The sequence below is a fragment of the Eulemur rufifrons genome, chromosome 19, assembly GCF_041146395.1.
Source record: "Eulemur rufifrons isolate Redbay chromosome 19, OSU_ERuf_1, whole genome shotgun sequence".
Lineage (NCBI taxonomy): Eukaryota > Metazoa > Chordata > Mammalia > Primates > Lemuridae > Eulemur > Eulemur rufifrons.
Window position 1 is genome coordinate 31,642,929 of NC_091001.1, and position 144,179 is coordinate 31,787,107.

Consider the following 144,179-nt stretch of genomic DNA (forward strand, 5'->3'; position numbering starts at 1 on the left):
ATTGGTGGGAATGCTGAATGGTGCATCTACTATGAAAAATAATATAGTGATTCCTCCAAAAATTAAAAATAAAACTACCATATGATCTAGCAGTCCCCTTGTTGAGCATATATATGATATCTAAAAGAACTGAAATCAGGATCTCAGTCAGCTGCTATAATAGAATGCCCAAGTTCACGACTGTTCATAGCAGCCAAGGTATGAAAAACAACCCAAATGTGATAAATGGATAAAGGAATATTGTACATATGTACAATAGAATGTTATTCAGTCTTATAAAAGAAAGACATTCCACCATTTGCTATAGCATGGATGGATCTGGAATACACCATTCTAAGTTTAATAACCAGTCCCAGAAAGTTCAATACTGTATGATTCTACTTACGTGAAGTATCTAAATTAGCCAAACTCATAGAATCAGAGGGCAGTGGTTGCCAGGGCCTGGGGTGGGGAGAGTTGTTGTTCAAAGACGTAAAGTTTCAGTTATTTAAGCTGAATAAATTCTAGAGATTTGCTGTATAACATAGTACTTATAGTTGACAATACTGTATTGGGTACTTAAAATTTTGTTAAAAGGGTAGATTTTATGTTAAATATTCTTACCACAAAAAAAAATAGTGAAAAGAAAATTTTGGAGGTGAAGAATACATTTATTACCTTGATTGTTGTGATAATATCATGGGTGTATGTATATGTCCAATCTCACCAAATTGTATACATTAAACATGTGCAGAGGTTTTTGTGGGGGTTTTTTGGATATTAGTTGTACCTCAGCACCTGTTGAATGAAAGAGGGAAAGAGAGAAAGAAAGAGAGAGGGGAAAGAAGAGAGAAAAGAAAAAAGAAAAGAAAAGAAAAGAAAAGAGAAGAGAAGAGAAGAGAAAAGAGAGGAGAGGGAAGGGGAGGGCAGGGGAGGGGAAGGGAAAGGAAAGGAAAGGAAAGGAAAGAAAGATCATCATGGTAGCATTATATGCAGGTGAAAGTTACCAGAGTTTTAGGAGACAATTAAGCTCTCCTCATCCAGAGATGTCGGACAGAATTAAGTTTTTAGAAAATAATTAAGTTTTTAGGAAACGTTAAGCAGTGTTGCACACTACTGTTGCAGCTCATTGAAATTATCCACACATAATCAGGGATACAGCCATTTCCACAATATCCAGGCTAAGATTTTGGCTGGAATGTTTTATATTTTCAATTTTCATTTTCATTTTACTTGATTACCGGCAACTTTTGAATTTATTTCTAATGATATCTGAATCCTGAGGGAACATGCGTAGTGTAACTACAACAACAACAATGGCAAGTGTGGCCTAGAAAACGTAAAATCCTAAAATACAAGTATGGTAAAAGATGCTTTTTATACCTAATGGATCATTGTAACATAACCTCCAGGTAGACAAATTTAAGAATGTTTTATTGACAATTTGCAACTTTGTCTGTCTATCTATCTGTCTCTGAAGTCCCCTAGAGAGTGAGACATTCTGGCCACATTATGGGTTGATATGCAGCACACTGGCTAAATCTAGAGAGAAGGGTACCTTCCTAGGAGAGGTAGCACACTTTGGCCCCTGTATGATACATCACCCATGACAAAAATATATGTCTTGCTTGGACACCTCTTATTCTACAACCTTAACCAATCCTAAGCCCTTTGGGAAAATATTAAAAATTTTGAGTTTTAAAACATTCATGAAAAATATGGAGGAAAAGGAAAGGAAATATACAAAAGTATTCTTTAAGGTTTAATAATAAATTGGGCCTTAATATTTTCTTTTAGGTATGTTAAAATTTTCAATGCCACGTGCCATGGAAAAAGTTTAACCACATCTGTATATATTCCAGAACAAAAGCAGTAGGTGGTTAATCATCTGGCAAAGCAATCCTAGTATATTCTACTTACAATTAATCTCAGGAGGAAAATTTCTCCAAGGAGGAAACGGACAAGTAGTTGCTCCTTTTTTTTGTTGTTTTTGTTTCTTTTCTGTCATATTAGAAGACACAGGATACTTGGAGATGAAAGATTATGGTGATTGTCTCTGAAAGCTAAATAGATATCCAACAATATTTATTGTGAAAGATCATTTGGGTGGTTAGTGTTCCAATAACTTGGTTAGTTTGGGGATGCAAGCTGTTGTTTATGAGCACTGTGAAATCAAATTCTTAATATGTGTGTTGTGCTTAAGATGATATTGCTACTAGTTTCCTTATAGGTACTGTTGTGGTGAGAAAATAAATTTTTTTTTTTCTGAAAAAGAGAAAAACTTTTTAGAAAGTACTATGTTAAATTCAAAACATTACTGTAGAAAAATAGATATTAGTATACATTGATTCTTATTTCAGGACAGAAATGGTTGCCAAGGTCCTACTTCAAGGCCCCTGTACTTGCTGTTTGAACTGCCTAGAATGTTCCTTATCTCAAATACATCCAGCTACTTCCCTCAGTGCTCCAGTTCTCCTCAAATATTACTTTTCTCATAAGTCTTCCCTCTATGTCTTTTCTAAGTTTCATACTCCTTGACCCGCTGTTACATGTGTCCTATTACTCTGCTTGTATTTCTTGTCCTGTATCACTACCTACTATTATCGATTTTGCTTATTTACTATCCTACCCCATAGACTGTGTACTGTCTGCCTCCCACACAAGAAAGGAAGTTCATGAGAGAGCGATATTTGTAGATTATGCTCATTGTTATAGCTCTAGTTTCTAGACTAATGCTGGACATATAATTGGTGTTTAATAAATATATTTGAATAGTATATAGCATTTCATTTATTCCTTACAACCAAGGAAAGTAGATGTTATTATCTGTGCTTTAAGCTAAAGAAACAGAGTACCCAAAGATAGTAAATAATTTGCTCCAAACCTCAGAGCAAGTAACAGCCTTCCTTTGAGAGATGAAATAGGGAGGGCAGCAGGCTGGCTGGGTGATGCAGCCAAGGGCTGGCCTAGGGGGAGAGGTCAGACTCGTTATGCAGGTACCCAATGAGTCAGGGATAAATCCATGGATAGAAAGCAGGGGAAAGAAATTTCAGATCTTAGCAGAAATGGACAAAATTAAAATGCTATGTCTATGGAAAGGGGGAGTTCCTGGACAGTGGAGATGCTGAGGAAGAATGTGAATGATCTGGCCTCAGGTCTATCACAATGATGATAAAATTCTGAGAGGGAACATGGATCAGACGTTTTTCAAGGTCACAACATGATTTTCAAATATACATTTTTAATCATGTTTGCCTGCCAATGATACCAATTACTAAGTTTCCACGAAAAAAAGAAATGCTGGAATTTCCAATAAAAGGAACACAATATCACGTTACTCTATTTTGAAAAACTAAATCACAGCTCCAAGAAGGAGACAGCTTAGAGATAGGGAAATAACCTTCACAGAGCAACTACTGTGCTAAATGATATCACACTACTTAATTTTTTTTTTTTTAATTTTTTCTGCATGTCACCATTTCACATGAGGACACTAAGATTCAAAGAAGTCACACAACTTGCTCAAGGTGACTACAGTGAGAAAGTTGAGGATCTAGGACAGGAGGCCAGGCTTCTAGACTCACCCCCAGGCCCATATCTTGCCAACTATACTATTGCCAGATTTGTTAGAGAAAAAAAAAAACTAGTTCAAAATCATATGAAAATGAGTAGAGAGAGTAACCTAAGAATATTTTTGTATCTCGATTAAAGAAACTTGACATTTTACAAAGGAGTTTTGTTTATCTTAGAATAACTTAAAGATATTAAAAACCATTGGTGGCGATGAGTTCTAAACTTGAAACAAACTAAACCAAGTGAACCTGGATTGGTCATTTTTTTTCACCTTAAAAAGTTGCAAGAATAAAGGCAAAATGTTTCTGAATAAAATATTTTAGTATGCTTAGAACTCGGGGAAGTAGGAAAAAAAATTCTCAAAAGACAATTGTTAAATCCTTGCTCTTTAGCGATAAGCTGTATTTATCAGGCAAGTTGGCAGGAATTTATAGGTCAGCTAATGTAATATCAACAAAGAATTATATAGTACTTATTCTGTGGCTGCACTTTGCCTATACAATTCATGTAATCATCATCACAAATACAATGTGCTATTGTATTTCCACTTAATAAAAGTGGAGACTGAGGCAGAAATGTTAAGTAACTTGTTCAAAGGTACACAACTAGTGTGTAAACTTAGCACTGGGCTAGAAATTTGAGGGAATTACAAAAATTGTGCATCAGGTGCATCACCTGTCCTTAGAAAATTGAAACTCTGAAATATTTGATTATTGGATAAATTAATATATGGGTGAATGAATGCATGAATAAATTGAGTAATTAATAAAAGATCTAAAAAAGAGCTAAAAATGCATACTAGATGATCAAATGCTTTCTTTGGGGTTATTGAATTGAAATCCTTTGCAATCTACTGAGAAAGAAATACAAAGAAGAGTTGGTATTTGAGGGAAATCAAGTAATTTTGAGCTTTGGAAGAGAAAAAGGCAATCCAATTAATTCAGCAAATATATATTATTCACATAATGCTTGAGAGCCATTGGAATAGATCCTAGGGATACAGAAACAGACGTGATATGTTTGCTGTCCTCAACATCTTTCTAATGGGAGAGAAGGATTTGTAAACAAATAATTGCAAGAGGTTTTGGTTTAGGCAATAATAGAATACAAATAAGATGCAGAAGTGTTATAGAAGAGAAAAACAAGGCTGAATGTTGATATAAAATTCATATAGATAACATTTGTAATTAAATTAAAATTGCCATTCAGGGCAAAGAGACCTTGTGACAGTGTCCCCATGCTTTAAATTTGTTTAAACTCTTTTTTTAAACTTCAGTGAACATTGCAACTCAATGCTGCATACTACATCCTATAAATAGGAAATGGACCTTAGCTCAGTTTTGCTGTTTTTGTGAAGCCAAATGATGTCTATGTCATTAGAGTAAATTAGTGCTCTAGGATTATTTCTTTAACTAGAAAAATATGCAGATGACAAATTTGCACATGGACCTTATCGACAAAAACTGCTGATTTCCTTTTACAACATTTTAGAGAATCTATATTAACTGCACTAACAGGACTTTTGTTATAAAATAGGCATTTTTGTAACTCTCCACATTTCGCTTGTAGATGTGCTCATATATATCTGTATATAAAATTGAATATTATTCATCTTTTAAGAGACGAGATTATTAGAGATTTAGCATATTAAGTTGAGATATGTCCAAGAGACTCAGAACAAATGTCAAATGTAACACAAGTGTAAGAACACAATTACTTGCTTAATGATTCATAAAGTGTGTCCAGCAATGCAGGCTGTGATGGGTGGAAGTGTTAAATACTTAGAATGAAGGTTTCAGATGTTACCACTACAGCAAAAGGCATTTAGACAGGTCCAGAAAGCAAAGGATTTTTACCAGCCATCAAAAACTGAAATGATGATTGATGAAATGAGGATTCAAAAGTCTTAGGAGTTAAAAACTCCAAACTCGCTAAGACAATAGGAACAGGAACAGGAACAGGATTAGAGTGGTACAGAAAAGGGTTAACCCTGAGACTCTTTCCTGTCAAGCACTGTGCTGGGACTACAGTTCTGTTACTAAACCAAATTAGTCCTCCCTTTGAATCCATAATGCTCATTTAGAAATCAATTATGTAGCTTTTAGGGGAGGTAGAAATGAAGAAAGGAATGGCATCTTTGAGCTACTACTAAATTTGAGACAAAATTCTAGGCTCTTAACAACACAATGAGGTAGATGTGGACATTGTTCTCAAGAGAAAAACAAATTGGAAGACATCTTAACTTTATACACATAGAGTAACTATGTACAATATTACCTTACAACTTGTACCTGTTTGTTATATATGTTAGCATAATAATTGTATGTGGACTATTTCTAAGTGAAATTAGACAAATAGCAATTATTTATTGGTGAACGGATTCATGAAGTGGACCTTTTTTACCCAGACTCACTGAGTCCCTTCTTCACATGCAAAACAACCCCTGAATTAATGTGATACCAGAAGAATTAATTCTGAGTCTACCTCTCAAGATAGAAGGACCAACTAGAAATTTTATTTCAAGCAAAAGGGTATGTCATACATTGCACTATGTGTATTTTTAGAATATAGATACTTCAATCTTATTTCTTCTGGAGAGAGCCTGGAGTTAGGACATAGTTAACTCATTCCATTTTGAAAAGGGTTCTCCTTCAGTAATCTAGCTGGCAAACTTCTTCAGTTTATGTAATTTTGCTTCTTTCAGCATTATTTTTTTTAAATAGAGATTCAGAACACCTGTTTTTCAAAGTGATCCCTAATTCACTGATTAGTACAAAGCTGCTTTTCAGCAGCTTCCTTTCTCTTTCTGCTCAATCTAATTCCAAAGCCCTTACAACTCATCAACCAGTATCAGAAGGCCCCCAGTGTCTGAGAAAGAACATTCCTAAAGGACCCTGAAATGCTTACAGAGCAGTGAAAGTCTGAAATGTAAAATAAACAAATAAATAAAAATTTAAAAAAAATACATAAGTAAAAGTATGATATTCCAACCAGTGCTTTGCTTACAGGCCCTCTACCTCATTCTGAACAGCCTCTAGTTTATTTATGGCTACCCCAGGCCTTGGCAAACAATGGGGCTCCATCTCCAGTCACTGCATGCTCAGTTTACTACCTGGCCTCTCCCTGCTGTTCTTTTACCCTCCTGTTTGTAAGGTGCCCTTTTTGTCTATGTAAACATTTGTATTTACTTGTTCCTCAAAGGGATGAAAGAGAAAAGAATCAATATACATCCATTCTAGTTTCTCAAAGCTAAAAATGTACTAAATTGTATCTTTAGGAAATATCAGAGGAGTCCTAGATTGACCAAAATCTTTCTTTGGCATGTTTGTTCGAACATTCAGACCTTTGTCCTGTTTGGGTAATAATAGAATCATTATAGGACAATGTTTATAATGTGCCTGCACTTTACAAAAGAACTTTGGGTGACCAGGGAAAGCAATAGAATGCATCATTAAACTGTGCATTAAAAAAAAAAAAAAAGTTTACCAGTAGTTCAGGGATCACAGTGCTCTCAGGTGGTCTTCTCTGTCAACTCAGTATCCTGGGCCCCTTACTGCAGTAGCAGTAAGTACAACTCGTTAAGCAATCGAAGAGTCATAAATGTCCATTGCTAATAAAACATCTTAAAGGCTAAAGTATATTCATGTTGCTTCGAGCAAATTTCTATTTCCTTCCATGTTGCAATTCAACTCTTAAGAGTCTTTACTGGTATCTCTATAAAAACAAAGAGTCAAGTAAAAAATATTTTTGAAATCCACATTAAAAAAAAAAAAAGAACGAACACTTTGCTTGATTATTTGAGCACACAGGATACTTGCACATAGATTTTTTTTCTTTAATGGATGCATTTTCGATACGATATATGTATGTATATTTTCACTTAAGTATTTATTATTTTTGAGAGAAGCAGCAAAATACGTTAAAATTCATTGAGAGGTCAGAAGATTCTGGTTTAAGCTCTAACCCTGGTAAGAGTCACATGCTTTTGAAAAAAGCAGTTAATCTCTCTGAACGTCACTTCTGTTCCTTAAACTCACTTCCCACCCATGCGGGGCTTTCCTGGCATGATCAGTGGTGTTCCCACAAACAAGGCCAGTTCACTCCTTGAAACATTAGGACACTCTCTCAACGACCAACCACCAAACATAAAATGTGACCTCCACAGCTTGCATTCATTTCTATTTTCCCCCATGACTATGGAAGGACTGTTTTCTGTATGACTTTCCTATTGCTGAGTAACAAATTACCACACAGATAAAGGCTCAAAATGATGCAACTATGAATTATCTCTAAATCTCCCTGTGTCAGAAGTTCAGGCATATTTAGCTGGGTCCTCAGATCCAGCATCTCACCAGACCTTTCCTCAATCCAATCAAGATGTTGTCCAGGGTTGAGTTTTCACAGGCAGTTTCAAGCTCATTCAGTTTGCTGTCAGAATTAATTCCTTGTGGCTAAAATGGCTGAGGCCCTGAGCTTTCTTCTGGCTGTTGGCAAGAGGCCGAGTTCAGCTCCTAGAGACTGGCTTAGTTCCTCACCGTGTGGCGCTCTGGAAATGCTCTCCCACATCACCTCGGGTTATGCTTTCAAAACCACCAACGGAGAGAGTCTCTCCACAAGAAGGGGTTGGTACCTTTAAAAGAGTTAAAGATTTTCACCTGATTGTCAGGCTTACTCAGGAGAAACTCCCTTTTGATAAAATCAACTTATTTTACCTTAATGTGATATATAATTCATTAATAGATTTTCTGACCTTGAGCCATACATATATTTCTGGGATAAATGCTACCTCATATTTTGTATATTTAAAATGTCCTACTAATTTTTCCCTTTAAAGGAATTCATTTTTCTCATAATTTTATTTTCCTTGAATTATTCTTAGTTTTAATATCTAAAATGAGTTGAAAATGTTCTGTTTCTGTTATCCTAAAATGGTTATACATGATAAAGATTGCCTAGTTCTTGATGTTTTTTATATAAAAAATGTTAGGAGCTGGTATTAATTTCTTTATATCTTTTTTAAAATTTCTTTAGGTTTTATATTTTTTCTAAAATCGATCTGTGGCTTTTCTTTAGGTTTAGTGTATAATTTAATTGACGTACATTGTTCATGTTCAAAAATATTTTTAGAAATATTATTTTAGAAAAATCTTTAAAGTCTTTTCTTTTGTCTTCAATTTATGTATGCCTTTTCTGTCTTATTAGATTAGTCTTATAAAAATTATCTATTTTGAATTAGTCCAAAGAGTCAGTTTTGTGTTTTTTAACCCTCCTTGCTGTTTTATTTTCTATGTAATTAATGTTTGTTGTCTTATTTTACAATTTTCTTTTTTAAATATCATTATGTTTATTCTCTGTGTTTCTGAGCCTTTGAAGCTGAAGTCCTAGCTGTTCCTTTTCCTCCTCCTCCTCCTTTTCCTTTTCATCCTCTTCCTCCTCCTTCATTGTCTCCTCCCCCTCCCCCTTCTCCTCCCCCTTTTCCTTCTTCTCCTTCTCCTCCTTTGTTTTTGGCTTGGTACATTTGAGGATATACTGTTATTCTTTGATACCATTTTAAATGGGTATTTCAGATTCTGATATGCACCGTTTTTAATTGAAATCTGATCAATGTATTTTTTAATTTCCATTGCCATTTTCTGTTTATATTATTAGATTTAAAATTATATATTTCAGTGTTTTCTATTAATTCAATTGCACTTTGCTCAGAATAGATAAATCATGAGATTTTCATTTTTAGAAGATAATGATCCTTACTTTATAATAAAGTTTGTGACCAAAATTTAAAGAACAACTTTTCTTTTTTCTTTGTGTGAAGGGTTTATCTCTCTTTCCTCCTCCCACTTCCCCCCCTCTCATTCTCACTTTCTCCCTCCTTCACTCTGTATCAATCTTAGCCCTTGTCTTTGGGTTTTAGCATTCAAATTTTCTATATTCTTAACTATGATTCCTCTCTGTCTCACCTATTTCTGATAAAGTTGTAATTAGAAATTAGGATTAGGTCCATGTCATAGAGATTCTTGGAAATACCCCTTTGTAGTTGGCATAGCACCACAAAGAGAGGATTCTCCAGGGCTCATGGTTTCTAAAATGGGAAAAGGGAACCCATATCCAGCCTTGCTAGCCTTCTAAGACGCTTCCCAGGAAGCCCATTTTGGTCTCACCTTATGGGAAAAAGAGAGGGTAATAGCATAGATAGATCACCTGGGGCCAAGTAGAAACAAAGCAAGGAGATGATATGCACTGCAACCAGTGCACAGACCTTTGTGGTAGCTCTGTGTACCTAACAGCAGTGGTGCTTAAAGAGAAGTAATAGCCAACAGCATAGCTCACCCACAGAGCTGAGCTGGTTGATCCAAACGGTGGTGGCATGTTCTGCCTGGCTTGAATACCTAGATGGCCAGCCTCCAGGCCCAGCTGCCAACTCCACCATGCCCAAGGAGAGAGATACTCACCACAGTGCGACTCAGCAATGAGCAGGGGCCAGTTCTGCCACACTTGGTAGTTTAAATGGTATACAGGTCGGCCTCACAACCCAACTCAAGGCCCCATCTTGGCAGGGAGGCAAATCTCAGCCATGCATTTTTACTAAGCACAGTAACTGGTCCAGTCCATCACAAATAGCATCCCCACCTAACCTCGGAGACCAGAATGAAATCCTATATAAATGCAGATCTCAAACAGTGATACCGCGTAGCAAGACAATACACTCTGTGGACTGGCCTGATCAGAGTCAATTACAATGCCCAGCCAGCAGCTTTGCCTGATTGCAGGGTACAGCCAGTGGTCTCACCTTACAATGGAGACAAGTCAGCAGCCCCATTTAGAATCACAGGCTACACTCTGTAGTGAAGGGCTATCTCTGCCAAAGAAAACCTATAAAGCTAGCAGAGGTAGCTGTCTCTGCAAATATACAGACACCAATGCAAGAACACAAGGATTACAAAGAGTCAGGAAATCATGATACCTGCAAAAGAAATGAAAAAAGATCCAGCACTGGACCCTAAAAAAAAAAAAAAAATAGAGATCTATGAAATGATAGGTAAAGAATTGAAAATAACCTCCTTAAATGTGTTCAATGAACTACAAGAATAGATGAATAAAAAAATTAAAGGAAATATGGAAAACAATGTGTGAGCAAATAAGAAGTTTGACAAAGGAAGAGCAACAAGAACAAAAAATACTAGAAAGAAAAAATACAATGAAAACTGAAAAATGGAATAGAAACTTTTAACAGCAGGCTTAATCAAGCAGAAAATAAATCAGTGAGCTCGAAGACAGGACATTTGAAATTATCCAGTCAGAGTAGAAAAATATAAAGAAAAAAATAAAGAAAACCTACAGCAATTATGAGACACCCTAAGGAACCCAATTTTTATATAATAGGAGTTCTAGAAGGAAAGATAAAAGGGCCAAGGAAGCATATTTAAAGAAATAATAAGGCCAGCTGTGGTGGCTCACACCTCTAATTTCAGCACTTTGGGAGGGCAAGGTTAGAGGATCACTTGAGGCCAGGAGTTGGATACCAGCCTGAGAAATATAAGACCCCATCTCAAAAAGAAAAAGAAAAATTAATTAAGCATAGTGGTTCATGCCTATGGTCCCAGCTACTCGGCAGGCTGAGGCAGGAGCTTCACCTAAGTCCAGGAGTTTGAGGTTGTAATAAATAAGCTATGATGACACCACTGTACTTTTAGCACAGGCAACAGAGAGAGATCCAAGAAAAGAACGAACAAATGAACGAAGGAAGGGAGAGAGGAAAGGAAGGAGGGAGGGAGGAAAGAAAGAAAGAGAAGAAAGAAAGAAAAAAAGAAAGAGAAAGAGAGAGAGAGAGAAAGAGGGAGGGAGGGAGGGAGAGAGAGAGGAAGAAAGAAAGAATACCTAAAAACTTCCCAAGTCTGGGGAAAGGTGCCAACATCCAAGTAAAGGAAGAAGAGAGGTCTCCTACCAAATTCAATCAAAAGAAAAGTTTACTAAGTGATATAATAATTGAACTATCAAAAATCAGAGACAAAGAAAAAATTCTGAAAGATGAAAGAAATAAGAAACATATTACATGTAGGAGAGTATCAACAAGACTACAAATAGATTTCTCAGCAGAAACCCTGGAGGCCAGAAAAAAAATGGAATGATATATTTCTACACATGCTGAAGGAAAAAAAGCCAAACAAGAATATCTCACCCAGCTAAGTTGTCCTTCATAAAGGAAGGGAAAATAAAAACATTTTCAGACAAACAAAATCTAAGGGAGTTAATAAATACTAGGCTTTCCTTACAGAAATTACTAAAGAAAGCTTTATAAACTGTATGGAATGACCACTAATCAATAAGATAAAACATGTGAAAGTGTAAAACTCAATAGTATAAACAATACAGAGTCATAATTAGCATACCTTGGGCTGAAATAGCAATGTGTAAAGCAATTTTATCTCTAATATGATGGTCAACAGTCAAATATATTAAAACAACTATAGTGAAAATTAATTGTCAGAGGGTACAAATTACAAAATGATGTAAATTTTGACATTAAAAACATAAAATATAAGAGGATTGATAAAAGTGTAGAGTTTTATGTGACCAAAGGTACATATTATCAGCTTGAAATAGCCTCTTATGAGAGTAAGATGTTTTATATAAATCTCATGCTAACCACAAAATAAAAATCTATAGTAGATATAAAAAACAAATAAAATGAATCAAAGCATATCAATACAGAAAACCATCAGACCAAAATCAAGTCAGAGGAAGAAATAAAGTATATACAAAACAACCAAAATACAAATTATATAATGGCAATATATCAATAATTATTTTGAATATAAATGGATTAATTTTTTGATAAGAAAACAGAGTGAATGACTGGATTAAAAAAGCAAACAAAAAACAAAAAACATCCTACTATTAAATGCGGCTTACAAGAGACTCAGCTCACCTTAAAGGACATACATAGAAGGAAACAACCCAAATGCCCATCAATACATGATTGGATTAGTAAGCTGTGGTATATGTATACCATGGAATATTACTCAGCTATAAGGAATAATGAAGATACGACATCTCTATGGTTCTCCTGGAGAGAGTTGGAACCCATTATATTAAGTGAAGTATCCCAAGAATGGAAAAACAAGCATCACATGTACTCACCAGAAAATTGGTTTCTCTGAACATCACCTAAATACACATCTAGGAACGACACCAAGCGGATATCAGACTGAGGTGGGGGGTGGGGGTGGGGATGGGGGTATGCCTACACAATGAGTGCATTGCACACCGTTTGGGGAATGGTAACACTTGAAGGTGCTGACTCGGGAAGGGGGGGTGGGGGGGAGGGACATATACCTACCTGATGGGTGCAATGCGCACTACCTGGGGAACGGACACGCCTGGAGCTCTGACTTGGGGGAAAGGCGGTACATGGGCAACGTATGTAACCTGCAATTCTGTATCCCCCATAACAATAAGATGAAATAAAAAAAAAAAATAAATAAATAAATAAAAAAAGAAAGTGTAGAAGTAGAAAAGAATGCTCCATGTAAATAGAAACCAAAAGAAAGCAGGAATGGCTATACTCATATACAAAATAGACTTTTAGTAAAATGCTGTGAATAGTGATAAAGAAGGTCATTATATAATTAATGGGTCAATTTATCAAGAGGATATTTCATTTATAATTACATATGCACCCAACATTAGAATACCTAAACATACAAATGAAACATTAAAGCATCCGAAAGGAGAAATTGCAATAAAATAACCGTAAGGGTCATAACTATCCCACTTTTAACAATGACAGATCATCCAAACAGAAAAATAGATTATTTTATCCAAAAGTAATGGAATACACGTTCTACACATGCACACACAGAATATTCTCTAGAATAGACCATATATTAAGTTGCAAACAAGTCTGAACAAATTTAAGAGGACTGAAATCATATTGGCTATCTTTTCTGACCTTAATGATGTGAAACTAGAAATAAATAATAGGAGAAATCTTGGAAAATCTTCAAATAAGTAGAAATTAAACAGCATGTTTCTGAAAAACCAATGGGTCGAAGAAGAAATTTTAAAAAAATCTTGAGACAAAAAATAATGAAAACAAACATGCCAAAACTTATGACATGTGCTAAAAGCAGTTCTAAGATGGAAATTTACAGCAATGAATGTCTACATCAAACAAGAAGAAAAATATGAAATAAACATCCTAACATTAACACTCAAGGAACTAGAAATAAAAGAACAAACTAAACCTCATGTTAGCAGAAGGAAGGAAATAACAAAAATCAGAACAGAAATAGAGACTATAAAGACAATAGAAAAAATTAGTAAAACCAAGATTTGGCTTTTTAAAAAGATAAACAGAATTGACAAACCATTAGCTTAACTAAATGAGAAAAAAGAGAGAAGACTCAAATAAAATCAAAATGAAAAAGAGGACAACTGATACCATAGAAATACAAAGGATTGTAAGAGATTACTATGAACAATTATGCCCCAACAAATTGGATAACTAGAAGGAATGGATAAATTTCTAGATACATACAACCCATCAAGACTGAATCATTAAAAAAATAGAAAATCTGATCAGACCACTAACAAATAAAGAGGTTGAATCAGTAATAAACAGTTTTTCATCACAGGAAAGCCCAAGACCTGAAGGCTTCACTGCTCAATTCTTCCAAACGTTAAAGAACTAATACTAAGCCTGTCAAACTCTTTTTAAAACATTGAAGAAAAGAAAATATGTCCAAACTCTTTTTATGAGGCTAGAATTACCCTGATATGAAAGCTGGACAAGTGCATTAGAAGAAAAGAAAATTACAAACTAAAGTCTCTGGTGAACTTATATTTTAAAATCCTCACCAAAATACTAGCAAACCAAATACAAGATCACATTAAAAAGTCATTCTTCATATTCAAGTGAGATTTCTCCCAGGGATGCAAGGGTGGTTCAACATATGCAAATCTATAAATGTGATACAACAAATTAACAGTGAAAGATAAAAAACATGATCATCTCATTAGGTGCATGGAAAGCTTTTAACAGAGCTTTTTGAAAAAGAGGTATTTTTCTGTACCTCTCAAGAGATTAGGTATAGAAGGAATGTACTATTGCTATCTGCAAATGATGTAATTTTACATAAAGAAAATTCTAAAGATTAAATAACTGTTAGAACTAATAAATGAATAAAATAAACTTGCATGAGATAAAATCAACACAAAAATTAGCAGTAATTCTATACACTAGCAATGAACTATATGAAAAATAAAACAAGAAAATAGTTCCATTTATAATAGTTACAAAAATTAAGTACTTAGGGATAAATTCAACTAAGAAGGTAAACATTCTGTGCACTGAAAATCATAGAACTTTAAAGAATGAAATCGAACAAGACACAAAAGAATATAATGACAATACCTGTACTTGTACTGGAATAAATAATATTGTTAAAATGTCCATATTACCCAACAAAATCTACAGATTTAATGCAATGCCTACCAAAAAATTGTAATACCATTTTTCACAGAAATAGAAAAAAGCAATTCTAAAATCTGTATGGGCCGGGCGCGGTGGCTCACGCCTGTAATCCTAGCTCTCTGGGAGGCCGAGGTGGGCGGATCGTTTGAGCTCAGGAGTTCGAGACCAGCCTGAGCAAGAGCGAGACCCCATCTCTACTAAAAATAGAAAGAAATTATATGGACAGCTAAAAATATATATAGAAAAAATTAGCCGGGCATGGTGGTGCATGCCTGTAGTCCCAGCTACTCAGGAGGCTGAGACAGGAGGATCCCTTGAGCTCAGGAGTTTGAGGTTGCTGTGAGCTAGGCTGACGCCACGGCACTCACTCTAGCCTGGGCAACAGAGTGAGACTCTGTCTCAAAAAAAAAAAAATAAATAAAAAAATAAAATCTGTATGGAACCAAAAGCAAATAAGAAAATTTGGAATGGCCAATGCAATCTTGAGCAAACAAAAATAAAGCTGGAGGCATCACAGTATGATTTCAAAATATATTAAAAAGCTATAGTAATGAAAACAGCATGGTACTAGCATAAAAATAGACACATTGATCAATGCAACAGAATATAAACTCCAAAAATGAATCCACACATAAATAGTCAATTGATTTTTGACAGTATCTTCAAGAAAGGGTGTCAGGAAAATTGGCTATCCACATGTAGAAGAACAAAATTTGACATCCATTTCACACCATATATGCAAGTCAACTTAAAATTGATTAAGACTTAAATGTAAAACGAATAGAAAAAAGCATGGGAAAACTATACAACATTGATCTGACAAAGATTTTTTGGAATTGACCCCCAAAACTCAGGCAAAATAAACAAAAATAGACAAAAAGGATTACTTCAAACTCAAAAGCATCTGCACAGCAAAGTAAAAAATTTAACAAAGAGGCAACCTATGAAATGAGAGAAAATATTTGCAAGCCATACACCTTATTAAGGGTTAATATTCAAAATATATAAAAACTTCAAACAGCTCAATAGCAAAAATAAATAAATAAATAAATAAATGAAAAACAAACCCAAATAACTTGATTTAAAAAATGAGCAAAGAACTGAGGCATATATTTCTGAAAAGAAGATATATAAATGTTAACAGAGATACTATAAAATGTTCAACATCACTAATTATTAGAAAGATACAAATTAAAACCACAATGACATAGTATCTCAGGATTGTCAGAATTGCCATTAGCAAAAGGACAAGATATAACAAGTGTTGGCAAGGATGTGAAGAAAAAGGAAATCCTAGTACATTGTTGGTGGGAATGTAAAATAGTAACCATTGTGTAAAACAATACAGCGGTTCTTCAGAACACTAAAAACAGAGTTTTCTTATGATCCAGGAATCCCACTTCTAGGTATATTTCCAAAGGATTTGAAATCAGTATGTCAAAGAGATATTTGCACTTCCATGATTATTGCAGCATTAGTCACAATAGCCAAGTTATGGTTTCCATCAACCAATGAATGGCTAAAAAAAAAAAAAGGAAGTACACACATACATACACACAATGGAATACTCAGCCTTAAAAAAGAGGGAAATGATGCCATTTGCAACAGCATGGATGAACTTGGAAGACATTATGATAAGTGAAATAAACTAGGCACAGAAAGACAAATATAACATGTTCCCACTTATATGTGGAATCTAAAACAATCAAACACAAAGAAGCAGAGAGCAGAATGGTAGTTAACAGAGGCTGGAGAATAGGAGGATTGGGGAGATGTTGGCCAAAAGTTACAGTGTTTCAGTTAGGATGAAAACATAAGTATTTGAGGTGCTGAATATGTTAAATGGCTTGATTTAATCATTACACATTATATACATGTATAGCATCATGTTGTATCCCATAAATTTCTACAATTATCGTTTATCAATATTCTATAAAAACTAAAAAGAAATTTAAGAAAGACCACAAAAAATGCTCCTTTGTAAATAATCTATGTTTATACTTATCTAACTTTTTAGAATAAAAAGGTAACAAAAAAAAAATATATCATTTATGGAATTGTTTTTAAATCTAAACTTTAAAATATTTTGGGGACAATAAAAAGATGCAAATTTTTGTGTTTACTTCAAGTTCTATTTTAATTAAGAGGAAGAACTTTGGAGTCTAATATTCCAAATGAGTTTGAGCCCCAGCTCAAATACTTATTCTGATATTTGGACGTATTACCTCACCACTGGGCTTCTTAGTGTTTTCATCTGTAAGATGGGAAGAAAAATAATTACCTCACAAATTAATTATGAAGATTAAGTTAATTTATGCACAATGCTTCGTATACTTCCTGGCAACACTAAGTGCTGTTTAAATTACTGCCATCACTGTCATTTTAGTAATAATTATAATCAAGAGAAAAAAAATACCAGCCTTTTAAAGGTGTCTTGTTTTCCTAGCTAGTGTCCATTTTATTCACACAGAAAATGTCGAGAGGTGGGCAGAACAATTCCTATCCAAATTTCACAGAGGGCAAGCCTGAGCATCATCCTGGAGAAGTGCTTTATTTAAGGACACGTAATCAGCAGTACAGCCAGACCTGGAATGGGCATCATTTCACTGCAAATTCAGTGTGTCACGACTCCAACCTACCGTATTTTAGTGTATTTGAGTGATTTCTCTCTTGCATTAATACTCTAAGTGAAAAACAACAACAACAATAAATGAGATGTATAAGAGCATTTTGAAAAAAGCAATTGAAAATCTGAAGTCAAGAGGGCAAGCTCTAAAGAACAATAGGCTCATTCAGAGAAATGAAGGGGCAGGTCTAGTGCCTGCTCATGGAGGTGGGCAGGGAGGGATGTGAAATGCAAGCACAAGAGGTCAAGCTTAAAACAATAAATGCCTGTGAAGCTGAGTCTTCATTATTATTGCTATTCAAACAAAGACCCACAGCTGTTACCTGGACCTTTGGCCTAAACCACAGGCTTCTTTGTATGTCTGCTGTGAATTTCACTGAAAGGGCTGGTCTTAAGTAACATTTAAAAAAGAATAAAAGTAAAAAAAAAAAAAAGACATTGAACAGAGCTCTACTTTGTTTATAAATTTGTTGCCTTAATAACTTAATGTCATAAGTTCTCTACCTTTTCCTTGCAAATGTATTAAAGTAAAAAGAAAACAGAAAAAAGACTTGTTACAGATATGCTATGTCAGCCAGTACTATTCCATTCCATAGGGACTCCCTGCTCTCACTCAAAGAGAATTGATATAAGTTGGGAGGAAAGAGTTGAGACGAAAGCTAAGAAATTGGCTATCATTTTTTAATATCAGACCCTGCATAACATATCTTCACATATCTTAGTCAATGCAGTTCTTACAACAACCTCATGGAGTAGATGATATCTTTCTCCTTAAAGAAAGTTGACAAAGTGTGGTTCATCCCAATCCAAACTGCCACCTGTTTTTATAAACAAAATTTTATTAGATGACAGCCATGCTCATTCACTTATATATGGTCTATAGTTGCTGTTGAGTTAAAATGGATGAGTTGAGTAGCTACAACCAAGAGAGTAAGGCCAGCAAAGCCTAACACATCTACCATCTGGCCCTTTTCAGAAAATCACTGCTGAGCCCTAGATAAGAAAATTGAGAATCCGTAAGAGGAAATGGTATGTTCAAGGTCAAATAGCTCTTGGCTCTGTGAAGGTCAAGGTTGATCTCAGATGGTCCTAGTTCAACAAGGAATGAAACTCAAACAAAGATTTCTCTGGGGCAAACAAGATGCACTTCCCCTTAAAAGGAACCATTTTACATATGTTTGAGAACATCAATTCATCTTAGAGAATCTGAGTGTTTTAATGGGAAAAATTTGCAGTTCAGGATCTGAAGAACTGATGAGAGAACAAGGTTCCCTCATACTTGCTATTAGTACCCCTATTTTATGTAGTGACAGTTAAATGAGGGAATGTTGGTAGTTATGTTCTACAGACTAGAAAGGAAAGATTTATATGTATTGATACAATATTTTTCAGTACCAGGTCAAAGTCTTGTTTCTTGTTTCTTGCTAGAAAATGTGTTCACTGTCAAAGGATTTCCTTTTAAATATAATACCTCCTGAAAGATTTTTTTTCTTTTTAATTTCCTACAATGCTTCCCAGGCAGAAGAGGTGAAGCAAAGTTGCTGACTGTCAGCCTCAGGCTGCTAAGGAGGAAGAGAGTGTGGTAGGCAAGAGGAAACATCTGGGCATAGAAATGTGAATTTGTGAACCTAGGGTGGATCTCCTAAAATGTTCCTGTTAAAATTTGCCTAGCATCACCTATAACTTCCCGCTGTTTTTGAGTTTCATGGATTTTTACCCAATCACATCATACAGGCAAAAAGTCATGAGACTGTCAAGTTAATAAAATAATATAGTATAGTGGAAAAGCTCACAATTTTGCACTCCGAAGACACAAACGCACATCCCACTCCGTTACCAAAGAGCAGTGACTGTGCAGATGCTAAAACGCCAGCGTCTTGATTTTAAAATGGGGGCAACTTCTGCCCCCACCTGGCTACCGGGCTGTTGTGAAGATAAAAGTAGGTAATACAAGTAAACATTCTTTAGAGCTGTTAGAGACCATAAAAAGTAAAAATTATCAGTATAACTAAGATGATGATGATGATGATGACAATGATAATGATAATGGCAAAAGCAAACAGTCCAGGACATTTTTTTTTTTTTTTTGAGCTAGGAAGAGGGTGCTGCTAATAGTTTCTGTGGGGCAACCCCCTTAAACCAGGATGGCCCCAAGAAAACTGCAGGCCGGCCCACAGCCACCCTTCCTTAGCATCTGAATCCACAGCATGTTTAATTACGGAGCCTGACACCACAGTCCATTGCTGATGAATAAGAATTTATATCTCTTTCCAGGAACATGGTTGATCTAAGAAATCCTAACTTGCAAAGGCAGTGGGAGAGGAGGGCAAGGGGAGGGATAGACCCCAAAGCTCTCCCATTGGTAGTTTCTTAATGCAAAGTCATTTCTGATTAAGTAGCTCTGCTTATACATCTCCCACGCCCCTCAAAATCAATCATCTCAAACCTAGATTTCCTTTTCCACAAACTTTTCTTGTAAAAACTTTTTTTATTGATGAAGTTATACTAAAGTCCCCTTTTCCATTAATTGCTCCCTTATTATATCTGACAGAAAATTTATTTCTTTTGCCTTTTAGAACTCATTCCAATCTGCTCCCACTTGTTCAAACCCACTCCCCCGATTCTGCCCACATGGCTTATCACATTTTGCTTTAGCTATTACAGTAGCCTTTATCTGGAATCCCTGCTCCTAGATCCCAACCCTTTCAGCTTGCCTGACTTCTCCGTCGGCTGCACTTCTCTTACAGCCATCTGGACTAATGGTTTCCCACCGTTTTCTCTTCCACACTTGCACAGGATGATATAACAGGTGTTTCTGTCACAGCGCTTGAACTCTGTGCACTGACGCTGACTGTTTGCCCCACATTCATACACTGCACCAGGCCACAGAAGCTACTTAAGATAATAGCTGTGAATTGCACAGTGCTTGGACGGGAATACAGACTCAGTAACTCTTTCCTGAACAGCAGATTGAGTACACACATTTCTATAAACACGTACTGTATGACCGGAGATAATGCCAAATGCTTTGGCATCTCAATATATTAACAGAAGAAGAAGGAAAAGGAGAAGAAACTTTCTCAAGATTTCTTTCCCATAAAGTTTTCTCATGGCAAAAGTCTTCTTGGTTTCCTTACACTTCCACCTTCTCCATTTATGCATATAGGGATGGTCACATCTGACTCACTTCCTAGGACAGTCCTGATTTTAGAAAGCACATTGCATACTGTAAATCAGTGCCACCACGGGAGATCTTTAATATCCAATTCAGTGCATCACGACCCCATTGAGGTGATAATGCTCCTGGAAATCAAGGTGTCTATAGAATTCTGTGATATAATGATTGTATCATGTATTGAATGTCATCATATAGAATAAGAGAGAATTTACTATCAGAAAGTGTGGCTTGATACCTGAATGCAACATAAAAGTCATCTTCTTATGATGGTATCTAGAGAGAAGGGCGGTGGGGACTGCTTTTCAACACAGCTTTTATTGTTTCTGTTTTTGTTTTTGTTGACGATGTCTGCTTACTTACACTATCTGCGTTCAGTTTTTCTTTCCTTTGCACTTGGTAGCAGGTAACATTATTAGAAGGAAACTAGGGGAGAAGACCTCATAACTGAGAAAAATTCTAAATATTTGTGAAAAGATTTATATGACTTAACACCTTACTCCTACACTCCCCAGAAATGTCATTTAAAATTTATTGGCCCAAAACTTTTATTTTAAAACAGGACCTGATCAAATTAAAAAGCTTCTGCACAGCCAAGAAAAGTTTTTAAAAGTCAGATTTATTTCATGATAACTACAAATGAAGGAAGTAAGCATGTAATCCTAAAGTGACACTTAGAGCAAAATTTTTGCTTTCTTTGTTTTCTTTTCTCCAAACTTGAAAGGACCGGAGATGACATGGATTGGGGGGAAATAAAGAACAGCACTGTTAGCCAGCCACATAGAAGAGCCCTAGCAGGAGAATGAGTTACTCACTGGCACAGAGCAATAGGACTAATGTTACCGGAGGATATGGCAGGGAGGGGTTCTACATTTCTGGAAGTATATTTAGTGCAAAAGGGAAAACTGACAAAAAAGGTCATGGGTAGGTTACCTTGTATTATGGTGAAATCTTGATATGCTGTGAACTAGGCAGCACCAAGAATTCTAAAGCACTCGGGCTTTAGAGTCAGAGAGGGAGGACTGAATTTCAGCTCCACCATTTAAAAGCTGAGTTGTATTTACCAAGTCAGTTAACTGCCATCAGCCTCTGTTATATTTGGTTAATTCATAATACTAATAACAGTTGTATATGAATGTTTATATACAATCACTTCACTGAATTTTATTCGGATCAAATGTATAAAAATTTCTTTATATCCCAAAAATGTTGATAACTATTTAAATGCTAACACCAACAAACATAGAGACTATAATAGTGGAGTCATAACATATGGTTGATCTCATTTTATTTTTATGCTAATATTTTATATGTAGAATTTTTTTTAACATGTCAGTTTTTAAATATATGATAAACCCATTGAAGAGGTCAGACTTTGGTGGTATAAACTAGACAATATCTAAGCTCCAGGTATACCTCTTCAATATGGAAAAGCCACAGCTAGTGCTATTATTCCCATCAGAATCATATCTTAATTTCTGTTCATTATATGCTACAGCATTTTCTTTCAGGACTCTGATTTTTTTTTGTTGGAATATTAGCTCAGTATAGCTATTGTGTTACCTCCCAGCACCATCTTCCTTTGTGCTGTTCGAATTGTCCCCAGCTCAGAAAACCATCAGACAACTGAGAATGCTTACTACACACACTAACATGTCCACAGCTGCCCTTAGATGGGTTTGTATCTGTTATCTTTTTAGTTTCTAGTTAAATTTTCTTATTTCACATTGGATGGTGTCTTCCAAAAAGTACATGCATTTAAACAAAAAGGAGAGATATAATTTTTCTGATCTAATTATATGGTGCTTTTATTTTGTTTTCTCTTCCTTAAGTTTAAAGATGCTCAATGATCATAGGAAGAAAATACTGGGCTTTCAAAATAACTTTCAGTAGAAGCAGTTGGCATTCAGTGATGAGCACAGTTTTGGAAGGCTCCAAACCTTGTATCACATCCCAATGCCAATTTGTATAAGCTGCGTTTCTCTGCTCAAATCATCTGAACTCTATGAACTACAGTTGCAAATTGGTAATACATACTTCTTTGGTATGTAAGATTTCAAAATATTCCTAAACTGTCAACCAGTATGCAAGCATTACTTGTTATTGTTATGACTTTTTTATTACTTCTATAGGGAAAAAATGTTGAAAGCTATAGGAATTATAGTTACTTTACAATTCCATAACTAATATTATGAAAAAGTTAAAATACTAAGATCCAGGATAATATTTATTCAGGGAGGCTTATATACATATATATATATATATAGAGAGAGAGAGAGAGAGGCATATATATGTATAATATTTATTCAGGGAGCCTAGCCTCTCTCTCTCCCTCTCTCTCTCTATAGAGAGAGAGAGGGAGAGAGAGAAAGAATGCATATAATATAGTCAGTTAAATTAGCCACAATTGTAGACATAATGATCATTAGTATGGTAAAGTATACATCAACTCAGCAATGAAAAGAGCTTTGTTGAATAAAACATTCCTAGCTACACAATATTTAAAGAGCATTGTGCTAACACATATGTATACAGGGAAACAACATTAAAAATAAAGAAAAAGAATATGCTAATGAGTTCAGATGAGGATAAAATTTGGTCACACTGTAGTGACCCAGGGCTTTCCTAAGTCTATAGCTCTAAGGTCTGGCCCAGTCTCAGAGAGATCTTTTAATTCAGAAGAAATTTAAATGCAATGAACAAGACTCCAGGTCCACATATTTCCAGATCAATCTCTTTTCTTCTTCCTTCCTCTTGCCTAATGCAGTTAAAAAGTTTGTTTTTGAAATTCTTCTAAGGCCTGGTTAGCCTGGATCTGGGCCCACACATAGAGTGTGGCTCTAGCCATGAGTTAGAGCTTCCCCCAAATGGAGGCTGAGGTTGAACATTCAGAAGATTTGCACCAGTACATGAGGTGGGGAACTGCTTTGCTACATGAAATATTTCTGGTACTGTGGGCCCTTTCACTTCTCCTTCTCCCACCATCAAATTCTAGTGAGGTCTCACAATGAATTTTAAAAATGTCTTCCCACATTTCTAAATGCTTCCTAGGGTGAATCACCAACCAAGTTGAGGAGCTTGGAGCTTTGAGATGGTTGTTCTTGAGGTCAGATTCTTAAGAGGAATCTGAGAACCCCTTTCTCTTCTCTGAACTCGACTATAGAACGCTTAGACCTAGAAGAAAAAATGTTTTCTATGGCCAAAAGTTAAAAGGGTATCTAGCAGACATCTTACATGTTATTGGCTACAAAGCACCTGAAGCCTGTGGCTGCGTTGAAACAATTCCTGTCTCTAATTACAGGTTGGTAGGGGCCCAGTCTTAACTTTCCAATCGCTCAAGAAAATGTTGGAGAAGGTCTGCTACCTCACCCATCAGCCCAGGAATGTGTCTGGGGTTAGTGACAGCAAAAGACCCAAGAGTAGTTAATTTCATTTTCCATTGGGCATCAGGCTTTGTGGGAATATCACCTGACAGGGGTGGCCCGCACCACAGTGCAGGACCTATGTGTTGTGCTTGTGGCAGGGGCTGTGGCCTTCAGGTTCTCTCCAGGCAAGTTCTATAACCTTGTTTGCACTGTGGTTCTTGTTGAGGGGCTTCTCCTTATTTCTGTCATTTTCTGAGTCTGGTTCTCCAATCATCTTGGAAATCTATGAATCATTCCCCATCTTATCAGTAAATACTTTTATTTTTTTTTTTTTTACTTAAAGAAGATTTAGTTGGTTTGTGTTCTGGATTGCATGATTGTGTCCCCCCCCCAAAAAATCACATCTTGAAAACATAACCCTCAATAAGGTGGTATTAGGAGACGGGGCCTGTAGAAGGTGATTGGGTCATGACAGTGGAGTCCTCATAAAAGAGATTAGTGCTTTTATAAAAACAGTCATGAAAGAATTTGCTTCTTCTTTCTCTGCTTTTAGTCATGTGAGGATGCAATGAGAAGATGGCCATCTGCAAAACAGGAAGAGGGCCCTCACCTGACACCAGATCTGTTGGCACCTTGATCTTGGACTTTCTAGCTACCAGAACTGTGAGAAATAAATGTCTGCTGTTGAAGCCATCCAATCTATTGTATTTTATTATAGCATCTCAAACTGACTAGGATAGTTTGCATTTGTTGCAACCTAGAGCCCTGAAGGATGTGAATGGTCGGATAATTGTAAACCACTGAAGGTGACTTAGTACATTGTCTTGTACATGACAGACCACTCATACTGGAAGTGAGCATATTTTTCTCACAGAGTTAATTTTTCTAATCATTCAGGAAATATTGGCTGTGAACCAGTATGTGCCAGGTACTGTTCTGGGTGTTGGGGATGTCAAAAGACACAGATCTAAGACCTGTCTAGGAGTGCATCATCTCCTAAAGTGTTAACAATAAGCAAACTCTTACATTTATGTGCCGGTATTAAAACAGAGATATGGTCCAGGGTTTTTATAAACTGTGGATTCTAGTTCTTTGTTGGTTGTACACATTGAAAATACATTCTTCCAGTTTACAACCCTTCCTTTCCCTTTTTTATGGTGTCTTTGTTGTGGAGTTTATTATGTTATAATTTGTCCTTCTGTGTAATATTTAAAATATTTTCCTCTGAAAGCCAGTATTATTAAAATGCTTACCTATATGTTTTCTTCTAAAGGTTTTGTGCTTTCTATAAGTTCTTTAAAATGAATTTAGCAATTTATTTTTTCTGTTCTTTTGAAGTGATTTTATGATGTTTTTTCTTTAGTGGACTAATAAGAAGAATCACCTTAAAAGCTTTTCTGATATTAAACCATATCAGCATTCCTGGCATATACCCAAATCAGTCCTGATTTTCTTCATATATTGCTGAAATCAACTTGCTAATATTTTGTTTAAAATTTTTGCAGTTATGTTCATAAGTGGGATTGCCATATAATTTTCATTTATCATCTGTCTTTGCATGGTTTGTTACCAAGATTATCTCAGCTTTATAAAATAAATTTAGGTGAATTACCAGTTTACCAGTTCTCTGGAACAGTTTGGGTAAGTTGGGGATTAACTCTAATCTTAATTTTTCTTGAAAATTATAAAGTCTTCTGAGCAAGGTACCATTTTTTGTGAGTGGACTCAGCCATTACTTTCTTAAGAATCATTGTATAATCATGTATTTTGAATAAGGAAAATACATTAATTGTACCATTTCTCATTCTACAATCCCTCCACTGCCCTGAGTCTTCATTCTAACTCCTCTCTTGGCAGCCCTTCCCTTTATATCCCTCCCAGAGATATTCATCTAATATAACTGTCTGAAGCAATCCCATCCCAACTTGCTTTCTCAGAGACATCTCAAGGATCCGGGAAAATGAGCATATTAGAGTTCATAAAATGGCTTCAATATGTGCAGGGCGCTGAATGCTCCCATCTCACTAAAAACACCCACTATCCAATTTTTGACTGTCCCTTGGGGACAAGTAAGGTCTCTCCTTCACGAGAATTTGCCAAGCATTTAAAATATACCAGTTATGTCCAGGCTCAGAGCCATTAGCTGGGATGAGTATAACACAGTACACAACCCCCTCCATCCTCACCACTCCAGGGTTTCACCATTTTATGGGAGATGAGCATTTAAGCAAACAACTAGAGTGATATGATAAATGCAGAGATAAGAGCCAGGCAACCCAGAGGAGGCAATACCTACACGTCCATGGATGAGAGAATGTCACTGAGGAGTTAGCTTGTTCCTCCAGATCTTGTATAACCAACTATTTACCCAGTGCCCACTTTTAGCACTGTAAGTTCTGCAGCCTGGAAAACCCTTAGGTCCCTGGCAAACCAGGATATTTGGTCACCCTATCTTGTGTCTGGCTCTATATCTAGCACAAAGAGGGAATCACAAGTGGATCCTTAATTAGGTGGCATATGATCTGAGTAACCATGAACAGTAAGTTTTTACTAGGCATAGGGAGAAAAGGTAACAAAGCAGTCAGGAGAAAGTGCATTCAGAATCACCAGAAAACGGCCATTGTTTGCAATTACAAGTCATTCTGTGTGATGGAAGGCACAGTGAGCACAGGAAAAGGGTAGGAAATAAGATTGCAGGAACAGACAAGGGCTGGATACTAAAAGTCAGGTTGAGGAGTATGGGCTTTATTTTATCCCATGGTCAATAAGAGGGGATTAATAGGGAGACATTAGCAAAGTCAGTCAGCTTTGAGATAACATAGGTGTGATAGTGAAGAATCCTGATTGCTTTACATCCTTGGATATATAGGCATCCTTGTATATATAGGTATTTTCCTACTATTTGGCAGAATTGTCTGCATCTTTTTTTATCAGGGCTCATGTCATGTAGAAGACAAAGGCTCAAGTTGGAGTTAAAATCTCCTGCATTCTCATCAGATTCTGCTACACATTCCCCATGCAACCTCAGGCAAGTATCTAAAATTCTCTGGCCTTGGAAATTCTAAAAGGGAATTCTAAAATTCTAAAAGGGAAACAGTGATATTTAATTCTATGACTGTTGTAGGGAACTAGTGAGAAAATACCCATGAACAGGCTCTAGAAAATGTCAGACACTGAGAAAATCTACGTTTGGAATTTGTAGTTGGAATGATTGGACAGATAATGGTGTAAGAGAGAACTGAATGAAAAGAAAAGAGAGAATTGCATTTATAAGATATTGAAAGTTACCCCTAAATTGGCTGTGCAACTTCAGCAAGATGCTATAATGGCCTCTAAGCTTGAGATAACTTGGCAGCAACAAGGATTGGCAAGGTAATGTTAACTGTAGATAATTTGCACATGAAATGGATCAGCCTATGATCCCAGTGCAAAAGAGGACTACATTCTATGTTATATTGAAGTTGAGTTATTAAATAACTTATAAAAGTGTTAACAGTTCATGAAGCTGATATAACATTTTTAATTAAATTATACCTATCAAAATTTTTCTCAATGAATTCCAACAAGGGACTTCCCAGCTCCCTGAGTGGGCCTTCATCTCCCTGGCTGCCAGCACTGTGAACACTCCATTGTTTCCATTTGTTTTGCAATACCAACTTCCTGGTCTACAGGGACTGCAGGTACCATTCTCACCTGCATATCTCCAAATGTTGCAATCACCTTACATCTTGCCCAATTCCAAGATATCTGCCCCCAGAACTGTTGGTGAAAGCCATGACTATGGCTTTTTTGTGGAGAAACTCTAGGTCACGTTGGCTTATCTAATTTATCATTTTATCAGGATGAAGTTAGAAATTACACCATGTCTGTTGCAATAGACTGAATGTTTGTGCCCCCTCAAAATTCATATATTAAAACCCTCATCCCAATGTGATGGTATTTGAAAGTGAGGCCTTTGGGTAGTAATTAGGTAGTTAGGGTGGAGCTGTCATGAATGGAATTAGTGTTCCTAAAAGAAGAGGTCAGAGAGCTAACTAGCTACCTTTCATTTTTTCCATGTGAGGATATGACAAGAAGGTGGCCATCTGCAACCTGGAAGAGGGCTTTCATAATAATCCAACCATGCTGGCAACCAGACCTTGGACTTTCAGCCTCCTCCATGAGAAACAAATGTCTGCTGTTTATAAGCCACCTAGCCCATGGTACTTTGTTATAGCAGACTGAGCTGGTTAAGTCATTTGTAAACATAGCTCCCTCAGAATAGCATGGACTCAAAATAAGCAAATGGACCACAGATGTTATGCCAGCCTAGGATCCTTTTGTCTTAGGTTTCAGTGTCAGGTCTACTACTAACTGCTGGTGTAACCCTGAGTGAGTCCCTTGAACACTCTGACTCTGAGCCCTAGTTTTCTATCTGTGAAGTGGAAAACATCTTTATTTATCACAGCTGTTGAGTTGTAATAAATAAATTATGGTAAATGGCTTTGTAAACTATAATTGCTACCAGGGATATAAGGCTTAGAAAAAGAACGAAAAGCATGACTGATTTTGTATCAGAAGTTTGTCTTCTACCTACTGGTTGGGTAATGCTGGATGACTTATTATCAGTATCTTGGAGTCGTTCAGAGTTTAACTCTGGAGCCAGAGTGCCTAGGTTCAAATATCGGTCCCACAATTTACCAGCCATATGTGTGGCTTGAGGCAGGTTACACAAATACTCTGTGGCAGTTTTCTCATCTGATAAGTACAGTTGATATTAATCGGTTATGATATTGACATAATAGCATTAATAGATATTAATGGAGTCTATGCTATGGAGTCTATACTATGCAGTTGATATGAATGTTAGCTGAGTTAAAAATCTGTAAAGCACTTTGATCAGAGCCTGGTATACTGAAATCCCTCAGTCCATCTTAGTCATTCTATCTATTTCAGTTACCTTTTCTGAAATGAAAAGGATTAGGATACCTCTGCCTACAGCAAAAAATAATGAATTTTAAAATAGTTTGTCAACTTCAAAAGATAGTTCAAATTCTGCTGGTATATATGAATAAATACTGATGAAATGGATTTTGCTTGGCAGCATGGATTCCTGGATCTTGGGTCACATATACATATGCACTTACACATACATACACAGGTACACACACTCACATATGTATACATACTCAGAGACACACAGATACTTACACAGACACACACATATTCATACACATGTCCAAATACACTAGAGTTCTGATCAATCTCAGTACAAAATCTCCTGTTTTTTGGCCAATGTCAAATATGGAGGAGTAAGAACTAGAGTCTTCCAGACAATCAACAACTTAAATTGTTTTCAGGAATTCCCCTATTCCCCCAGAGATCATTAACCTGCAAGTCAGGAGATATTAATCTTGAACAAGACAAGCCTGTTCCACTTTTGGGTACTTGGTTATCTCAACTGTAAAATGAAGAAATTGGGCTACAGTACATAAGAGTCACTATGAATATTTGTTAAATGAAAGAATAAATGAATGACCTAAAGGTAAAATTGAAAGAAATAACCATTGCTATCATGTGCTTTTGAGGATGCATTTTTCACAGCAAATTCTCTCATGTAGATTCCCTACGTCAGCCCATCCCACATTTACTTTTTTCCTGTAGATCCCTGAATTATTTATGAAACTCCATAATTAGGAGTGTATGTACATAAAAAAATAACACTAGAAAGTTCATGAGACTCTAAGTCCTCTCTTCTTGGTCTTAGGTCTCTTATTCATGCATTCAATCAATAATCCCTTGCAGAGTGCCTCTTGTATCAAACATTGGCTGGTGGACAATGATAGAAAAATGAAACTGACAGGAGCACACAGTCTGATAGGGAAGTGGGGAGATCCACAAGCAGGTATGGTTGATTTTCTGGAGGAGGAAATGTTCAAACTGACCTGAAATACAAGGAGTCCATCAAGGTTTCCGAGTCTGCTGCCAGTGGGCGGCAGGCGGGCAGAGGCTTTGTTCAGCAACGCTCCACAAGTCTCCTGTTCTGGAGCCTGAGCTGCAGCAGCATTCCCTATCTGGTCTGTGGGCAGAGACTCAACAAGGACTGAGCCACAAAATGCTATGACATGTAAAGCACTTGCTGTGACATAAAAAACATCAAGTCTGCTCACATCTCATTGGTGAGAGCATGTCACATGGCCAAGCTCAATGTCACAGGGTAAGTCACATGACAGTCTACCAGGATGTTTAATCTCATTGCAGGTAAGGAGTAAAGAGTTGAGAATAAAAATCTAATCTTCTGTACTAATTTTATTAAGGAGAGATAATTAAGAAAGACTGATACACTTAGAATAAAAGGAGATGAGACTGAAGCCTAAAGCAGGGACAAAATCTCATGCACAAACACTGTTCACATAGGTGAAAACCCTGGAGCTCCTTAACTCTTTATTTTCATTCTTCCCCCAAACCTAATCATTTACTAAGTCTTATAAATTTCATCTATGGCATTTATAGTGTCTAGCAAGGTAGTTGGCACAGAGGTGGTAGTCATTATATTAACATATTTGAGAAATGATTGAATATGGTATTTAATAAATGAATGCCTGGGTGCCAGCCTTCCTTGGCAAAGTCCATTTTAGGTTGGATGCCTATGGAAGAGCTTCTACAGCACCTGGGCCTATTGATTGCATCACTTCGTAATAATTATTCATTTGTCCTGTTCTCATTACACTATGCTATGTTGAGGTCAGAGAATGTGTCATCTCACTGTAATCTAGGGCCTGGCACAGTACTTGGCATATGATAAGGGCTCAACAATATTATTTGATTCCTGATTATCATCAAGAGCATGATTTCATGACCACTTTATATATACCTGAAGCCAGGAGGTGCTGAATAACCACAGGTCACACACTGAGTGAATGTCAATGTTAGAATTTACAACATCAGTCTGTCTCCAAACTATTTGTTAACAGTACATCATATTTACTACCATATAGCAGATAAACATTGAAAGATACTTAATATACATAACAAGGAATATATAAGGAACATGTACAAGTTAATAGGAAAAGAACAACTGAGAAAAAATATGGATAATTTAAAGAGCTCTGTCATAAAATACAAAACATATATGGTTTCTAGAATACAAGGAGACATTCTGCTCTATTAGTGATGAGGAAAATTTAGGTCAAGACCACAATATGCTACTATTTCATACCCATTTGATTAGCAAAATTTAAAAAGTCTGACAATATTAGGTATTGAAAAGATACAAATTCAAGGATCTCTTATATATTACCGGTCAATGTGTAAATTGGTTCAACTTCTTAAGAAAATAGTGGCATATTATATTGAGTTGTACATTCAAATACCATAAAAAATAGAAATTTTACTTCTACATGTAGAACCAAGGGAATCTTTTTAAAATGTTCACCAGACATGTGTCCCATATTATACACAATAGCATCTTTGAAACTAGCAAAAGCCTGGAAACAACCCAGAGCTCGCAGAGAGGATAACAGATGAATAAATTCTTCTGTATTTAGATAATGGTATTACAGCCCTAAACATAAATGAGGTACAACAACACACAACAGTATAGATGAACCATAACCATATGCTTAAATGAAGAAAAGATCAGTTGCAAAATATTATGTGCAACAAAAATCCCTGTTCTTTATACAATTGAAAACAATTCATTGACAAATAAGTACTTGCTTGAAATACCACGTATAGATGGAAAAACAAAGGAATTATACACAGAGAATTTGGGATGATAGTAACTTGAGATGGGGTTAGGTAAGAAAGATGCAAGTGGATCCCATACAGTTATTGTTAAGATCCTGCCTTGAGTTGTAGATTCATGGATGTTTATGACATTATTTCAAATTAATTTAATTACTTAAAAACATTTTTAAAACAGTAATCCATGGAACAAGGATAAATTTCACGGCCAAGGATTATAAATAATACAATTGTACTTGAGGTCCATTAAAAAAAATAAAAAGAAGCAGAAGACCCAGTGAAATCTGAGTGCCTATGCTTAGAGTTAAAATGGAATATTGATCTTGAGGAGAAATCTTCTACCCCTGGAATGTTTTCTTCAATTAGGTTAAGCCCAGGTGTAAGAGGGAGACAGTTATACGGACCCGAAGGGAGTCCCTGGGATCTGGTGCTCATGCTGCGGGTCAGAGGCTGGTGAGACAAACAGGAATCAGGAAAACATAACGTGGAGCAGGGCCAGCCAGCAGCCTAACGTCTAGGAAGCTGACAGTCCCCTGGGCACTCATGGGAAAGGGGAGGTCAGGCAGGGACCAGGACCTTATACTGGATAAACAATTAGGATTTGAAGATTCAAAGGAAATAACAAAGATGGTAGTACATGCCACAGAACAACAGTTCACGGAGAGGACTGTGGTGCATTGGAGTAGATACTAGTCTAGAAATTACAGGACTGGCTTCAGCTCTGTTCCTCTTAGGCTTTTTGTGAGTCATTTTCTCTGTGCAAGCCCCAGGGTTTCTTCCTAGGATGCCCTGCTCCTTTACAGAGGCTTTTGTGAAACTCAAGTGAGAAAACATACATGGAGAGATACGCTTTGGAAATTACAAAATGCCTACTAAAAGGCATTTGTTATTTTGCTCACTAAAGATATTGGAGATTGAGTAGCCAGGTGAAATGTCAAAATGCTCCCGACATATTTAAGTACCCATTTAACTGTCTGCCTCCACAAATGGGCTATAAGTTCTCAGAAGATAAAGATACTAACACATTCTTTATATGCTCCTCGCTCCTAACTCATTAGCTGTTCTCATGTGGTCTGCTAATTATTGAAAAAATCAATGAAATAATTGCAAGTAATTCTAGTGCTGGTCTCTTTGTAACCCAACTGCCCAATGACAATGCTTTCATAACTAGATTCCTTCCAACGTCTCTCCACATAGACGATACTCTAGCTTTTCTGAGAGAGAAATCTAATCATACGAGTCTGCTTAAAATTTCTCTTGAGTTCACCAAAGTCTAAAAGAATAAAAACTCAAAATTCTTAGCATGCTATTCAGCACTCATAACATATTCTGTCTTCTCCCTACCTTTCCCATCTCATCTTCCATGAAGGCACACAAATCCACTGCATTCTAGAAATGCACCATGCTCTTCCCAATCTTTGCAATATTCAATGTCATTCCTCCCGCCTAGGATTCTCTTACTATTCCTCTTTCCATCTACCAGGTATACTTCAGTTTACCCTAACAGTGGAAGCTCACATAGCTGCTTTCCCTCTCAGCCCCAGGCAGAGCTTCATAATCATGTCCCTGTTGGCACCTACCACATCCCGTGGAATGATCTGTGTGTGAGTGCTCTCTCCACGGCAAAGGACACATCATATTCATCTCTCGTCTCCAGCACCCACCACAGTGCTTAGAAACAGAGAACATGCTCAATATATGTTTAGTGCAAAGATAAAAGAAAGTAATCTTGCCTTTTTCAGTTGTAGCACAGGATTTATTCACAAGACAGCACCTGGAAAGGCATTTCCCATAGGTCTCTACACAATAATCCCATGGAGAAGAAGAAAAAAGCACGTAGTATGATAGTATCGTGAGCTTCTCAAATTTGCCCAGCCCTCATTTCCTGTGTAACAATAACTCTCTGAAATTGAATTGTATTTTATCAAATGATAACTTGTCCCATGGGTGATACATGAAAGCATGTGATTAATATGAAATCTTGAAAAATCATTCTAACATGTCAGAAAAACAAATGGATTAGTGAGTGTAATAATTTACAGTAGTAGTTGTGGCTCCATATTAACCCGGCCAAATCAAAGCTTTATTCGAAGGGAAACTACCAGACTCTTTCCCTAACTGAAGTATTATTGCTAGTAAAGCCAGTGTAGTCAAAATAGTTCGATTGTGTTGAATTTCAAGCTATGACATCTGCTTCCTTTGATTAGTACTTCAGAAAATTTTATTATACTTGTTTATAACTATGTGACCCTGAATATTATAAAGTCTTTTATATCACTAGAAATAAAATTTTCCAAAAAATATAAATATATCTTTCCCCTGTCTTATTTTTTCAGGTTTTTTTTTTAGTTTTTATAAGCCTGTATCTACTGTTAATGTCTGAATTGTGTCTCCCCCAAAATTCATGTTGAGGCTCTAACTCCCAATGTGACTGTATTTGAAGATAAGGCCCTTAGGAAAGTAATTAAGGTAAATGAGGTCATAAGAGAGGAACATAATTCAATAGGACAGGTGTTCTTGTAAGAAGGGGAGGAGGTACCAGAGCTCGCTCTCTCCCTGTGCACACAAGGAAATGTCAGGAAAAGAGGCTTCACCAGACATCAACACTAAAAGTATCCTGGTCTTGAACTCTGAGCCTCCAGAACTCTGAGAAAATAAAGTTCTGTTGTTTAAGCCACCCAGTCTGTGGTATTCTGTTGTGCCAGTCTGAGTAGACTAACATAGTTACGTACAATGGAATACATAGAGTTTAAATTTACATTGCAATATATTTTACCATATACATATGTTCTCTCCCCTCCCCAGTCAGAAGAACTTTTTGCAACAATTCAGAAAGTTCTCCTTTGCCACCTCCCAAGGAAGTCTGGCCTCAAACTGTCACTCAGGGGCAACTGTAATTCTGATTTCTACCCCTATAAATTAAGTTTTCCTTGTAATAGAATTTTAAATAAATGAAATCTTACGATATGTACTGTTTTTGGTCTGAATTCATTATCTTAACATAATGTTTTTGAGATTCACCCATGTCATTCCATGTATCAGTAGTTCATCTATCTATATATATGTATATATATTTATGTATACAGTCGGGCCACCATATCCATAAGGTTTGCATCCACAGATTCAACCAACCTCTGACTGAAAATGTACCTGGTTCATCCTGTACTGAACATGCAGAATTTTTCTTGCTTGTCATTATTCCCTAAACAATTCAATATAACAACTATTTGCATAGCACTTACATTGTATTGGGTATTAGAAGTAATCTAAAGATGATTTAAAGCATACAGGAAGATGCGTATAGGTTATATGCAAATACTATGCTATTGTATATAAAGGACTTGAGCATCTGCAAATTTTAGTATCTACATGGGGGAGGTCCTGTAACCAACATACAGATATATTACTGAGTGGCATTTTATTGCATAAATATACTATAATTTATCTATTGTTCTGCTAATGGACACTGGAGCTGTTTTTCATTTTATTTTTCTATTAAGAATAAAGCTGTTCTGAACATTCTTATAAAAGTCTTATCATGGCATATGTTTTCATTTCTCTTAGGTAAATACCTAGGAAGGGAATAGTTTGGTCATTGAACAGTTGCATGTTGAACAGGTTAAGAAACTACCAAATAGTCTAGCAAAGTGGCTGTACTATTTTACGTACTCAAAAGAATGTTCTGATTGGTCCACAACCTTACAGACATTTTGGAGTAGTGGTTTTAACTATTCCTATGGATGTTCAGAGTATCTTATTGTGGTTTAAATTTGCATTTCCCTGATGACTAAGGATGCTGAGCACTTTTAAAAAATTTAATGGGCCTATTGGCCTTTATATATTATTACTTTTAATTTTTTACTTGTAGGAATTTGTTATTCTGGAAAAAAAGTCCTAATATATCTGTGCCAATGATACATTTTTATTTTATTAAAAAAGTCCTTTGATGAACTGAGGAATTTAATTCATTATTTTTATTTTTTTCTGGATCTGTCCTCTCTATAAAAGTCTTTGTTCACCCTTCAGTAACAAAGATATCTTTCCTATGTTTTCTTCTAGAAACTTTATAATTTTAGCATTTACATTTAAGTGTTTGATTAATTTGAATTATCTCTTGTACAGAGTGTAAACCAAGGATTAATATTCATTTTTTCCATATAGATATTCACTAGTTTCTGAATAATTCACTTAAAATAATTAATTTTTTTCGTTGAATTGATTTGTTTTCTTTTGTTGAGAATTAATCAACTTGATAATTATAGGTACATTTGCGGAAACTATATCTGTATATTAATCTATTTTGTTTACCTTTATGCAGAGTTCATACTCTCTTGATTATTGAAGCTTTATATTAAATTCAACTTTGTTCTTTTTCAGAATGAATTTTGGCAATTCTAACTTTTGGCATAAAAATATGACTTACAATTCACTGCAGCAAAACCCTGCTGTGATTTCATTCATGTTTTATAAAATCTATTGATTAATTTGAAAAGAACTAACACATGGATGATATTGGCTATTAAAATTGTTAATATGGTATATTTCTCCATTTATTTAGATTTTTAAATTTATTTAAGGACATTTTACAGTTTTTATAAAGGTCTTGTGAGGTTTTTGCTTAGTTTATTTATAAGTATTTTATTATTTTTATGCTATTGCAAAAGGTACACGTACCATTTGCTTTTACTTGTTTATTTTCTTATTGCACTAGCCAAGAACCAGTATACTGGGGAAGGCAAGTGTTATGAATGGATAGCATTTTGATCAGTTTCACCATTAAATAAGATATTAGCTAAGATTATTTATGGAGAACACTTGTGAGGTTGAAGAAGTCCTCATTTATTCTAAGTTTACTTAGAATTTGTATTAAATGTTATCTCTGCATTAATTGAAATGATTAAGTGGATTGTTTTCTTTATCTCTCAATATGGTGATATATATTGATTTATTTTAATGTTGAATGAACCTTGCATGACTTAAATAAATCTTATTTGATTATGGTCTTTTATCAGATATGATTTTTCATATTTATGTTGTTAAGGATTTTGTGTCTATACATTAGAGAGATCTGTCTTGAGTTCTTTTTTAATTATAATATCTTTGTCTGGTTTTGATGTCACAGTGATGCTACCTCATAAAATCAATTGGAAAGTGCTTTCTTCTTTATTTTCTGAAAGAATTTGTGTAGTACTTTCAATATTTGCTTGAGTATGCCAATGAAGCACGTGTGTCTGGAGTTTCCTTTGTGAAAGATACATAATTACAAATTAACTTTCTTTAATAGCTATAGAGCTATTCAGATCTTCTATTTCTTCTTAAGACAATTTTAGTAATATGTCTTAAAGAATTTTTCTATTTCATTTAAATTGAAGAGTTTATTGGCATAAAGATTTCATAATTATCCTTTAGGATCTTTTTGTTATTGGTAGGATTCTTAGTGATGCTCTCTCCTTCATTCCTAATATTGGTAATTTGTGTTTTTTCTCTTTCTTTTGTTGATCATTCTGTCCAAGGGGGTATGAATCTCATTGGTCCTTTCAAATAATCACCTTTTGCTTTTTTTGCTTTCTCTGTTTGCCCTTTTTGTTTATGTCTTTCTGTTCTTATCTGCATTATTTACTTTCTTCTACTTAATATTCAGTTAATTTACCTTTCTTTTTCTAACTTCTTAATGTTTAAGCTAAGATTATTAAATTTCACTTTGTCTTCTTTTTAATTGAATTATTGGAAGCCATAGATTTTGCTCTAAGCAGTGCTTTAGCTACATTCCAAAAATTTTGTCTTAATATTATACATAGTCATTGTATAATATTAGAAATTATTTATATTTATTATTTTTAATTATGCTATTGTTTATTATTTTGTTTTTAGTATTAATTTAATTCCAGATAATACTAAGTATTATAAATTATTTCTTTAATCCAGGGCTATTTTAAAGATTTTTCATTTATTACTAAATATTTGGTTTTTCCAGTCATTTTTAATTGATTTCTCATAAAATTTTTTATGGTCAGGCTGTATAATTTAATTAAAAAATTGTTAAAATATTTTATGGTCCAGCATAAGGACTATCTTGGCGAATGTTCATGACACTTGAAAACAATATACATTCTGTGAGCTCTATTGCCACAGCCTAAAACCAATTTCATGTACTTTGTCCTTTTTCATGTCATTGTTGCTGTTTTTACAAGCAAAGTAAAAGTCCAGTATCCACTATTCATCATAACCTAAATGGAACCGCTTTCCTATTTGTTTTGAAATTGAATACTAAATCATAGACTTTTTCAGTGACTAACAAGTACCTCATAGTCTTTGGGCTTTTATCGCAGGAAGAGATGTGTTTTACATGCTGAGTTATCAGCTATATGAGTTGATATGAAGAAAAAAATTAGATTACGGATTGGCTCAAGAGGAAGCAGCCCTGAGGGAAAATGGGTCAGAGACGAAAGCCATATCCTACGCAGTCCTATTACCAGCTTGTCTGGGGAAAAACGTCTATGACAGGAGAGAGACAGCTACATGGCATCTCACAAGTAAAACAGCAAACAAAAATCTAAGCGAGCATTCACTGGTGAGTCAAGTGCAAAGGTTAAGTAGAAAAGAACCTAGAGAATTCCTAAGATAAAGAATATCAAAATAACCAAAGAAAGTTCAGTTGTACTAAGTAATTCTCACAGTATAATCTGAAATTCACTTGTGTTATAACCGAGTTCCTTACTAAAAATAGACATCCTAACATCCCACCTGTGCCTTAAAATAACAAAAAAATACCATTATTTGCCATTGTTCCCAAAGTATACCAAGTGCTTCACATGGATTATCTCATTCAGGTTTTATAGAAATATTATAGAGTAGTCCTTATTAAAACCACCACTTTTTACACATAAAGAAACTGAAGCTTAGGCAAGGACTTTGTCTTCTCCAAGTTCATACAAGCAAGAAGTAATGGAATAGGTGAATCTTATGCACACTAAAGTTTAGAACAACAAGTTTAGTAATTCAATGTGATGGTGATGACCCCAAGATGATTAGAGGATGATGAATACAGTGTGTGGGATAGAAGTACACAAACGTTTTAGGCAATGACAATGTTAAAATGGTGTCTATTGGTACCTGATCTGCTCTTCTTTGTTCATTCTTAGAAATATATCAAGTTCAGTACTTACCCTGTGGGAGGGACTTGACTAGACAGCTTGTCAGAGCTTTATGTCAGCTGAATAGGACATGGAAGATTCCCATCCTAGCAGGGAAACAGGGGGCTTGCTGTGGAATTGAGAAAGAGGCCTACATGGGGAAACTGACAGACAGGCAGCAAACCTACAGACTAGACTAGGCCCAGGAAGAACACATAGCAGGTAAGTGTCATGAGAAACAATTTCAGGCCTCTCCTGCCAGTGGCATGAATAATAGTATGTCCTTACTGTGATTAGGTCTGTCCTGACCACTGAGTAGGGATGAATATGCAAGTGAAAGGATCTCAGGGAAGCAGCTAAGTGGGCTGTCAGAAACAGTTTTTTTTTTTTTTTTTTTCCACTTGACTTACAACAAAGAACTGTTTGTAGGAAGACCATACAATGCAGGGGTTAAGAGTATGCGTATATGAGTCAAATTCATGCAAGTTGCAAATGTGAGTTTGCCATTTAACAGCTCCATAATTCAGTGTGTGTGTGTGTGTGTGTGTGTGTGTGTATATATAGCCACACACACACACTGTGTGTATATATACACACACACACATTACCCTTTCTGAGCCTTAGATTTTTATCTATAAAATGAAAATAATTCTTATCAGGGTATTTTTAATAATTGAGTTAAATTACATCAAAAGCACTGACAGTCGATAAATGTTTTACAAACATGCATTGCTTTGGAGACATCATATTTATATACGAGATATTCTAGTATCACTGTCTGTAATATAGTCCAAAGGAAGGCAGAACTCAGATGCTCCCAGCTGTTGGCTGGGGACCTTGATTCCTCCCCACATAGGCCTCTTCTTAGTCTGCCTAAGGGCTTTTGTGATATGGCTGGCAATTAGCTTCCTCCAAAGTGATGATAGGGAAAGAGATAGAGTGATGTCACCCACTTTTTATGACCTATCCTCTGCTCCATCCACATCACTTCTGCCTTACTCCAATCATAGAAGTGAGTCACCAAGTCCAGCCTACACTCAATGGGACAGGTTTGTACCTAGGTATTGACTATGAAGGGTTAGGGGCCATTTGGGACCATTTTTGAGACTGGCAACCACAGGAACTGTGGTGTTAGCATTTAGAGCCTATTTTTCCTTGGTAGGAATAGAAGTGGTTCTAAGAACTGGCATTACAGGAAAGCTCAGATACAGATGGAAGAAAGAGCTCTAGTTGTGTTTAGGTTCTGGCTATTTAGCTACTATACATCAATGCCCAGCACATGGATATTCCAACCTGTGAATTATAGTTTAAGATAAATTCCTCTTGTAATTTTGTGTAAATCATATATTTTATGTTTTTTAAGAAGAAATATATTCATTGCTTAAAAAAAATGAGAAGGAAAAGTTCTCTGTAATCACCCCACTAAGAAATAATAACTTGATATTTAGATAAACATTTCAGACATTTCTAATCCATATAAACACATATAACTATATATTACATAATTTTACTTAAATTTACAATAATATTGCACCTGCTTCTCAGCAAAGGCTTTTTTTACTTGATAATATGCTAGAAGCTATTTTCCATGGCAATAAATATAGCTCTATACCATCATTTTTAGTGACTGCAGTGTGTCCTGTTGTATGGATGCTCTGTAATTACTCCTCCACTCACTAGTTATTCAATGGTAAGGTTGTTCCATATTTGTGTTTTCAGAGGAATCAAATATGCAGCTGTGGGGAAGCCCAGCTTAACCCAAACCCAAAATACAGAGCATACATTATCCTTTTTTTAATTTCCTTTCCCAGGCCTTTTTATATTTTAGTGAAAAGTCAATGTTTTCCAGTTATTTTTGAAAGATTTTAAATGTTTTTAAGGATTTCAAGAGGCCAGAAGATGCAGAGAAATGTATGACTCAGGAGGGCTTTCTCACTTTCTGAGTAAAGTTAACTTTATTAATTTTATTAGAAGAACTCAGAGCTCAGAGTCTCCCTAGTCTCTCGCCTTAACATGGTACATTGAAGATGCAGAGAGACGTTAAACAGAGTCATTGGTGAGATTATCACCAAAGAGACAGTCTTAGTTTAAAAATGCACTGAGTGCTAAGCACTGACTCCTGGCGGCACCTCTATCGCCCCATGCTTAATCAATTCTTCCCGTGAAAGTATAAGAAAATTACCCCTAGATCACATAACTAGGTGACCACATCATTTATCACCAAAATGGGACACTTTAGACAGTGAAAACAGATGTTATTAATAATTACATGGGACAACTGGCATAAAACAAAATTGTTCCATGAAAACTGGGACACACGGTCAACCCAAATGTATCCGTTGAGAAAACTAAGACACAGATTGCTAAAGTGACTTGTCAGTATCCACAGCTAGTAAATTAGCTAGAAATAAAGATTAAAACTCTCCTGTTCCAGATCCATTGTTTTTTTTTTGTGTGTGTGTGTGTGTGCGTGTGGATTTCCAGGTCTGAATTTCTTTGCAGGTTTGTTCTCTTGTTGGTGCCACTTTTTCCTCCTAGGTGGGATCTCATGGATACTATTTTTTCTTTGTTGAAACTGCTTACTTCTGTATATATTTCTATGATGTTGATGTATTTACTCTTCCTCAGATTCAGCAGACAACTATTAAATACTTGTTTGTGTACTGGATGATTTCATGTACATCTTCTTAACTCATTTTTATTGCAACTTAGAAAAATGTACAGGGGTAGTTCATAGGTTCACCACTAGAGAGAGTGCTGGCCAAGATTTTGTGTCTGCAGCCTGCAAGTTCAGTGCTTTATGAGAAAAGAACCAGAGTGGGATTGTTCCCTTATGGCTCCAGGAGAATAAGATACTTTTGTATACAACCATAAAATCCTTCTCCCTATCTTTTTTTTTGAAATTTTTATAGTTTTTTTTTTAAATTCATGGCTGAATTCTAACATTTATCAGAAATTTTTACTGCTCCATCTGTGGCTTTTCTCTGGGACCTCCTTATTCTTTCTTCCTTTTCCCATAACTCCCCATGTTTACTTCTATTCTTTACCTCATGATTTTATAATGTAATTATCTATTAATCTTTTTGAGATTTCAACTTGTAAGTTATGATCTTTTGAAGAACAAGATCTAACTTATAAATTTCTCTCCTTCCAGCACAAAGGTTATACTTGGTTATTAAATGAATCTGTGAAAGAATGAGTCAACACATGGATAAAATGAATGGTGCAAGAGGAAATCAATATTTTAGGATGACATTCTTGGGATGGGACATTTCTGATTGGTATGTTAAAACTGAATTTAAAAATTTAAAAAAAGAGGGTGTAGCCAGAGAAAATAAAGCAAATGGCTGACTTTTTAAACTTATTTCCCACTTTTCAGTTAAAAGAAAAGGAAGAATTCCATCAATAAAATGGCTTACCACACATTCCCTCCACAAAGCAGGATAGAAACAATGAATAAAGAGTGATATTTTGACTAGAGTGGCTGAAGAAGTACACAGAAGAGCACCAGGGAAGTGGCAAAATCCCTATGGAATGAGAAATCCCAGGATAGCAACATAGAGAGGGGAACAAGACATCCTGCATCTGCCTCAATGTCTCCCCTTCAAGATTGGCTGGGAGTCAGGGAGAGCTCCTTCTTATCGGGAAAAAGTAAACTGGAGACCCCCAGCAGTCTCTCTATTTCCCCCACATATACCAATAGTCTTTGCTATAGGAGAGTCGTCCAATCCTCTCGGGGATTAGAGGACTACTCATGTCAAGTCCCTTAACTCCTACAACTTAAACTTTTATGGCAAGATGGCATCTTGAACTGGACCTTCTGCTAGAATGTATCCTGCTTTGGGACCAGGAGCTACTGATTCTGCCCCTGAGTCCCTACAATCATTCTACCACATTTACATGGGTGCCTGCAACAGGACAACCTCAGCTGTCCATAACATAGGCCCAAGAGAATGATTGAGATCCTGACATCTGAACACACACAGCAACCCCTGCTCTCAGGAAACAAGTGAACCTGAATAGCAGGGAAGACGCTCAACAGTCATCCATCTCACCATACCTGCCCAACCTCCCTGGAGAGACCGCTGACAGACAGACAGCCTACCATGCTCATGCACACCTAGCTTTACCGTGATCCCGGTGGTGGCCCCACTCTGCTGACAGCCCACCAAACAGCCTATTGGCCTTCTGTGACAACAAACACCAAGCAAACAACCAATCTGACACCCCCATGACCAGCAAAACCCTGCCACTGCTTTCAAAAGCTTTTGTAGCCTAGAAAACTGAGGGAATTTCAGACATTGCTAATAAGGATTATAGTTGAAGAAATCTTATGGAGACCACGGTACTAAGCCAACCCAAAACTTAAGCCAATACACCATACCCAGCTGACCTTCTAGGATTTATCTACAAAAGCTACTCCAGAAAATGAGAAAAAGTAACTCTTCCACTAAGTGCACAGATGTCAATGCAGAGACGAGACATAAGAAATATGCAAAGTGAGGAAAAATTACATGCCCAAAAGAATACAATAAGTCTCCAGTAGCAGACCCCAAAGAAAAGAATATTTACAAAATTCCTCAAAAGGAATTCAAAATAATAATATCATGAAACTCAGTGAGATATAAGAGAACAAAGATCAAGAAAATCCCAATTAAATTGGGGAAATAATTCAGGATTTGAATGAGAAATTCAACAAAGACACATTATTTTTTTAAAAAGACTCAAACAGAAATCTTGGAGCTGAAGAATTTAATAAATGAAATAAAAAATACAACGAAGAGCTTTAATAGTAGACTAAATCAAACAAAAAATTCTCAACTTGGAGGCATGTCTTTTGAAATAACCCAGTCAGAGGCTAAAAAGAAATAGTAATAAAAGAGACTAAAAAACCCTTTGGGACTTATGGGACACTATCAAGAGAATATTCACATTATAGGATTTTCAGAGGGAGAAGTGAGATTTATAGGAACAGAAAATCTACTTAATGTCATAATGGCTGAAAATTGCCCATGTCTTGGGAGAGATATGCACAACCAGTCCAGGTAGCTCAGTGATACCCAAACAGATAAAAGCAAAAACTTCTTGAAGCCCACACGGTAATGGTTCTTACAGCCCAATTCACAATTGCAAAGATGCGGAATCAACTTAAGTGCCCATCATTCCATGAGCAAAATGTGATATATGATACACACACACAGACATATATATACACACATACACACACACATATATATCATAGGACACTATTCATCCATAAAAAGGAATGAATTAATGTTTTTTGCAGCAATTTGGATGGAACTGGAGACCATTATCCTAAGTGAAGTATCTCAGGAATGGAAAAACAAATACTACATGTATTCTCTAATAATTTTGAACTTATTTATGAGCACACATGGCCACAGGGTAGTAAAAATCACTGGAAATTAAGGAGTGAGAGGGAAGATGAGGAGGGGTGAAAACCTACCTAACAGGTATAATGAACACTATTCAGGTGATGGGCACACTAATATCCCTGACTTAAACATTATAAATGTTATCCATGTAACAAAAACATGTGCACCTCGTTATTATTTAATATTAATATTTTTAAATAAAAAAATAAACAGATGTCAAAAGTCAAAGTCAAAGAGATAATTCTAAAAGCTGCAAGAGAGAAGCATCAAGTCACATATAAGGAAACCCCCATAGACTATCAACAGACTCTCAACAGAAATTATACAAAAGAAATTATACAAGCTAAGAGAGGATGGAATAATATATTAGAAGTGCCGGGGGAAGGGAAAAAAGAAACAAATAAACAAACAAACAGAAAAACTGTCCATCAAGAATACTATGTTCAGCAAAGCTATCCTTTAGAAATGAAAGAGAAATAAAGACTTTCTCAGATAAGCAAAATCTGACAGAATTCATCACCACTAAACTGGCCATACAAGAAAAACTTAAGGGAGTTCTGGAATTGAGGGGTTGTTTATGCTCATGAAAACATGTGAAAGTATAAAACTCACCAGGAGAAATAAATTCACAAGTCAAACTCAGAATACTTCGGTGCTATAATGATGTTATGTAAATCTTTCAATCCTCTCATATGAAGGCTTAAAGTTAAAATGGTCAAGAACAACAACAGCAACTATTAGTGGCTAAGGAATACACAATAGATACAGATGTAAATTAAGGCAACAAAAATGTAAATGTAGGGGAGAATAAAAATTCTAAAATATTTTTATGAAACCAAAGCTAAGTTGTTATAGGCTTAAAATAGTCTATTATAACTACAAGACCATTTATGTTAGTCTCATGATAAGTAACCATAAAAGAAGAAATGACAACAGATGCACAAATGAGGAGGAAATAAAGCTTAGCACAAAGAACACCACAGAGGTAAGCAACAAGAGAGTAAGAAAGAAACAAAAATTCTACAAACAACCAGTAAACAATCAACAAAATGATAGAAATATTTTCTTACTTTTCAATAATAAACTTAAATATAAATGGTAAAATTTTCCAATTAAAAGAGATAGAGTGGATAAATGAATTACAAAGAATAAGATTCTATTATATGCTGCATACAACAGACTCACCTTGACATTAAAGACAAATATAGACTGAGAGTGAAGAGATGGAAAAAAAAGTACTATATGCAAACAGAAACCAAAAGCAAGCAGGAGTAGCCATACTTATATCACATAAAATAAACATTAAGTCAAAAACATATAAAGGGACAAAGAAAGTCATTGAATAATGCTAAATGAATCAATTGAATAAGAGAATATAACAATTATAAATATATATTCACCCATCATTGGAACACCCAGATATATAAAGCAAATATTATTAGATCTAAAGGGAGAAATAGACCATAAGATAGTAATAGTAGGGGGCTTCAACATCCCACTTTCTACAAGGGACAGATCAGCTACACAGAAAATCAACAAAGAAATATCTGACTTAAACTGCACCATAAAACAAACAGTCCTGACAGATATTCATAGAACATTCCATCAAACAGATGCAGAATACATATTTTTTAACTACACATAGAACATTCTTTAGGATAGATTATATGCCAAATCATAAAACCAGTCTTAACAAATTTAACTAGTTAGAGATTACATAAAGTGTCTTGTCTGACCACAGTGGTTTAAAACTAGAAATTAACAAAAAGACAGACTTTAGAACCTTTACAAATACATGGAAATTAAACAACATGCTTCTAAATAATCAATGGATCAGTGAAAATATTAAAGGAGAAATTTAAAAAATTTCTTGAGACAAGTGAGAATGGAAACACATCATCTCACGGCCGGGCGCGGTGGCTCACGCCTGTAATCCTAGCACTCTGGGAGGCCGAGGCGGGTGGATCGCTTGAGGTCAGGAGTTCAAGACCAGCCTGAACAAGAGTGAGACCCCGTCTCTACTAAAAATAGAAAGAAATTATATGGACAACTAAAATATATATATACAAAAAATTAGCTGGGCATGGTGGCGCATGCCTGTAGTCCTAGTTACTCGGGAGGCTGAGGCAGTAGGATCGCTTAAGCCCAGGAGTTTGAGGTTGCTGTGAGCTAGACTGACGCCACGGCACTCACTCTAGCCCAGGCAACAGAGTGAGACTCTGTCTCAAAAAAAAAAAAAAAGAAAAAGAAAAAGAAACACATCATTTCACAACCTATAAGCCAAAGCAAAAGTAATTCAAAGAAGAAAGTTTATAGCAATAAACACCTATACCAAAAAAGAATAAATATTCTTAACAAATAATCTAACAATGCAACAGAAGTAACTGGAAAAACAAGAAAAAACTAAACCTAAAATGACTAGAAGGAAGGAAATAATAAAACTCAGAGCAGAAATTAAAAAATTCAGAAGTTCAATTAAATAAAAAGTTAGTATTTTGAAAAAAATGAACCAAAGAGTCAACCCATTAGCCAGAATAACAAGCAAAAAAGAAGACTCAAGTAAATAAAATTAGAAATGAGAAAGAAGACATTATGACTATACCACAGAAATACAAAGGATTATGAGACAACTATGTACCAATAACTTTCATATCATAAAAGACATAAATAAATTCCTGATCAAATAAAATCTACCAAGATTAAATTATAAAGAAATAAAAAATCTGAATAGGCTAATAACAAATGAGGAAATTGAATAAGGAGTAAAAAGTCTTTCATCAAAGCATAAGACCTGAAGGCTTCACTGCTGATTTCTACCAAACGTTTAAAGAACTAATGCCAATTCTTCTCAAACTATTTCAGAAAATTGAAGAAAAGGAAAAGAAGAGAATACTTTTATATTCATTTTATAAGGTCAGCATTATGCTGCCTCCAAAACTCAACAAGAACACAAAAAATTAAAACTATAGGCCTATATCCTTGATATATAGATGCAAATTCTCAACAAGATACAAGCAAACCAAATTCCATAGCACATTAAAAAGCTCATTCACTAAGATCAAGTAGGATTCATCCCAGGGATGCAAGGATGGTTCACCATATGCAAATCACAAAATGTAATACACCACATTAACAGAAAGAAAGATGAAACCACGTGATCATTTCAGTAGATTCAGAAAAGGCATTTGACAAAATTCAACACTCCTTCATGATAAAAACTTACAAAAATTGGGTATAGAAGGTATGTCCCTCAACACAATAAAGACCATATATGATATACTCACAGCTACCATCATACTGAACAGGGGATAGTTGAAAGCTTTTCCTGTAAGATCAGGATCAAGACAAGGATGCCCACTTTTACCACTTTTACTCAACCAAGTACTGAAGGTGCTAGCCAGAGCAATTAGGCAAGAGAAAGGGAAAGCAACATTCAAACTATAAAGGAGGAAGTCAAATTCTCCATGTTTGCAGATGACATGATTTTACATATAGAAAAACTTAAAGATCCCACCCCAAAACTCTCAGAACTAATACACAAATTCAGCAATGTTGCACAATATGAAATCAACATACAAAAATCAGTAGTGTTTATGCTATCAAGGAGACAATTCCATTTACAACTGATACAAAAATTAAGACACCTAGGAATAAACTTGACCAAGAAGGTAAAAGATCTCTACACTGAAGACTATAAACCATTGATGATTGAAATTGTGGAGGACACAAATAAATGGAAAGTTATACTGTGTTCATGGATTGAAAGAATCAATATTGCTAAAATGATCTTGTTACCCAAAATGATCTCCAGATTTAATGTAATTCCTATAAAAATATCAATGTCATTTTTCACAGAAATAGGAAAAACAATCCTAAATTAATTTGGAAACACAAAAGACCCCAAATAGACAAAACAATTCTGAGCAAAAAGAACAAAGCTGGAAGCATCATCATACTACCTGACTTCAAAAATATAGTACAAAGTTATAGTAACCAAAACAAACAGTACTGGCATAAAGACAGACACATAGACCAATGGAATAAAATATAGAGCCAGGAAATAAATTCATGCATCTATGGCCAGTTGGTTTTTGCCAAGAACACACATAGGCGAAAAGAGTTTTTTCAATAAATGGCACTGGGAAAATTGGATATTCACATGCAGAACAATGAGACTAGACCCCTACTGCTCACTATATACACACTTCAATCAAAATAAATTCAGTACTTAAAGGTAAAACTTGAAATTATAAATGCTAATAATAAAACACAGGGGAAATACTTCATAACATTGTATCGGGCCAGAACTCTTAAAATTAGACCTGAAAAGCACAGCTAGTAAAAATAAAATTAGACAAGTGGAATTAAATCAAACAAGAAAGCTTTTGCACAGCAAAGGACACAATAAACAGACTGAAGTGAACCTACAGAATGAAAAAAACTTATTTGCAAACTATACATCTGACAAAGGGTTAATATCCAGAATGTAAAAGAAACTAAAACAACTCAACAGCAAAAAGAAAAACAAAGAAATAAACAAACAAAACCTGATTTAAAATGGAGAAAAGACCTTGAAAGACATTTTTTTTCCAAAGAAAAAAGAAACCATACAAATGGCCAACAGTTATATGAAAAAATGCTCAACATCTAATTATCAAGGCAATGCAAATTAAATGTGTAATATGATACCACTTCACTCCAGTTCGAATGGTTATTATAAAAAAGACAAAAGCAAAGAAGTGTTGGCAAGGATGTGGAGAAAAGGGTAAATTTACACACTTTTGGTAGGATTATAACCTAGTATAGCCATTATGGAAAAAATTATAGAGGTTCCTCAAAAAGTTAAAAATAGAACTACCGTATGATCTAACTATTCCACTACTTGGTGTATATCCACAATGAAATCAGTATGTTGAATAGATGTCTGCACCCCATGTTCATGACAGCACTATATACAGGAGCCAAGATATTGAATGAACCCAAGTGTCCAACAACAGATGAATGGACAAAGAAAAAGTGGTCTATATACTCAATGGAACACTACTCAGCCATAAAAAATGAAATCCTGTCATTTGTGACACTATGGATCAACCTGGAAGACATCATGTGAATGGAGTAAGCCAGATACAGAGAGATAATTATCTGATGATCTTGCTCAAAGGTGGAATCTAAAAATAAAAGCTGACATCACAGAAGCAGAAAATAGACAGGGATTACCAGAGACTGAGAAGGTGAGGGCATTAGGTGGAGGGGGAGAGTTTTGTCAATGGGTACAAAGCTATAGTTACATAGGAGAAATAATTTCTGATATTCTGTTGCACAATAGGATAACTATGGTTAAGACTAAGGTATTGTATATTACAAATAGCTAGAAGAGAGGCTTTTGAATGTTCTTTCCACAAAGAAATGATAAATTCATTAGGCAATAGATATATTAATACTAACTATCCTGGCTGGATCATTATACAACATATATGATAAGTGCAATTAAAATGTGTTTATTAAAAAAGAAAAGAGGACTATGCTATGTTTCTTTAAAAAAGAAATTATCAGTGTGTGCTGGAAAACAGACTAGGAACATATCACATTTTGTGTATTAATAAGAAGTAAACATAGGCATGAGTTTCACTTATGTTTATGCTATATTACTCACACATCTGAAGGAGGTAGAGAAGATATAAAAGAATGAGGGGGCCCAACTTAACCTTAGGGGTTCTTATTTATATTTTTTAAAAATTAAATGTGAGATATCTCTCTCTCTCTCTCTCTCTCTCTCTCTCTCCTGAATTTGTAAGACACTGTCAGTATCTTAGGGAAGAATCTTTGTAGTTAACTAACCTAATAGATCCAGGACAGTTAAAACTCCTTGTTGCGTGACATCTACTACTATCTATATACCTATAATCATATCAGTGTTTAATTAAAATGTTTACTACTGCAGGGTTAAAGACAAGACCTTCAGATGCTTTGCTACAGACCTCTGTGAATTTTGACATTGATTCATTAATTGTTTCCTTATGATTTATGCAATCCCCTATGAATTCAATTATTATACTGCCATTTAATATGCATTTCTATATCTAAAACATGATGGAACCATGAGATTCTTTGCCAAATGCCTTCTTAAATCCAGGTTAAAAAAATCTGTCTATTTGTATCTAAATAACTTGTTATAAAAATTGTAGTGAATTCCATTTGCTCTGAGTGATTCTCCATGAACCAGTGCTGGTTTTTATGGGTTCCTACCTTTTATCTATATAATTCATTTAATTATTTAATAAATTTTTATTTCTAATAACTTTTGTGTGGTAAGCATTGTGCTAAATACTTGTGTCAAATCACTAGCCTTTAATAGTTTGTGTCTACCCTTAGTCTCCTTTTCAAAAATTAAATAATGTTTGCTTCCCTCTGGTCTTCAGGAATCTAGTTTGTTCCCCCAGAATTCTTAGCCAATTACTGACAATGTTTCTCTGATATTAACTTCAAGACTTTTTAAAACCCAGTATCAAATATGCAATTTGTCTGTTGCAGGATAGACACCTAAACTAAAGATCATCTAAAGCAAAGCTCTGTTTTTTAATTTCTTGATGAAGTTTCCTTTCCTTTGGACCTTTTTCCCTCTACCTTCTCCATTGAGGATATCTACCAGTCTTTTAAGCCTTTCTTTTTTTTTTTTTTTTTTTTTTTTTTTTTGTTGAGACAGCGTCTCACTTTGTTGCCAAGGCTAGAGTGAGTGCCGTGGCGTCAGCTTAGCTCACAGCAACCTCAGACTCCTCGGCTTAAGCGATCCTACTGCCTCAGCCTCCCGAGTAGCTGGGACTACAGGCATGCGCCACTATGCCCGGCTAATTTTTTCTATATAGATTTTTAGTTGTCCATATAATGTCTTTCTATTTTTAGTAGAGACGGGGTCTCGCTCAGGCTGCTCTCGAACTCCTGACCTTGAGCAATCCACCCGCCTCGGCCTCCCAGAGGCTAGGATTACAGGCGTGAGCCACCGCGCCCGGCCCTTTTAAGCCTTTCTGTAACCCTGTTAGATTCATTCTATAGCATGTCCTCACCTCTGTGTTCTAGGTTGTTTCTTTAACTCTGTAACCCATGCTCCACATTTGGTATTTTTGGAAAGGAGAAAAGGGAAGAAAACTTTAGCCCTTTTGGCATTGCCTTACCTCTGTGCTCCTGTCAGTGACATCTAGCTGCTCGCTTTGACTTTTATGGGAAGAGTCACTTTTGTCCTTTATATTATACAGGCATAAAATTTCCAACACCCATAGATATTGTTGTTTCTATATTTTCAACCCTTATGCCTTACTCTCAGTTACAGGCATCTTAGCTATCCCTGGCATCTTGTTATTTTATATCTACTGTGCTATGCATTAATGATCCTGCTGGAGTAGACATAATACCTCTAGCATTGGCCGGGCGCGGTGGCTCACGCCTGTAATCCTAGCACTCTGGGAGGCCGAGGCGGGTGGATCGCTCAAGGTCAGGAGTTCGAGACCAGCCTGAGCAAGAGCGAGACCCCGTCTCTACTAAAAATAGAAAGAAATTATATGGACAACTAAAAATATATATATAGAAAAATTAGCCGGGCATAGTGGCGCATGCCTGTAGTCCCAGCTACTCGGGAGGCTGAGGCAGGAGGATCGCTTGAGCCCAGGAGTTTGAGGTTGCTGTGAGCTAGGCTGACGCCACGGCACTCACTCTAGCCTGGGCAACAAAGTGAGACTCTGTCTCAAAAAAAAAAAAAATAAAATAAAAAAAAATAAATAAATAAATAAAAAAAATACCTCTAGCATCAAAAAATGTTTAGAGGTCAGATTATGTATACGAATATTCACAATTAAGGGGTGATTCAATCCTAAATGGGTCCAAATAATGACTAAAAATCATATGTGGTTTTATAATGCCAAATTCCATGATTTTGAGAGTTTTTGTGTATGATTTTTGTAAAATTGTCTATTTTGCTCCCAAATGCTGCCTTTGGTTACATGACAATGACTTATTTTTTACAAAAATAATTTGCAAAATTACTGTGCAAGAATGCTTGGAGCCACATGCTCTATATTGAATATTGATTGAGTGCCTACATTGTAAAAAATTGTGTCTTTTCCCAGAAAACTGTGAAAAGACAGTTTTCTATGAAAAAAATAGAAATAAAAACAATAATTAAGAAATAAAACAGAGCCAAGAATGAGGGCACATCTCAGAGCCCTAAGGTTATTTAGTTTTTGTGTTATTTTTCTTTCCTTTTAATTTTTCCTTTTCATACTTCCTCCTAGGAGCCTTGTCTCCCCAGGAGAAAAAGTCCTCATTGTTGCAAGATCACTAAAAGATTTACAGAAGAAATGGGCTCTTTTGTTTTTAACTCTTCGTTTATCTTCTTTACCTGTGCCCAAACAAATATATTTGCATTCTGAAATCAATAGCGTTAGTCAACTGTGCTTTGGTTTCTTTGAACATTTTGGAGGGAGTGATGATGAAACTGAAAGTCCAAGCTATCTTTGTTCATCCCACTTGGAATACTTCAGAAATTATGTTGCTAGAATTAATGCATGCCAGTTAGTCTCTTCTGGCTTATTGGCTTTGTACCAATTTCATCAGTGGTTTTATTTGTTAAATTGTGCACATACTACATGACTTTCATATGAAAAACTTTTCCTAACTTGTTTCATGTTTATTTAGAGCTTCAGCTTGAAATATTGCATTCCGAGCCTCTCAATACTCCTGTGATGTGGCAGGAATGGTATTAGCATTTGCAATTTACAGACAACAAAATTGACATTTAATTGGGATTAGATGCTTACTCAGGATCATGAGTCACCTAGCAAAACCAGGACTTGAACTCCAGTTTTAGCACTGTATATTCAGTGATCTTTCTACAATATCTCCTTAGCACAAAACCCAATGCTAAATAATGAATACTGTTAATGGCTATCCCTTAACCTAGAATGTCTTTTCTGACTCTACTTCTTCCTAAAGCCACCACCTCATTTTCATCCTTCTCTTTATGCACATATTTACAAAAGTGTTTTTCCGGGAGAAATAATGCTGGGGAAAAAATAGCAGTGGAAGCAACACAGTTTTTGAAACTCTTAGAATCCAACTCACTCTATTCCCAAATAAAACAAAGAGCAAAACATGCTCTATATTGAATATTGCTTGAGTGCCTACATTGTAAAAAGCTGTTATCTTTTCCCAGAAAACTGTGAAAAGACAATTTTCTATGAAAAAAATGGAAATAAAAAACAATAATTGGCCGGGCGCGGTGGCTCACGCCTGTAATCCTAGCACTCTGGGAGGCCGAGGTGGGCGGATCGTTTGAGCTCAGGAGTTCGAGACCAGCCTGAGCAAGAGCGAGACCCCACCTCTACTAAAAATAGAAAGAAATTATACGGACAGCTAAAAATATATATAGAAAAAATTAGCCGGGCATGGTGGCGCATGCCTGTAGTCCCAGCTACTCGGGAGGCTGAGGCAGTAGGATCGCTTGAGCCCAGGACTTTGAGGTTGCTGTGAGCTAGGCTGACGCCACGGCACTCACTCTAGCCTGGGCAACGGAGTGAGACTCTGTCTCAAAAAAAAAAAAAAAAAAAAAAACAATAATTAAGAAATAAACAGAGCCAAGGATGAGGGTATATCTCAGAGCCCTCAGAGCCAAAGAGAAAAACTAGGATACCAAAACAAAAAACAATTGCAATGTATACAATAAAACTAAGTGATTAAGTATCCCAATACAACCCGGAAATTTAAGCTTGTAGGAACAAATCACCAACAGTTGTGAGATCCATGTGACACCAGCATCTGTGTGGTAGAAAGTAGAAGGGAGAAAAATAGGGCATCTGTAAGCTCCAAAACAGAAGAGATGCAAAATTGCCACGGGTATTGTCAAAGTTTGCATTTAATAGGAAGAAGACATTGAGAGGGATTTTTTTCACAACAGAGCTTTTTTACAGAGTGCTCCTAGGAACACCTGTAGAAGGAAGCAAACAGAAGTACTACTGGGCAGAATAAGTTGAGTTGTGAAATAGTGCTAAAGATGGATTCAGCAAATCTCCCAGGGAGCTCTGGAGCCAGAATGGGTCCTCAGAGTGGTCTCAAGATTGGGCAAGGTTATGCATATTATTCTATTTCCATATTGATTAGCTAATAAATGTGAGCTAATCCCACAGGCTTTATAACTTGAGTGAGTCAGATTTTTTCACTGTGGTAATCCCCACAGTGAAGCTAAGAGCTGGAGATTGCCTTCTGGCAATGCTCCCAGCAGCTGGGAGAATAAGAAGAGGAATTTGGGCAGCACTTTGCTGAGTCACCAAAGGTACGCACGGGAAAGTGTGTAACCCGAACTGGAATTGGGTGCCATGGACTCCAACTCATGGGCAAAGTAAATGTACTACACTAAGGTACTGGTGTGTCTGAGCCCTGTGAACGCTCTAAACCAATGATCTGAAGCCCTCTTCAAGGGCAAAGCTACTTGCTGAGGAATAACTACTAAAGATAGACTACAAATTGAAAAGAACAGCCTGAAAAGGGACAACAAAGGGAGAATATTCAAAAATATTCTTTCGGAAAGTATTGATAGCTATCAGAAAATTTAAAACCATTTGCAAAATTATGTCAAGATAAAAACAACAATAATAACACAAGAAGGAGCTCTAGAGCAGTGAACTCTGAAACAACTATCCGATCCCACCACCTTTCTTCCAGAAGTACAGAAAAACTAATTTTATGTTAAAATGAGAAGCAAAAAAGAATTCTATATGAAGAAATAGTAAGAAAAAATATAAAGACCTGAATAAAGTATACACAGAAAATAGAATTTTGCCAGAAGTCATGTCTATAAAGCAGATAAAAATCTGCAAGCTATTTTTAAGCAATTTAAAGAAACTGAGAAAATCAGAGAAAAATTGAAAGAAACCATGAATCAAAAGTAGAAAAAGATCATAAATGATGTGATTGAAAGAAAGGAAGACTTGAAAAGAGAGTGACAGAACTCATGAAATAATTTTTAAAAACAATATTTTATAAATGAATATTTAACTAGAAGCAACATATGACTAAACAAACATGTATCATGTCTTATAAAACAGAAGAAAGAAATGAGGAAAATGTTAAAGCCAAAAAGCAATAAACATTAGAAATAAATAAGACTCAAGGAAAACATTATATTTATACAAGATAAGGATCTAACAAATATTTAATAGGTGTTTGGTTTGGAAGGAGATGAAAGGAATACAACATAAATTCCAAAATTATAATTTTACAAATTTTCCTGAAATAAAATAAAAATTGACTTGGTACTACATTAAGAGCACACCACATACCTGGTAAATTTGACCCTTTATAGCCAATAACAAGGGATATTATAATGCAAATACTTTAAAAGAAAAGAAAAATCTTTTAGCATCCATGCTTAAAAAAAAGTCACTTACAAAGGAAAGAATATTAAGCATCAATCAAACTTTTTGATACCAATTTTATCAGAGAAGACAATGGAATAAGACATTTAACATATCCTATTATTTCTCTTTGTATTCTAGCCAGATCTCTCTCTTACGTTTTAGTGAAGACTTACTAAAAACCTACAGTGGACATCTAAAATTCAACACAACCAAAGTTAATTTTAATATCTCGAAGTTTTTTACCCCTTAATCACTCTTACCTGGGTGAATATCATGAGATACACTGAGCATAAAAATAAGTTCTTACTGTTGTTTATTTTAATTCATTCTCTCATATGACAGAAGAAGCAACTTGAGTCACAGTGGTAGAGATTTTCCCAAGGTCATTTAGCTAGTTAGTGGCACAATTGAACTCAATTCATCTAATTACCACTCAAAGTATTTTTCTTTTAAGATTTTTTTTCAAATAACTCAATTTAACTTTGTAAATATAAAATTTATTGAAAATCCAAGGAGAAATTATGAAAAAAAATTGGACAACTCATACAAAGCTATATAGACTGAACTTCTTTGTCAATAAATTTACATAAAAATCATTTGTTTGTGGGCATTAGAGAAAAAAAGTGTGTAATAAAGGTAAAAGTAACTGACTCAATGGATTATTATGATACCTATTTGCTGAGTCACAAAGTAAGAGTTTTATGTTTATGAAATTCAAGGTTTAGATATCACATCCCCACAGAATTTGTCCCCATCATTTAATTACCAGAGAAGAACAACAAACAGCAAACAAAAATTTCAAAGATGGATGTGAGAATAAAAAAGAAGAACTCAAAATCAAAGTAAATGTGGATTCTAGATAAGTATAGACTTTAAAAATAGAATATGGTGTCCACCTCTAGTCCTAGATACTGGGGAGGCTGAGGCAGGAGGATCACCTGAGCCCAGGAGTTTGAGGTTGCAGTGAGCTATGATGACACCACTGCACTCTAGCCCAAGCAACAGGGAAAGACCCTGTCTCAAAAAAAAAAAAAAAAAAAAAGAAAGAAAGAAAAGAAAAGTAGACTAAAACCATACTTCTTATTTCAAAATGTCTTGGGTGTTATTGCAGAGGGAATAGTTGTTTTAGAAACTTAAATACAATGAACACAAAACAGTGCTGGACCAATACATTAAGAGATACTTGGACACATAATGGGACAGTCAAAATATTTCCTCCGAAATATTATTTTCATGCATCTACCTTCCTTTATCTTTCCCCATAGAGAACTGAAACATTTAAAGATATCAATTAGCATGCCATTCAAGGCCTTCTGCAGTTTAGTATCAAAATATTTTTTCTCCCAATAATTTGGTTCCTATACAAAGCTACCATTCTTGGCCAATTGGTTTTATTTATTTTCCCCAAATGTTAAGTTTTGAGTTAAGTACTGGGCAATTTCTAATCACCTATTGATACATGCTTAATGCTCCTTCCTTATGCCCCATTTGTTTCTGCTTGCAAAGTCCATACTAATTCCAAACCCAGAATGAATCATATTTCATATTTCCAAAATCATTCTCCACCAAACCTGCTCTAAAATAGCCTTGTCTCTGAATATCTACAAAAATTTTTGGCCAGATAATACCTTTATAGAGTAATCTTATACTGACTTGGGATAACTTTGAAACACAGAATCATAGAAATTATGGGTTGTCATGGAGTCTAGTAGACATGAAAATATGTTTTTCCTCTGATTGAATCCATTATATCTCTGAAGGCAATCATCAATCTTTTATATCAGTGTTGTTAGGGATGAAGAGCTCACCGAATTTATGGGAACTTCTGTTTGTGCCTCTCAGCATCCACTCACCGTTTCTCTAGGTACTATGCCCTATTTTCTGGGAAGGGAAATTTCTTTTTTTAGTGTTTCAAGTGAGAGTGGCTCATTTACTGGGAGGAATATGTTTCCTGTGCCAAAGGCATTCAGTGTATTCACTACCATGCCGGTAATTTCAAATTTGGTCAAAAAGACTCTGACAGACCAGTAAGGGTATACATTTTCTCTTTTCTTTGGCTTTTATTTATTTATTCTTTTCATTGACAACTAAAAATACACCATAAATACACCATATACTTATGATGTAAAGCATGATGTTTTGATATATGTATGCATTATGGAAAATTTCCAGTTCTGAAGTTATTTTGACTTGGGCTCTATGACAAGTAGACTCACTTTTTTTTCTTTTCTCTCTCTTTCTTTCTTTCCTTCCTTCCTTCCTTCTTTCTTTCTTTTTTCTTTCTTTCTTTTTCTCTATTTTTTTTGTTCCCATTTCCCAAGTGGCTTCAATGACAAATCTAAAAACATTTAAGGAATAAATATTACTTCTGTTACAATTTATCCAGAAACCAGATGAGTAAACTTAATAAAGCCAGAACTACCCTATAACCAAAACCAGACAAAGATATATAAAAAATAAAAATACAGACCATATTATAGTTAATTTTATGTGTCAAGTTGACGGGGCTAATGAATGCCCAGACAGCTGGGAAACATTATTTCTTGGGTATTGGTGGAGGTGTTCTAATGCTAATTCAGATTAGCTTTTGAAGCAGTAGACTGAGTAAAGAATATCTGCTTTCATTAATCTGAGTGGGCATCATCCAATCCCATGAGGACCAGAATAAAAAAAAAAAGGCAGAGGAGGGGTTAATCCACTCTCTTTTCTTGAGCTAAGGCATCTGTCTTTTCCTGCTCTTAGACATTGGAGCTCCTGGTTCTGCAGCCTACAGACTGTGAGATGTCACAAGTGCCCTCCTGTCTCAGGGAGTTCTCAGACCTTCAGCCTCAGACTGAGTTATGGAAACCAGGCTTTCCTGGTTCTCCAGCTTGAGAAGGCATATGGTGGATGTCTTGGCCAATATGAGCCAACTCCTATAATAAATCTTCTGATCTATCTGTCCATCTATATACTATTGGCTCTTGTAATGAATTTTGATAATTTTGTGTTGTCTTGGCATGAATTTTGAATATTAGTTTAACTGTCTTATACAGAAACAGGGCATAGTCACCCTTGACACATTTTTTAGTTCAATATCTCCTCCCAGTCCCTCATTGCGGTCAATCCTGATATCTGCCTGCTGGTGACCACTTCCCTATACAGGCCTCTGTGAATGGTCCCACTAAGCCCCACACTCTGCATGGCCTTTTTAGATATGCCACAGTGACCACTTCTCAGTCATCATGTGGCCCCTTGGAACTTGTACATGCTTACTTTAAACTTATCAATTAGGGCTCCTCAGGTAATGCCCTGGATCCCAACAAAAGCTTTGTCCTATAAGCCAACCCCACTCCTCACATGCTCCCTGATCTCCATGTAACCTCCACGTGTGCCATGGACCCCCTTGGCCTATAACTAATAAATTCTTTATTTCAATCTGGGTCTCTTCTGATTATTGAAGGGATGTTCTCCATTTTAAGAATCCTAAATTAAAATAGTTGTGTTTCTCTAAAGAACTCTGACTAAAACAGGCCACTGTCCCTTACAATATAGATGCAAAAACCCTCAACAAAATGCTATCAAATCAAATCCAGCAATATATACAAAGAATAATATATTATGACTGAATTGGTTTTCCTCAGAAATGTAAGTTTGGTTCAACACTTGATAACAAATCAATGTAATTTGCCATATTAATTTACTAAATATAAAAATATGATTATCTTAAGAAATGCAGACAAAGCACTTAATAAAATTCAACATCCATTTATGCTAAAAACTTCCAGCAAACTAGATATTAAAGCAAACTTTGCCAAATCTGGTAGAGTACCTACAAAAGCCCTCTGGCTAACATCATTCTAAATGGTAAAAGACTGAATGCTTTCCTCCTGAGACTGAAACAGGGCGAGGATGTCTGCTTTCTCAATTCCTTTTGAACATCCTACTGGTGTTTTTACCAAATGCAATCATTCAAAAAAAGAAAAGAAAAGCCATGCCAATTGGAAAGGTATAAGTAAACCTATCTTTCTTTGCAGACAAGATGGCTATCAACATAAAAAGAAAAAGTCCCAAAGAATATACAAAAAGCAGGATAATACAAGAGGTGTTAGATCACCATCATTTTTTGTGGCTGAGTAGAACTCCATGATATCACAAAAATATAAAAACAAGCACCTCATGTACTCACCACCAAATTGGAATTAACTGATCAACACTTAAGTGTACATATAGTAATAACATTCATCGGGTGTTAGGTAGGTGGGAGGGGATGGGTATATATACACTTAATGGGTGCAGTGCACACCATGTTGGGGATGGACACACTGGAAGCTCTGACTTGGGTGAGGATAAAGCAATATATGTAACCTAAACATTTACACCCCCATAATACGCTGAAATAAAAAAAAATTTTAAAAAGATACCTAGAAGACACACACACACACACACACACACACAAAGAATACACAAAAACATGTTGGAAGTAATAAATGATTTTAGCAAGGTCATAGGATACAAGATTAATATAGAAAAATCAATTGCATTTCTCTATATTACCAGTGAACAAATGGAAATAGAAATTTACAAAACAGTACTGTTTACAATAGCTTTGAATCAGAAGTTCTTATTAGGTAAAAACATATCAAAATATATGTAAGATTTATATTCTGAGAAGTACAAATGTTGATGAAAGTAACAAAAGTACATCTAAGAAAATAGAGAAATATACCTTGATTATGAGTTGGAAGGCTCAATATTGTTCAGATGTCAATTCTGTCCAAATTGATCTACAGATTCAATACAATCAAATCAAAGCCCCAACAGGTACTTTTTTTTTTTCAGTTGACAAACTAATTTTAAAATTTGTGTGAAAAATTAAAGTAGCTAAAATAGTCAAAACAATTCTAACAACGAACAAAATTGGAGAACTCACACTCCCTGATTTCAAAACTTCCTGTAATCTAGTAATCAATACTGTGTAGTACGAGTTAAAGCAGGCGTTGGCAAATGTTTTATTTACATACCAGAGAGTAAATATGTTAGGCTCTGTGGGCCATAGGTCCTCTGTCATACCTGCTGTGTCATTTAGTGTGAAAGCAGCCATAAGCAATAATATACACAAATAAGCATGGCTATATTCAAATAAAATTTACGTAAACTAAAATTTGAATTTCACACAATTTTCAAGTGTCATGAAAATTGTTCTTCTTTTGATTTTTTTATCATTTAAAAATGTAAAAACTTAATTTATGGATCATGTAAGAAGGGGCCATTGGCCAGATTTTGCTGAGCTCTGGGTTAAAGGATAGGCACATGATCAATGGAATTGAAATGTATCTACTTATATATGGTCAATTTATTTTCAACAAATGTAAGACAATTTTGTGGAGAATTGTTTGTCTTTTCAATAAATGGTGCTGGAGCAAAAATTGTGCATTAATATGGTATGGGTAGTGATATCTTGAGAACTAAATAAAGAAAATAGTTTACTATGAGATGAATCACTGTGCTATGCTACTGATAGGGCATCTAGGAGAGGACTGACTATTAGCCACTGGACTTAGTAATAGAGAGGGCATTGGGTAGAGAATACCAAGAATATTTTGTGATTTGGTAGGATAACAGGTTCAAGAAAAAAGGAGAAGTGAACGTAAAGAGTGACTAAAGAAAACACTTTTTAAATGCTTTACTGTAAACAGACACAGTAAAATGGGACTGTAGCCAGAAGACCCAGGAAATCAAAGATTTGTCCTGTTGTTTTATGATAACACTACATATTGGTATGTGATGGGAATATTCTAATCAAAAGGACAAACAGTGATGACATAGGAGAGGGAAGAATTGCTGAAGCCATGAACTTGAGTAAATGGGAAGAGATGGGATCCATGGCATAATGTAGTCCAGGAGAATTTGGAAAGAGAGAGTGTCTGAGAAGTCTGGTCTTGGAGATAAGGCTGGTTCTTATTCAAGGTGGCCTGTCTAATTTGGAAAAGGATTTCATCCAAGGGGATGCCAGGGGTTAAAGAAGTGGCATGATGCTTCAGAGAAATGGGGTGATGAGAGCTAGATTGGAGATCTGAGCCATACCCAAGAAATTTATATTCAGGCAAAATTTGAAAGATAAATCAGGAAACCCAAGAACATTTGGAGGCCAGTGGAGAGGTGGGCTCAGAAAGTAGACAGAGAAGCTTATCCCTGTGCATTTGGAGTCATACCATGAACATTAATATCACATCTCCAGGTTTGGACAGATAATCAATTCTGGATCCCATCTAGCCAAGGTTCCTACTATAATGTCAGGCTTTGCCAAGATTGACTCAGGAATTAGGAGACCCTGGGCTTGCTGTTTGAAGGTTAAATGTGATATTGCTAATGAAACTGTGGTCAGTAGCAGTGTTAAGAAAAATATTTGTTGACTTAGTTCTATTTGTTTTGATGGATATTTAAAATATGTGCAAAGTGCAAGTGGATTGATTTTGAATGTGATTAATTCTTTGCTAAAGTATTGAAGGAAAATGGCAAGCACATAAACTATGGAACCATAACAAATAAATCCTTTTCGAATCCAGTATTAAGCCATTCTTAAATGTTATTCTTATTCCACATTAAAGCCAAGATTTTTCCCCTCTTTTGAACACTTCATTGAATGGTGGAACTTATTGGGGAAAAAAAATCTGATTCAATATGCAAAAGTTCACTGTAAGTCTGTTCAGGAATACTAATAGCTGTCATTTATACTTTATTATAGGTTGTAAAGTGCTTTCAGACATTTGATATCATGTTATCCACACAATGAAATGATTTTTGTCCTTATTTTACAAATGCAGACTTCAGAACCAGAGAGATTAACAGTCTTGCTAAAAACAAAACAAACAAACAAACAAACAAACAAAAAACCCAGCTAATGACAGAGCTGTAGCCAAAAGAAAAACCCAGGCACTCATGAAAGGCAAGTCTAATGATTGCCCTGTTGTGTCTGTGTATCACATCCTTGGTCAATCATCACAATCTTGTGGGGTGTATTCAGAAAATTTGCATTCCCAGGCCTCTCCCCTAAAGATTATAATTTGGTTGAGCAGAGCTGAGGAGTCTGTATTTTGACCTTCTCCACTGCTCTGAAGATTCTTCCCATCAAATAGGTTCACTCAACTCCACACTATGGCACACCAGGGTTATTTGGGAGCCCCCATCGTGGATTACCTATGGCAAACTGTGCCTACCCGTACAGTGGGTAATGGAAACAGTACAAGCCTTGAAACAGCCAACATGATCTCAATGTCCACTGTGAAACTCTCGTGCTACACAGCCTGTTGGCAAATTAACTCATCTCTTTGAGCCTCTAATTTCTAATTTCTAAGAAACTGAGCTAATCTACAAAATGGTTATGAAGACTAGGACACAGCATGCTCAATCAATGCTGTTTCTTATGATGACCAAAAATAAAGCTTTAGAAATTAAAATGTGGCCAAATACACACACACACACACACACACACACACACTATAATGTATATATGTGGTAAAAAAAAAAAAAAAAACAAGCAGAAAGAATGTGGTGAAAAGCACAAGAGCTCTGCAATTCCTCTGTAAGTTCTTTTGCTTTAAAATTTCATTTTCATTTTGGCACAAAATTAGCAATCCATTGAAAATATTCTGAAATAACTCATATTCAGAGTTATTAAAGAAAGTCGATGAGTTTCACACACACACACACACACACACACACACCCCGCATACTCTTGCAGGTTGTGCGTTTTAGGAGACCTAAATGTAAACTTCTAGAACCCAAAATAAACTGCAAGTTGGTGATATCTAAAATTAACCCTAGTATGTAACCGTCTACAAAAGAGAACTGTGAGAAAGTCTGTTCCAAGGATAATGATAGTGACTCAAATCCAGCTTGCAGGCGAGGCCTTCTGTGGGAGACAGAAGATGAGGGGTAATACGGGGTGATGTCCTGACAATAGAAAGCCGGGGTGTCACTCCAACTGAAGCTCATTAATTCTCTTTGCCCCAAAGCCTGAACCTGATCATTGTCTCTCACACAGCTTTACTGGAGGCATCATGTCACTTCTCCAGAGAGAGTTCTTACTTGCTTAAGACACTCTGTTTTGCAAGTTGAGATGAGGACACCTGCTAATGAATGATTCAAAATACGCAGCTGGCCCAGGGTTGGGCTGGCAGGTGAAATCCTGGAACAGCGCCCCCATGAGGATCCTCTACACAGAGGGAGCGCAAGCTGGCAGCCAGATCCTTGCTTCCTCAATTATGCATAATCACTGTCAGTCAAGTTCTCCTGCTTGTGTTCTCGTGGATGCTATGAAGGGGAGTAAACAAGGCTGTTCTATGCTTAAAGGTAGCACTCCTACTTTAATGAAGCTGCAGCAGCCCAGGACTTGCAGCCTGATTCTTCTCTTTACAGAGAGAAAATTTTGTTTACTATCATATACAGAACCAATGCCCCCCATTTGTCTCTCAGCCTGACTTTCCTGCAACTTCTCCACGTGAATTAGATGCCTTAACAATGAATGGTGACCAATAGAGATCGAACTGTGTCCCCCAAATTCATATGTTGATGTCCTAATACCCAATGTCTCAGAATGTGGGTGTATTTGGAAATAGGGTCATTGCAGATATATTTAGTTAAGATGAGGTCAGACTGGAGTACACTAGACCCCTAGTCCAGATGATAGTATCATACTGGGAAATTTAGACACAGAGACACCCACACAGGGAGAATACCATGTGAAGATGAAGGCAGAGATCTGGGTGTTGCCTCTCACAAGGTAAAGAACACCAAATACTGCCAGCAAACCACCAAAAGGTAGAGAGGCAAGGAACTGATTTTCCCTCATGCCCCTCAGAATGAGCCAACCCTATTGACACCTCGATCTGGAACTTCTGGCTTCTGGAACTGTGAAGCAATACATTTCTGTTGTTTAAGCTACCTAGTCTATGGTACTTAGTCATAGGGACGCTAGCAAACTAACAGAATGATTCTCGTCTCCAAAAAGGATTGTTCTCAAATTCTAGCATTTGCACATGTGTTTCCAGAACAGCAGAAAAATGAAGGAATAAGGTTTGGAACCATACACAACTGGGTGTGATTTCCAGCTTAACCACTTTCTAACTGTGTGATTCCAGATAAGACATTATTAGAGTCTCCGCTTGGGACTTTTGAATCATAGTGGTTAATACAATGGCCTTAGACTTCACAAAGACCTGGTTATAAATCCCAGCCATTCACAGCTGAGTAATCCAGTAAAGTTATTTTACCTAAATGTGCTTCTGTTCTGGTTCCTATAAGCAGTGGATACAATATCTACTTACCAGGAAGCTTGTGGGGATTCAAGGGTATAGTGCACAGAAAATCCAACCTACTGCTCAGAATCATCACTACTTGTAAATAAGGTGGCAGGAATTATTTTCAGCTGGGATTCATTTCCTTTCTGCTTTATCTGGACTATTCTGTTTGTCCTACAGATTCGATGGAAAGGTAGCTTTCTCTAGAAAGCCTTGCCAGCCTGATTAGCCACATCCCACCAGGTCATCAAGGCTCGTCCTTAGCAAATTCATGTACCCACACCCACACCCAACCATAGACACACACAGTAACTCATTTTAAGTAACTTATTTACGGGCATACTCTCCAGCTAGACCCTAACTTTTAAGGCAGAAACTTTGTTTTTCATTGCCATATATCAGTTCTTTACAGAATAGGTTTTCATTAAGTACATGAGGAATGGAGGGATAAATGAATGAATGATTAGCAAGGTCCTGAGTCAGGGGTAAGTAAGTTCTGAGCCAACGTGGGCTCAGGATAACTTCTTCCTTACAAGTGCATAGATTTTCCACATCGAACACCTTGCCTTTACAAAACAGTCTCGGGCATGCTACCTCATTTAAAAATCACACACATTTGTTTGCGAGGCTAGGGGACATTATTTCTCCATGTGATAGTGAGGAAACTGAGACATATGAGTTTCCCAGGATTACACAAACTAATCAAAGGCAGAGCCAGGTCAAGACCACAGTTTTCTTAGATGGCCTGAATTTGGGCTCTTCTTACTAACCCTTGCTACTATGATTTCATGTAGTTTATTTCTGAAATAAGGACTTATACTTCTGACTGAGAACCTTAAATAGACAACTTAGTAAAAGTCAGTGCATGGGGGCTCTATGGACTGGTGTTCCTAGGGCCAACATGCCCTGGAATATATGAACCTAAACATAATCTATTCGAATGGAGTGTGAAACCTCCAGGGCTGTAAAGCAAGATTCAGGAGAAGAACATCAGACAGGGAGTGAAAGATACTTCCATGAAACACTCAATAGTTCTGATAATTATTAATTAGTTAACAATTTCCTTATCTGAGTTTCAGGGTTCCCACCTGCAAAATGGAAATAATATTATCTGCTCCAATTCAGAGCTCATGATAATCAATTGCAATAGTAAAAATGAATGGGACCCCAAAAGTCTGTAGCAGATATGTAAAAGACTGGCCTTAATAACGGTAGATTCTGAAGTCAACACTTAAAATTATATATGTTCAAATCATCCATTGGGAAGGTGCAAAGTTTAAAGTAAACACTATTATTTCCTATACATTTAACACATTGTTGGTTCCTTCTAAGGAATATGTTGCAGGGAAAAAAAAGTGAGGGAAAAAAAAGAGTCAGACTTAACTGAAGCAATAGCATATTTCTCTCTTGTTTGTCACACTCTATCAGGGACATATTCAGAGGAGCAGAGAAATGGGGGAGTGGAATTACCTGCACTCTGCTCATTGTCATGTTCTATCTCCCTCCCTCTTTCATTATCATTACCAACACCATCATTATTATAATGTCATTATTTGCCAACATGCATAGTTGAATCATATAAATCAAACAGGTGTATTATGCAAGACCTGAGTGTCTAGAAATCTGAGAGTCAAAGCCCTTGGTTGTAACTGAAAGTAGCATCCTGGGGGATGAGCCGCCAGTCATTATTCAAAGTTGAGTGACTCAACACTTCCCACTTTACATAGCACAGCCCAACCCCATCTAAGACCTGAATCCTCAGGTTTATAAATTGCATGTGTGTTTCAGCTTCCCTGAGATATTTGACTCAGCTTCCTGCCCCACCCTCATCACATTCTATCGCACACTTCCAAGGACTGTTAGGGAGGAGGAGGTGCAGCACCCCAGGAGGGCAGAGTCCATTCTAGGAACTGGCAGGAGTGGGTGACTCAACTGTGGTGATCACGCCAGTCGGTTCCGTAATTAGCTTACAATGTACAGGGACTCTCAGGTTGAAAGACTTTGTAAGTGTGTGTGTGTCCCTTAAATAAAGAGCCAGCAAACATCTGAACTGAGCTTCCTCTGGCCAGATTAAGACTCAGGGTGATTTTCCTTTTTGTGATTTCAGAGTTAGATTATGATCAGTTTAAATTTTGTGTATGCCTCCCCGCCTTAGGGTGGTAGGGGTGGAAGTCAGGGACATACTAATAAACCAAGACAGGCGCCAGACCCTATTCAAAGACCACCGGTGAGAAGAGGTTTCCCCAGAACTGATTCCCATCCCCTAGGATCCCTGTTCCTATTTCAGAGATGCTGTGATTCTCATAGACAGTGGCAGCAGGCTCCCGAATCTTCTCTTTGCTTTTATTCTCAGCATACTCCAATTTACCTCCCACGTTGTAGCCAGAGGTAGCTTTTAAATTGTAAATTTGACAAAGTAGTTTACTGCCTAAAACCTGTCAGTGGCTACCAGTTACCTTGAAGATGGCATTCAAAATCCTTCAGAAGCCTTTCAAATCACTTGGCAAGCCAGCCCCAACAAGCCTCACGCTTTATCTCTTACCACACCTTCATAAAGTGCTGCCAGATTAAATTAGGAACAGAGAGGAGGGGAAAAAAATGGCAAGCACATATATAAAACAATTTTTTATGAATTCTCTATCTGGAACTCACATATAATCTATGTTAAAGCTATTGCCTCCCCACCACAGTCTTATTAAGTAAGAAAACCCTAAGCATTTGACTTTGCACTGGTTCATCAAGATTTAAGGATGGAAAAGGCACAAAGGGGATTTTCTCCATCTTTTGTGAAGATCTGCACCTCGTTAGCCTTTAGGAATCCAGCTCTAAAAGAAAAAAATCTTACTTAAAGGTGACCCTGCAACCTGGCCTTATCGCTATTCTTCTGTGTCCTTCAGAAACCTGTCTTAGGTTCAGTAAGCATGTAATGAATGCTGAGGCTTTTGTGCCTACATATTACTGGTTTTGAAATGGATTCTGAATAAAATCCTGATTGGCTTTAGGCAGTGTGAGGGCGTGAGAGTGTAACACCGTGCAAAGGTATCTATGTTTTTCTGCAAAAGGCAATCTGTTTTTAACTTAAACTCCATTTGGCAAGTGCATGTTCAATAAAAAAGAGTGGCCCTTGAACCTCACTCCCATTCTCAAAGATAATCAAGGCACAGAGAGAGAGACTCACAAACACAGAAACTGACAGCTATACGATATGAGGCATTTGGAAAAGACCATATTGGTGGACTCTCTGCAGATATGCAGCTGACAAAGCACATTCTTATTAAAGAGAACTACAATTAGGAAATAGGCAAAAATGGGACGTTTTCTGTAAACAGTGTAATGAAGGGCCTAGTACATGAGTACACTCAAGTTAAATGCACAGTACATAGTTCTCATTCGATATTTAAGGCATTCTAAATTAATCTCCATCAATGTCATCATAGAATCCTTACTATTGTAGTAGACGTCTGTCTGTACTTTGTTTAGTAATCTAAAAGTAAAATCTCTGATCCAGACTTTAGAAACCAGAGCCACCAGGCCAGATACACAGCAGAACTTCTACTTTTGCACGTAGGATGACACAATAGTGTGCATTTCATTCACTTAATTTATTCAACAAATATATATTGAACTTATAATATAGGGCAACTACATTCCTAAATCTTTAGGAAATAACTACTGAACAAATCAGGAAATAATTAAATTGCCATCATAATGGGGTTGACAAATAATTATCAGACCAAGGTATAAAAAAACAAGATAATTTCTGTGATACGTGCTGTAAAGAAAATGAAGCAAGGTTTAACAAAGACGGTGGTGACAGCTAATTTAGATAGCAGGGTCAGGGAAGGACAGCTGATGACATAGCATGCCATGAGCCATGGAATGAAGATGACTGTGTAGGATAGCAAGGCCAAGAGAGCCTGAGGCAGCCCTCTAAAATGTCTCACCAACCCAAAATGAAAAGGAATAACTGAAAATTCCTATTTTATAAGAAAGGTACAAGAAAGCTAAGGGAACAAAGCCAGGAGACTGGGAAAAGTATATAAGAATGGCAACTAACTTAACATGTCTAGAACACAGCTATTTCCAAAAAAGTCGTATCCTCTTTAGTTTCTCCATATACTGGTAACGTCTGGGAGGTTGCTGTTATTATCCTCGTTTTACAGAGAAGGAAGACAGAGCTCAGAGCTGCCACATGATTTATCCTTGGGATATGCAATGAACCAATGGCAAGGTAAGGTCTAGAACAGGAGTCAGCAAACTACAACCAGTAGCTTGATCCAGTCAGCCACCTGCTTCCGTACATAAAATTTTCATGGAACGCAGCCTCACTTATTCATTTATCAGTTGTCTGTGGTTGTTTTCATGCTACAACAGCAGAGCTGAATAGTTGCCACAGAGACCGTATGGCTTGCAAAGCCTAAAGTCTTTATTGTCTGACTCTTTACAGAAAAGAGTTTGCCAACCCCTGATCTAGAACAAAAATTCCCTAATTCTGAGTCCAATTTTCCTTCCTGTGCATGGTACTGTATGAAGCTATTTCATGTTTGTTAACTTTGATCCTTAACTAGAAGACTGAGTCCTGTAGAGAGAGAGCTTATTGTAAGTGTCGCTTGCTGGGAAAAGAGAAAACAAAAATGAGCATTTATTGTCATGGATTAATTTACATTAAAAAGAAAAAATGTTATGTATATATTTAAATGTTTTTGCCATCAAATCCAGTGGTTCCCTCGTGTTCTGTTTATTTCTTAGTGCATGGAAAGTGCATTTTAGGAACCTAGCTTTTAAAAAAATCTTATTTAAATGAGACCCTGAAACCTGTCCTGGTTGATATTTTTTCTGCGTCCTTTAGAAAATCTGTGTTAGGTTCAATAAGCATGTAATGAATGTTAGGGCTTTCATTCAAAAGGAGGACCAGTCTATATTTGCACGATGAAACACAGAGAAAATTCTTAATCACTGTGTTATTTTGTGATTAGCACTGCCTGTTAATGATATGGCAGAAAATGGACTAGAAGAGGAAATTAAGGAAAGTAACTTATAATTCTGTGTTCTAGAAAAAAAAAATTACTTGAATTTTGAGTATTCAATTTCCTCACCAGGACAATACTTCAAATATGTAAACACTCCACAAAATATGATTGCTAATAAAAACTTCCCTGAGTGTCCCTTTTGCTGTAATCTATTAGAAGAGCAGTCACAGAGCCCAGATTCAAAGGAAAGGGACACAGATCCCATCTCTCAATGGGAAGAATATGAAAAAATGTCAGGGTTGTCTTTTATTTAAACCACCATGGTCTAGTCACCAACTTCAAGTTGTGAACATCACTCCAAAATGCAAAATATACTCATTCCCAAAATCTCCCAAGAATTTTATAGTACAATAGCAATATAGCAATAGACTCAGCCTCAAGGTCCAAATAGTTTTATTTAAATCAGCTTCCTAGCTATGGTCCTTAAAGTATGGACCCTTGCTTTCTGGTTTCTCTCAATCCAAAGATTTATAAACTAAAGACAACTATTTTTCCACTCTTTGCCTTGTCCCTTCCCACACTCACAACATGCAACAGTGGAGTAGGTTCAGAATAACATCTACTGACACTTTCTTCAAAAAAGTGGGGAAACAAAAGGTGCAGTTTCTGGTTCATAGCAATTCTGAAATCCAGCCACATACATGTTCAGTAGGGCTCTATGCTCCACTCTGAGAGTGATTCTCCTAGACTTTAGCTCTGTACTCTAGGCTCTTGGTTCCTTCCTATGAGCCATTCATCCTTTTCCATAAGGAAATTGACTTTGCAACTAACTAAACTTCCCAGCCTGTTTCCCAACACATTTTTTCATTTTGTTGTACCTCTACTTCCTTTTATCCAACCAGGTGGTGCCTCTACCATAAATTTATTTTAAAACCGTTGTGCATTTTTAATGACTCTTATGTTATTGGTTCACTTGATTAGACTAAGCAAAATCACAATTATCTTTTAGAAAAATCCTTCTTTTCTCTGCCATGGGTTTCTTGTGAAGCTGCTGTTAGAAAATGGCCTTAAAATTTTTAGAAGTCCTATTGTTTAATGGAGAAGATCTGGAAGCTGTCACCTTAAGATCCTTAGAGAATTTTTATTTCCTTGAAGGTTTTTATGAGACACTGCTTAAATTATCCTCAGGTCATAGAACATCCTACCCTGTATTTGATCTTTGACCAGGGCCATTTTTAATTTTAGAATCATTTGCTGTCTGGAGAGGCTGGGAATGAGAAACAGCTTTAATTCAAAATTCAGCAAGCCCAGAATTCTTTATATTTAACATTTTATCAACACACTGGCTAGAAATCTTCTTAGCTAGATCTTTGAGCTTATCAGTTGCATTTCCTAATGGAGACTTTACTACAGGTGTCAGTGCTGTCAGATTCTCTGTTACCACCTGTACTTTCTTTCCTACAGCTTCCAGAAACATCATCCTTACTTTCCTTTGGGCCCTCACTGACAGCCTTCTTGAAATATTTTAGGCTTTTACTAGCAGTCTCCTTGAGGTCCTTCCAGCTTCTTCCAATTGCTTGATTCATTCTAAAGCCAATGCTATTTTTTAAAAAAAACTGTTGCAGCACTTCACTTTTGGTATTATAATTTATTCCAAATTATAATAAATTATAATTTATTATTGGTATTATAATTTATAAGTATTTTAATAACAAATGACCCCAAAATTAGTGGCCTGAAAAACAAGTAGAATGTTATTCTTATCTCTCACAATTCTGTATATTGAATGGACTTGGGTTAGGATCATCATCCTGAAAGACACAAGCCCAAATGCCACAATCTCAAATGCTGAAACCCCAAAACCCCAAATCCCTGACATCTAAAATCCTAAAACTCGCAGTCACAGTATAATTGCATCATGTTAAGTGGGATTATTACCTTGTTGTTTTCTTTATTTAGAAAGTAAGTATGGTTTGAAAAAATGCATACAAGTGCTAAATTGACAAGTGTTAGATTTGTGAATTTAATTTTAGTGTCAACTTGATTGGATTAAGGAATATCTGGAAATCTGGTGAAGCAATTTGCTATGCTGTGTATTTCATCTTTGCATCATTTGCCATATTGGAGGTATAAATTATATACAGACTTTTAAAGAGTTCTAATTCATTTTATGCATTTTTTGCAATTATGACTCCACCAAAAGTGTATTATCACAACATTGACTTTGTGTGTAAACATTATGCATGTACATAAAAAGTTGAAACTCCCTCAGTAGATGAAGAGATGTTCTTTCATACATCTACGTTTGTGAAAGATAAAATTTCTCAAGATCTTGATTCTTTGGGTGACTGTATATGCAGCAGGGACCCATTGCAGGTTTGATTGATCTTATCAAAAGACTTATAATTTGTCATGGGTATTTCAGATGACCACAGTTATAAAGCTGGGTGCACACAATTACCAACCATAGTGACATGCATTTAAACATTTCCATTTTTGACTATCTCTTTATGAATAGGCTTATCTGCTCATGCCTGTTATATCCTTGCCACTGTCACTAGTTAACTAGCATGTTGGCTTCAAGACATATGTATGTTATCTTTGTTGATTTTATTGTATGAAGTAGCCTATGAAATGTTCTGTCATGTTTTCGATGTTTCTCAAATAAATCCCCTTTAAAAAATGTAAGTAAATATATTTTAAAGAATTTTTTAAATTATTTCTTCCAGAATCATGTTTTTAAGATTTTGATCTTTAGGGATTATTATTTCTGGGATTTTATACTCTGAGATTTTGATCTTTCGAGATTTCAACATTTGGGATTATGGTGTTCAGGATTGTATCTTTTAAGATTATGATTGGCTCCTTCTGGCTCTACCTAGGCATTTTTAAATTTTTCTGCTGGCTGTAGTTAGTTGCTATGTTCAAGTTCTTGCAAAGAACTCTATAGTCACATTTGCAGGCATCGATGCTGGCCGTTAGCTTAGCTGCAGCTGATAGCTGGATCCCCTGTGCATGGCCACAACATCTAACTTGAGCTTCCTGATGGCATGGCTATAAAGCATGTGTTCCAAGAAGCAAGAAGTGATAGGTGCCTTTTCCTTAGGCCCTGACCCAGAAACTGGTAGAGTGTTACTTCTGTCATACTCTGTCAGTAACAGATCCCAGATGCAAGTGGAGGGAACATAGGCCCTGCTGCATGTCACAGAATTTAGGGGCTGATTTTTTAAAACTTTCACAAGTTCCTACTGTGTTCCAGAGACAAGTTTATGCACTTTTAGGTGTGATGAAAATGGTTAAGACATACAACACCTCTTTGGGAAGATCACAATCTAGGATGGCTTTTTACCATGTCCACTTAATTAAGCTGTATCTTTCCAGAATCCCTTTTCTTATATAAATCCAAATTAGGCTTCCATAGAAGGAAAATTGATCATGATTTAGAATGTGAAGTGAAGCAGTAATGTCTTCCAAATGTTGATGTTTTATTGTTTGTTTGTGTTTAGAGATAGGGCCTCATTCTGTCACCTAGGCTGGAGTGCAGTGGCATGATCACAGCTCTCTGCAACCTCCAACTCTCAGGCTCAATCGATCCTCCTGGCTCAGTTTCCCAAGTAGCTAGTACTACAGGTATGCACCATCACGCCCAGCTAATTTATTTCATTTTATTTTTTGTAGAGACAGGCTCTCACTATTTTGCCTAGGCTGATCTCAAACTCCTGGCCTCAAGCAATTCTTCCTCCTTGGCTTACCAAAATGCTGGGATTACAGGTATGAGCCACCATGCCTGGCTCAAATGTTGGTTGAAGGTGACAAAACCACTTCAAGTTTTCACATTGTTGCTGATATACAGACTTAATTGCTATCATGGGAGAGAACCTTGGCTTACAGCAGCTCCGCCACCCTTTGCTGGGTTTCCTCTTTCAGCTTCTCTAACTTTTGGACCAGGTGAGCATTCAGTCTTATAGCAAAGGACATCAGCTTCTTCTGATGGCCAACTGCACCATTAAGGTTAGAGACAGCGCAGATATGGGTTCTAGTTGTCTTGTAGGTTTTAGTTTTCTTTATAGATTTCAGTTTGTCCTTGATGTCCCCTCTTTCACTTTCATATTTTTTTTCCCTGACTGTTGGCTTTTCTGACCTTCAGTGATGTTAGGCCATTGCCAGATGCTGAGCCAACAGCTGTCCTTAGACTTCTGCACTTTCTCCCACAATTATGTATAGGTTACCCGCATAATCAATCCTTCATTTCATGTTATTCATAGTGGGCCTGCTTCCTTGACAGAGACCAAATTAACACAGGCAGAGCATGATGAGTTAATAATAATACTTATAATACAGAATGATATACATTAGCATGTAAAGATATGTAAAGGAGTAACTAACGGGGGAATGATTAAAGCTTTCCCAGAAGTGACATTTTACCAGGATCCTTTTCATTTTTCACAATGCAGAAAAGACAAGGAATGGCATTCAAGGTAGAACAAACAGCATTGATTCCACTAACTTTGAAGTATTAATAATTGACTATAAATAAATCACCCCAACTGACTGTAGCTAGTACTTTTTTCAATCCGGTGCTTTGATAAGCACTAGGCTTCCTCTGTTTACCCTGTACGTGAACTTCCATCTGGTCAGGAAAGATCTGGGATTGACAAGACTTTAGTTACAGCCTCTTCTCTGATTTTTTTTTTTCCCAGAAGTCTTTACAGAGAGCTGCTATTTATTCCCAGCCATGGCAGGGCCAGGATAGCGAAATCTTAATGACTTCCTCATTCTTCCTGAGCTGGCGCTTTGTGACGGGCTTGATTACCCTATTTGTAGTGCATTCCCAGAACTTGAGGCACACCCATGCACAAATGTGTGTGTCTTTAAAAAGCATCTTCTCAAAAGGAACATCAATCATTTCTCAAGACAAATATAGAGTCCTGCTGTTATGGAAGAGTTATATATGAAATTGCAATCCCTGAGTTTTTGCCTCCATTATGTTTCAACAAAACTGTTGGACTTCGAGTAACTCATATAATTTCCATAGGCCTTGATTTCTACAACTGAAAAATAGGCAATGCTATCCTTTAGATTTGTTATTGGGTTGTTGGTGATAGGTTGGTTGCATTAAAAATAAATTAAATTTAAATTAATATATTAATTTAGTTAATGTAGTTAAATTAAATTAAAGTTTGAATACAATTTATCATTTTGTTCAATGCCAGCCTTTGTTTCCATCCATTCATGTTAGAAAGTAAGAACATTTGATAGTTTAATAATCTAGAATGTCACTTTTCAATCTCAGATTTTTATTTCTTGCAGAGTTGTTGAAGATTAGAAAGAATATATATAATACAGCTCAGATAGTGTCCAGTATATTATAGGTGCTTCTTATATGGGATCCAGTTGGATCCCATATAAGGTTGAGATGCTATTAAGGTATTAGAAGGAGTTAGTCTAGAGAATCTAGCAATGCTTATCTGCTGTCTTGGTCAGCTACTTCTTTCTGTAAACCACTGGGGTGAATAATAAGGCAAATACATTTACTAATAGATGGGTCTTTGTCTCAAGCAACAGATATATTACAGTGAGCTCTGATAAACTGTGTAGAGACCTGGTTTTGTTGAGATTAAAACCAGGGTAGCTTCATTCTCTCTAAGCTTAAACTTGAAACTCATCATTCAAATTATTTTACATAGCAGTGATGGGGGAAAGAAAAAAAAAAGAATACAGAGAGGTGGATAGCACAGGAGAGTGTATTTGTCCCAGTGTTGACTCCAGACTGATTCATACCTTTCCACACACAAGCATAAACCTGAATCTAGCATTTAGTTGGGAGAACAGAGAAAGTCTACAAAGAGAGAGAGATCTATTTTAACATGGCTGAAACATGTGCACTGTTACTTCTCTGGGATGTGGAAATGAAAGTTCAAAGAAACACCATACATACATGTATCCCAACATATATATTTTAAAGCTCTCCCTTAGGATAACAAGTTTCATTCAGAGGTCTTAATTTTAGAAAACCTTCCCTCGCAGGGACCAGGAAAGGGGGTAATAGAATTTGTGTATTTAGCCATGATTTATCAATAATTTTATCTCATAAGTAGTTATATTCACTCAGTATTTACTAATTTGATTATTTTTTGGTGAAACAGACTAGGACACTTCAGTGTTAATCCTAGTTTTGATATTAGGTAGCTGAGTGACCTTGAACAATGTTTGTTTCTGGTACTCAATTTCTATATCCATAAATGGAAGAGGTGAACCAGATAATTTCTTAATTCTCTCAGCTCTAACATTATAGTAGATAACCTAGTTATCAAGGTTTCTTTAAAGCATTTAAACATTTAAAGTGCATGATTTTATTCTTTAGGAAGCTGTTTTGTGTCCCACTCTTTAGTCAAAAAAAAAAAAAAAATCTCTGCTGCGTGATTTTTCTTTTAACAGACACAAAATCTTGGTGATTTTGCTAAAGCTAAAAATAGAGTTTCTTTGAAAAAAGGAGAGTCATGTTATTTATAAATAGAAGTCCTTCAACTCTGGGGTTTATTTGGTCAGAAAGAGCAGTTTAAACTGAAACACAGAGTAAAAATAAACCTATTTGATTGTTTGGGCAAGATTCTAGCTAGCTACAGGATTTAGAGCTCTTGAGTTAGCTAAAAGAATGGTATGGGGACAAAGAATTAAGAACTAACCAATTTACTGTGAACAAAAAAAATGTGTCTTTAAGAATGACCTCTTTTATAGAAGAGAAGACTGAGGCTTAGAGGAGTTAGTTGTCCAGCCACAGTCACAGAAGGGTAGGCTTGGATGAGCATCTACTGGGCTTGCTCTGTCCATCCCATGGCCCTCTTGCAGCCATTCTGTATGATCATGGAGATTTCTGCTTCTCCAACCACCTTTTATTCAGTTGATCTTAAACCCAGATGTGAGACAGAGAACGAGGAACAGTGAGCACTGAAGCCTACCTAGACAGAGGAACCCCACAGATTAATTAACCAATTAACTGAAATAATGTATTTAGCAGAGATGTCATGCATGGTACTGTGATAAAAACTTTAGGAAAAATATAGCCTTTGGTGACAGGACACCCACACTCTGGTAAGACAAGATTTTATCTAATTAAATGTCAGAAATATATAGTTCCCAAAGAAATGCAAAATATTAATTTCTTAAACATTCACCAAACTTAATGGTACTAGTCTCTGGGTAGTGGTATTTTATGATGTTTATTTTTATTTCTTTTTTGATGTTCTGAATATGAATGACTTTTATGAATGTTATGAAATACACAATATAAATTATCTGAGGACCAATTTACTTAAACACAGATATAAAATAATCAACTTCAGACTACAAAGTGTTGATTGCTTGACACTTTTTTGGTGAATTATTTGGTAGTATTTTTAAGACTTTAGTTTTTAGAGAAATTAGATTTATAATTAAATTGAACAGAAAGTCCAGAGAGTTCCCATATATGTCCTCATATTACCCCCACTTTCCCCTCTTATTAATATCTTGCATTAATCTGGTACATTTGCTGTAATTGATGGACAACTATTGATATATTAAGTCCATAGTTTATGCTAGAGTTCACTCTTGGTGGTGAACATCTGTGGGTATTGACAAATGTAGGAGGCTATGCATTCACCATTATGGTATCAGAATAGTTTCACTGCCCTAGACATCCATGCTCTACCAGGCATCTCCTTCTCTCCCCTGAGCCCCTGACAACCACTAACTGTTTTACTGTCTTCATAATTTCCCTTTTCCAGAATGTCACAAAGTTGGAATCATACAATGTCCTTTTCAGACTGGCTTCTTTTGTTTAGAAATATGCATTTAATGTTCAAGGAGCTCTATTACTTGATAATGTGGTAAGAGTATGTTTAGTTTTGTAAGAAGCTTCCAAACCATCTTCCTAAGTGGATATACCATTGCGAACTTCCACCAGCAATGAGTGAGAGTTCCTGTTGTGCCATGTTTTTAACAGTACTTGGTATCAGTGTTGTCAGTGTTTTGAATTTGGGCCATTCTAATAGGTGTACAATGGTATCTCATCATTTTAATTTGCAATTCCCTAATAATGTATAATGTTGAGCATCTTTGAATATGCTTATTTTTCATCTGCATATCTATAAGGTGTCTATTGCCTATTTTTAAGTTATGTTGTCTTATTCTTGAGTTTTAAAGAGTTCTTTGTATAGTTTAGATACTAGTCCTTTATTAGATATGCCTTTTCAAAGATTTTCCCAGTTTTTGGTCTTTTTATTCTCCTGACAGTTTCCTTTGCAAAATAAACTTTTTCCAAAATTTTAGTGAAATTTAACTTTATCATTTTTTTCTTTCATGACTTCTGGTGTTGTATCTAATAAGGCATGGCTACATCTAACGTCATCTAGATTTTCTCCAATGTTATCTTTCTCAATGTTATCTTTTAAAGTTTTAGTTTTGCATTTTATTTTAAGCCTATGATACATTTTGAGTTAATTTTTGTGAAAAGTGGAAGAGCTGGGTCAAAATTTTTGTGCTTTTTTTGCATGCGGATGTGGATGTCCAGTTGTTCTAGCACCACTTTTTGAAAAGGTTATCCTTTCTCCATTGGATTGCCTTTAGTCCTTTGTCGAAGATCCGTTTAAATATTTCTGTCCTACCATTTACTTCAATGAGCCATTCAGATTTCATTCTCTTATTTATTGATCTAAACATTCCTTTAAAACCACCTCCTGTTTCTATCCACTCCCTAACCACTAGGTCCTTAATTCGATTTTCTGCTTTGTTTCAAGACCATCTGAAACATTGTTTTCCATCCTCAGCACCATGGGACCCTAAGTCTAGAGGTTCTGTCCTCCTGGCAGAGTGGGAAATTAGGGTCAATATGTGACATTCATATTGCTCAAATGCCATTAAGGTATTCATCTATGGATTTCCTGCTGGTGTTGAAGGTTAAAAACATTTCATTTCCAGGAGAGGATAGGATGAAGTATATGAGAAAGGTGAGACCATTCTGTAAATTGACCACGTGGGAGAAGGGGGGCTTCGTGAACTGGAACTGGAAGAACTGCTAGAGAGCCTAGGCAGGGTTTGGAGCAAGTGCTTCACACAGGAGGTCACACAAAGAAGGAGTGCTAATAACATTGTCAGTGCAAGAACCTACTCTGAGCCAGGCATGTTACCTGCAGTATTTCCTTGAACTCCCAAAATAGAATGAAGATATAACTGTTGTGGACCCTCACTGAGGTTCAGGAAATTAGTAAATTCCCCAGGGGCACATGGTTCTCTATTGGCAGAGCTGGGATTCAAACTCAGATCTATCCTCAATGGTTTCAAGCTTCCAGTCTCTCTGTTGTTGCACCTGCCTCTCAAAGGTGGCAGGGCATACAGAACAGAGCTTTTATTTGAGTTTCGCAAATGACACATTATAACAGGTTCTGGTGCTGCCCTGCCCACCTTCCATTGTTACTAATCATTCCAGTACCTGCTAATAGTCTCTCACTGCAGGCATCTAGGGCGCTCTACCTGTGTTGTTTTTTTGTTTTTTTTTGTTTTTTGTTTTTTTTTTTTCAGTCTTCACTACAGGCTGGAAGCACTGAGAGCTATGGCTCTGGGAGTGCCCCTCTACCAGTCACAGATGAGACCTCAAGGACAAGAAGCCTCCTTCCCCAATCCCCTGGCAGGATAACTCTGTCTTCTGTTCTACAGGGTTCCCTGGCAGGGTTGAACTCAAGTTGTCCACAGATAAACTCAAGTGCTAATCTGTTTAAAAACACACCTTTTAATTTCTTCCCTTCCTGACTTGTCTAACCTCCCCATTCCCTGACTAGTACTTCCTGGGATAACCTCCCCAATTCCCAAACAAACTCTTTAACTCGAATCCTAGTCTCAGGAGCCACTTCTGTGTGAACATAATTTAAAACACACCCTTCACCTTAGAAATGATAAGTATAGGAGAAGAATCTTAGAGGTTGTAAAGTAACTTTAAAATTACAGACATTCCTGTGTATAGGTGAGCTTTTCCTTCTGTCTTGTGCTATTATTTCTCATTGCTTTTTTTATGATTAACATGCTTTGTATAACATTAAAGCTTGCCTCATTTGTATTGAAGGAAATGAAATCTAAAAAATGTTTGAAACAGTGCTAAGTTTGGGAATTAAAGAGTTACAGGCTAATCCTGTCCACAGTAGCCTCCAGGTGGTGCTCCTGAGTCAGACTGCACTGTCAGAAGGGATCCATTGGAGGACTCAGTCCACAGAGATCATGGGGAGTCTGGACTCACCAACATGCTTTCACCACGGTCTGGTTCAAAGCTGGGAGGGTCTGGCAGAGATCCAAGAATGTTTTCCCCAGTCTGTCTTTACCTATGATACAGCATCCAAAACTACCACTTCCTGGAGTTTGACCTGTGGAATCTATTAACCATAGTTACATACATTCAACAGTCATTCTATTTTTGAGTCTTTTCATGAGAATATTTATTGGAGGGTAGAAGAGGGCTTATCAGCCATGGCCAATCAGCTGCCATCTTAACCTGGACGATCAATGACACAAAGAAGTGTGAGTTGAAAGAGAGTCTGAGATAACATAGCATACATAAGACGGCCCCTGTGTCGGGATTAAAGGTAAAGTTAGGGACTTAATGCTTGTAAAGTAAAAGGGCAGCAACTTGACAACCTAAACATTTCTTTAAAACACCTCCCATCCCACTCTTTAACCACTGGGCTCTTAATTCCATTTCTCCTTTGATTCAAGAACATCTGAAACATTATTTTCCATCCTCAGCACCGTGAAACCCTAAGTCAGAGGTTTCTGTCTTCCTGCCAGAGTGGGGAATTTGGATCAGTATGGGAGTCCTTAAACCTGGTCATTCTAATGGAGGAGGCTGATGATAATATTAGGACTTGCTCCCACAAGAGAGAAATAGGAGTAGCTTAAGTACCTCTCATCTCAATTATAATTAACTCAATAACTTGTGGGATATGGAGGCCAGGGGATGGATGGAATCTATATAGTGATCAAGAAGTCATAGTGGGTAGTGAGCCGAGATAAGTTGGGTGAAACTGAGAAGCCTGGTGTCAATGGTCTCTGATGACCCTCCTCTCCTATTCTGGAAGGCAATATGGAAAAAGCCATTGAGCATGGATACAAAACTTTCTCAGGAAAGGATTCTAATTCTGGCTCTTTGCCATTTGAAGACATTTCTTAACCTTTGTGCACCTGAATTTCCCAGGCCGTCAAATTGGAATCTTTGTATATGACACTATTGTAAGAATTAAAATAAGATACTGTATATCAAATTCAAGGAACATTATAGACAATAAATAACCATCCACTTATCATTATACACAATAACCATGCTGGAGAAATTGAATAAAATCTTTCTTTAATGAGCTGATTAAAAGATTTGTTTTTTGGCTTATATACAGATTACCCTCTGTAGATGCTTAAAAAAAAAACCCTGAAATGTGAAAGCAGTCATTGTTTTGCTCAGAATTTATTAATGCATACAGTTAACTATGTTAGACAAAATGCTTTGCTCCCTTAGTGCTTATCATTGTAGCCAGGCTTATTCTGTCACAGAGGCAGAAGGCTCAGTTCAGAAAAATATGTCTCATTAAAAAAAAGAATTGAATAATTTGGCAAAGTACATTTTAGTAATGGAAAGGAATAGAGAGCTGAATTTTTCTATAGTACCATGGATCTTGTGAAAAGGAAGTTCCAGAAGAAATAAACCTGCAATTTACAGGTGAAATCAATGGAGACACTTGACAAGGTGCAAGACGTCCCTTGAGAACAACCTTCGTTCTGGGAGGAGGCCTCTCATCCCGCTGCGGACCCTGCCAAGCCCATTGTGTCCCATTCCTCAAAGGACGGCATCAACAACATTCATTTTCCCCTTGTGGCTTCTTTTGAGTCTTGTATCAGCACCAGGTAGCTGGTGAAATTCTTCATTATGTTCCTTAATTTCAATAAGAATGCATCCAGTCCAGCTCCTGAGAGCATCTACATTCACTGCATTCTGGGGGGAAATGATGAGAAGTCAATCTTTTCATATTGATTGCTCTGAAAATGAAGCATGCTGCTAGAAGAACTTTTTTTCTGACAGAAAATAATTTTATGAATACAACTCTCAGCCTAAATTATACTGAAAGAATGAGGATCTATAATTAGTTTTCTAATGCAATTGTTGTTATTGAGAATACAGCCCCCCCCAAAGAAAGTAATTACAAAAATAATTGTATTGAGAAATGAAGTTGCTTGTTGCAAGCAAGGTGGTTCCTCTTTTCATTGAATGCCAATCACTTGATTTGCTTTTTCTCTGGAAAGAGACTAAAAAGAAGAAGAAAACAAAAAGGGAAGAAAAATAAAAAAAGAAAAAGAGAGAAAAAAGAAAATGAGAAGCTAGCTGCTCTATGATACTACTGCACATGGTGTCGTTAGGAAAAGCCTTCAGGAAGCCTCTCAAATGAAGTTCATTGAAAGTTTAATTGAAGTTATTAAATTACTGCTTTTGGCAAAAAAAGATTGAGCAGTAATTTTTGGGTAGTGTATATAGGCAGATTTTTTTCTCTCTCTCTTTTTATTAGCTTTACCATCTTCGTTCCCAGCCTCCTCAGAAGGGAAAACAGAGATGCTATTTTCAGAATAGGGGTAGATATTTGTATATTTTAATGAAAGGTTCACAGAGAATTTTAACTGGCCATAGTTATTAAACTACTATTAAAATTCATAAAACTATACACAGACCGATTTATAAATATCCATGTATGTACATATCTATATATCAGCTATATGAGAAATAATACGTTTTATATTCTTCAAACTGAGGCAAAGATATCATCTTCATTCTGACATTGTTTACTAGAAAGCTAAACTGTTTTTCTTCTTGCACGAATAATTTGTTTGAGGTAGGAAAATTTTTTGAACTCTAATTCTTGAACTGCCAGAGCATATTTCACTCATAGACCACGTTAAACTTTCCCAGTTACATAATTTCTGAACATCTATTTGTGTGTGAATAATTCAATGTGTCTTTGAAGAAAGGCTCATGAATAGTTAATGAACGAGTTTGTGTTAGTTAAATCTGAAAGATGGGATGGAGGGGATTCTCTGTTCACTCACAGATTTGAGTCCATTGATTAATCAGAGATCAATGTAAAGGAACTGGTGTAGCTACAGGCAAGGTAGTCATCTCCCACTCACACCCTTTGATCTGTGTGGTAAGGAAGAAGGCACATGATTAAAAATGGACACTTGTATATTTCCCTATACAATCCTTGACCCTTTATCAAGTCCCAGCATTGGAACTCTTGCTTTACAGAAAAACTGCCTTAGTGTACTGTGGGAATACCTGGAGGAAAATGCTCTAGTCCAAAAACTGAAATTTAGATGTTTAATTTTATTTGAAAAATCACATATTTTTGGTGTTTGTTGGTTTGTTTGGGTAAAAGTCCCAGTAATCCCAGATTCATCTTTCATAGTATGTACATTTCTAGTGGTCCCAGTGTCTGTCAGACTGTATGTGTTCAAAAGATGTTTGCACACTTGAACTTAGAGTCAAAACTTAGTGACATTACCTTTCCAAGTCTGTCTTCATTTTCCTCTCCCTCTTTCATTCCAACTAGAAAGTCACTGAGCTAACTATAAGCCCAGATCTCTGTACTTTCCCACTGAACCACAGTGACTCTCAGGATTAGACATGTTCTTATGTATCCCCTTTAAAATGCTTTCTCACCCACTTTTACAGCCACATTTTGAGGTGGGCATTAACTTTGCATTATTTTATAGATTAAATATGTGAAGCTCTAACAGATTTGCTCAGCCACTAATTCATAGAGATGAATTTGAAACCCTATCTTTGATATTAAATCAATTTAATTTCTCAGGTGCTGTTTCATCATGAGTAAGTGAACACAATAAGGATGAAATATACTGTGTATAAATTTTCTGACATTTAGAAGATATATAGTAGATAGTATTGTTCTTGTTTTTCTTGCAGCAATGCTGTATGAGGTTCTGGTTAATAAGGGGTTACATATACTAGAATTCCAGAATAATCAACAAAGTTTCCTAATTAATAATATAAATCTTGTTTAGAGGCTATTTCTTTAACTTCATTATCAGGGAATCAGGGAAGGTATTAACCCCAACTCTAAGGCAATGCCCACTGAAGTGACTGTAAGTCGGTAAAACTACAGAATCACAGCAAGACAGTCAGCAAATGGACCCTGACCTCAGCTGCAAAACTCAGCAGGGGGTGGGATGGAGCGGTGTGGACATTTGAGGTGATGCAGGGGACAAATGGCTTATGGGTAATGAGGGACAGACTTTCCTTCAGTGCTAAGCCCTAAAAGTTGTCTTTTTCTAACCAAAATCAGAAGAGTTTGTAACATTCCCACAGAAAACATTTTGGAGAAAGCAATCTCAGAATTTTTGCTCAAGACATGTTCACATGGAAGGAGTGCCATGCCTTCATTATTTCCAGAATGTGTGAAATAGCAAATAAAACAAAAATAGCAAATCATAATTGTGAGAGATTGCAAAATTGGCCACAAAAAAGTCTTCCTGTGTCTTAAGCACACTGTGCTGTTCTCTGTGACAGTGCAAATCACCCCTATTAAGGGATGGAGAAAACACTCCGTCCCTGAAACTGAGTTGGCCATATGATTTGTTTTGGTCAACACGGCATTAGCAAAATGCTTCACGCAGAAGCTTAGAGAGCACTAGTGTATTCAGGGTGTCCTGTTGTTGTTCTTGGAACCTGGCAACTGCTGCAGGAAAGAGCCCAGGCTAGGCTGCTGGAGCAGGGAAGCCATGCAGAGGAGAGCCAAGGCACCCCAGTGCCAGCCAGCCAGCTGAGTGAGACCATCTCGGTTGCAGACTCCAGCTTGTCTCCCAGCTTACCGCAGATGCATCAGAGTCCAGCGTGGATCAGACCAGATGAAACATCCATCCAGCCCACCGTATTGTGAGACAAAGAAAATAGTGGTTGTTTTACAGCTTTAAGTTTTGGGTTAGTTGTAATGCAGCAAAGCTAATGCATACCACACTGAATGTACAACAGGTGAAGACTGAGCCAGCGAGTTCTTTAAAAAAGATCTCCAAGAAATTACAGACAGAAGGACTGAGAAAGTGTTATGTTTGACTAGGATACTGGGCAGCAACTGAGTCCAGTAGGCCTGCTCTTTGTGGGGGGCAGTATTGTACATCTTGTTAAAGAGAGAGAGAGTTGAATATGCTGCTCACGCTCAGACTCTGCCTCTCCAACCTCTCTCAACTTTAGTTTCTGCATTGATAAAATAGAATATATTAATAAAGCCTTTTTTTCTTGTAATGTTAATGGCTTAGTACACCACCTAGCATATTGTGGATATTCAATAAATGATAGCTATTTCAGTTTTGGCAACCATAATAATGATTTCTGGGGTAAGAATTCTATTCCCACACCCAGAACATTCCTGCATGGGTTGTTTGGGCTAAAGGTCATGATTGGACACATGCTGCACATGTGAATTATCTGCTCTGAGAGGTTAAAGAGTTTGACGTGGACTATTATGGGGTAAGAGATTGGGAGCCAGGAAGAAACAAAATAAGGAAACAAGACTGACGGTGTAATAAGGAAGGGATTATTATTAATACCAGTTGTACATTGAAGCAATGCTTGTTTTCTTGTAACTTGGAATTTTCTCCATGTTGGCATACGGAGATAGGAACAGAGACATTGAAATTTGATTAGTCTGATATGCTTGTTCATTTATTTTCAAAGAGTTCTTATTGTCTATAGAATTTTTTCCATTAAAGTTTCACATTTGGGGATCAATTTAATACATTGAAGTAATAGTCATCAGTTAAATAAACTACATGATAAATAGATCCTAAAAACTTATTTTTGGTAGCACTTTTATAAGTTTAAATACGAAAAAATAAATAAACTCTCTATGTTTAGTCATACTTATATGTAAAGGTTAAAAATAGTCATGGGACTCTGTTTTCTAACAAAATGATGATCTAGATATCTTTAAAAATAAAAAAGAAAAGAAAATTAAAGAAACTGGTATTTTTGGCTACAAAACATGTACAAATTATGGGAAAATCTTTTAAGAATATGTTTAAATAACCAAGATTGTAAGAAAATACTGGAAATCCTCAAGGCTTAAAATGAAGTAGGATCTTGACTCCCGAGTGACAAATTTACAATGAAGCTGGTAGCTGGTTGCAGAGTGTTGTGTAATCGCTGGTAACTTTGAGCCTCCTTTGCAAAACAACATAAGCACAAAGGGCAAAATACAAGACCCTGGGCCTGCAAAAGGGAGCAGTTGGAACAGAAAACCTTTATAAACCCAGGACTTTATGGGGTCACACCCTCAGTGAACATACAGACGACAAAATTCTAACCTCCGTGCCAATATGACTTGCCCTTGGGACTGAGTAGGAAAAAAAACAAATAACTTTTCACAGTCCTCATGAAGAAAAATTGCCAAGCTTTTGAAAAACTATATATATATTATGCCGGTAAGACCTTATATATGAATGACTACTAAAAAGTGTGAAAAGGTAAGGAAAAGACCCATAAATTCAATTACATAAAATATAAAAATTTACTTTATCAAAATAAATCATTAGCAAAAACAGTGAAAAAAAAAAAACTTGGAACAGTTATTTACCACACATATAACTTTTTATAAAGGATTTCTAGAATCAGGAAGAAAAACAAAACAAATTACCTAATAGAATAATGGCCAAAAAGCACGAAGGTATATTTTGCTAAAGAAAAGTCAGTCAAAATATAAATAAATAGTAAAGATGATAAATCTCATTAGTAATCTGGAAAAACAAGCTACACATCACAATGAGATATCATCTTACTCCTCCTAAATTGGCAATAAAGTTAAATATTTGACATTTCCAAGGTGTGACAGAAACATGGAAAAATGGGAAGCTTCAAACACGGTGGTAGAAGTGCAAATTGGTACAATTACTATGGGGAGCAGCAATTTAACATTATCTATAAAAGTTTAAGAGACAGATACAAGATGATTCAGAAATCTTGCTTCTAGATAAACTTTGCTCTGTGTGTCAGAAGAGATATGTACAAAAAAGTCCCTGTCTGTATTGTCTGTAATAATAAACTTGAATATCCATCATTATGAAAATAGAGTAAATATTTCGGAATAGACGCAAAAGGGAATATCATATAATCCTAAAAGCGATTAATTAGATCTGCATGCATCAACATGAATTAATCTCACAAACAAAATGTTGAATGAAGAAAAGCAAGCTATAAAATAAATTTAGGATGATATTTAAATTTCACGACCCTGTAAATCTAAACGACATGTTTTAAACATGGATAGAGAATGAGGGCTGACACTGAATTTAGGGTTTATGCCTTTGTAGGAAGGGTGGGAGTCAGATGAAGGTGGAGAACGTAGGACCTTCAAGTGTGTTGGTGATGTTTTATTTCCTATAGGGTGGTAATGTAGGGTTGTCATAATGCTCTGACTAGGATCACTGTGTTCTCCGTTCTTGGGGTGCTCTAGGTCAAAGAATGACCAGGCACACCAAAAGCAAGGCAAGCATGAAATGAGGTTTATTGAGGAAGGACAAGATAGGTTTATGGAGCAAGAGCAAGATACATCCACCATAGGAGATGAATGGACCCCTGTTGTAGCAGGAGGGCCCTGATTATGGTCTGGGGTCCTGTTTTATATTGCCTAGGCTGGGCCCTCCTCATAGTTCAAACGTCACCATTGAGCCACTTTCATGGACAGTTAGCAGTTAAATAACCTGAGTTTTACTGCACATGCAGATCTCCCGTAAAGCTCTCTGAAAGCCCTTTGAGTGTGTGTGTGTGTGGGGGGGGGGGGGGGTTGAACAGCAATGTAGATTTAAGCTAATGACATGATAATTAGAATTAGATTGTTCTATGTCACCTTTCAGACCCTATTGTGCTGCTTTGTCCACAGGCTAGGGAATCCTCTACATTCTTTTGCAGTTGACATGCTAAGTTCTGATTGGCAGATTGGCAGATTGGTAGAGTGTTCTCTTCACCCCCCAGTGTGGCAATTACTCTGGGCACCCACCAACGGAGTCAGAGGTCCCTTGCTGTTTACCTAACAGTAACACTCCTATGTTTTTGACATTGTCCTTCATAAATATTTCCTACTCATGAAGTATTGTATAATCAATTTTTTTCAAATAGGATTTGAAAGGCACACACTAATTATGGTAAAATTATACTAGTCGTTATTTCTAAGGAAGGGGAAAGAGACTGGGTTTGCATGTAGCAGGTGAAAGAGTTCAGGAAATTTCACCCCAAAATATGACTCGTTGGTATTAATAGAGTAGTTTGAGTTTCAGGCCCCTGGAGATCAACAAAGCATTGGAGGAGACTTTCCCTCTATCTGTATAAACCAGACTGACCAATCAAATAATCAAAACAGGCAACTGACTTCCCTTCTTCTCCCTGTTATCTCATTATAGCAGAATGCAACCAGACCTGACCCAAATCATTTAAAACATAATACCTGTTTCTCAGGTTAATTTACAAGTCAATCTTTTCCTCCCATCCATTCATCCTCCCCAGCAACCTTCTAGCCCCTAATCAGAATTACCTATATTCCTCATCCCCCCCCCCGCCCCCGCTCTAAAAGACATGTATAAAATATCTAAACTTCATTGGGATATTGGGCAATCATTCTGAGATTCTCCCCATGCACATGGTAAGTAAAACTCTTATTAATCTGCCTTAATTGTCAGTTGATCTTTCAGCAAACTTTTAGGGGAAAGGGCAATTTCCCTTCACCCCTACACAGGCAAAGAAAAATTACTCCGTATCATTTAATTATTAGAGTTTGGTCCTTAGCTTAGTCTCTCCTCGTGTAAACACCCTCCTTAGGTGATTTCACCTATTTCAATGCCTTAAATACCTTTATATTACAGTAAATGTAAATGTGCAGTGAAAACAGTTACGTGTCCCCCTGGAATTTCAGCCTCATGTGTCCAGCTGCTTATTCATCATCTCCCTTTGGATTTCTATAGATATCTCAGTGTTAACACTCCCAGGACAGAGCACACGGCAATACTTCCCCCCAAAGGGCTTGGTAATCTGTGTTCTCCATTTTGTGACAGATGCCATCATCTGGTCAATTGCTGGGCCACTATCTAATAATTATATCTTTTGTAGTCTAGTTCCCACTCTGTGCTCTCACCTTACCCAGTTCATCAGTAATCCTGTTAAACTCTGTCTCCACAACATCTGAAATTCATTCATTTCTCTCAATCTCCATTCTTGTCTCTGTGAACTAAGTCACCATCACCTCTTGCCTGGATCAGTGCAGTAGTCTCCTGACTACTCTCTGATTCCAAAATGACCCTCCCACAGGCCATTCTTCCAAAATATTCTGAGAGACTATTGTAAAGGCAGAGCATATCATGTTAGTTCTTGATAAATAACCCACAATGGAATCTCATTACATTTAAAGTGATACCCACATTCTGGTTTACCAAGCCCTATCCCTGGCCTCTGCCTACCTCTCCTGTCTTCTCCTCATACCACTCTTCCCTCACCCACTGCATTCCAGCCCTGTTGGCCTTCTTCCTACTTTAGATGATCTTGTGTACTTCTCCCTCAATATGTCAGCAATAAATTTCCTTCCTAACTAGGGCACATCATTGTCCCTTGCTGTCATTCATATCAGAGCATGTGTCATCTCTCAATAGCCTGCCCTGAGCACCCACCTAAAGTAATCACCTAGACATTCTCTCTGGAATTGCCCCACTTTAATTTTCTCCATAGCACTTATGAATGTTACATCGATCTGTTTAAATACTTTCTCTCTAAAAAGTAAAATCACATACATAACACTGACTATGTGCCTGGCTCACTCCTGAAAACTACACATATACTGACACATTTAGTACTCAGCACAGTCCTTCTAAGTTAGGTGACCATTATACAGATGAGAAAACTGAGGCACAGAGAGACTAAGTTATAGCTACTAAGCACCACAGCGAAGACTTGAACGTAGGACAGGCTGACTGAGAAACCAGAGGACTCACTCCTACACTCTACTGCCACCTCCGTGCATGAAAAGTCCCTTGTACTTTTCTTATTTTTTTCTCTCTACCCTACCCCCCCCCTTCGAACAGTGTTTAGCACATAGTGGCTGCTCAAAAAAAATTTAATACAAGAAAAATAAATATATATTTTTTTAAAAAAAATGCATGTCGATCTCAACAGAAAAGAACTCAAACTCTGTAAAATAATTTAAAGAGGTTTATTCTGAGCCAAGTTTAAGGACCATGGCCTGGAGCCATGTCCAATAATCCTCTAGCAAGTGATCTCACTGTGGTTGGGTTACAGTGTGGTTTTGTACATTTCAGGGAGACAGGAATAACGCGTAAAGTCATAAATCAATACAGGGAAGGGCTACATTGGTATGGCCAGGAAAGGTGGGACATGTCAAAGAGGGGGGGCTTACAGGTTATAGGTGGGTTTAAAAACTCTTTAATTTATAATTGGTTAAAGAATGAAGCTCTGTCTAAAGGCCTCTAATGTTTTCAGTTAAGATAAGGATATCTGTTAATCAGAGACAAGCCACCTGCCATATCCCAGACTCAAGTGATCTGTTACTTAAATTGAAGACCTGTGTTTCAAGCTTTGTCTTGCATAGCCTTAGGCTGTTAATGAGCTACAAAGGACATCTGCAAGAAGAGAGGGGACATGATAAGGCACCTGTGATCTCCCTTCTCGTGGCCAGCAACTCAGCTTTAGAATATTTCTGGTGTCCCCTTGGCCAAGAAGGGTCCATTCAGTCAGCTGGGGAGGGCTTAATGTTTTATTTCAGTTCACATTGATATTGCTAGTTCCATACACCCACACAGGCACATGAAAGACAGAAAGCAAAATGCTGTGTGTGACCCTCAACCATTTAAATTTAACTTCTCTGTGTTTCAGTTTCTTCGTGTGTAAAATGCAATCATGATTGAACTTATAGTACAGTAAGGATTAAGTAATGTAATATACAGACAATATTTAGTACAGGGCCTGTGTATGTACATATGTGTATTATTTTATTATACAATTATTCAATAAATGTTAGCAGCAATAATGAAGAAGATGAAAATGATACTGTCTAAATCTGGACTTTTTTTTTACTTTGTAGTTTTCTTCATTTACCAGATTTCCAAATGCATAAATATATTGTCTAAATATGATTATCTGAATATTTATGTCTTTATCTAAGTCCTTCCGTTTTTTTGAGGAGAAACCCCTAAGAGAGCTGGACCCCTCCCATGTGATCCTCACTTTGCTAACTCCATAACTTCCTGGAGCAGACGCGTGTCTACGCAACAGAATGGTGTCTTAGTCAATGACTGCTCATCCGGAGCCTGAAACGTGCCAGGATCCCTCTGAGCAGCAGGACAACAGAGGTGAAATCTTAACCCCAACCATCAAGATGCTCACGTTCTTCTGGAGGAAAAAGGACACAAGGAAACCAGTATATAGTGTGCTCAGTTTTATGATAAGGGAGCCCCAGAGGGCCCAAGAGGAGAGCTACCTAAACCTCGGGTGCCCATGTGTTCCCTGTACCGGGACGATCTGGTTCAGAATTGGAACATTAGTTTTATGGGAACACTTTAAAGCTTTATCCCAGAAGAATGTCCTGAAGGAAGATTACTTTTATCCTCCATCACCAGCAGACTACTAATAAGTCAACCATCTGCACTAAAAGTGCATCTCTACCTTATGATGCTGGTCTTTCCATTTCTGTTTTCTCACAACAGCTCTAAGACATAGGAAGCATTGGTATACCTGCTTTACTAATGGAAAACCGAGGCAAAGAGGTTAAGGAACGTGCCCAGGATCACACAGCTGCTAAAAAAAAAAAAAAAAAGAAAGAAAAAAAAAAAGCAGTTCCAGAATCCACATCCAAAGATCACAGATATTTTGAAGGCAGAAGCTACTGTGCAAATTATTAGAAGATGCCTTTGGGGAAGTTATTCATTGCTTCAGTTTGTTGATGTAAAATGTATTTGCACTATTCCTATAGGGACTGCAGGAGATGGTTCAGATAAGAGTGCTTTGTAAACTATACAAGCCTTTAAAATTAAATGGAACATCACAGTAAGCAATTATTAATTAGTTACTTTAATAATATAGTGGTTACAGAATTATTATTACTAATAGCTATTAATATATTAATTTAATAACAGGTTGTCTTAGATGAAGGTGATAACTAGGCTAAGGGATGAGAGTAGGGAGGAACTAAGAACTGTTTCAGAATCCAGTTTTTGTCCTTGATCAGTATCGGAAGTCCAGCCCCCGGCCAGGCTTGTGCTCCAGGACAGGAGCGGAGAGGGCTTGGGGAAGCATTCCTGGTCTCCCATTTCAGCATCATATATGATATTAAAGGTTATATCCAGGAATGTGGGTTGGACTCAAACAATGGAAGATCAGACTGGGGAAGGTTCTCTCCCAGTTCCAGAGCATTTTGTTATCTTAGGTATGTAATGTATGTGTTCTCTGTGTCCATTTTTTGTGTAATTGTAAAACGAAGACATTATTATTGTTTATTTCCTACAAAAAATCTCTATTACTAGTTTGGTAAAAACTCTTACTTATCTTTATAATGTGTACTTCATAATTTCTATGCTGTTCTAGAACATAAATTTTATTTTTAATTGAGCGAAAGAATGTGCACACTTTCTCACATCATTAAATAGTATTTTAATATTATGTATTTTTTCATTAGCGAAATGTACCACAGTTGGCTTAATCACTTATTTATTTTATCAATTTGAAATTGTTTCCAGTTCTTCATAATAGTAAATATTGAAATATATCTTTAATATGCTTTGGTATCTATAGCTTGCAACTTCCTTAAATAAGCCCCTGTATGTATGTATGCTGGGTCAAAAGCATGTTCACCTCTACAGCCTTGGATATACATCGGCAAGATGTTTTACTGATGGTTAAACCAACTTAAACTCTTACCAGACATTTGTGAGAGTTCCCATTTTCTCTTACTTTTGCTAAACTTGAGAATTATAATTTTAAAAATTGCTAATTTTTTAATTTTTGTTTATTTATTTTTTAATTTCATTTTTTAAAAATTGCTGATTTTAAAAGTGTCTCTTTATTTTAATTTGAATTAAAAATAATAATAGTAAAGTTAAAACTGTTTTACAATGTGCTTATTGCCATTGGGATTCCTGTTTCTAAACGGAGTTTTCAGGAATCCGGACTGTCATTTCCCACTGTTTATGGGACTTTTCACCTGGCTGTACCACCAACCACAGAAACAATTCTAAATCTGCCCTGGTCCATCCCTATGCTTTCTCCTGAGTTTTTTCTTGGATAATGGCATATAAGCATTAGTCCTCTTAACCCTAACCCTATCCAAACTCTTACCGTATGTTCACTCCTCTCTAAGCAGGCCCTTCATCTTGATAATTCTCCCACTTAAACATCTCTCGTATCAGTCCCTTCTGGATCCATCCCCACTAATGCTGCCTTAGAATAGCTGCTGATCAATGCTCGGAGAGACATTCTCAGTACCTTCACAAGAGGAATTGCAGGCTTAGATTCACTCTCACTATCTGTCTTTCACTCTTTTGCCAGAGCGATTGCTTCAAAGTATAAATATGCTTATGATGAATTCCCATCCCTTTCTCTTTTTGCTGCTATGAAATCTTAAATGTGCACCTTTGATATTAGTCTTTCAATGAGTTTTGGATTTCTATCACTGGTTGCAGGTGATGGGTTTTAGGTGTCACATGGATAGGCACCATTTTTATTTTATTACTTGGTGTATTTGTTTTATGTAATGGAAATAACTAAACATGTCTAATGGTAGTATGTATTCTTAACAAATGTTTTATGATTAAATTTATTTTAGAAATATATTAAGTAAATAATAACAAGATTGGCTGGTGGAAATATTCAAGAAAATTCTCCAAGTTGAAATATCAGTGATGAAAATTTCTGAAGCACCTTTTCTTGCTGTTGGTTAATTGTATTATAACTGTACTTAAGACTGAATTTCCTGCCAGGCAGTGAGCCCCAAGGTACAGGGACTCTCTTGCTCTCTTCTTGAGCTCTTGTTGCTAGCCATATGTATTAAAAACCTAATAAATTGTACATGAATATAAAAAAATGAATAAATAAGCATATTAGCCTTATTTTATATGTTTTTATAATTTTAATTTTTTTTAGAGATTAGGTCTTCCTGTGTCACTCAGGCTAGAATGCAGTGATACAGTCATAATTCACTGCAGCCTCGATTCTCCTGTGCTCAAGTGATCCTCCCCACCTCAGCCTCCTGAATAGCTGGGACTACAGGCTCGAGCCACCGTACTTGACAATTTTTTTCTCTTTTTTAATTGAATATTTAGTTTTTTCCCAGTATTGACTAAGTTCTGGTGGGTAGGAAAGAAATAGAAAAGATAAACTCAAAATGAATTAAAGACTTAAATGTAAACCCTGGAACAATGAAGCTACTAGTGGAAGACATAGGGGAAATATGTCATGACATTGGTCTGGGCAAGGGTTTTTGTTTTTTTTCTTTTAAGAAGATCTCAGGCCGGGCGCGGTGGCTCACGCCTGTAATCCTAGCACTCTGGGAGGCCGAGGTGGGCGGATCGTTTGAGCTCAGGAGTTCGAGACCAGCCTGAGCAAGAGCGAGACCCCATCTCTACTGAAAATAGAAAGAAATTATATGGACAGCTAAAAATATATATAGAAAAAATTAGCCGGGCATGGTGGTGCATGTCTGTAGTCCCAGCTACTCGGGAGGCTGAGACAGGAGGATCGCTTGAGCCCAGGAGTTTGAGGTTGCTGTGAGCTAGGCTGACGCCACGGCACTCACTCTAGCCTGGGCAACAGAGTGAGACTCTGTCTCAAAAAAAAAAAAAAAAAAAAAAAGAAGATCTCAAAAGCTTAGGCAAAAGCAAAAATAAAAAAATAGGATTATGTCAAACTAAAAAGCTTATGCACAGCAAAGGAAACAATAGAGTAAGTAGATAACCAACAAAATGGGATAAAATATTCTCAATCTATGCATCTGACAAGGGGTTAATATCCAGAATATATAAGAAACTCAAACAACTCAAAAGCAAAAAAATCAAATAATTTGATTTAAAATGGGCAAAAGATCTGAAGAGACATTTCTAAAAAAAAAAAAAAGATGTACTAATGGTCAACAGGTATATGAAAACATGCTCACCATCTTTAATCATCAGAGAAATGCAAATCAAAACCCCAATCACAGTTAGAATGGCTATTACTAAAAGACAAAAAATAAATACTGGTGACAATTTGAAGAAAGAGGAACTCTTATACACTATAGGTGGGAATGTAAATTAGTATATCCATTAAGGAGAGCAGTATGGAGGTTCATCAAAACATTAAAAGTAGAATTACCATAAAACCCAGCAATCCCACTGCTGGGTTTATATTCAAAGGAAATGAAGTAAATATGTAGAAGAGATATCTACACTTCCATGTTTGTTGCAGCACTGTTTAAATAGCCAAGATTTGAAAACAACCCCTAAGTGTCCACCAATGGATGAATGGATAAGGAAAATGTGGTGTATGTATACACAATGGAATACTATTCAGCCGTAAAAATGAAATCCTGTCATTTGCTACAAATGGATGAACCTAGAAGAAATTATGTTCAGTGAAATAAGACAAACACAGAAGGACAAATACTGTGTGGTCTCATTCATATGTGGAGTCTAAAAAATTGATCTAATAAAAGTAGAGAGTAGAATAGAGGTTACCAGAGGCTGGAGCAAGCAGGGGAAGGGGTGGATGGGAAGAAGTTGTTCAATGGATTCAATATTATAATTAGACAGGAAGAATAATTTCTGGCATTCTATTGCATGGTAGACTATGGTAGACTACTGTGCAATAGTAGTCAACAATAATGTAATGTATACTCAACAACAATGTATTGCATACTTCAAAATAGCTAGAAGAGAGGATTTTGAATGTTCTCACCACAAAGAAATGACAAGAGTTTGAGGTGATGCATACGCAATTACCTGACTTGATCATCACACAATGTATGTCTGCATTGAAATATCACATTGTACCCCCAAAATGTGCATAATTATTATATTTCACTTAAAAATAAATAAAACATGAAAATGTAGTATTAAATTCTTAACAAAATGGCATACTTGTATAGGGCGCTCACCATGAATGGAGCTTTCAGGGCTGGAATTTGCTCTGGGTGAGTCAGTGAGTGAGTGGTGAATGAATGTGAAGGCCTAAGACATTACTGTACACTACTGTAGACTTTATAAATGCTATCTACTTCCGCTATTCTAAATTTATTAAAAGATATTTTTCTTTCTTCAATAATAGTGACCTTTAGCTTACTGTAAGTGTTTTTACTTTATAAACTTTTTATTTTTTTAATTTTTTGACTCCTTTGTAATAACACTTAGTTTTAAACACAAATACACTGTACGAGCATACAAAAATATTTTATTTTTTTATATCCTATGCCTATAAGCTTTTTTTTTAAATTCTAATTCTGTTTTTTTTTTCACTTTTTACACTTTTTTGTTAGAAACTGAGACACAAACACATTAGCCTAGGCCTACACAGAGTGAGAATCATCAGGTCCTCACTAGGTGATAAGAATTTTTCAGTTCAATTATAACCTTAGAGAACTATTGTCATGTATGCAGTCAGTCAGTCCTTGACCAAAACATTGTTATCTGGTGCAAGACTGTATATGCATTCACAAATTATTTTTAGAAAAAATAATTCATTTCAAATATTAATAATAGAAATGGAGCGTGAACTCTAGGTCTTTGTAATCCCATTAACAGAAAAGAGCACAATGCAATGCATCTAGAGCCCAGAGATGCCCACTATTCCACAGTCCCTTCCATACAGAATTCTGTATTGCATAAAGCTCAATTATTGAAGGAGAAAAATAGTCAAGTGCAGGTAAACTTCCCGTTCTTAGTATTAATATTTCTCTATGTGAGTGGAGCATCTTTTAGTCGTAAGTGACAGAACAGAGAAACAGCTCAAACTGTCTTAAGCCCAAAAGGGAATGTTTGCCTTGTGTAACTGAGAAATCGTGTGGTGCTTTGGTTCAGGCGTGGCTGGATCCAGATGCTAGAATTATGCCAATGGCATTAGTCTCTTTCTGTGAAGTTAAACCATATAAAAACTTTTGTTTGTTTTGGCTTTGCTTTCATGCAGCCCTTTTATATATGAGGAGTCTGGCAGCTCCAGACGCATGGTATTATTACAATGAATAACCACTTTGGAAAGAGAACACCTATTTCAATAGCTGCCAGTACTAAGATGGGACAAAATGGACTGTTTGGAATTGGCTCGTGATATCTCCACGTAGACCATTTATTGAATGTTTATTCTGTTATTACTTTGTTCAACACACTTACTGAACACCTAATATGCTTCAGGCATTCCATTACAAAGTTGCACACCAGGTATGTTGCTCTCTTATTCAAGTTTGTTTGTGGGATACAGAGAGGTCAACAAAGAACACGCTACAGTGGGAAAAAAACCACAGTATGAATAATCCTACAGATGCATGAAATCAGGACATCTAAATCAGCCTGAGAAGGTCAGGAAAAGATGAATAACATGTTGGAGTCACCTAGATAAAGAAACTTTAGAACTTGACCCATCTTTATCGTTATATTGTGGTAGTGGTGTTCACTCTCATCACTGCAACCATTGTCTTTAATAGAGTCTGGGAGGTGTCTGTGGACAGCTTTCATACAGAGAGGGCATAGTTCTGCCTGGAAGGCCTATTTGTCTTTTTTCCAGGGAAAACAGTATTTGGAACTTAAAAGTAATTTTTCAAAATACTTCTCTAAAGTATGTGGATTTGTTTTACATTTTATTCATTATTTATTTTACATTAATGAATCATTTGGTTATTTCCCTTGGCGAGCAGAATTTTCCAGCGTCGAAGATCTGAATAATGCAGAGATAACTAATTATGTTATTTTTTTTTAGCATGCACATTTCAGATGCAGAAAGATTCTTACTGAGGGAAAATAAAAACCAAACATTTTAAATTGCCATTGTCTAGAAACTGTGATAGAAAAATGCTCTAGATTAGTTTGAAAATTAATGACTAGGCTGGGGAAAAAAACGTGATAAAACAAGTCATGATCTCTCTGTTAAACCAACAACACACAGGGGCAAGTCAACAGACCCAAATTCTTATACTGGACACCCACTATTTAATGGATGAACTTGGACCTTAAGACCTCAGTTTCTCTGCTCCATCCCTTCATTTTTAAAATAAGGCCCTTTAAGTGCTGATAACTGAGAGATCTGTGAATACAAAACATTAATTCCAATATAAGAATAACTTGTGTTTCATTAGAATACATAACTTCTATAATTTTTAAAAATTTCTATCTTGAAGGCAGATGATCAAATCAACCAAGAAACATACTCTAACTTAAAAGATGCACAGAAATTGATGTACATAATGTTAGAACACAGAATAAAAACAAAAATGGAAAAATAAAAAAAAAATACTAATTCCTGGAATACTACATGTTTTTCATACTTATATGAATAATTCCATAGTGTATAAGTTTTCTATTTAGGCAAAGTACTTATATTCAGGGATGATAGCCAGTGGGCTTACACCAGCAAGGCCACGTGGGCTGTTAACAGTCTGTGTCTATTCTGATAAGCCTCATGTTGTGCTATTCCAGTGGTTAAATATTTTGAATATCACTCCTGATAATAACATTGGGAAACTGATATGACTTCCTCTTAACCTCAAACATTGAGGACAAGTGCTTTATCCTTTACTTATCAATTATTATGGAAATAGTCCTGCTTTAAAATTGGACAGGCCTGGGTTTGAGTCTAAATATCCTGCAGACTAACTGGAGCAATTCCCATATTCTTTGTAGTATTCGGTACTTCTTGCCCCATTTGAAATAAACTATTAAATAGTTTTTCTTATATGAGCAGAGCATAAATTTAGGATGCCTACTTTCTGATAAGACTTTTTCTAGAAAGTTAGAATTCCCTCCTCACATGGGTTGTGGACAAACTGGGCATGGGCCCCACCAAAGTGGGTTAAGAATAGCCAGTATCAGGCTCTGCTGTTCAGGAGCAGGAAGACCCAGACAATAATCAGGGAGACGCTCAGTGCCAAGGATCGTATGTAGACATCTTTAGGAATCAGACATAAACAATTATTTCTTCAAGCCCAAAGCATTAGCAGGAGCAAGGCAGTGGAGATCCTAATGCGGTAAACCAAAGAGAGAAAAGGTGTTGGTAGAACGGTGTAAAAAAAGGTACACTGAGATAGCAATTCTCAAATTTGAATGTCATCAGAATCTCCTGGGAAGCCTTTATATACACCCATTCTCAAGTTGCCTCCCAATATACAGAATCAGGATCTACAGGGGTGGGGACTCCACATTCCATAAGACACTCAGATTAATTGTGTAATCCCCCATGATTTTGTCTGACACTAACTTTTAGGGGACACCGTTCAGAACAATATCTACGAATGCTAAATTCTATTGGCTTTCAGCCAATTAAAAGAATTATGATAGAAAACAAAGTGGAGATACAGAAAACAATAAATGTGGTGGTTGGAATAAGAAGAATATCATGATTAGTCTCTAAAGAATTGTATATGTTACCTCAATTCACACTGCTGGTATATAAGCACAGAGATGGAGAGACTTAGATTTGGAGGTCTCTAATTTAAACATCTGTATGACCATGAGCAACTTACCAAAACACTCTATAATTGCTATCTGTCAAATTAAAAAGAGCATTATATAGCTCTTAGAGTTATTACAAATATTAAATAAAACAATATAGGCAATGGTCAGGTAGAATGCCATGAGAGTGTGTGTGTGTGTGTGTGTGTGTGTGTGTGTATAAAATTTGGAATTAGTAGTTACAAAACTATCTCACAATTTATATTAATCACTTTTCAAAAAACTAGATTCTTGAGCTCCTAAGTTGCTGTTGTATTTCATCTTTAGCTCTCTGGCAAACCATCCCCACCCCTTCCCTTCTAAACATGCTTGTGATAATAGACAAAGTAATTAAGTAGTTTAAATTATTTATGAGTTACAGACAAATTCATTAACTAGAAAAGAACAGTACAAATACCCAATATTCTAATTTTCTAACCTCATGCCCATTGTCAAATCTAAGGCTGTGTCTATTTCACACAAAATTATGGATCCAAGCATGCACTGAAGCTTCTATTTGGAGACTGTCCTGATCAGTATTACAGATATGGGTCATTCTTAGAAAGCTCCAATAAAAAGGAAGCTTGGAACTGTTCTAGATTGGAGCTATGGTACCTGAGCATCCTTTAGAGATAGCACTTCCAGAGTGAATCCTACTGATAATCCAAACTGCTAGATTTTCAGGGAAGTGAGGGTTGCCCCTGAATAATTGCATCCTATCTGGTAGATGTGGGATTTTAGAAGGCTTTTTCATCTACAAGTAATACAGGTAGTTTTTACTTTGTGATTTCATGTCACCATTCAGCTGAAGGAGAGAGGTGGCAAAAACTAATAGACTGTTCGTACCATTGAAGTTGGATATAGATTCAGTGCTACCTAGTTAGGCTTGAAAAATTATAAGTTTTGGAATCATTTTGGGTTTTAATGTCTTCCCTCCCGCTTACTGGCAGTCTTTTGGGAAGTTAGATGATCTCTCAGTGACTTAGTTCCCTCATATGTTAAATGGGAATTGTTACATGCACCTCATAGCATCATTTCCAAGACTACAGGAAATCTTACATGGATTCGGGCAAAAAGTTTTAAAGACACTGTAAGAAACATGAAATTATCATTTACTCAGCTGAACAAAATAATCCCAAATCTGACACTAACCTAGAGCAGTTAAGAATATTTATCATCTCCTTTGTCCTGGCCTTGATTTCCATATCTCTTCTTATATTTGTTAATCTAGTATATTACAAAATATAATACATATAGAAAAAAATTATTCAGTAATTATACAATTTGATAAATAACTATAAAGCCAGCATCCTGAAGACTCAAGCTTCCTCTTTCCCATCATCTCTTCTATCCTCCAGAGGTGAGCACTATTCTAATGTGTATGGTGATCACTTTCTGCCGTTACTAATGGTTTTACTATCTACAACCATCCCCACCAAATATAATTTACTTTGGTTATTTTCTAACTCTATATAAGTGAAATAGTATCATATGTATTTTTACCTGCCTTTGTTTCTCAAAATCATGTTTGAGAGATTTATGTTGTGCAACAATCCTTTTTTTCTTTGCTCTATACCATTCCATCAAATGCATCCATTTCATATCATACATGCATCCTGATCTTGATAGATAAGTGTTTTGTTTTCAGTTTTAATCTGAGAAGTGTTGATATAGACATTCTTGTATATGTTCCCTGGTGCTCAAGTGTCTTTGTTTGGGATCCCACTGAGGCAAAGGCTGTGATAAGAGGCTGGGTGTGGGTACTTCATCTGGGAAGTAAGCCAGGAGGAGCAGGGAGGGAGCAGATGGAGTGAATGAGGTAAGGAGAAAACGCAAGAATTGATGGTTTTAACTGTGGCTGCTTTAGTCCTTGGGGCTGGAGTCTACCGGGACCTCTGATAAACATGCAGAATGTTTCCAAAATTTTCCTAAAGGCCTGTACTCTTCAGGCTTTACCAATAAACTTCAGGCCCCTAAGTGTTAAGGATTGATCCAGGGAAATTAACTCCCTTGCACCTCTCATCTCTTGAAAATGATTTCTTTTAATTTTTTTTTCTTTACTTCTAGTAGAATTTGACCTTGTGTACAGAAATCTTGTTAAACTATTTGTTAATAATTCTAATAACTTATTTGTATACTCTTTTGACTCTCTGCATACATAACATATAATATGCAAATAATATCAGTTTATTTTCTTTTCCAATAGTTTTGTCTTTTAGTGCATGTTTTTTTGGGGGGGTGAGGATTACTGCCTGAGTGATCCCTACTGTAGGTTTTATCATATTGAAGAAATTCCCCACCCCCCACTCTTAGTTTGCAAAACAATTTTTGCTGTCAATGGATACTAATTTTATCAAACATGTTTTGTGCATCTGTTGAGATGATATGATTTTTTTCTATTATTCCAAACATTTGGTGAATTAAATTGATCAATTTTCTAATGTTGAAACAAACTTGAATTTTTGGCATAAGAACAATTTGGTCATGATATATTATGTCTTTTACATGTTACTGTAAAAGATTGGATTTATTATATGCTTTTATTATATATATGGGGTTTTTTTAGGTTTACATAAATAAATATATAAGGAATACATACATATAATCACAGAGGTATGCATATATATTAATATCTACCTCAATTTTACATACGTATATATCTTATATAATCTTAGTAAAATTATATTTCATGGAATTTTAGTGAGTTGTTCATGGTCATCCATCAGGATAAATTAGTGACCTCCAAATATTTGTAGGATCGACTGGACATATTTGTTCCCTTAGTGGTTGGTACAACTCACTGGTGAAGCCTTTTAGGCTTGAAATTTTCCTTTTGGGAAGATTCTTGATTGATAATTAAATGTCTGTGATGGATGCAGGGTGATTCTGACACATGGATCAATGTTGGAAAGTTATATTTTCTAGAAATGTGTACATTTGCTCCTAAATTTCAAATTTATTGCTTACTATCCTCTTACTATCTTTTAGTGTGTATTAGACCGATAGTGATGTATATTCCTTTCAAGCCCTGATGTTGGTTATTAGGGCCAGCTGTTTTCTTGACCCATCTCACCAGAATATACATAGTTTTGCCTTTGTTGATTGCCCGGTTAACTAGTCTTCTATGTTTTTTTGTTTGTTTGTTTTGTTTTTTTTCCTATTTCATTAATGTCTTTTCTCACTTTGTTACTGGATCCAAGGTTGCAGTCCTCTGAACAGTGGTCTCCAGCCATCCTCACATTAGGGCACAGTCCTGTGGGGCTCGGGTTACTATGGGATCATCTTGCTAGACCAGCAGCTTGTCCAGTCCTGAGTTTTGAATTCTGTGCCTCACCCTGCACCAGGCCAGGGAAGAGAGAGTTTTCATTGCTCAGAGATGGCAGAAGTTGAGAAGCAAAGTGGCTTTGAAGCTCTCTTCCCTCATCAATTTTCCATTTTCACAGTCTTTAGGTGGTAAGGAGTTTATGAAATATTTTATTCAGCTTTATTAGTTGTGTGGGTGTTAGGTTCATTTAAACAAGAAATCCCTTACTTTTATTTTAACTTGCTTCATAATGATACTTTTCCCCCAATTGTACCTCATTCAAAAACAGGTGCTGGTGCTGTCATAACAAAGTAGGATTTAAAAATAAATTATATACAATATATACATAGTTTAAATATACATATATTAACATACAGTGAATCATTGTTGTAATGTTCTACAATTTTATTCTTAAAGTAGAATCATCTCTACATATATATTACTATTATTGAGCTTGAAAAAAACTGTAGGCTATCTCCCTAACCTAGGTAAGATCAGCATAACTATTCACCTCTGTGTGAGAGCATCTTTCACCAAACTGTAATTGAAGAGGCTTGAAATAGATATTTAAAAACAAATTTCTCTACTTGATGAGTGCGATGTGCACTGTCTAGGGAATGGACACGCTTGAAGCTCAGACTCGGGGGGATGGGGGGGCATGGGCAATATATATAATCTGAACTTTTGTACCCCCATAATAAGCTGAAATAAAAAAAAATCTGATTTATTTTCTACTTCAGTAAATTCATGACAAATAGAAACAATAACATAACATTTTTTCCAGAAAAGAAAATGTTCTATATTATGACATAACATTAAAAATGTTGGATTTTCAGGATGTTAGTAGGTATACCAAACTAGCACACTAGCCTTCTATATAAAAAATTGCCCTTAGGATACTCAAAGTCAGATTCAAAGTACTGAGAATTGCTAACGCAATCATTCTAAATCTCAACAAGTGGCTATTTAAAGTCCATGTGCACTTTTACAATGTGCCCCTGCCCAGGCAGTAAGAGTGCTATACCTGCTTCATCTGTTTTGTTTTGTGTTTTTCATTTTTCAAGATTTCTGAAAACAAAAATGTAACAGCATCACCAAGTAGCTAATTGCCTAGTAAATTGATGATAAGATCTCACCAAAATGCAGTGTCTTTTCCTTTACTTCATATTATCATTTGTAGGGAGACTACAAATTCAAACTTTGAAAGTTTATTTACCAGTTTCCACCAAATCAAGCACCGATATGCCCTGATGCTTTTCTCTTTTTCTTTAGTTAACTAATTTACATGTTGTCTCCGTTATAAGAAGAGATACAGTGGACCAGGCTACATGTGACACATCTAACTTCATTCACTCTGGTCACAAACTATCATTATTAGCTTTTGGAGGGATCCTTGAGTAAAATTAAAGTTTAGAGTTTTAGAGAACTGTTCTATCAACCACATCTTGACACCTCCTGAGACAACACCTTGTAAAAGGTTATATTACACATGGTAGGTGTGAATTAGCAGAAAGAGCATTGAATGTGGAGTCCAACCAAAATCTGTTCAAGTTTGACTTCATCAATATGCTAAAGGAGTAAGTTCTCAGCTATTGAAAACATGATATTACCTGTCCAATTGTCTCTCCATCTACCTAAGGGGGCAAGATCATTGCAAAGTGTCAGTGAACACAAACAAATTTAGAAATGAGATATTAGCTTCTTGCCTCTTTCTGATAATGTGCTTCTTTCCATCTCATCCTTACCCTTCATGCAGCCTCAAGGGAGGCAGTGGTGTCACCTCACAGCCACCCCTCACTGTGCACAGAGGAACTTCAGTGAAATAATATGTCCAAGCCATCATCACCTCTCACCTGGACAAGAGCAAAAGCTTCATACCTGGGCTCCCTTTGTCCACACTTGCTCCCAACAGTGCTTTTCCCATGGAGCCATCACAGTGATCTCTTAAAAATATTCATGAAATCATATCGACCTCCTGCTTAAAACCCCCCAAAGTCTTCGCATCACACACTTGGACTGAAATCTGAAGTCTTTGCTGAGTTCACAAGGCTCTGCAAAGCCTCATCCCATCCATCTTTCTGATCTCGCCTTCTACCACTCTCTCTTCACCTCCAAGTGCCAACCTCACCGGTCTTTTTGTTTTTCATGTCCACCAAGCTTCTTCCCAACTCACTTTGTGACCTTTGCACACTTCGTTCTCTCTTGCAATCATATTCTTCTCTCTGTTCTCTAACTGGGTGGCTCCTTGTCACCCTCCAGATCACCTGCTAAGAGAAGCCATCCTTAGGTGCCCTTTCTAAAATACCCTTTCCCCAACATCTGCCACTTTCTTGGAAATGCCCTATTTCCTTCATAGGACTAATCAATGATTTCAAATTATCCCTTAGGTTTAGGCTTACCCTTTACTATCCCTATCTCCTCCCATTACAGAGGAAGCTCCTAGAGAGAGCTCATCTTATGTGTTCATTGCTAGATCTCATTTCTTGAAGAGTCCTCACACATAGTAGGCTCTTGATAAACATCTGAGAATACAAGGTCCTTTATAATTCACTCAAGGCTACCTCTTGTGCACATTAGCCACCTCCCCCTCTGTGTTCCAGCATCACCAATACAGTCTCTTGCTTGCCTTGGAACATTTGTTTTTTTCTCAAGGAAAATGTCCTTTCTTTACCTAATCTTGCATACCCATCTTTGGAGATTCACTCTGTCAGCATCTTCTCCCAGAAATCTCTGTGATTTCCTTAGATTATGTTATGTGATCCTTCTCTGCAATTGTGTTACCTAAAGCCTACCCTTAGTATTTGCTTACCAAGTGCATTGGACTGCTTGTATATAGTTCTGTTTCTCTTCTGCCAGAGACAAACTTTTTAAAAAAATCTCTGTATTCAAATATCTAACAACATGCCTGACATGTAACAGGTGCTAAAAGGAAAGGTATGAAAAATGAAGAGCTTAAGGAGAGAATAGGGTCATATAAATCAGCTGAAATAAGTAAAAGAATTAAACATATGAGAGTAGCAGAAAAGAAGCAATTAAGGCATCTTTTGGGGCATTTCTACGAGTATTTGCCTCTCTTGGGCATTTTTGTATGAGGATCTCTCCTATTCTAGAGATGAAGAATCAAGAAAAACATAAGTGCATTTACAATGTCCTACACAGACAACATAATTTCTTTTATTTTTTCTTAGTACAGCTCCAGTAATCTGAGTTATAGATGAAGTTGTAGATGAGTTATAGATGAAATAAACAAGGCAAAGTCTATTGTCCAAAATCAAACATCCATAGAAATGGCAAAATTGGAATTTACACTCAAGATTTTTGGTGTAAACCATACATGTGTATAACTATAATGTGCTCACTTTCTCAGCCTGGAAGAAAATCATGGTGCATTAAATAAATGAGCTATAAGTTGAGGCATAGGCACATTAAGACTTTTACCTTTGTTAGATAGCTTGTTCAAGTTAATTTCATTTGTTTGAAGTTTTGAAAAATAACTTCAAACAGTTTTACATTAGGTGGTTTCTATCTCTCTTCTAAAGTTAGAGAAGATATAACACAATTTTCAAATGATAAAAATAAAACTGCCTAATAAAAATCAGAAGCTTATTTACATCTAAACTACAATTAACCAAATTACAGTTAATGCTAAAGGGAACTTCACAGATTATCTAGTTCAGTGAGTCTTTAATTTTTTTCAGGTACCTGAACATCTGAGATTTAAAATTTTTTTCAGAATACTATCAAACATAAAACTCAAAATAATTAAGTGCCAGTTACATATAGACATATAGTAGCATATGTTAATTGCTTAAGAAGAGGTCACGTATGCGTGTGTGTGTGTGTGTGTGTGTGTGTGCATGTGTGTATGTTTATTTCCAATGTTCCTCCCCAGAGAAAATGTAGCTTCTTTATTTTTCCTGCAAATGATTGGTCTTTCACTAGGGCCCTCCCCCAGATATCAGCTAGTCTAGGGGGAAGATGTTTAAATTAAGGAAAATCTAGTAACCTTTCACTGAGGCAATATCAGTGACACTATAAGTAATGCTTGATTAAGATTTTTTCACCCACCCACCTCATACCCCTTTTATCCAAGATGCCATAGGATGTAGGAAGGAACTCACTGTGTCCTCTCAGAAACTGTGGAAGTGTGGAGGTCCTTAGGTCTACACTGTGAATTCTCTGGATCCTGGTGGTCCATGACTACAATGGCTGTGTTAGTTTCTTCCATGGATTAGTGCCCACTGTGGTTCACTGTCTCTGACCACCTTTTGAAAAATTCTGGGTGAGCACCTCCAGAAGTCCAATATCTTGACTTTGGTCCAGAAGGCCCCATCATAAGGGGCTTCTTAGTCTTGACTCCTTGCTTGCAGAACTTCATGGGATTATCTGGGTCTCTTGAATGGCAAGTCCAGGCCATGGAGAGACAGGGATGCTGCTACTTGCTCACTGTCCAGCTGCCTCTCACTGATGCAGCCACCATGGACTTGTGCCATCACCCTGCATCAGCCAGCATGGGGCTTGATGGCTACATGCAGATCTCCCAGAAACTTGCTGTCCACCACACGCCCATCAGAGGAAGCATAGCACTGCCTCCTTCATTGCCTGGCTTCCCCATACCCGTGTTGATTTTTAAAGATTTTGTCAATAGCTTAGGTAAGAGAGAGAAAGAAAATTCACATTTAAAACTTGTATGCATTGATATTTTTTCTAATTGAGAAAGTTCATCATGATTCCATTTTTTTCCAGTGGAAAACATATTTTACTGATGAAGTTTCAAATTTCTACATTACAATTTGAAAAACTCTAATCTACTCCAGCAACATAACTTCAGAGATGAGGTCCAAAGAGACCTTATGACTTTTTAAAAATCTCAACTCTGCTTCTTACCAAACTGCCCTTGTCAGCAATTCTAAGGGACACTAATGTTTCATTCCCTAAATTAAAAGTAGATGGTCCATACCATCTCGGGGATGAACAAACATGAAGCTCTGACTCGGATAGGGCAAGGGCAATATAAATAACCGAAACATATGTACCCCCATAATATGCTGAAATAAAAAAGAAAAAAATAATAAAAATAAAATTGAGCACTTAAAAAAAAAGTAGATGGTCATTAGAACAGTGAGAATTAAATGGTTGGGTAAGCTAGAGACTGATACAATTTCTAAGAAGAGTACACTAGGTCTCTGAAAATTTCTACCTTGTTATTTTGTGCAAATGAGTTTGTATAACTTAAGAACAAGTCCAGGAACAAAAATGTATTTCATCATCCACTCATCAGTCCATCCACCCAGCTATTTACTTATTCATTCATTCATTCATTCATTCAACAAAAGCATGTTAATTATCTATCTACAATGTTTTGAGAACAGTGGTAATAATGTTCTGGGTTGTTAAAATGTAAATTTAATAAAACAAGGTCTCTCTCAGAAAAGGAAACTAGGGGAGATAGAATATACAATACATTTTTGTAAGTGCTATAACAGAAATATTCAGAGGATGCTGTGAAATCATAGAAAAAAAGAGACATTAGCTGGATAGAGCACCAGAAAAGGGGCTATATAGGAGGTGGCATTTGAAATGAACCTGAAAGGAAAGTTTTACTAAATGCTAAAGGCCGTACCTGTCAAAGTATGAGCTTAGGTGTGGGGACACAAAAAGATGTGGCACTTGGTATTGAAATGTCCTTATTTTTACTTGAAGTTTCTGATAATAGCCAATATCAGTAGATTTCTTTATATAGCAACTTACTATTTAAAGCAAATAAATGACATAGCATGATAGAAATAAGAAGTGGATAAAAAATAGATTGATGCCGAAGTCCTGGATTTATGTGCTCATTATGCCACACACTGGTTATTACCTTGGGTCAGTTCGCCTCTCCAAAAATATTTTTCACTAAAGTATTTTCAAATCATAAGTGTTTAAGCAATAATAACAATAACAATAATAACACCTTATATTATTCAAGGGTTACTGCTAAAGCATGTTTGCAGTTATCAGCACATGTTTTTAAACCAATTAATCCTCACAACAATCCTATTATGTAGATACTCTTGATTTTCTGATATTTAAAATAATAATCAATGCCAGTGGGTCTCAATTTTTTAGACACAAGAAATACTGGGCAGTGGGGCAGGGTTGTTAAAAATTCTGTTTCATGGACTGCCCCTACTTCTAAGAAATTTGATTTACTAACTCAGTGGGGTTTTTTGTGTTTTTTTTTTTTAATTTTATTTATTTATTTATTTATTTTTTTTTTTGAGGCAGAGTCTCACTCTGTTGCCCCGACTAGAGTGCCATGGCATTATCCTAGCTCACAGCAACCTCAAACTACTGGGCTCAAGCAATCCTACTGCCTCAGCCTCCCAAGTAGCTGGTACTATAGGCATGCACCACCGTGCCTGGCTAACTATTTGTATATATTTTTCATTTTCCAGTTAATTTCTTTCTATTTTTTAGTAGAGACGGGGTCTCGCTCTTGCTCAGGCTGGTCTCAAACTCCTGACCTTGAGCGATCCTCCTGCCTAGGCCTCCCAGAGTGCTAGGATTATAGGCGTGAGCCACCACACCTGGCCCTAACTCAGTGTTTATCTGCCTTGCCTGTTCTTTAGAATTACCTGGAAAGCATTTCAAATTACTAAAAATTTATCACTGAGATAGATCCAATCAGAATATCTTGGAGTTCCATGCTGCTTCCATTTTAAATATCCACCCAAAGGATTCTAATGCACATCCTCCATAGAGAACCCTGCTTTAGATCTGTTCATCCAGCCCCCCAGTTGATTCTGACCCATGCTGAGAATCCTTGCATGTGGGCTACAGGTGCAGGAGAAACACGGAGGATGAACTGTGGAGACAAAGGTAGTGTCCTCTGAGGACTGAGAGGAAACACACCCCGAAGACAGGGAAATAGAAGGAGGCTGCATAATTAGTAGACAAAGGTAATTTAACAGGTGAGGAGGTTTTTGATTATTTATGTGAGCAGCTTGAGTTGGCGTTTGCAAATTTAGGACAGATTTTTTTTTTTTTTACCCACATATCATGAATGAAATTCAAATCATTGGAACCAAGGATTGACTAAGTAGTTAAATAAAATCCTTGATAAAAACTGGAAATCCCATCACTTTTAGACACAGGCAGCGGTGCTTGGAGCAGGCGGGAAGGACGCAGCTGAGAGCACTGAGTAATGAAGCAACAGGAGGTAAGCTTCTGGGTTGGATCTTAATTAACATTTTTATTAAAAATCATGGAAAAGAGATTAAACAGAAATAAAAACAGAGGAAGAGAGACCTGCTGTTGAAACTTAAAGTGCTAAACACACAGTTTAGGAGAACAAAAACAATACAAATATGACTAAAGAGGTTAAGATTTAAAAAAAAAAAAAAAAAAGCATGATTAGTCATTCCATCAAAAAGCAAAGAATAAAGGGGTCCCCTATCTATAGAATGAATGCCACAAAAATAAAAGAAAAGTCAACGTTTGCCTAGAAAATACAAAATCTAAGAATATTAGTATTTTAGTCCACTTGTAAATTATCTTCCTTTTTTCTTGACTTGGGCTACTTTGCCTCTGAGAATGGAAGGACGAGGCCCACATCTGAATTTTAAAGTATTAATAGTATTTAGTATGCAGGTTTATTCAAATTATCTTGTTTAATATTCAAAGCAATCTTATAAGATAGATGTTATTAGAATCTTTTTATAGATGAGAAAACTGAAACTCAGAGCATCTAAGATGCCCAACTCATTCAAAATGATATAGAAAGTGGGAAGATGGGATTCTGGTGTAGGTTAGTTCCAAAGCTTGCACTTGTTCCACTTCAGTAATCCAACCAGTTGGACTTTGCGCTGGAAACTGGAGTTAGAATTTCCACCCTTCCACCTCACCATTGTGTAACAACAGGCTTGCCACACTTACTACCACACATACCACTTATTTGAGCTTCAGTTTCCTCAGGAAGAAAACAAGGAAGATAGTAACTAGCTTCCAAGATTGCAGAGGTTATTGTATGGGGCCAGGTCCATGAAGTCACTTTTTCCAACATTTTATTATGAACTTTTCAAACATATAATAAAGCTGAAGGAACTTGGCAGTAAACATTTATATACCTGTATACTAAAATTCTACCTTTGCATGTTACTGTATTCGTTTTATTACATATCTGTCCATATCCATCACTCCAAATACTCATCAATCCACATTATTTTTTATGTATTTTCTAGTTATTTGCAGATATTGGTACACTTTCCCCAACATACCTGAAGTTGATTTTAAATTGGCAAAGAATTTTAAAAATGAATGGATCATCATTATTAAAATTATGCTTCATATTGTAATAACTTCCTCTCATTATGTCTGTCACATTGAATGATAACCTAGATTAACTGTTTCTGGTTTTGCCTATTCTGCTTTGTTATTGGACTCCACTTATTAAGAGTTAAAAAAAAAAAAAAAAAAAAAAGCTGCAGTTCACACTGCTCTCTCTTTTTGGCCTGCCCCAGAACCTTCTCTCTTTGGAGAACATACCCGTTTTGTGGTCTCAGTATCCCCCCAATCCTGTCTACCTCATCATCACTCTAGTTACTTTTTCCATGAACATTTCCCACAATAGGGTGGGGATAACACATGCCCTATATGCCCCATGTGAGAAATTTACTAGAACATTCCTACAAAGTGTAGGGTAGAAAAGGAAAAGAAAGGAGTATTTGCCATGTACTGTTTCAGTTGCCTTATATTTTATTCTACAATAAATAGGAAACTAATATATTTATATATTATATATAGTATGTGAGTATTATTTACATATTGTAGAATATATGTATTTATATATAGTTGTATTGTAAAACATTAATATTGCAGAATACATATACATGTCCACATGTATATTCAAATACATATGAAGAACACATATATAATTTTGTCATATGTAGACAATAAGTGTATCTATTTACCTTCCATTTTTATATAAATGTTTTTATATGACAGTCAATTAATTCAGACATTATCTTTATTTCAGTGATATATTGAAAATGAAAAAAAAAAAAAAAAAAACACTAAAAGAGAGAATTGCCAAATCTTGAAAGCAGCAGAATAGAATAGACCAATGCCTCTGGATTCATTGAGAACATTGAAACTACTTACAGCTGAAAGGTGAGGACACTACCTTAGGGGACCCTAAGGAGGCAATTGCACGATGTGAGCATTTACCGCAAGGAGAGGTAATCACTGACTGCCATCATCATTCATCCACCGCATGATGTTGTCATCTGACTAAGGAGGAGAAAGCAAGCATCACTTCCGAATGTGCATATTTTAGCCTCTATGGAGGTGCTAAAGAATGAAGAGAACAGTCACGAATCCTAGAGGAGAGCTCTGATTCACACATTGACATCTGGCTTGGCTCCACAGAGTTTTCACAAAATGTGCAGCAATCTCCCCAGAAGCTTTCTTAGCATTGGCAGTGGCACCAGAAACGAAACACGAACAAAATATTAACATTTCACATAGCAAGCAGGTCACACCATGTGAGTTTCAGGAACAAAGTGCCTCTGTTTCCCCAAGAGCTTATGCTGATGACATGGCCTTTTGCACAACTCATTACCAGTGCTCTGATGGTTTCTCCCAGAAGAATGTATTGACTTTTGTTGGCATTGAAAAGATGCTCCAAAGATCAAAACAATAAAATCAAGTGAAAACAGCCTCTGCAGGAATGAAACACTTCTGTTCAATGATGCCCGAACTTGTGGAGTCTCAAAAAGGTGTTTCCCACAGAGAGTTCTGTGTGAGTGGTGCCTTCAGCTGTGAGTGCCACGGCATCTGAGACAGGGAAGTTGGTGAAACACATGCCAGATCTCAGGGATGGTTACGTCTCTCCAAAAGAAGGCCAGAGCTGCAGAAAAACTCAGGGGCCTCCTCTCAAGGATATCAACACAGTCACAGTGAGAGTCAAATCTTTCTAGCACTATCAAGACAGAAGTTACCTCCTCTAAGGAAGAAATTCACAAATTATATAAAATCACTTGGCTCCCTTTGACATCACTGAACACCATGGGAAATATGATTTCTTCTCTACAGTGGTTAACTGATCAGAAATGAAGCACCAGAATGGGCACCTGTTACAAATGCAGAATCCTATATATTTGCTTAAATATCTAATATATGACTATTGGTTTACATGCATTATCTCTCATCCTCTTCTAGACCCATTCAAGTTAAATACTATTATCCCCTCTTCATAGGCTAGAAGACTGAGGCTTAACAAGGTAAATCATTTTGTGTGAGGTCCTGCCATGTTACGTGACTGTACAGAGAGCATCGGATTAAAAATCAGATCTGTCAAATTCTAAAGCTTGGACTTTTTCCAATATTGCATGCAGCTGTTTGCAAAAAAAAAAAAAAATGTTTATTAATTACTACACATTACATGTTCTAGGAATATGAGTTACATAGAAGATGCATTTTACAGTAGCTCTTCTCAAACTTTAACGTGCATACGATTCAGGGGAATCTCATTAAATGCAGATTCTGATTCAGCAAGTCTGGGCTGGGTCCTGGGATTCTGCATTTCCAGCAAGTGCCCTAGTAACACCAACTGCTACTGATTAGAGGACTACATTTGGAGTACGAAGGTTTAGAGCACAAAATTTAAACAAATAAGGCTTTAAGTTAAGCTGTATTAAATACAATCTCTGGGAGTATTTGCATTAAATAACAGAAGTGGGAAATTCTGCTCAAGATCAGTGTTTTTGGTCGTCATTAATGATGTTTACATTTATTTTCACAGTAAGCACATTTAATTTCACTTTATTCAACCCATCAACATAGATTCATTGGCTATCTACAAAAATATTCATACCTGACATTTGTCAGGTGCTTTACACCTTACATATATTTTTATATGTGATCTTACTTAATTCTCACATAAAGTAAAGAAAACTAAGTAGGCATTGTTACTGATTTGATTTTAGGGTGATATCATTAAGATTCAGAGAGACGAGATAGCATGTAACTGGCTTGTGACACAAATTTTGTTAGAATATTCATTTTTTATGACTTCTAATATTATATCAAGGCATAATTTGAAAGACCTTGATGGTAGGTGTATTAGTTTTCTAGGGCTGTCACAAAATTTCACATATTGAGTTGTCTTTACTACAGAAATCTATCATCTCACAATTCTGAAAGCTAGAAATCTGAAAACAGGGTATTGTCAGGGTTGGTTCCTTCTGAAGCTGTGAAGGAGAAATTGTTCTCAGGACTCCTCCAGACTCACTGGAAACCTGTCCTTACCTACCCTTTATGGGTAACGTTCTTTGGTTTATAGACTCATTACCCCAAACTCCCTACGTAAATCCTTCATGTTTACACGGCATTTACCCTATGGATGTGTCTGTGTCCCGATTTTCCTTTTTTATCAGAACATCAGTCATGTTGGATTGGGTTCACCTTACTACAGCATGCCCTCATCTTAACTAATTACACCTGCAACAACATTATTTTCAAATAAGGTCACACTTGAGGTACTGAGAGTTAGCTCTTCAACATAAGAATTTCAAGGGGACACAATTCAATCCATGGCAGTAGGTGTTGCCTGGCCCCTGTCTGGGAATTGCTTACACGATGTACTTGGGCAGACAACAACAGTACGCATGCGAATCGTTACCCATAAAGGGTAAGGGAGGACAGGTTTCCAGTGAGTCTGGATGAGTCCTGAGAAGGAGATAGCTTTCCCCTGGGTAGGCCAAGACACCTTCGATCAGAGAGCTGGATGGGTAAGATTTTGAAAGACAGAGAATTGAAGAACATCCCAGGTGTCAAGAATAGTGTTTTGCCAAAGAGAGAAATAAAGGCAACTCCCAAACCTATTCTGAGAATAGCAAATAGACAATTTTTTTTTCCAAAACCATAAAACAAGAAATCAAATCCAATCAAGTAACACTGGTTTTACATTTATTTCTGGAGACAGAAATAAAGCAACTTCAATGTCTTGCTTTAGTTTGTAAAATAGAAATATTAACTCTAAAACCATACAAATTGTCTTTCATTCTTTTAATTTTTTAAACATGAAAGTAATGCATGTCAAATCATGTATCCAATGTCTTAATATATGTCTGGATAATTCTGCTAAAAATTGAAAAACAAACTATCATGTGAAGCAACAATGAACAATTACTATTATTTCATTCCAGCATCCAGGTGACTTGACTTCTACACTGGCAAATGATAACTTGTCTTTTGTTAGATTAAAACAAACCCAGTGCTTGTTTACAGGCCTGTGGATTACAGAGGACGGGTCATCATTGTAATTGACAGAGGATTCTCAGACTCCATCAAGAGGATTCGTTTAAACTCTTCCAGTCTCAGAACTTAGCAGTTCTGTGTAGGAAAACAACTCTTTCTCAGTTAGGAGAATGACATCTTTGGGGAGTTGACTTTGAAAGGATGTAGTCACCAAAATTCACAAAGAAAGAAATGTTCACACCCTGAACAGGGATTATCTCACAAGATAAATAGCCATGCCCTGGTTCGGACAGAAATGCATTTTGACAAGGTCAAAGACTCTTTTCTCATTCCTGAGGTCCCTGTTCCCTGGGACACCAGCAGTTCCTTGTCTGAGTGAAAGAGCTAAGGGACTGCAGGAGAGAGAACTCATTAATTCTGTCAATAGCCATTCTTCCTGTCTTAGCTTTTATAGACTGTCTTAAGTAAAAGATGAGCTTTTCCTCATGTTCTTATTCTGGTCACAGAATGATTTAAAAATGGCTTTTCTATTTTCAGCTCATATCATCCTCTTCATCTGATATGCACAGGTCCCATAAATCTATCCCTCCTCACTCCTTCCAATGTCTAATCAATCTCTCCCCAGCAGAGAGCCTCACCTATAATCAAATTGGTTATAGATCTCTCATCACTTTGAAAATGATATGTTTTCTGGTCTTTCCTCAATTGGTTTTAATTTATCCTCAATTGGCAGCTCTCTACTTGACCCCTCTTCCCTTTCCTTTGCCTCTACCTACTTTACCCTCCCCTGGGATGGCCAGTGTCTTGCACGTGCTCTACCACCACCCATGCCAGGCCAGCAACAGGCATTACCAGAGGATCACAGCGTTCTATCTTGCTAAGCTTGAGTGGAGTCAATGGGAATTTTTTTTTTTTTTCCGTTAACACAATTATTCAGGCAAATATTTTGCACTGACAGAAAGATACAAGTGGAAGAATGGTGACCGTAGAAGTCAGGATGATGAATTTGATTATGATTTGTAGAGCATTGGGGAAGACACCATGGGTAGAATGAACACAAATTTCAGACTCATAAGAGACCCCGTGAGGGTTAAATTAAAGGACAGGAATTTGACACTCAAATTCAGAGGTAGTATTCAGTAGCATGTTTAGTATTCATTGCATACAAGATGATACACCAAGAATTTCATATATACATTCTCACTTATCCTTCCCAGTCACTTGATAGGGTATTATTGCTCCCATTTTGCAGAGGAGGAGCCTACTGCCAACATAATTTAATCACATAGCCAAATTTATAGGAGTGAACTAAATACAGTGTTCTTTCTACCATGCCACTGTAGGAAAGTAGAGATGGTAAACAGTTCAGTACACATTCTCCTGCTTTCTTACAAGGAGCTTGTTAGCCTTCTTGCTAAGATTTTGAAACCTTTATTTTGTTCATGCTGTCTTACATTGTTCAAAAAATATTTAGTCAAGTTAAATAAAATTGATTATGTACTTGAGACAAGGAAGGGGAAAAAGTGATAGTTTATGACTAAATTATATTAATGTAAACCTGGAATTTTCTAAACTAGAGAAACCACCGCTGGTCAAATCTCAAGGTGAAAAATACACTTTTTGTATAAAGTAGAATCTTCTTGCTCATTTATAAGCAAGTCTACACAAATCAGGCTTGATTAATCATCTACTATTTAATTTAAGCTCCTTCCAATAGGCTTTGATAATTGCAGGCATCCATTATTTTCCTCAATAGAGCAAAGAAGTTTGACATAAAATTTTATCACATCGTTTTTAGTCATCTTTTTTAGTATCAGTTTCTACAAGGAGATTCACAAACTTTAAGGAAGAAGCAGAAGCCACTACTGACCTCAGTGAGAAAGATGTGGGCCAGATACATACATCAACAAATATTTATTGTCTGCCTGTGTGTGTCAGACATTATTCCATGTTCTAGGAATACAAGATTGAACTTGGTTTCATAGCCTCACATTTCAGGAAGGTAAGAGACAGGTAATAAAACATTGACATAACGAATGTATAAAAATATACCATATATTAGAAAGTAACAAATACTTTGGGAAAATGTAAAAATGGACTGAGACAAAGGGGTTCAAGAATTCTGGGGTGAGGAGATCTTTGCAATTTTACATAGGGTCATCTGGGAAGTCCTCATTGAGAAGATGCTATTTAAATGAAGGTGCACATTTGAGTTATTAATAAATAGGCTTGGAGAAAGCATTGTCAAAATTTTGCTTGTAGGCCAGGGTGGACTGGTTTGCGTCTAAGAGGAGCACATCTGGGTTTGGGGATGGATGACAAGGGGAACCCAGAAAATGTGTAGTAAGCAGACTGGGCTGGCCAGGCAGAGAGAACTAGAAATATACAGAAGTGTAAATAAGTGATGAAAATGAATTTCAGTCAAGAAGAAAATCAGAGGTACTTGTTCCTTCTTGAGAAGCAGAACCAATGCCAGGCCTAAAGTGCAATCTAATTTTATTAGACTGTCAGGATTGCCATAACAAAGTGCCACAGACTGGTTGGCTTAAACATCAGGAATTTATTTTTTCACATTCATGGAGGCTGGAAGGCTAAGATCAAGGTACTGGAAGGCGTGGTTTCTCTGAGGGCTCTCCCCTTAGCTTGCAAAATGATCAGCTTCCCTCTGTGTACCCACATGGTCTTTCCTCTGTGTGCAGTATCCCTGGTGTTTCTCTGTGTATCCAACTTTCTTCTTCGCATGAGGACATTGGTCTTGTTGGGTTAGAGTTCCCTAATGGCCCCATTTTAACTTAATCACATCTGTTAAGGCTTTATCTCCAAATACAGGCACATTCTGAGCTACTGGGGGTTAGAGCTTCAACATATGAATTTGAGGGGTGGGATACAATTGAGTCCATAACACTGGTATAAATAGTAACAAGTGAGCTGAGATAAGAAGGCAAAAGAATTAGGGGGAAGTCATGAATTAAAGTTCATAATGAGAGTTCAAAGAGTCATATTTTAGCCTGAAATTGCTGGGCTGGCAAAGGTGAATTGATGAGAATGTTTGGTGGCAAAGGTCAGATACCCTAGAGAGCTGCTTTTATTTGTCTAAAGTACCAATGTGGAAAAAGCAAGTTGGTGGGTGAAAGGTGGCATCTCCAAGGGACCAGGGTAAAAAGTGAATATACCCAATGAAGTTATATGCTAGGCAAATAACAAAGTTAGGTGTAAAGCTAAAACTATGACTAGGTTTTCCTGGGGTATTTTATTATGTTTCAGTTTTCTTTTTTAAAGCCATTTGGATTCCAAGGAAAAAGAGAAGAGGAAGATAAAGAAAAAGAAAGAGGAGTAGATAGAAGAGGAGAAAGGAAGAGGAGATGGAAGAGGAGGAGGAAGAGATTTCTATCAGAGGAAACACACAAAGGCAGGGAATTAAACTAGACACAGGGTTGAGGTAAGGGAGGTGGTGTTGAAGGGTGGATGAGAGATAGAAACAAACAGATAAACACAGCAGGATCCTCAAATGAAGCTCTGCAATATGAAAAGAGTTAGAAGATAAAACAAGTATTACAAAGCACCTGGGAAGCAGATAATTCCTCACAGTGTAAATCTCATCATTTTACCAAGGTAGATTTGTTTTCTTTTTTATTAAATCCTACATTTCCCCCAGCCCCCTCTCTGTCTCTCTTAGGGAAAAGGAAGTAGCTATTCCGTAGAAAGTTGCTACAACAATAACTGTCTGATTCTAGAAATACAAGAGTGAACTTGGTCTCATAGCAGTGTATTTCAGGAAGATAAGAGAGTGCTGCTTCTTGATTCAGGAAAATGCAGCCCCTTCCTTGGTGGGCCAATTCTGCAGCTTTGGAGATGCATTCTTGGAAGCTGTGGTTAGAGTCCACTCTTTCTGATTTCCTTAATAATTTAGTGAGCTAGCCATATCCCTTAATAAATAACCTTTCTGTTTAAACAAGCTAGAGTGGATTTTGTTCTCTGCAACCAAGAACTCTGACCACTACAGCAATCATAAAGTCTCAGAAAAAAAAAAAAAACTGCTGGGCAAGGCAATACTGATGCAATTTTCTTCTATCTGTGCCTGGTCCCTGGGCAGCAGTACTAGTCCCCACAGATAAGGTATTTGATTTCTTACCAAGTCAAGATATGGGTCCCTTCCAGGAATAAAATAACTGGGTGGGTGCCCGAGTATTATAAAACTGGCAACCCAAGTGATACATAGAATCCAAAGGAAAAGAAATATGGTAAGGTAATGTGTTTGGTTATTGAAAAATTATTTCTTGGTCGTGTAAATTCCAAATTTCAACTATTCTTATCAGAATACATTCGATTTCTAGATGATTGTCATAATACCCAGATGAGATCATTCATAGTCTGATTTAGTTGTTACAACTGTAGAATAAGAATAAGAATACAAATAAGGAAAAAAGGCAAGAATTAGGAGAAGGGGAAAAAGACAAAAAAACAGGAGAAAGAGGATAAGGAAGAAGGGAAACAGCCTAGCATCTATATAATCAAGTTTAAACACTGGAAAATGGGCCTAATTGTTTATTTTCTCATAAGCAGATATATTGTAATTTTCATTTTTACAGAAAACCATAGCGAAGGTTCACAGTAGATTGATGAGTAGTGATAGAAGATGGTGTCTTTTTATAGGGGAGGAAACGGTTTTATTCAGTTCAATAACTACTTAGTGAACACATGGAAAATCCCTAGTGCTATGTGGGGTGCCAGAGAAACATGATCCCTGAAGAACTCATCAGTAGTGAGGAATATAGATACATAAATGATGGCATTATGGGGTATGGTTGGAAGGAGGACAGGGTTCTTGAGAATGGCTCTAGGCATCCGATTAAGGTGACAGCATTCTGGTTTGGTAAAAACAGCTCTGATATTTTCACATTGTCCTTGTTTTATTAATAACAAAGCTCTATTTCACTCTCATAGTATCTCAGTTTGTTTGCTTGTTACTTTGTTTCAAAATATTAAGGGGGTATAAGTGTTTTTATTATATGGATGCCTTGTATAATGCTTAAGTCAGGACATCTGATGGGCCCTTCACCAAAATATTGTTCATTGTACCCAACAGGTAAGATTTTATCCCTCACCCCGTGTCACCCTCTCCACTTCCTAGTTTCTCATGTCCTTTTTATTGCTTTGTGCTGTATACCCATTATTTAGCTCCCACTTATTAGTGAGAACATACGGTGTTTGGCTTTCCATTCTTGAGATGCTTCATATAGGATAATGTTCTCCAGTTCCATCCAAGTTTCCGTAAATTACATTATTTCATTCCTTTTTGTGGCTCAGTAGTACTCCATGGTATATATTAATACATACCATATTTTTTTTATCCACTCATGAATTCATGGTCACTTAGGTTGATTCTACATCTTTGCAATTGTGAATTGTGCTGTGATATTTGAGTGCAGATATCTTTTTTATAGAAAGACTTATTTTGTGTGGGGAGATATCCAGCAGTAGGATTGCTGGATTGAATGGTAGGTCTACATTTATTTCTTTGAGGAATCTCCTTCCTGTTTTCCCCAGAAGTTATACTAAATTGCAGTCCCACCAACAATGTCCAAGCATTCCTTTCTCTCTACATGCACATGGTTTTTTGACTTTTTAACAATGACCATTCTGATAGGGATAAGGTGGTATCTCATTGAAGTTTTAATTTGCATTTCCCTGATGATTAGTGATGTTGAGTATTTTTTCCTATGTTTGTTGGTCATTTGTCTGTCTCCTTTTTAAAAACTTCTGTTCATGTCTATTGGCCACTTTTTGATGGGGATGTTTGTTTTTTTCTTGCTGGTTTGAGCTCTTTGTAGATTAGTCCTTTGCAAATGTACCATTAGTGAATATTTTCTCCCATTCTGTAGGTTATGTATTGACTCAGTTGATTATTTGCTTTGCTGTGTAGGAGCTTTTTAATTTAATTAAGTCCCATGTATTTATTTTGTTGTTGCTGTATTTTCCTTTGGGGTCTTAGTCATAAATTCTTTGCCCAGGCTGACATCTAGAAGAGTTTCTCCTGTGTCTTCTATAATTTATATGGTTTGGTGCCTTACATTTAAGTCTTTTAACCAACTTAAAGTAATTTTGTACATGGTGAGAGATAGGGATCTTGCTTCATTCTTCTGGATGTAGCTATCCCATTTTCCCAGCACCATTTATTGCCTAGGGCTTCTTTTCCCCAGTGTTATGTTGTTGTCTGCTTTGTCAAATATAAGTTCGTTGTAGATAGATGGTTTTATTTCTGGGTTCTCTATTCTGTTCCATTGGCCTATGTCTCTAATATTATGCCAGTACCATGATATTTTGGTTCCTATAGCCTTGTAATATAATTTGGAGTCAGGTAATGTGATGCCTTCAGAGTTGCTTTTTTGTTTGTTTGTTTGTTTGTGTGTGTGTGTTTTGCTTAAGATTGCTTTGGCTATTCAGGCTCTTTTTTGTTTCCAAATGAAACTTAGGATTATTTTTTCCAAATCTATGAAATATGATGTTATTATTTTGATGAGGATTACATTAACTCTGTAAATCTCTTTGGGAAGTGTGGACATTTTAATAATGTTGATTTCATTGATCCATGAGCAAGGGATGTTTTTCCATTTGTTTGTGTCATCTGCAATTTATTTCATCAGTGTTTTGTAGTTCTTGTAGAAATCTTTCTCCTCCTTGAATATGTATATTTCTAGGGATTTTATTTTCTTTGTAGCTATTGTGAATGATATTGAGCCTTTCTTTGACTTTGACCTTGATTGTTATTAGCATATAGAAATGCTACTGATTTATGGACATTGATTTTGTAACCTGAGACTTTGCTGAATTTATTTATCAATTCCAGGAGTATTTTAGTGGAGTCTTTAAGAGTTTTCTAATAGAAGATCATATCATCAGATAAAAGGAATAGTTTGATCTCCTTTTTCCCAATTTGGATGCCCTTTATTATTTCTGTTGCCTGATTACTCTGGCTAGGATTTCTGGTTATATATCAGTGGCACCCTTATCTTGTTCCTGTTCTTAAGGGTCATATTTTCAACTTTCCCCATTCAGTATGATGTTGGCTGTGGGTTTGTCACATATGGGTTTTATAATTTTGAGATATGTTTCTTCTATGTCTAATTTTTTGAGGGTTTTTATCATAAAATGGTGCTGGACTTTATAGAATGCTTTTTCTGCATCTATTGATATAATCAAATGGTCTTTGTTTTTGTTTCTCTTTATATGATGAATCTCATTTATTGATTTGTGTATGTTGAACCATCCTTGCATCCCTCAGATGAAATCCATTTGATTATGGTGTATTATCTTTTTGATGTGCTGTTGAAGTCAGCCTCCTATTATTTTGTTGAGGATTTTGGCATATATGTCCATAAGGGATTTTGGTATGTAGTTTTTGTTGCCGTTGTTGTGGTGTCCTTTCCTGGTTTTGGTATCAAGGTGATACTGGCTTCCTGGAATGAGTTAAGGAGGATTCCCTCCTTCTCAGTGTTATGGAAGGTTTATGTAGGATAAGTACCAGTTATTCTTTGTGAGTATGGCAGAATTTGGCTGTGAAGCCATCTGGTCTGGGTCTCTTTTTGTTGGGAGATTTTTTTGTTACAGGTACAATCTCACTGTGCATAATTGATCTATTCAGTATTTGTATTTCTTCCTGATTCAAGCTTGAGAGGTTGTGTGTTTCCAGAAACTTATTCATTTCTTCTAGGCTTTCTAGTTTGTTGGCATAGAGGTTTTCGTAGTATTCATGAATGATATTTTTAAATTTTTTTGCAGTATCAGCTGTAATGTCTCCTTTTTCATTTCTGGTTGAGCTTATTTGAGTCTTTTCCATTTTTGTTTAATTTGGCTAGTGATCTATTGATTCTGTTTATCTTTTCTGTTTTGTTGTTACTTTGTATTGTTTCCTTGATTTCCATTTCATTTAGTTCTGCTCTGACCTTTGTATTTCTTCTACTGTCTTTCGGTTTGGTTTGTTCTTCTTTTTCTAATTCTTTGAGATGTGACATTAGGTTATTAATTCATGATCTTTCTGTCTTTTTGATGTGGGCATAGACAGCTATGAACTTTCCCTTTAGAGTTACTTTCACTCTATCCCAAAGATTTCTTGTATCCCCTTTGTCATTTGTTTCAAAGGAATCTTTTGATTTTCATCTTAAATTCATCATTCACTCAGTAGCAGGTTGTACAATTTCCATGACTTTGTGTAGATTTGAGTGCATCTGGCTGGAATTGATTTCTACTTTTATTCCACTATGGTCTGAAAAGATACATGGTATGATTTTGATTTTTGAATTTGCTGAGACTTGTTTTGTGGCCTTAGATATGATCAGTCTTGGAAAATCTCACATGTACTGATGACAATAATGTATATCCAATAATTTATGGGCAGAATGTCCTGTAAATATCAGTTAGGTCCATTTGTTCTAGAGTCCCGTTTAAATCCAGTATTTCTTTATTCATTTTCTGCTTCTATGATCTGCCCAGTTTTGTTAGTGGAGTGCTGAAGTCCCCAGCAAGTCAAATGCTACTGTTTATTTCTTTGCTTAGATCTAGATGAATTTGCTTTAGGAAACTGAGAGCTCCTGTGTTAGGTGCATATATATTTAGGATTATTATATCTTCTTTTTAAATTGCTCCCTTTACCGTTATATAATGGCCGTCTTTGTCTTTTTTTACCATTCTTGATTTAAAGTCTATTTTATCTGATATGAAAATGGCTACATCTGCTCATTTTTGGTTTCCAAATGTGTAAAATTTTTTTCCATCCCTTTACCTTGAGTCTGTATGCATCCTTGTAGTTTAGATGTTTTTCTTGGCGATAGTAAATACTTGGGTTGTTTTTCATCCAGTCTGTGTCTTTTGAGTGGGACATTCAGACCCTTCCTGTTAGTATTGATATGCGAGATGCTGTTCTATTCATCATGTTGGATGATACCTTTTCTTTTTATGGTTTTATTTTCCGTCTTGCACTATTGTTTTATAAGAGCTATGAGCTATAACTTTTGAATGTTTTTACACTGATGGGCATTCTATCATGCTGTTGCATGTATTATGCACTTTTGAGAATTTCTTATAGGGCAGGTCTAGTAGTGACAAAATCCATTAGAGTTTTCTTGTCTGGAAAAGTCTTTATTTGTCCATCACTTATGAAACTTAGTACTGCAGGACACAAAATTCTTGACTGGCATTTGTTCTCTTCAAGAAGATTAAAAATGGGGCCCTAATCCCTTCTGGCTTGTAAGGTCTCCACTGAGAATTTTATTAGCCTGATGGGTTTTCATTTGTAGGTTGGTTGTTGCTTTTGCCTTTCAGCTTGTAGAATTTTCTCCTTTATTTTGACTTTGGCTAGGTTGATAACTGTGTCTTGGAGATTTCCTATTTGCTGTGAATCTTCCTGGTTTTTGATGACCATCTTGTATATGGATATCTGAGTCTCTGCTGGTATCAGAGAAGTTCTCAATAATTCCCTCAAAAGATGCTCCATGCTTTTTGCTTTTTCTTCTTCTCCCTCCAGGATACCTATAATTCATATATTGGTTCATTTCACATAGTACCATATGTCTCTGTGTTATTGATTGTTCATTCTTCTTTATTTTTTTTTTTCTTCATTTTTGACTGACTGGGTTAGTTCAAAAGTCTTTTCTTCAAGCTCTGAGATTCATTCTTCTCCTAGGTCTAGCCTGTTGTTGAAGCTTTCTGCTGTATTTTGTGGTTCTTTCAATGAGCCTTTCATTTCTTTAAGTTCTGCTATATCCTTTGTTATGTTACCTGTCTCCTTAATGAGTTTTTCATATTCTTCACTCATCTCCTGAAATGTTTCTTTGGTTTCTTTTGTTGGTTTTCAACTTTCTCTTCAATTCCATTTATCTTATTTGCCATACAAATTCTGAATTCTATTTCTGATTTTTCAACAATTTCCTTTTGGTTGTGGTACATTGCTGTGGATCTATTGTGATCCTTTGGGGGTGTTGAACTAGCTCATTTTTTTTTTTTTATTGCCAGAATTAGTTTTGCTGGTTTTCTTCTCATCTGAAACCTCTTCTCTCAGCTCAGGGCAGGTAGGTTTTCAGTGCACCTGTTCTCCTTTCCTGCAAAATTTCCTATTTAGTGGGAAGGAGGAGAAGTCCCTAGATAATGCTTTTCTGTCCTACACCAGAAGACTGACTCAGTGGGAGAGGGGTGGATACACTGAGAGCCTATAACACAGTTGTTCTCTTGCATCATCTCAATTCCCTGTGGTTGTCATAGTCTAAGCCAGTACTGGGGGATATTTATTCAGATTGATGGAGTGATCCATCAGCCACTGTTGGAAGCTCAAGCAGGGGGCTGTGCAAGTCTCTTTCCACAGAGGTGGGTGGTTTTTCCTTGGCCAGTGCCTGGGCAGATGGTAGGACCTGGACTAATGCTGGGGGATCTTTGTGTGGAGTTGTGGGTTGGTTTCTAGGCTGCTGTTGGAAGCTTGGGTAGGGGGCTGGGTAAGTCCTTCTTTACTAAGGCAGGTGTTGTGGGAGATTGCTCTGTTCAGGTCTCCCCAAAGTAGTGGCAGTGGCTGTTTCATGAGGCCATCTGGGTGGTGGCCACAGGTGTCAGGGCTATAGGCATTTACTCCATCCAGATCTAGGTGTAATGGTGGTACATGGTGCAGGGAGGGGGTCTTGTGGCTAACAAATCCATGGTGGAAATCTGTACCACAAGCATGGTGTCTCATAGTGCCACTGGAGGTGGCCCACCAGCAGTGTAGGGGGCTGGGGACTTGTTCTGCTGGTTGGTGCTTGGAGTTAGGGGAAGGTGTGGCCTGGCGAACAGTGCACAAAAATAAGGAGCATGGTCCACCACATGGAGCACGAGTCTGCAGGGGCATGGACCTTTGTATGGCCCACTGGACCATGGGGAGCATTTCCTGCTGGTTAGTGCATAGGTCCACAGGGGACTCAGTATGTTGGTACACAGGGCCAGGGGGCTTGTTCCACTGGTAAGCACATGGGGCCGCAGGGGCTGGGCTGCTGGATGACTGGGGCTCTTCCCTCACACAGTTACTGCCGAGTCTGCTGCCATAGGACCTCTGGAGCCCCATTTTAGTTTCCTGGTGAGGGGTCACCGGCTCCCATCCACAGGTGTGTGAAAATGTCTTCTCTCCCTGCTCCTTCCCAAGCCTGGCCAGGGGTGATGTTGGGGCAGCTGCAGTGAAGCCAATCCCTTCATAGACTGAGAGCTCCAGACCTGAGAGCTCAGAGTGGCATCAGGGGTCTTCCCCAGGTACCTTCCAATTTGGAGAATGGAATTCTCCATGCTTGTCTTCCTTACTCTGAGTATTTCCTGTCACTTCCTGATGATCTACAATTCTCTCTCTTAGAGGGTCCATCCGTAGGTGGGCATTTACTTGTAGTTTTGATCCTCTCTCAGAGAGCGGCATGTGTGGGCTGCTTCTATCCACTATCTTGGTCCCTCCCTCCAGTGTCACAATTTGGAAAATAGATATGTGTCACCTCATATCAGCTATGTCCCTTAGGGAAGAAAGAACCATAGCTGCTCTGCTGATTCAGAGGATATTTTTTTCCAGCAGTAGCCACCATCTGCCTACTGGCTACTTGCATTGGAAGAGGAGGTGCCAGAGTTTGATGTTCTCCAGGTGGCACTTTATGAGTGGCAGTTATTGCATCATCTGTGATGTATCAAGAAGCACATTCTTTTCTGTGTCTGAAGGCTGACAAAGGAAGCCCTGCCTCCTTACAACCATCCTGGGATCCTCTTGTCCTTTTTGTTCACTTCTTGTACTTATGTAGGAAGGGCTACCAGATCCTATGCAGTAAATATACTGGGCAAGGCCCACATTTCAACTGTCTAGATCAATGCCTGGCCACTGTGACAATCTCTTTGTTCCAGATTCTCTCAGAGTTCCAGGGACAACCACAATAGCATTGTACTGTTTGCTTCACAGACCCAGGCAACTCTTTCTGTCTTTTCAAGTCAACTGGGTGTGCGGTTCCAAAGATTTATATTTGGCATGGGAACTAAGAACAGCTCATTGGCCTCAGTCAAGAGCCAAGTTACCTATTCCAGTTTTTACTAACATTTGTTCAAATAGGTACAAATTTCTAGTTCTTATGGTCATTAGAATTACTTCTTTGTTCCCACTAATTGACCTTAATATAAGCAAACATATGAACTTTAGGAAATAAATTTTACTAACAAAATACAAGTTCTGCTCATTTGCATTGACAGAAGTAGAAGTTGAAATCCTACTTCTCATTAAAAAGCAGGGAGTTCTGTGGCTGTGCTTTAAATGTCAGTAGCGCAACCTCCTAATTTTACTATTTATAAAATGTTAAACCCCAAGAGATGATGCGACTTCCAAGATGTCACACATAATAGATTTTAAGTTGGTTCCCAGAGGAAGTTGTTTTTGTTTTCCTGTTTTTCTTTATTTTGTTTTGAAATAAAAAATGCTTTGCTTATTTACACTTCATGGGAAAAGCATCATTAGCATTTTTTATTTTTTGGTAGGCTTTTCTTCTTCCTTAGGAATTATTTTACATCTGAAAGGGCATTATTCTGCAAGAAATAATGAGAAAGATTTCAGGAAACCTTTTTTCTGCAGCTCTGCTCCCACCCCCATCCTGCTTCCCCAACCCACATATGCATAGCTTGTGTGATTAGAGGCCAAGGAGCAACTGCAGACTTTGTAGGCATTTTATTTCCAAGTCACCTGCATTCCAGTAATGACAGCCCTTCCTGCTTGTCATGGCTGCGGAAGACGGTCGCTGTCATTGACTCTGAAAAACAGCATGGCAACTTATATTAGAGAGTGTTCTTCAGATAGATGGAATCCAACATGAAAATTAGATTTACACACTCAAGTTTTCGGAACAGTGACGATAAACACAGTGTAAAACTCACATTCACAAAATTATACAGGACTGTACATACAAATCAGCTCTCATTGAATCTTGGGTAATGAGATTGCATTTCTTCAGGATTTACCACGCACTCCGTGCTGGATAACTTCAGCAAATCATCGTCGCTGTGCTTAGCTGAAAAAATATGAAATGCCCACATGGCTACTTCTCCCTCCTCATGGGGGGCCTTTTGCAGGTAGTGTATTTACAGTGTTTAAAATGTAATGCAAATGAGCTCCCTAAATTTTTTTCCCATTGGTGTAGTTGGGATAAATCACACCCTTTGGCATTTGCATTGATACAACAAGAACATACCATGCAGCACAAATAGCCTCATTTCCATAAAACGGCCTTTTAAAATTAGAAAATGTATAATTCATTTGGGGTGGTTATTACTGCTTTTGGGAGGGATTTAGACTTGTATTTAAATGCAAATAACTGTAGTTTTTTTTTCCCAGTTACACATAGAAAGCCACAAAATTTAGGGACTCTTAGTTATAGCCTTATTCTTAACTATGACTTCTGGATTATAATACCAATAACAAAAGATCTTCATTTCACTTCTTACAGTTTGCAGCAGACTTCCACATCTTAAATTTGGTCCTCCATACTCCATGAAGGAGACTTCCCATTTTCCACATGAGGAAAGTGAGGCCCAGACAAGTGAAGCGACTTCTTAGGATTGCAAATTCAGGAAAGGGTATAGCCAAGGCTCTAACACCATTGGGAAGACAGATTGCTATAGACACCGGAGAGGGTCAAGAATGGGAACATAGTAGCCAGAAAAGGGGAAAGTGAGAGAGAACAAAGGACAAAGGAAAAATGTAGAAGGACATAAAATACCTAGACAAGAAGGGCCAGGCAAACTATCAGACAAGGACACAATACTTTGCCTCCATCTCTGGTCCTCCCTGCGCTAAGCTTCAGCTCTGGGATATTTAAGGAACAGAGGGAAGCACAACCTTGGCACAACCCTGGAACCTAGTCCCTGTGCTGCTTGTGTATCCTTTATTTGTGAAGGCTTTTTATCCTGTGGTCACCTAGGTGAGGGAAAACATCTCTAAGTCCTCTCCTTAAACGTGTGGCTCATGTTTTAGTCATTAAAGCTGTAGCTCCACAAAGGAGCCTTGTTTCTGGCTTCTGGGTCTTTTTTATCCTAAGAAGCTCATACTTTGTCCTTGTACCAACTCCTCATTACCATCACTCTAATTCCTACCTATTTTTCAAGTCTACACTAATGCAGAAGCCCTTTAAGAAAACTTTCCTGAAATTAGTTCCACCACCAACTAGTCTAGACAACACCTCTGCTTTCTTAGCCCTCCTAATTCAGTGAGAGCCCTGTGACTTTACACTTGAAATGACTGCTTCACAGCAGTGGACTGGGGACCTAAAAAACAAGGGTCCTTTCTTGTCCATCTGTGTATCCCCAAAAAGTGCTACGGAGAGGGACTTAGGGAGCAAAAAGATTCTATACATGTTTGTGGAATTCCAATTCTGCTGATACTATCTGTGTGACTTTGAACAATTACTTAACTTCTCTGAATCTCAATTTACTGTTCAGCAAAATGGAGCAGATAGAGTCAGTCCTACACAAACTAGTAAAGGTAATGTGCATGGAAGAGGATAAGATCTCAACAAATGATAGCTATTGTAATTACCGTCACTAACATGGAGTTGATAAATGCACGTTTGAATACTAGAGACCCTGCCCCAGACTTTGTTCTTTGGACCTTTGGATATCAACCCAGGAATCTACTCAACTCCTGTCTGTACAAATCCCCCCTAACTCCAGCCCCAAACATGCTGTTGTTAGCAAGCCTGTTCTCTAAAGCAGATTCATCTGGTCACCCAGGAACTCCTCTTTCCCCAGCCTCAATGCCAATCCCAGTGTTAACATTCTATAGCAAACCAACTGCTCTGGGGTAGCTGTTTGTCAGCAGTGCCTTGAGTTATCATTTTTTTTCTCCCAGAAACTGATTGTAATCCACTAAGTCATCTTTTTCTTTCTTCCTCATTTTCTCATTGACCAAATGAAGAGGTTGGGCTAAACTGATTTCCATTTTGCTTCCAATTCTAACTCCTGATTCCCAAGAAAATATGTGTTTCATCAAAGACTTAATTAAAAATACTTCACATAGCAGTAGAAACTGAAAAGCCTCCTGGTCCAAGAATCAGGAGTGAGAGGAAATACCTGTTTGAACATGAACAAGCCATTTTCCCCTCTGAATCTTCTTTCTTCATCTGAAGAACAAGGAGCAGGAGTCTGCGTGATCCTCATGCGGGTGTGCAGCTGCTCCCGGGGGCGTGCGGAAGTGTGGGCGGGCATGCTTATTGCCACAGTTGCATTGGGTCGGTGGGGCTAGGGGTGTGAGGGATATCCCTGCTTAACGTAGGACTTCCCTCCCATGCTGTCAGAACTGTCCCCCTGAGGCCACCTTAGCAGTGTTTAAATGATCCATATAAAATATTCCAGATTTAGCATTTTGTGAAAGGCTAATTGAAATAATAGGTGCTCTGTGTTTAGAAGAGTTTTCAGCTTTGCAATGCCCTCACTTTTAACATAAAACATATAACTCTAATTATTCTTGAAATTTCATCCTGGACTTATATCAAAAAGTACGAACATTTTCTTTTAAGCACTTGGATTCCAGAAAATGTCATGCACCCTCATGTCCTGTAACCTTCCCCTCGTGTGCCTACATCAAAGCCTATCACCTCTCAAAGCTCCAACTATTCAAATTGGGGGAAGTGTAGCAACACCTAGCTAAGACTCATTTGGGGTTTTTATTCCATCACTGGACTGTTTGCATACTCCGTTCTAAGAAGAAAAACTGAGTACAGCCCACCTATGCTCCTGGCACTGCTAATTTTCCAATTTATACAATGAACTTAAAAATATATATATTTATATTTATAATATAAATGTATATGTTGTATTTTCCAAGTTCCTTCCTTGTGCAAGGCAATACTCTAGAAATTTTGCAAACATTATTATTATTAACACAGCAACACTTGAGTTACAAGATATTTCCCCATTTTCACTATGAGGAAAGTAAGTTTTAGTGAGGTGTATGCATTTGCCCATAATACACTGATACAAGTGATGGACCTAAGTTTAAACACACCTGTTCAATTCTGTTTCAGAGAAAATTAAATTATCACATCCTATTTTCAGTTAGATTTACAGTAAGTTTGGTAAGCAATTTATTATCTCAGTCACAAGAAAGCTGTGAGAATGCTTCCTATTCATCCTACAGGCATAGTAAAAATGTATAGCTTTGTTTTAAATCCTATCTATTTGATACTGGTACCTATTTTTCAAAGTTAATTTTAAACTGCAATATTTTAAAATATATTTAACCGCAGAGTTCTAAGTTCCAAGCAGCCAGTATATGTGACTCATGTCCACACAACTGATACTTCAGAGTAAGAGCATGAGAGAAGATGCTAGCAAAGCCTGGAGAGATCTCAGGAGAGAAGATGGAGTCTGCTACTGACCTCTGAAGAGCTCATGTGGCATTGGGAGCGGGTGAGTTGAGAACACTTGGGTATATTTCTTGTCCCCACAAAGTGCTGATAAATGTTGAACAAGGAGGTTGAAGAGTCCTGATTAGTAGCATCCACTGGCTTCCCTGGTGTAGTGTTTCCTATTGCAGCTACCTAGGCAATGGCTAGCCACCTCGTCATGTGGCTGGGCAGAGATGTCCCCCAGGCACTTGTCCTGTGCACTGCCAGTGGCTGTGGGCTCTGAATTCCCCTCATTATTCAGAAAAGGATTTGATAAACTTTAACAGCGAGGCACGAGCCTGGCTGCATTCCTGCATTCCTGCATTCATGGACTCACTCATTCTGCTGTCATTGCTGAATGCCAACTCTACACCACACACGGTTATAGGACCTGGAGACAGAAAGGTCCAGAAAGATGACTGAGAGCCAGTCCTTGCCCTTTAGTGACATTTAATGGTAAAAGACACAAAAGCAGAGAGCTACAAGACAGTGTTTGGATATTTATTTATGATTTCCAGCTTACATTTCCTGACTTCTCCCTGCCCCGCACACCCTCACATCCATTGTCCCCAGTTTGGATTCCACAGTACACTGTCACTCCTTCACCCTCTCCTCCTTCACCTGCCTCGGAGCAGCAACATGCAGCTGACACTTTTGACGGCTTCCAGGGAATTGCCAAAGAACACTTGACAAGCACCAGACTTTATGCTAATATGCTATAAGTGTCACCTCATTTGACCCTCACAAACAATCCCACAAAAAGAGTCCTATTATTATCTTCATTTTGCAAAGGAGAAAATTGAGGTACAGAGAGATTTAAAAACTCACTCAAGGTCACACGGTTAATACACGACAGGCCCAGAGTTCTGAACTCCTCAACCTCACGCAGTCTCTGAAAGGGCGATGATCGCGGGTGGAGGGGTGGCCGCATTCAGCAAAGTGAGGATACAAAAGAGAGGGTACTAACCTAGGAATTAAGATGTCAAAATTCTAATCCCAGTTCTGCTAATGAGTCACTGAGGGACCCTTAAAAAGTCACTTTCCTTCTTGGAACGTCAATCCTTCATCTGAAAAATAACTGTGTTTGTAACTGTGCTATCTAACTTCGTAATCCATAATTCCGTGAGCTGGTCTGTGTCACCGCTCCTGAAGGCATCTGCTTCCTAACGGAGCCTTAATGAACCACAACGGGGGTTCAGTACAGGGGGAGGAGCAAGATCCCTATTCCAGCTCCATAAAATAATAGTAACACTTTTATCAATTATAGCATTAAGCACAGTGCTTCTATTATTAGCGATCATGATCATAAGTCTGATTTATGCATTTAGAATGTGTCCAGCACCATGAAAAAGACTTCCTATGCACAATCTTATTTAACCTTCACAGTAGTTCTGTTAGGCAAGTGTTATCGTTAGCTTATCTTACAGATAGGAAAACAAAGGCTTACAAAGTTTAGGTAATTGATGCTCTTCCCTGTTGGTGCCCAAATGGTAAACAAACTCATTTTTCTCTGAGGTTGGAGTCGCCTGTCCCCACCAAAATCAGTGCTCCCAGGAGGCCAGGCGGGAACACTTCCCATGACTCATGTGTGTAGGGCCCATGTCTCTCCGTTTCCTGAATTTCCCTCTTCCTACGGCTCCTTCAGCCAGCGAGTTTCCCAGCCATGGCTGGTCTCATGCAGAACCTCCCCTCCTGTCCCCAGCACGGCTGGCAAAGCTGGAAGAATGTTCAGTCTCTGATGCTCTCTCATCCCAGCTGCCCTAGTCAGAGGCTTCAGCGTTGAGTGTTTTCATCAAAGCCTGTGTCCTGGGGGGAATCCTGTCTCCCCAAAATTTATATTTTGAAGTTGAAACGCTAGTACCTCAGAATGTGACTGTGTTTAGAGACACGGCCTTTTACAGGAAACTGAGATAAAACAAGATTATTAGAGTGGGCCCGGATAGTGACCGAGGTCTTCCTCGTGGTTGGGACACGACACACACAGAGGGACAACCATGTGAAAACTCAGGAGAAGACGGCCACCTACACGCCAAGGAGAGAGGCTCAGGAGAAACCAGTCCTGCCAACATTTTAATCTTGGACTCTCGCCTCTAGAATTGTGAGACAATCACTTTCTGTTGTTGAAGCCACCCAGTCTGAGGTCTTATTTTATATTTTTCTATGGAAGCCCTAGCAACTAATACAGCCTGTGTCACCCACGTTCATATAAAATGAAACCTAACATCAGGGTCAGTTGTTTCAGTTGTGGCATGTTGTACTTCGTTCAACTAAAATACAGGAACTCCTCTACCAGGTACTGATGCATTCGAGGGATGCATAAAAGTGCAGTGAAGTCCCCTGATGTGGGGTTGGAGGTAGAGCCAAGCTGAGGGCCAAAGGACTCATATTTTGTACGTGTCACATCTGATCTCTTTGTGCCAAGCTCTCTCCTAAGCACTAGACGCACATGATCTCATCTAGTTCTTATTTTAAAGACAAGGAAACTGAGACACAGCCAGGACAAATGGCATATATATGTCAGTCCAGGAACCTCGTTGTTGCTGTTATTCCTGCTTCCTCAAAACCTGGCGATAGCCGTGCACCAATAGGCACAGGAGGGCATGAAGAGTTTGCTGGCGGGACAGGTGGGGCTGAGGTTAGCTCTGCCCTTGCAGGGTCTGGGAAGGATTCAAGGTGGATGTGACATGAGAGGTGGACCTTAAAGTAAAAGTTAGTTTCGATTGATATGGAAAGAAGGACATTTCTTTGAGCCCAACACAGAGATGCCCTCTGCAGTCACCTTCCAGGGAATGTACAGGGCCCAGCGATGTTGGCTTAGACTGTGGGGTGGGAGTAACATGGCTAAATATGTGAGGATTCTTGGTTCATAAATGCTGTTGATCAGCATCAAGTTTCAAGACCTGGAATTAAAACCTGAGGCTGTGAGTCATTCTCTTGCCTGTGGAATGCTGCAAAAATGCAAGCTGTTAAATCGGACAGACCAAGTAGTAAATATCATTTATAATCCCCTTGACTTTAGGCAAGTTACTTAGCTTCTCCAGCCCAAGTTTGCTCATATTAATGGGGTGAATCCTTTTCAGGTGTGTTTAGTGTGAAGCTTAGATAGAACACAAGCTGTGAAACTCCTAGGACATTACCCAGCAAACTGATAATGTAGGAAATGACCTCTGCCTGATACTGTCCCTGGTTTATTCAGAGACCTGGTTGTTGCTGTGACGCTGGGCTTCCTCAAACCCTCGAGATGGACCCATAGCTGTGCACCAGTGACTGCAGGAGGGCATGGATATACCCTCACTAAATCACTATATATTAACCCCCCCTTCCCCTCTGCCTGAGCACTTACCTTTATCATTTGTCCTGTGACCAAGCTGTGCAGGATTTAGACCTAGGTTTCCCCCCTCCCTGCCAAGTGACAGCCTTTGTCTCGGGACCTGTGCCCTTGACTTGCTTTCTGGCTTCCCCCATGAGCATAATAAATCTTGTTGGGGTCTTTGCCCCCCTCCAAATGCTCTGACTCCTCGGTCCATACTAAGCTGTACCTACTTCAGAGCTGAATGTCGTCCTACCATCATTTTGACAAGACCATTTGGATACAAGGGATAATTTGGTCCGGTCTTTATGATATTCCTGTAAACCTCACCACAGCCCTAGTGACACTCATGTGGGAATAAGATGAGGGGAAGTGAAGAGAGCTGCTAGATGGGTTGGGGGTCAAAGATGGGCTGGGGATGGAGTGGTTACCAGATGTCTATTGGGTGCAGCAGTAATTATTATGCCTTAATTCCAAATATTTAATGTGTATTTTTACACTAAATCACAATGTTCCCCCATCATGATGGCTCTGTTAAAATTCTACACAGTCCCCATTACTTCTATCTGGGCATCCTGTGACCATTTGCTCAGTCACCCTGATTTTTCTTCCCTCATATGCTGCCTACAGTACTGTCAAGTTCACCTACCAATTAAGGAACCTCCATTCTGAAAATGCCATTTTAAAGTCTGACTTTCAACTGATATCTGAGGCCGAAACTATTCCCATGAGTAGTGACTTGCAGCTCCCGAGTTCCGTTTCTCACACACACCCTTGGGCAGGAAAATGGCTCATTGCACCAGGGTGTTGTCTTTAAGCCATGGGGGGAAGGCGATGAGTAACCAGCACTGCCCTCTGAGGAGGCCACTTCCTGGATCAGCCCAGTGCTCATGCCCCTGCAGAAAATGCCACCTCCACCAGTGAGAGGGGGTGGGCTCCTTGCCTTGAGGGCTTCTGGAATGACTGTAATCCTGTAAAACAGAATTAGCCTTGTCCTCATCTGCTCCATAACATTTGTGTCTCTTACCTCCATACCTAAACTGCGATCATTTAGTTTTGGAGCCCGCTGGGGCCAAATTTCTGACAGACCTGGGATGTATCAGGTTGAGGTTGATTATTAACTGTAGGATCTGGGCACATCCTTTAGACTTGCTGAGTCTGTTTTCTCTTGTGTAAGATAATACTATCTATACATGCTCCACAGGAAGTTTAAGAAAGTTAGATGAGATAATCCAGGTAACCTTAGGGTAATGTTGTCTCAACACATGACTGTGGCTCCAAATGAGTCATATGAACTTTCAGCCTAAAATGCTACCAAGAAAACTAAAGCAACATCAGATCACAATCACAAAATCGGGGTGACCAGGAAAAAAGCAATGAGAGTTATGGTTAAAGCAAGCTGGTCAGATCAAACCAGAATCCTGGAGTCACCTCCAAGGATCACACAGTCAAAGTGATTTTTGACAAGCAGAGAGATGGTCAGAGAGAATGGCCAACACTGTAGAGGGGCTATAAATAAAAGTAAAAATGTTTTATAAAAACCTAAGATAGTTAACCTGAAGCAGACAAAACTTGAGAGCACAGGAAAGTTGTCATGGAAAACAGAAAGTGCCACCAGGAGGCCTATGAGTGAAGATCTGTGCTCAGTGGGTAGCAGACACAGAAGAAGAGATTACAGCTCAACATGTAAAAGTAGTTTCCTAATTAGATGACCTCCTTCAACTCCAAACAAGTTTTCTAGCCCAAGAGTTTCTCTTATGCCATTGAGTCATGCATATGCATACTTCACTTGTATGCTTTTAGGCAAATGAAGGCATACGTTGTTTTACTCAGCAAAATCATTTATGAATAGCTGTACATACACCAAAAGTGGATATGAATCATCTTTTATCATTGACCTACATTAATCTTCTGTGAAAGCTCTGGGTACTCTACCGTCCAATATTAATCTTATTTTGTCTACTCAGGAATGTAACCAGCAGTTGTCTCCTTTATTCCTGCATCATCATTTTCTCTTTATTTTGGATCAATCTGATTAAAATTATATATATATATATATATGTGTGTGTGTGTGTGTATATATATTTCCATTAACAATTCTCACTTGATTCAATATATAACCTCCAGTTATCACCCTTCTTTTTCCCTCTTCAAAGTTAAATTCTTCAAAGAATAGCTTAAAATCATTCTCTCCAAATCCTTCCCTCCTGTTCTCGTTTGAGCTCAACCATTTTATTTTTTGTCCCACTAATCCACAAATGTAACTCCCGTTCTATTCACCAAGGCTTTCCGTATTGCCTATTTAATGTTTAATTCTCAATTCATCTGGCCTGATCCATTAGCACTTGTTTCACTAGATCTCAGCCTCTTCCTTGCCACACTTTCTTTACTTGACTTCCAGACACCACATTCTTCTGGTTTCCTTCAGGGCAGCCTTTTTCCAGTCGACTTGGCTTGTTCTTCCTCATCTTTTTAAGACCTCTAAACAAGCCTCAGATTTTGTACTTTTTTAAAACTAGTCTTGCTTTCTCAGGGTTAACATCCAGATGCATAGCTTCATATGCCATCCCTGTTTTGGCGACTCTCAACGGGGCATCCCTAGCCAGGATGTGTTTCCTGAACCCTGCCTTGTAGAGCCAACCGCCTACATGACACCTCCACTGGCAGGTGCAAGAGACATTTCTAACCTGACATATGTAAAACTACCTTCCTGTTACCTTTTGCTCCCTGCTCCACCTGTGCCTACCAAAACTTCATTATCTCAATTAATGGTGACTTTATATTTCTAGTCGGCCAGGTCAAAACTTCAGAGCCATTGATGATACTTTTCTCTCACCCTTCAGATGCAATCCATCAGGAAAGCCTGTTGGTTCCCCCTCATCATATATCCAGACTCTTACCATTTTTCATCACATCTGCTCTTTGGCCCAAGCCATCACAGTGCCTCTCCTGATTACTGCAGGAACTCCTAAGTGATTTCCATTTATTTTACACATGAACCAAGAATGTTCTGTAGATGGAAGCAAGAGTGTTTTTTAAAAAAAATATAAATCAGATCATATCATCCCCTAGCAGAAGGGCATCCCAGCTCATTCAGAATAAAATCCAAATTTCTTAAAATGATCTCTAAGTCCCTACATTGAACTGTCCCTGTGATCTCTCTGACCTCCACTGTGTCCTCCCTCACTCTTCTGCAGCCACACGGCCCCTTGCTGTTTTATGGACACCCCAAGAACACTACTGTCTTTGGGTTTTATGTATGCTTTTTCTTCTATCAGCATTGTTGTTCACTCCCATACTTTCACGGCTGTGTCTTCACTTCCTTCAAGTCTTCACTCATGTCTCACTCACGCCTTCCCTGAACATCTTTTGAAAGGAGGCACACTGTTCCCTGCCCACACTGTTCCCTGCCCCAACACTTACTAGCATCCTTCCCCGCTTTGTTTTTATTCATTCCCTCAGCCGCCATCCAGCACATTTTATTTTATACTTGTTTATGTCTCTTTCCCACTTACTTATAAACTCTATGAAAGAGAGATTTTTTTTTCTTCTTTTGTTCTCTACGACTTCTCCAGCACCTAGAATAAGCCTACAGTAGAATAGGTGCTTCAAGCTACACCTAGAGGGAACCCTAGGTGGGGAGGGGAACCCTAGCAGGGAGGGGAACCCCGTGAGAGTGGAAGCTGTAGGAAAAGGCTGCCCACAGGAGCTGCTGCATTCCAAGAGGAGCACCGTGGCCATGACTAACCTGGCCCTGGGCACAGAGAGAGCCCAGGAGTTAGCACCCACCAAGTTCTCTTTCCTTGCACCTCTAATTTCTTGCTGGTGCGTCCTATTGACCAATTCCAACAGGAAGCCGGAGAATAAGAGCCCATTTGATGCAGCCCACACAGGGCAGTTTCCTAGGAAATGCATCCAAGTGGACAAGGGTGGAGAATGAAGCTGGAAGGACAGATGAATTGTACCCCAAATAGAGAATAATCAGGGAATCAGAGAGAGAAGAAATACTATAATTTTAAGTACAGAACTTATAGCATTTTCTTCAACTGAATGAAGTCTAGGTGCCTCTGTGATGATGAGGGGGATTTGGGAGGAGACATTGATCCAGGGGTATGTTGGTTTTCTGCTTTCCTTTTCTTTCCATCAGTTTCTTTCCAATAAGAATGACATTGGGGAGTATGCATTTGATTTGGAACATCTGTCCCAGAAGGGATTTTCAATGTGTTTGCCTAAATGCACACAGTGCAATAAGTAGGAACGTGAATTGGCATTGAAGATGTATGCTGCACTTTGATAGAGAGGTGCTGGGAAGAACAAAGTCCTTTATGAGAGTTTTTGCTGTGCTGTTCTAGTGAGCAAAGATTGGATTAATGTCGGATTTTGGTTTCACCGTCTTTCCAAACAGCATCAGCCCCCCTGAGTGAGAATCTAACAACCCCTAAGCACTTTTATTGTGCTCACAATCACCTGGGACCTCAAAGCCCTGAGACCCTGGTCTGCCACGTTCTGAGGCTGTAGCTTTGGGTCATAGCTAAGCCTCTCGTGGTCCTGCCTCACTTTCAGCTCACATTTGCTGTGTCCCACCTGACGATAGTTTGCTATCCTAAACCAAATCCTAAGCCTAAATTAAATGTTCAGAATAAGCAAAGGCCTGGCATTTTTTCAGCTTCACAGTCCCTTACTAAACATTGCTGATAGGATTGAGCTTGAGCTCATTATCCGCAGTGAGGTATCACAAGATGGGAGGAATAGTCTACACATTTCCTTACTGTCAAATTGGTACTAACTGATCAACACTATGGTGCTCACATGGTAGTAATATTCTCCAGAGATTAGGGAGTTGGGGGGGAACAAACTCACAACTAAGGGTCACAGACACGGTGAGCATTGTAGAGGGGAAGGGCATGCCTCTAAACCTCGCTTGGGTGAGGCAAAGTCATAAAATGTAACCAGAAGATATTTGCACTTCAGTGTTTATTGCAGCATTATTTACAATGGCTAAGTTATGGAATCAGCTTAAGGGTTTATCAAGGGATGAATGAATAAAAATGATGTGGTGTATGTACACAAAGGAACATTATTTAGCCATGAAAAAGAAGGAAATTTTTTTTATTTGCAGAAACATGGATAGATCTGGAGGACATTAAGTGACATAAACCAGGAACAGAAAGACAAATATTTCATTTTCACACTCATATATAGGACCTAAAAAAAATTGATTTCAAGGAAGTAGTTAATAGAATGGTGGTACTAGAGATTGGTCAGGGTGGTGGGATGGGGTAATGAAGAGATGTTGGTGAAGGGGTAATTCTGTTTAATAGAAGGAAGAAGTTCTGATGTTCAGTGCTACAATGGGGCAACTATAGTTGACAATAGTTTATTGTATTTCAGAATAGCTAGAAGTTTTCAAATGCTCCCAACATAAAGCAATGATGAATGTTTCAGGTGAATATTGTTCCAGTTACCCTGATTTGATCATTGTTTGTTGTGTGCTTGTATCAAGATGTAACATGTAATCTGTAAATATGTATAATTATTATGTATCAATAAAAAAATAAAAAAAAAACATTGCTGATAATAATTTACTCAAGTTCATATATTTCAAACTACAGGTTGTAGAAATTTCTAAACTTCATTCTACCGTTGAGTATTCACTAAGTCCTATTCCGTTTCTCACTAGATGCAGTGAGTATGAAAACGGCTCATGGACAGCAGAATGTTTGAAATGTTGCTCCACCACTTTCTATTAGGTTATTAAGTATGAAATGTTCAATTTCCTTAAGTACTAAGTTTGACAATTGATATCTATGACACTTCACTTTGACACTTCTTGTGTGATTTTTATTGTGATGGTACATCCTCCGTCTTTCAAACACACATTTTGGCTTGTGATTATGTAATCTTTTTCTTTTTTTTTTAGAGTAATTTTTGTGAAACCATGGAGTAAAAAATGTGTATTATTGTCTAATATGAGTTCCATCGTGGGATGTTTGTACCACAGACAGCTTAAAATTTCAACAAAGTGTTTGGGATGTATGTGGCTAATGAACGCACAGTACTTTGATGGTTTGAGAAGTTCTGTTCTGGTGATTTTAATCTTGAAAGCGAGTAATTGGTGAACTTGGGTAAATTATAAATTTCCCTGGGCCTTATCTCTGATCTGCAGAATGGGAATAGGAACACAAGCACTTAGTGTATTGTGCTGTTGCATGAGGATGAAATGAGTGAACATCTGAAACGCTAAGAATAGTGCCTGGCGCAGAGTAAGCACCATAGAATTGTTTGTTGACTAAAATAGCCGTCTTTTCAACTTTCACTTTACAACATTTTTCAACCAATTCTGCTAAAAAAATTAAACATTTACTAGTAGCTTTTGACAAAAGCATGTATGTTATACAAGGAGATTTATGTGATATATAAGATTGCGTTGCTTTCACAAAATCAGTTTTTAATCTAATTTATACAATAAATAGAGTAGGAAGAGTGGGAGGCAGAATAATGCTCCCTCACCAATAAAAGATGTCCCTTCCCTAATCCTTGGAACTTGCGAATATGTTTCTTTTCATGGCAACAGGGGCTTTGGTGATGCCAGCATTAGGATCTTGAGGTGGAGAGAGGAGCCTGGATTATCTAGGTGTGCCAAACCTAACCCTTAAAAGAGGAGAACCTTTTCCATCTGGGGCCAGAGAAAAATTACAGAAGCATGGTTGTAACAGTGTAACATTCCAGCTCTGAAGGTGGAGAGAAGAGGTCATGAGTCAAAGGATGGGAGTGGCATCTAGAAGTTAGAAAAGGCAAGAAAACAATTCCACTCTACAGCCTCCAAACACCTAAAGTTTAGCTCCGTGAAACCTGCCTCGGACCCATAACTGACAAATAACTGTACAATAATAAACATGGATTGTTTTTAGCCATTAAGTTTGTGTTATTAATAATTTGTTACAGCAGCAAAGAGAAAACTAATATAGGAGGTAACAACTGGCATATCAAGATATTCTCAATTTATACAAATGTTTCCAGCAACCTTTGTATGTCTATATTAATTTACTTTTACTTGGAGTTGTCTGTGAGTGATGTTTTTGGTAAAAAATTTTCCCTATTGAAACTTCACCTATCCTTCGAAACTGAAAAAGGAACGCACCAGGGAGTAGTTAAAAAGCTATGTGCTTTAGAATTAGAGACAATTAGGTTTAGGGTTGCCAGAGTCACCAAATTTTTTTCAGTATGCATATATTCCATTAAATAATTGCAACATACACATGATTAAACAATACCAAAGAGAATTCATTGCTTATCTGAAATTCAAATTTATCTGAATATCTCATATTTTATCTGGCAACCCTAGCCGAGCTAAAATCACAGCTGTCACAGATGTAAGTAAACCCCCTAGGTCAGTGGGTCTCAGAGTGGGCTGCTTATTGGAATGTCCCAGAGAACCTTTATAAATCCCAGTGCCCAGCCCCCATGATCTAATAATAGTTACATCATTATCTCTGAGGGGAGGCCAATGGAATGGGCATGTTTCAGGTGTCTCAGGTAATCCCCAGTGTGCAGGTAATAACTCAAACAATGGTTCTCTCTAACTATATTGCATATAAGAATTAGCCAGGGAATTTATGAAGATGAGGATTCCTGTTTTCATCTTAAGAAATTCAAATTCAGTGGAACTAGAAAGGGATTCAAGACCTGTTTAACAAGCATCCCAGGTGATTTCAATGAAGGCTTTCTGACTCACTCTTTAAGAAATCTGGACTTTACCTCTCTGGCCTGCAGCAAGAACTTTAAGTACAGCAAAACTCACTGCACGTGTTTTGTGAGGATTATTTGATTTAGGTATAGCTGCTGTAGAAATTTACATAAATTGCTAAAAATATAGTCATCTGATTCCTTTTCTTCTTCCTTAAATTCTACTGTTGCCCTGAAGCCCCTTCTTGATTTCTTTACTTGTTTTGAGTCCCACTTCTCAGCCCTATCTTCTCATAGGACTAGAAGTTTATGGCACATAGCTTAATCCAAATTAAACATCATCTTAAATTGTTCTTTCTGATTTCAGAGGTGTTGATTGCCTTTCCAATGTGTCCTGAGTTTTCTATTCACGGGTCCAGGAAATAAGGACCACCCACTTTATTTTTCAAATGAGACTGAAAGCTTGATATTTTTGTCTCCATTGTTCCAGACAATGCCATGTCTCCGTGTTGCTCCTGCTGGGAATTTAACGTTCATGGCGAAGTCAGACACAGGCAACTCTGTGTCTCTGACTCTAGGCCCAGTATGCTTTCCATAGAGCACATTTTCTCTCCTGAAAATAAACCAGGGGCTGATCTCATCTCTCCAGACCTTTTCTGCACCCCTTCCCCTCAGCCTCACTTCCTCGTGAGGATCAGGGCACAGCGCTGGCTGGCAACACGTTCTCCTGGACTGAATGCCCACTGCATCGTGGAAAACACACTGAGCACGGAAGAAAGACTTTTTCCTCCTTGTCCTTAATTCTTGGCACCTGCACTCTCGCAATTCCTTCTTGGAAGGACATGAATCCAAGTGTGCAGGGCTCTGTCCTTCTTTTCTGGGGCCACCTGGGGCTTGTCTGAATGGCCCAGGCCCACTGGGTTTGAGAGTCAGGAAATTACTGGCTGCAGGGCCAACCAGGCCCTTCATGGAAAAATAGCTCACATTGTTCTGACCATGGGGAATAATATCCACAAATATACTCACCCTGTGTGGAGAAACAATAGCGGCACAAATCACCAGCTTCCCCCAGCCGCCACCCCACCAAATAGATAGGGCTTCACATGGTATTGTAGGGACAACAAAATAAAGTATTTCAGTTGACATAAGGAATAGTTAACAAATGAAACAGGCTGGGCTCTATGTGTGGTTTCCATTTCCCCAACTTCTCCTGCTGATGTGCTTCATATATGGCTAAAAGCAGAGATTTTGGAGTTGCAAAGAACTGGGTTCAGATCCCAGCCCTATCACTTAATAGAGGTAAGACTGTGGGTGTGTGTCTTAAACTTCTTCAACTTTCTATAATCAGGGTGCACTCTAGTGGATGCATTGCCTGGTCTTATTCTGTACCCAGAAA